This window comes from Caretta caretta, chromosome 13 (assembly GCF_965140235.1).
Source record: "Caretta caretta isolate rCarCar2 chromosome 13, rCarCar1.hap1, whole genome shotgun sequence".
Lineage (NCBI taxonomy): Eukaryota > Metazoa > Chordata > Testudines > Cheloniidae > Caretta > Caretta caretta.
In genome coordinates, this window is record NC_134218.1 from 13421779 (window position 1) to 13565957 (window position 144179).

Genomic DNA, 144179 nt, shown 5'->3' on the forward strand with positions numbered 1-144179 from the left:
CTTTTTATTGCCCTGTCTGGCTGCTCAAAAATGGCTGACATGCGATCTGCTTCAACTGCCCACCCTGGCGGAAAATTTCCCCCCTTTTTTTCAGAGATATTATGGAGCACACAGCAGGCAGCTATAACTGTGGGGTTGTTCTCCTCACTATGTCCAACCTTGTTAGTAAACTTCTCCAACACCCTTTCAAATGACCAAAGGTACATTCAACCAACATTCTTCACTTCCAGAGCCTATAGTTGAACCGTTCCTTACTGCTATCCAGACGGCCAGTGTATGGCTTCATGAGCCATGGGAGCAAGGGGTAGGCTGGGTCCCCCAGGATAACTATAGGCATCTAAACGTCGTCAGTGTTAATTTTGTGTTCTGGAAAGAAAGTCCCAGATTGCAGCTTTTTGAACAGACCTAAAGATATGCGCATCATGAACCTTTCTCAACCATCCTATGCTGATGTCAGTGAAACGCCCCCTGTGATCCACCAGCACCTGCAACACCATTGAAAAGTATCCCTTTTGGTTTATGTACTCTTTGGCAAGGTGGTTTGGTGCCAAGATGGGGATATGTGTGACATCTATCGCCATAATTAGGGAACCCCATCACGGCAAAACCATCCACTATGTCCTGCACGTTTCCCAGACTCACTACCCTTCATAGCAGAAGTTGATTAAGGGCCCTGTACACTTGGAGCACAGCAGCTCCTTCGGTTGATTTACCTTTTCCAAATTGATTCCCCACTGACCGGTAACTGTCTGGCATTGAAAGCTTTCAAATACCGATTGCCACTTACTTCTCCACTGTCAGAGCAGCTCTCCTTTTTGTGTTGCTGAACTGCAGGGCAGGAGAAAGCCCTGAACAAAGTTCCTAGAAGGTGGCCTGCCGTATTCAAAAGTTCTGCAGCCACTGCTCGTCATCCCATACCTGCAAAATGATGCAGTCCTACCAGTCAGAGCTTGTTTCACAGGACCAGTAACAGCGCTCTACGGAGTGCAGCTGCACTGTGAATTGTTTTTTTCAATGGCTTGCAACAGGGCTGTTTGCAGGAAATCGGTATGTTCCTACTTTGGCTCTGGAAATACTGCAGGTAGGTGAAGGAGAAGACGCTCACAGCAAGAGTGCACAACTGAGCAGGCTCCATGCTTCTGGGGTTATGGCATATGCGTGGTGGTTTTAAGGTGTGAAAACCACTGGGTTGTTTGCCGTTGATATGAGAGAGGGAGCACAGTGCATCATGGGGTGCCAATGCAATGTTCCCATTCTCCCCTGCAACAACGTTTTGATCCCATGAGGCATTGCACAAACTTCCCAAAACACACTGCGTCAAAGTTGCACTTTGCAATAGCTACCCACGATGCACTGCTTTGTGCATCAATGCAGGCGCTGCTAGTGAGGATGCACTCCATCAAAACAATGAGCATGGTGTGGCCATGCACAATCGACTTCATTAATTTGGGGGCTCGAGGTCGTATGAGATAAAGTTGACTTAACTTCATAGTGTAGACAAGCCTAAAGGCTTGCTGGCATGATGCATGGTGGGTTTTTCCACCTCCCCTCACCATGTAGATGTACCATTAGTGACCTAGTTTTGCCCAGACCTGGTTGGCTTAGGAGCACTTGGGATCCAGCATTTGGCTCCACTCACCACAGACTGGTGTCTGTCCAGTGTGGGTCTGGGCTCAGTCGTGACACACCTGCACAGGCTTATTTTGCGGCTCAATTCATTAATGTTTGTAAAATACACTGGGTTCCCCAATAGAATGGAAATTACACTAGATGTACAAAGAGATGTTAATTTTAGACACATATAGGTGGATTCCTTCTCTACTTGACAGTAACAATGAGCCACTATCAAAGGCAGGAAACTGGGAAATATTTTTGTTTTGCAGACTTTAATGACTAAATAGCATTACTATGCATTACCAATTCAAAAAGGGATAACTAATAGTCCCACTGCTAATTATTGATTTGCTTTATTTATACCAAATGCAAGTACATTTGGCAGAAAGTAGAAGAATAGCGTAGAAGAGATGAACATTTGGTATTTACAAAATAAGCCATAAATAAAAAAATTTACCTGCTTTCAAAGTGTAATGAATAGACATCACATGTGCTTGCTACACTATCTCCCTATTTTCTCTTATAACTCTGGCCCATTGCCCTTATGATCCATCTTCTCTTAGCTTTTAATTTTTGGGGTTATTCTAGCTTTAAGAATCTGGCATGTATACATAAACACTGAGGCTTTGTCTTCACTGTACAATTACATCCTTTAAAATTAACCTAGGTTGAGTAAGAGTGGCCATGCTGAGCTGCATAGGGTGACTGGATTATCAGTTGAGGAGTTTTGCTAACTTGATTTGTAGTCTCTCTACCCTCTGATGGGCCAGCATCACTCAAGTTAACTCTACAGTGAAGACAAACCTATAGAGGTAATATCAATATAGTAAAAATTGCAGAGCCATTTTGTATAAAATCAATATATCCATAGATTCCAGTGCCAGAAGGGACCACTGATCATCTAGTCCAGGGGTGGGCAAACTACTGCCCGTAGGCCGGATCTGGCCCACCAGCTGTTTTAATCTGGCTAATGGCCTTAACCCCACAATGGGAGCTGCAGGGGTGGCGCCTGCAGATGTGGCAGCGAGCAGAGCCGCCTGGCTGTGCCTCCACATAGGAGCCGTAGAAGGGACATGCCACTGTTTTCGGGAGTCACTTGAGGTAAGCGCCTCCTGGAGCCTGCACCCCTGAGCTGTCCTCCATGCCCCAACCCCCTACCCCAGCCCTGATCCCCCTCCTACCCTCTGAACCCCTCGATCCCAGTCCCAAGCGCCCTACTGCACCCCAGACCCCTCATCCCCAGCCCCACCCCAGAGACCGCACCCCCAGTCAGAGCCTGCACCCCTTCCTGCACCCCAACTTCCTGTCCCAGCCCTGATTCACCCTACTGCCCTCTGAACCTCTCGGTCCCAGCCCAGAGCACCCTCCTACATCCCAAACTCCTCATCCCCAACCCCACCCCAAAGCCCTTACCCCCCCCGCACCCCACTCCCCCGCCCCAGCCCACGGCCCCCTCCCACACCCTGAACTCCTCATTTATGGCCCCATCCTGGAGCCCACAACCCCAATTTGTGTGAGCATTCACGGCCCAGCATACAATTTTTATTCCCAGATGTGGCCCTCGGGCTAAAATGTTTGCCCACCCTGATCTAGTCTGACCTCCTGGTTAAAACAGGCCAGAAAACTTCCCCAGAATAATTGCTAAAGCAGATCTTTAAGAAAACATACAATCTTGATTTTAAAATCACTAGTGATGTAGAATGCCTCTTGGTAAATTATTCCAATGGTTAATTACTCTCAGTGTTAAAAACTTTGTCTTATTTCTAGTCTGAATTTGTTTAGCTTCAACTTCCAGCCATTGGATCATGTTATACCTTTCTCTGCTAGAGTGAAGATCCCATTATTAAATATTTGTTCCCAATGTAGGTACTTCACTGTAATCAAGTCACCCCTTAACCTTCTCTTTATAAAGCTAAATAGATAGAACTCCTTTAGTCTATCATTCTAAGGCAGGTTTTCCAATCCTTTTAAACATTCTTGTGGCTCCTCTCTGAACCCTTTCCAGTGTATCAATATCCTTCTTGAATTGTGGACCCCAGAACTGGACACAGTATTCCAGGAGCTGTTGCACCAGTGCTAAAAACAGAGGTAATATAACCTCTCTACTCCTGTTTGCGGTTCCCCTGTTTATGCATCCAAGGATCATATTAGTCCTTTAGGCCCCAGAGCTCATGTTCAGTTGATGATCCACCACAATCCCCACATCTTTTGCAGAGCCACTGCTTCCCAGGATAGAGTCCTGCATATTGTAAGGAGGGCGTACATTCTGTTCCTAGATGTGTACGTTTACATTTAGTCACACTAAAACACATATTGTTTGCTTGCACCGAGCTTGCCAGATCACTCTGCATCAGTGACCTATCCTCTTCTTTATTTATCATGCACCTTTGACCTTCACACTTGCCTTCTGCCAACTAAGGTTTGGCCCTGGAACTTCCTGTAAAACCCCATCCACCATTTAATAAAAATCCAGCTCTCACAATGTTAAAGTTTGCTATTCCATGACTGCAGATACACTGTGACAGGAAAGATTGAAAACTCCCATTCACTTCAATGAGCTTTGGATCAGGTCCTGATCTAATGATAACTAGATGGCTGAACATAACAAAAAGGAATTTTTGTATTTAAAGACACTGTTTATAATTTCTGTTTTAAAAAGAGAGGCTGAGCATAGAAATAACCAAGGATGACTGTAATGGGGTGACATTCCTCTTTAATGGCCAGGAACCTGGGGCTAGGTCCTATTCAGTTGGCCCTGCCTGTACCATAATTAGCTTCTGCCCTGCCTATGCCATAATTGGCTGCATAATTAGGAGGCAGGATTTACTGGGGTGAGGTAACAGCCCAATAAACACGCGGCCCTCATACAAGGGCAAAGTACTGTTTGGAGGAGGAGGAACCACAGGGAGTCAACTGGGCTGCTATGGAAGGTCCTGAAGTAGGGCCTGGAAGAAGCAGGGGACTCCAGGGAAGCAGTCTGGGAGTCAGGGCTCTAACCTAGAGCAGAAAAGACTGAAAGGTAGCACAGAAGGGGCTGGGAATGGAGCCCCGAGGTGGGCTGAAGAGGAGCCCAAGCAGGATGGAAGAAATTTTTTATATGCTTGGACTTTTGTTACCCTCGAAAGGGGTTGAACTCTGAGACTGACCTAGCTAGAGGTCTGAGCCTCTACATGACTCCCTGAGAGCGATGGCAGCCCTTGGTGAGGCGAAATGGAGGAAGGGAACTCCTCCAGTGCCACGCGTGGCCAGACAGAGGTGCTATGGGGCCTGTGACAATGATGTATGTATGATACCTATCTTTTAGTTAACTGTACATGCTCCTAAGGCTCTCTTATGTAGGGTGCTACATGCTGTTTGTGAATTTTGTACTGAATAGTTTTGTCCACTAGATGTCCCTATTGACCTGCTATACTTGTGTGTATCAAACTGATGGATCAGTCAGAAGTTTGTATTTTGAATAAACTCAGACTTTTTTCCTTCTTTGTATGTGATGGACAAGGGACCCTCCAATATCTAATCTGTTCATAAATATTTTTCTTAATTAAAATCAGGAGCAAAATCAGGTCAAATAGAGGCATCTGAGTCTTTCAGTCCTATGCCTGGGGTGTTCACTGTTTAAAAAAAAAGGGGGGCTGGAGGAGGACCTCGTTTAATACCTCAGGGTAGATTTTCATAACTTCCCAAACTAGTTGAAGCTGTTATAATATATAGGCAGATAAGGGCAAAAATGTAACATGTTAAGGAATTAAAGCGATAAAATGGCCCTCTCAGTCCACAATGCCTTTTAGCTTTGCTGCCTAGTGAAATTTTTTTGCATATGTTTAAGATTATAGTGGTTGTCCCATAATATGTGATTTTTATTTCATTGCATTTTCCTTTCAAATGCACAGTGTTTGGGTTTTAATGGTCCGTGATTTTGTGCTGCACCAAACTTCTTGTTCTATACCCAAAGTTCAGAAGACTTCTGTCTTACTCTGAGATCCACTGTTTCCTTGTGACTAAAATTTCCTGAGTGGATGCGGAAGGGCTTGAAGATACAAAAAACCCCAAAACAAAACAAATACCTGATGTTGACTATAGCAAGACTATAACAGGGTTAAAAAAAGAACTAGATAAATTCATGGAGGATAGGTCCATCAATGGCTATTAGCCAGAATGGGCAGGGATGATGTCCCTAGACTCTGTTTGCCAGAAGCTGGGAATGGGCGACAGGGGATGGATCACTTGATGATTACCTGTTCTGTTCATTCCCTCTGGGGCACTGTCACTGACCACTGTCGGAAGACAGGATACTGGGCTAGATCAGGGGCAGGCAAACATTTTGGCCCTAGGGCCACATCTGGGAATAGAAATTGTATGGTGGGCCATGAATGCTCACAAAATTGGGGTTGGGGTGTGGGAGGAGGTGAGGGCTCTGGTTGGGGGTGTGGGCTCCAGGAGGGCCAGAAATGAGGAGTTCAGGGTGTGGGAGGGTGCTCTGGGCTGGGTGGGGGAGTGGGATGCGGGGGCGGGGGTGAGGTCTCTGGGGATGAGGGCTGGGGATGAGGAGTTTGGGGTGTAGGAGAGTGCTCTGGGCTGGGACAGAGGGGTTCAGAGGACAGTAGACGGATCAAGGCTGGGGCAGGAAGTTGGGGTGTGGGAAGGGGTGCAGGCTTTGGCTGGGGATGAGGAGTTTGGGGTGTAGGAGAGTGCTCTGGGCTGGGACAGAGGGGTTCAGAGGACAGTAGACGGATCAAGGCTGGGGCAGGAAGTTGGGGTGTGGGAAGGGGTGCAGGCTTTGGCTGGGGGTGCGGGCTCTGGGGTGGGGCTGGGGATGAGGGGTTTGGGTGTAGGACGGTGCTCTGGGCTGGGACCGAGGGGTTCAGAGGGCGGGAGGGGGATCAGGGCTGGGGTAGGGGGTTGGGGCACAGTGGGAAGCTCAGGGGTGCAGACTCCAGGCGGCACTTACCTTAAGCGACTCCCGAAAGCAGTGGTATGTCCCTTCTCTGGCTCCTACATGGAGGTATGGCCAGGTGGCTCTGCACACTGCCACGTCCTCAGGCGCCACCCCCGCAGCTCCCGTTGGCTGCGGTTCCTGGCCAATGGGAGCTGTGGGGGTGGCGCTTGGGGTAGAGGCAGCATGTAGAGTGGAGCCCCCTGGCTGCCCCTATGTGTAGGAGCCAGAGAGGGGCCAGGCCGCTGTTTCCGGGAACCACGTGGAGCGGCCCCCGACCCTGCTCCTCAAATGGAGTGCCGGAGTGGGGCAAGCCCTATACTCCACTCCCCAGCAGGAGCTTGAGGGCCAGATTAAAATGGCTGGTGGGCCGGATCCAACCCACTTGCTGTAGTTTGCCCACCCCTGGGCTAGATGGACCTTTAGTCTGACCCAATATGGCTATTCTTATGTTCTTACCTTCTCCCCACACCCTCCAAACAAACAAATAAACAAAAAAACAAACAAACAAAAACCCCAAACCCCAGGGCTGACAAAGGAGAAGGAAGTGGCTGAATTACTTTGTTTCCTATTCATTTGTGAATGCAGGCCTTGAATGTTACCTCCACAAGTGAGCCAAGCCGTGCCACCAACTCTACTGAAATATTTACTGGCTCTGAGACCAAACCTATAAGCGGTGTGTACCTCCTAGCATGTACTGAGCACCTTCTTCCCAGTGGGCCCATCCCTGTCAGATATTGAGTGATCATATTGTTTGCATAGCAATAGTACTTGCGCCCCCTGTTAGGGACCAGGAAGTCACTGTAAAAGCACAGAACAAAAAGACAGTCCCTGCCTCAAAGAGACTGCAATCTAAATATAAGACAAGAGACAACTTGTGGCTGTAGACAGCATTCTGACTGCCTTTACTGGGAGTTGAAAGCTGCTCATCATCTCACTGTCCCAGGCATTCTGTGTGGAGATAGCACACAACTTCTTTGTGCTGCTTCTGTAGCCCTGAGAGGGGCCAGTGACTAAGTGGTGTCACCTGGTGCAATGAAGCATCATCACGATGTGAGATAATAATATTAAGTAAAAATACAAGGGCAAGGGGTTTTTATGAATTGCCTGCTCATTGGGATATGTGGACTCCCTCCTTAGGCTAGCAGGAAGAGGAGTAAAAGTAACTCTCCCACCTGAGCAGAGAATGTATGGCTACTGTCTGCTTTCAGTGAGGGGATTACCAGGTGAACCTAGCCATGACGGGAATGTAATCAGTCCTGGTTGGGGGGAAGTACTCTCTGTGGAGGGACTTCAAGAAGAGGAAGCTCAGGTGAGCTGCTGTCCACCTCAGTTTGGACTGTGCTGGGAATCACCCCTCCCCTGAGGAAAGGGCATGCACTACCCATTTGTTTTCATATGGGGCCCGATCTTTGTTGCCTCACTTACATGAGTGGTGCCTTCAAAGTCAATGGAACCTCTTGTGGGGTTAAGCCCATTAGTGGATTCTAGGTTCTGCTGGGAGCTTCTGGCTGCTACCACAATAATAATCATTTTATTGTTATCAAATAGTATTACAGGATAGGATGCATGATAAATGGTGTAATGTAGATAATATAATACCCAGTGAAGTCTGGGTGTGAAGAGCCTTTCTTTGGCTTTATTTACTTGAACTGCAAATCTGTGTAGGTGGCACCCTATGACCTCCTCTTCCCTCGGTCAGTGACCAACTATGGAGGTGGCCAAGTATTGAGGCAGCCATACTAGTCATGAAAACTGAACTCATCAAGCCACTGTAATATACCTCCCTTGATGTTTTTCATTCCCTGTATGCCCCTCTTCAATCTTTGTATCTAAACTATTAAAATAAAGGAGTTACATATCATTTGTCAGCATTCTCAGCAAAGGGGCTGGGACTGAATGGACCTGCAGGCTGTACGACTGTCACCCCTAGAGATAACTGGTCTTACTCAGCAAAGCTCCACTGACCTCAAAGGAGCCACGCAGAATCTGACCTGGGGTGGCTCCAGATTGGGGACTGAGGCCACACAGGCAGGGCAGTGTGTGTGTGGAAGCTTACAGGGCCCAAAGTACACTTGGTCTGTTTATAAAGGACATCAATCTCCCCCATTGCCAAGCTGGCAGCTTTAAAATAGCAACTAAAGATAAAAATTAAAACATGCCAAAAGCTTACAGATTTCGGTGAGTGGAGGTTTGAGTGGGAAGCAAGGTTCTACAGTGCTTAAGCAGCCAACTGAAATACAAAACTGTTTCAGTGTTGTAAGCTTTATTATTATTATTATTTTATAATTTTATTTATTTTTTTACTGGTCTCCTTTTATATAAATGTTTCTCAACTTGTCTTCTCATCTTGCCCTGAAGATCCATAACTGCTCTAAATGTATAATTTTCCTCTTTTGATTGTTGCAGTTCAATGCAAAATCTCTGCTTTGGTGGCTGAACTGTACATGTCACTCTTTCACTGTGACACTCTCCTTTCCAATTCTTAATGTCATGGTGCTTCTTATCTATCTTAGTTAGTTCCCTGATGCACCCATTAGCTAAGGCTGAAAAATAGTATTTTCAATTGCAATATATTTCCTTTGGAATACATATGCCACCTCTTCTGATTCTTTCAGGGGAGCTCAGCGAACGTTTCTTTTCTCTCTTTCCCTCAGAAAATTGACCTGCCTTCTTTTCCATTACACTCCATTTCTTCCCAGCTCTTTTTTCTTAGTTTACTATGATTTTGTCTCCCTGCATCTTTCTTCCCATTGATAGTCCTGGTACAGTTTCCATTGTACAAGGTTAAAAACAATAATAGTGCACGTAGCATCATTGGGAATTTTGGTCTTCTCTTTTCAGAGGCTGCTGTAAAGAAGAACACACCCAAGGTGTAGGATACACTTATTGAAAAGTTGATGGGGAATTAAAACAAGCAGGAAAGAAAGCTACCACTAGTGTATGACGCTTGTTCCTAGAATTTGTACTCGTGCCATGCATGGTAGGGTTGATAGGTGGTATTGTAATGCAAAGAATAAGTGAGAAAACACAAAGCAAGAACTTCATAAATACACTGCACACCTTGGGCCAGATTCACAAAAGGGACTTACTCATTACAATGCTGGGTGTAACTTAAGTCCCACCTCTCAAAGGAAGTTAGGTTCATAATTGCAGGTCTAACCTGTTCTACTTTGATTGGCATAGAGACTAGAACCTAGCTTCTCTCCATCCCACAGGAGTGTCTCTACCACTGGGCTATACAGTTGCTCAGTCTCTAGCCCCTTGAATTGTTTTATACAAAGTGGAATAGCTTCAAAAGCAGAGGATGAGAGCACTGTCCCAGGATTCCTCCTAGTCCAGTGTTTAGAACACTTACTGAGAAAGCAGAAGACCTGGGTTCGAGTTCTTGTGTCTCTCAAGCAGAGAGGGGAGATTTGAACCCAGGTCTCCCATTGTCATGAACTGAAGGCTCCAAGTGCCATTAGCTCCACTCATGCCCTATATTTATAGTTACTACTACTTGTATTGTCTCAGGGCCTCAACCTGCATAATTGAAATCAAGGGGAGTTTTTTGCCATTGGCTTCAGGGTAGGGGGCTAGGACTGAGATCTTATAACTCTATGCTATGGCTTCCTGCTGTTAGTGCTCCTGTGCTCAGGAAAACAGGACTCTGTACATTGTTTGTAAATAGCAAGTTTTCATCAAAGCGTCAATTTATCCTCTTACAGATATTAACTGCCAGGGTCAAAAAGAGGTAACAATATTTTGTTATTGTATGCAGCACTATGGGTGACGTGCTTTCCAAACACATACAAAGACACTTCTTAGTTTGAGGAGCTCAGAGGCTAAGCCTGGACAGAAATTAGGGAACAACAATAAGCCATTTATATACAACTCAGCTAAGTTTACTGTAGGCAGAATGGCAGAAATGGGTTTTAAGAGGGACTTAACGGTGGATGGAGTAGGGGCCTTGTGGATAAGCCAAGTAGAAAGGCCGTTATTTTGTTAAAGAACAATCTCAACGAAACTGTAGAATCTTTTGAGGGAGGGGGAAGTGATGCAGTATATGATTCTATGATATTGTGTAAAATTTCCCTTTCCTCTGCTTTCACAGAGTCAGCACAATTCCTAAGCATCAGTTAAGTCCAAACTAAGCTGTGTTTAGTGATGCATTGTCCTTGTGGTGACTCTCTGGATTTCACCCATTGTGAAGAGTGGAGGAGTGTTAGGGCCACTTAAGCCGATCTAACTTCTGTCGCTCAGGGGTGTGAAAAAGTCCCCACCCACCCATGAGCAACACAAGTTTCACGTTGTCCACACTGGTGCTATGTCGGCAGGAGATGCTCTCTCACCAAGGTAGTTTATGCTTCTTGCTGAGGTGGACTAATTATGCTGACGGCATAGCGTGTCTTCACCGGCTGCGCTACAGCGGTGCAGCTGCACCAATGCAGCTGCGCCCATGTAGCATTGTAGTGTAGACTTCCTACAGAATCAGTTTGCCCCATCGACCTGTCATCCCTCCAGTCAGCCACTGCACTCTGAACTCCAAACGTGGTGTTGTCCTGCATGGAGGTGCAAGTCCCACCTCTTCATGAAGCTCTTGCTCATAAGCGAGATTGGAAGAGGAGTTTATTTAAATCAAGAGTGTTCCCATGTGTTTGCTGCAACCCACGATCCTGACATATGTTTGAGTCAATTAACATAAGGCCTTGGGAAAAAAAATCACACAAGCAGTTATTAAAGGAAGGTGTAATTATCGACTTCAGATTAATTGAAAATGTTTGCTCTAAAAGTAGCAATTGAGCTCCATTCTGATTAATTGCTTTCTCACATATTATAAACGTTGCAAAAAGTGCTGTTCTGCAGACTGTAGAGGGAACATGTCTAATGATTCCACTGAATTTTTATAAAATAAACCCATAATTGTGCAATACTAAAATGTTCTGCAGTGCCATAATCAGATTATAGCAAAATTCCATGGGATTCCTTCATTCAAAAAGAAAATAGAAATTCTTCAGGAACTGGAAAGATTCTAAAGGGAAATCAGATGTCTAGATATTTAATTTTGATGTACTTTTTGAATTGAATGTATCAAAATGTTCCAACAAATCCCATAAAATTGTGTAAATATATTGTCCAAACTGTCACTTTTTAAAATAATAGACAGCTTTCACCCCATCACTTTGGATATCAGAGCAACATGGGTCAAAAGTGTTTGTGAAGAAAGAAAATCTTTTATTAAACTTTCCACAGAGCAGTGCTTGCCAGAGCTACTGAGTCAACAGCCCATGTCCAAGTTAATAGCCTTACTAAAACAAGGCCCTATGCTTTGTCTGTTCAAATTAGGAAATTTGTTTTTAGCAACATTTATTTGCACCTCTATTATGCTTCTCCTCCAAGGATCTCCAAGTGTTGTACAGCCATCAAGCCTCACTGCAATGAGGAAGGTTTTCATTATTAGACAGGTTTCAGAGTAGCAGCTGTGTTAGTGTGTATCCGCAAAAAGAAAAGGAGTACTTGTGGCACCTTAGAGACTAACAAATTTATTTGAGCATAAGCTTTCGTGAGCTACAGCTCACTTCATCGGTTGCATCCTTTTCATTATTAGAGTTGCTCAGAAAAATTTTGATGAATCACATTTTGTCAGAAGTTGCCAATTTGTCAAAATTGAAATGTTTACGGAGTATGATTTTGATGAATTCCAGTGGATCCAACACAGGTTTTGGAAGCATGTGGAGGATGTGGGATCTAGGAAGAAAGCCTGCCCAGTGGACTGCTGGGGAAATTAGGTTTTCAGGGTCCGTGGCTCTGGGGCAGCTGACCAGGATGATGGCTATGGGGTTGGGGATGCCAGGGCTTTTAGGGTCCACAGCCACCCACCTCAGAGTGAGGGACTGTAGGGCTTCTACACTTGATCAAAGGTAGTACATGTACATCTACCTGAGCTGGAAATTACAGCTTCATTGTAGGTGCATTTGTGCCCTTGCCCAGTAGGCACATGCTCAAGTTGCAGTTTGAACACATGCACTTAGGGTTGCTGGGTATGCACTGAACCATACTTATGAAAGTCCAGTCCCAGTGGCAGTAACATTTAAAATTTCTTTGGAAGATTTTATTGTATTTAGTTCTGAACATTGTTTTAGCAACGTACGTGCTTTGAGTTCACATGGAATCAGTGTCTAATAATAGAGTATAATTCACTGATTTCAGGAAGTAACTAAAAGATAAGTATCAATTCAAGAGAAAGCAAACAATCAACTTCTACTTTTTCTCTTCTCACAGAGCAGGTTTGCCATAAGGAAGCACTACACCATTCTAGTTTCTGTGAGGTCTCAGTGTACAAGGAAGTAACTGTTAATAATCAACACTCGCTGCAAGATTGAGAGAGTGAGAGAGAGCTGTGCTGCTGTAAAGCAGGTGTGCTTCATGAATAAACTATAGTGTGTAACCCTCTGGGTACTGATGAAACAAATAGAAGTTTCACAGCCATGGATAATACAAGAACTCAAGACACTATTCCACAGGTAAATGCAGAAATTGTTATTGCTTATGCAAACGTTGCATTTGTTGCGCATAACTGAAGAGCTTGCAAAAACTGAGAACAACTTTGTATTGTGTTAGCAGGGAATTTGCAGTAGGACTGTTTAGCTTCATTGATTAGTATGTGATACCAACCTTCACTACTTAATATGTAATATTAGAGACTGTATGCATTAGGGGTAGTAAGTATGTAACACCTGTCACAGGAACTCTGCTTCTTTAATATTAAAGTACCTTTCTATTGCTATAAAAATAGCTGTTAAATGTAATGAACATTGTGCAAACAGAGAAAGATTCTCTATCAAATCAGTTCTTTGGAGGATTCCTTGTTAATATAGAACCCGTAGGATATTTTCACTAAAGACTATATACAGAGAAAGTGGAACATATGAATCAAAGTGGTTCGTGTTGAAAGTGGATAAGCTCCCTCAGTACCAGAGTCCTACCCGATGTAAGTGGCTGCAACTCCATCAAAGGCAAAGAGGTTTCACCACTGACACCAGGTTTGAATTATCCCATAGTGTCTGCCAGATATATATCTTTGTAGCATAATATTGGGTTCAGAAAGTGATGTTATAGTTACAAGAACTTGCATGCTTAATTGGATTGGGCCCAGATTCAGATCCAGGCCATAAATGGCCAGTGGAGAATTACCCTTGTGGAGAGGGACAGTGATGGTTTATCATCATGGGGGTTTCCTGGTTTAAAGAGCATGCTGGGGGAGGGGATGGGTATATCAGTAGCATGTTGGAGTGGAGCTATACCAGTCCTCTACTGGCATAAATTAGAGGAAGTAGCTGCTAGGTTGAGTCAGGGCCAGCACAAAATCAGAAGTCTGAGTCCTGTTTGTGAAGCTAGCTCATCTTCCACTGGGAAACATGAGAAGTTCCTTGGATAGGCTTACTAAAAAACAAACCGCATTAGGCAGAATGGAGTGAAGACTGCCTTTATTGCTCATTTGGCTCATGGGAGAGAACGAGAGGCAGAGGATTAAATTCTGACCTCAGTTACACCCACACAATATCATCAGTGTCACTGAGGGCAGAGTCTGGTCTTCAAAGCTTTTGCAGAGGGATGTGTACTTGATCAACCAAAGGCTGAGCTATTCAGCTTTGCAGATGTCAGTTGTTGCACACTAAGGCCTGATCTACAATAGAACATTAGGTTGGTTTAACTATGTTGGTCAGGGGTGTGAAAAATCCACACCCTTGAGTGGTGTAGCTAAGTCCCTGTGTGGACAGCGGTAGGTTGATGGAAGAATTCTTCTGTCAATCTGGCTACTGCCTTCCCAGGAGGTGGCTTACCTACACTGATCGACATACTTCCTGTCGATATAGGTAGTGGCTACACTGAAGGGCTACTACAGCACAGCTGTGCCACTGTAGTGTTTTAATTGTAGACAAGCCCTAAGAAATAACACCTCAACTTTAGTAATATTGCATGTCCCATCCTGCACTGCTCAGTGTAACAATGTGCTGAAGCTTCAGGCTTCGTCTATAGAAGCTTTGACAACGATGTGAAGAACGTGCAAATTGAATCTTAGCAACGTTCTCTCTCTTCACTGTCTACCATCTGTGTGGTGTTGCTCAGCACTGTATATCTATGCAGCATTATGGAGCAAGTGGGAGTCAGCCTGCCAGCCTGGATCAATAGATTTGGGCTAGCAGGGCTCGTTACTAGCACTCTAAAAATAGCTGTGTATAGGGCACTTTGAAGTTGCAGCTACCAGCTAGAGCTGGAGTTTGGGCTCCGAAGTCCAAGGAGAGGGGTGAGCTCCAGCCCGAGCTGCAACTTCAAATTGCTGTCTGTATAGCTGTTTTTTAGAGCACTTGCCTGAGCCCTGTGAACCTGAGTACATAGGTGCTGGAACTAGGGATGCTGAGGGTGCTGCAACACTCCCTGGCTTGAAGTGGTTTTCGTTATATACAGAGTGTACAGTTTTGTTAAATGGCTTTCAGCACTCTCACTTACTCACTATAAAAATTGTTCCAGCACCCCTGCGTGAATCTGTTCACCTGGACTGAGAGGTTGCTCTGGTGCTGTGCAGGCTTTGCCTCAGAGGCCAGAGTAGTATCTTGTGAATCATTAACAGCATTTCTTGCAGCATCTAATATGGGAAGAGTGGAGGGCAAAGAGTGGACATGCAAATACCCTGATGCTTAATACAAGTCAGGGTTTGCATGCACACATAGTTATGCAAGTGCATAAATCCCAACTTGTGTACTTGTGCATAAAACAAACCTGCAAAAATGCACAAGCCTTTTTTGTACAACTGTTTGAAAATTTGGCCCTAAATCTCCCTTAAGGCCTCTCATGTAAGTGTTAACTCTACCTGTCTTGTGAGAGCTGATAGGATCACATTGCTAGGTGGCATGATTTTAGGTCAAATATTCCCCTACTGTCTTCACACCCTGTTTTGCTTTAATTTACCACTTTAAAGTACCATATGCCCAAGACTTCCCCACACAATTTTTGTTAGATCTTTAGTTAAAGACCATTTCTCTTACGTGATTGTTGGGTGTGTGGGGTTTTTTGCAAGATTGCTTAAGGCGGGTTTTTACTGTATACTTATCAAGGGATCAATTTTATTTATATAAGGCCAAATGAATCCATATCTTATGATATGCATACTCATGCACATGTACTTGGCCTCTGGAGTAGTGCTGGTAGCTTGAAAGATAGGCTATTTTCATTAGAATCCCATTCAGCATTCTGTTGTCATCCTGCTCAGTTGGGACTTCTAATCACCTACTACATGACCAGAGATGGTGATGCAGCACCGCCAACTCTTTACAGTTAACTGCTACTGAATGTCAAACATAGCACAGGGTAAAACAATTTTTCTGCTCCCTCTGGTGTTGTTCAGATTCATTAATGTTTGCAAGGCACTTTGAGATTGTTGGATGAAAGTTGCTGTTTCAGTGTGAAATGTTTTGGGTTTCCATCTGTATTTAAACACCAAACCACCTGCAGACATGATAACAAATCTACTTGGAAATGGTTTGTCATATGGCCCACCCTCAACCTCCTTTTCTCCATCTTAAAAGATAGTGACGTTGGATTCCTTGAGCATGATTAAAAGAAGAAAAATTGTGAATGTTGCATTTCCATGCACCTGCTATCCAACATGAAGGATAAGGTAGTGAAGAAACCCTTTGGGCAAGCTAGAGATAAAAGTACAGATTAACATGTGTGGGAATTCCTGAAGCCTCCTGTACTGAGCCCTTTGGAGCCGTCTCAAGAGACTTATTAATGGACCGTGTTTTGTCCACAGCATTGTACAAGATCCTGAAATTTGGATCCCAATGAACATAGCACAGGTGTCATAGAAGGGAAATGCCAGTGGTTTAAAATTAGGAAAGGGCCAAATCAAATAGCAGAAACCAGATAACCCTAGTGAAATGACCCTGAGAAAGCTTATACTACTGCACTTTATGGCTATTTCTAGTTTACTTGCAGGGAAGCAGTAAAAGCATAACTAATATGCATAATTTGTGATAATATGATTGAAATGCAAAAGCAGAACAGCAAAGAGAAAAACCCCTTCTCCTTTTCTGAAATAATAAATGAGAGAAACATTTTATTTAAGACAATTATCAGTTAATAAACCAAATCCTGTCAATGTGTCATTCAGAATGAACAGGTTGGCCAGAAATTCTTTCCCAGCTTTCTTCTCACCCATAGTTTGGTGGATGGATAGGGAATATTGGTAAAATAACAGAAGATCTTTAAAGAGGGACCACCCCATAACTGGAATTACATTGACTCTGAATAATCAGTGACATAACTTTGTCAAAACACTTGACTCAGAGTAAAGGGAACGAGATAGCAGGCATGTTGGGCAGGCATGTTGTAGAGTTACAATCTAGTCTTATGTCAACAAAATGAGGCATTTGAGAGGAGAAACTCACAAGGCCAGAACTAAGAACTAGTCCCCAAATTTGTCAACAGCAACAGGTCAGTTGATAACCTTAACTCCTTGGGCCTTGTCTTGACTAGGATTTAAAGGTAAGTTATTAGAACAAATGGGTAGCATATTCTAACATGCTCTAAAACTCCTGGAGACAAGGGAGTATTGATTTTAAAATATGCTAAACTGGTTGAGTTATAGCCTAGACTTCAGTCAACCATATCTGAAAGTCTCCTTTGCCTTATATATGTTAGACTATGGGATCATGTTAATGTGCTAGAATGTGTTAACTAGAATGTGTTAACTGATATGCTCCAATAACACACCCTTAAATTTCAGTTAAGAAAACCCCCTGGTTTGACCAGCTTTTCAGAGGTCTGGCACCTGGCAACCAGATTCTTCCCTGATGTGTATCCTTGCTTTATCAAGATATGATAGAATGAGATGTGATTGCACACAAACTTACAAACAGAAATACTCATAACTTTCTCCAGAATAATTAGATGTCACTGCATAATAGCCTAGTAATCATTGTTCCATCACAGAACTAACTGGACTATCATGTTAATAAGCAAATATGATAATCTCTATAGTTCTTATTACTGTGGATTATTTTAATTACTATAATTAAAAGACATAGGGCATTATTATTTTAGTAATGAACTGATGTAGTGAAATATCAACCACTTTCTATAATATTTTTTTCAGTCCATTAAGTAGTAAAAATTGAAAGTTGTACCTGGGATCTATGCAACTGTATAGAGAAAATTAAAAGTAAGTTTGTTCATACCTCCTATGCACTGTTTTGAAATCATAGGTCTGGTCTACACTAACGAGGTAAGTTGATCTAAGCTATGCTAGTTAGGTTACGTAAGATATGTAACTTAAGTCAACGTAGCTTAGATCGATTTACAGTGGTGTCTACACCATCCTATGTGGATGAGAGACACCCTCCTGTCAATATAGCTTCTGCCTTTCGGGGAGGTGGAGTATTGAAATCGACAGGAGAGCACTCTCCCATTGACTTTTCGGGTCTTCACTAGACCAGCTAAATCGATGCCCGCTCCAACGATTGCAGCAGCGCCAATTGAGCCAGTAGTGAAGATAAGCCCATACAATACCCTTTAAAATATGCAGGACACATACATCTTTTTCTTATTAATTTCTATTGCGGTAGTGCTTAAGGACCCAAACTTTGATTTAAGCCCCATTGTACTAGGTGCTATACAAACAAACAACACAGACACATACTGAAGGCACTGTATGGTGGGACTTTCAAAAGTACTCAGCATTGGCTTAACTCCACTCCCATTGAAATCAATGGGAGTTTTACCTTCAAACTAGTTAAAAGCCCCTGATGTCGTTTGGGTGTAATTTGTAAAGGGTATTAAAAAAAAAGCCCCAAATGGCTGAGAACATAAATATTGGGTGGTAACAGACCATGAATTCCAGTGATGATTGAAACTGTTGATATTCTGAACAAAGATAGCTCTGAACCATGCTTGTAACTGCTTTCATCACTTGACACTGACTCAGACATTCCAGGCTTCAAGAGTGACACACACAAAGCCAGACTGACAATCTTGGAATCCTATAATATAGATTCAGTGGGAGCAGTTAGACTATTGCTGAGTGTTTTTTTGAAAATTCCACCTTAGTGTCTAGTTTAAAGACAATCTACATCCATTTGGTTAAACCAGATGTCATGCATGCAGCATATCCCAACAGTCTGGAAACATACAGCAAAGTAAGAAGCTCTTTTCACCTTGAACAAACTCAAATGTTTGGGGTTTGTTTGATTTAAGCTTTTACTGATAGTTTGTGATTCTGAAGAAAGGCAAAGAGAATGTAAGCCACTTTCCAACCTGTTTTAATAATGGTTTATAGGTGGAGTGTGAAACAAAACTGAGTTAGCCCAGATTTCTCTGCTGAATGTTCCAACTAGCGTATGTGTGTGTGTGTATGTGTGGCATAGAAACTGCTATTAAAGCAGGCTGGAAATTGGTTCACATTGGGAACCCCTACTGCCATGCTATCCATTGTTATCAAGATGGCTGCCTTCAGCGCTTGGCTTGGTAGTGTCAATTGCAATTAAAAACTTTAAACAAATGTTTTCACAACCCGTTCACAGTGGCCTTCTGACCAGACAATTTGGTGGCCTGAGCCAAGGGGATGCAGTTGTCTTTTAAGTCATGGCACTGGCTTCAGGAACAAAGAGATTGTAGCTGATCCCACAGCAGGCTGTCACTGTGAGTGCTGTGGTGCGCCAGCATGAACATGAAATGAATGAATAGCTCAGCACTAAAAATTCTATGGAAACTTACCACCAAGGGTTACAGCTACAGGCCATTTAGAAATAAACTCTGCCTCTAATGGCAGACACCTGAGAAACAACTGGAGCATAATTAATCAGGGCAAATTCAAAGGCAATTGATATATCCTGTCTAATTTTAAGCTTGATGTAAGCCAGTGTGACTCCAGTCAAATCTATGGATTTTCAGTTGCTGACACCAGTGTTCGAATTTGCTGATGGCTCATATCTCTTTCTTTTTGTAAGCAATTGAACTCATATTTGGGGGTGGAGAGGGGAATAACAAAAGAGAGGAGTTACTCCATTCAGAGGCCATGGTAAGTTTCTCTTTGAAGAAATACGTGTAAAAATTACTCCTCAGTGCTGCTGGAGAGCACGTCATAAAACCTCTGTGTTGGCCTAATCTCTCAAGAGCTAATAGATGACTGACACTTAATGGACATGAGCAGAAAAGTAAGCTGACCATTAATGTGGTGCTATCTGGTCTCTAACGAGCACTTGGGAGAGTGCACCTGAGCCTCCTCACTATCCTCTTTCTCAACGTCCAGGAAGTGGAAGAATTTTTGAGGGAAGCCAATTTAATCAGAGTGCAAAGCGGGGTTGTCTGGAGTTCTGCACATCAAAATGCATTTTTTTTTTAAAAGTTGTGGCTCCCCTCCCCTGCCTCACATTGCCCAGGACATTTTTCATGCCATCTCAAACATGATCCATATTGTATGAAGTTAGAGTCCATGAAACATCAGCATATTTCTTATGTTGAGCTCCCTTGCTGCAAAGGGCTTCTCTCTCTGGGTTTTGCACTTGATCGTAACAGTAATGCTGAGGCTGTGTAATAACCAACCGAGCACTGTCAGTTCTGAGGAAGAAGCATATGCTCCCTTTTAACAAGGGATTTTTAAAGAACATCCTTCTTTCTGGGCTTTGAGAGCTTGCTGCAGTCAAAGGCTTTGTTATCTTTGTTTACCTGATTATCTGCCAGGCAGTTTTCCTAGAAGCTCCTCATTGGAAAAAGTAATGAGACTATCTATCCTGCATGTTCAGATTTTGGCCTTAATATGCAAAATAAATATGCAAAAGCTATAACAAATAAATTGTGTGTGTGTGTGTATAACATGCACATGTACAAATAGTATGGCAAGCAAAGGTAACAATAGGTGAAGGCACAGAGCAAAATCAGTAAGGGAGCTATCATCCTAAGGCTTCCATTGGGCTTTCCCAGTGCAGATTTATAAGGGTCTGTTTATACGAAGAAAGTGACCCTATGGTGACAAAAGGAATCCAGAATGTTACTTCCCAGCCCTTATTGAATTGTTGTTTCAGCAGGAGTCCACCGTGTTTTTTGGGAGTTGAAAATGGTTTGGTCCTGTCTATCCAAGTGGCTAATTGTAATCAACCCTAGCTGATATCAGAGCAAAGGGGCCCTTTTCCTAGTACAGGGGCTACTTTATGCTTATGCAGTTACTTAATGTGACTACTCCCTTGCATAAAGTTTACTTGAATGGGACTGCTTGCATAAGTATAGCTATTCACATACTTAAGTGTTTGCATGATTGGGGCTTTAGACTGTAAGCTTCTCAGAGTAGGGACTGTGGGCTGGATTTACAATGGAACTGATGTGCCTAAAGATGCATATGCATTTACTAAAGTGCCTAAGTAGTTATGTGGCTATCTCCCATTCATCCCACTAGGCACCTATTTTTCATCTTAAGGTGCCTAAATACCTTTGGAAATTTGACCCTGTAATATTGTTGTCTTTTAAGTACCATACACCTTTATGCCACAAAAGGAAAAAATTATAATAATATATCCTTGGGCCTCTTCTTGCTCCTATTGAGGCCAATGGCAAAGCTTCCAGGGACTCCAGTGGGAGTGGAATATATTTTGATGAATATCTTCTATGAATAAATGTTGACAGATATTATTCAGCCAGTTGAAGAGCTGGTCAAATAATGCAAAATATTATTAGACAATTTATTTGAGGAATAGAAGCATTGTTCAAAAAATAACATTTGACCAGCTCCTCAAATGTTTACAGAAGACAGTGGTGCCAGTGAGGCATATCCCATTAATCATCAGTACTGATATTCATTGTAAATTAAGCTAGCTCAGAAATGGATAGATTTCAAATATCCCCTACTCATAAAAACCAGAAATGAATGTGTAGGGGCAGAGGGATGGATGCTCTGCACCAGGTTGAGAACTGGAGTAAGTGAGTGCTACTTAACTGATAACAGTGGAATTGAACCCCTATCCACAAGCTCTGAATTTGGCCATATGTGCATAAATTCACTTAAATACCATCTCTGATTCCCCAGCAGAATGGAGTGCAACATATTACGGTGAGGTCTGGAAATGCCTAGGCTTCTTTGCCACAAACTAAGCTAGCTCCCTTAAAAAGCATACTGAAACAAGCTATACTTTTTTGTTAAAGGCATAGGCTGGAACACAGAAACTGCTACGATAAATTTCATCACAAGTCAATAACTGCACTACATCTTGGCATTTATTTTTAAGTTTGCCCACTAAACCTGTTTTGCAGAAGGCCCTGTAGCTGGAAGGCATTGAGTCAACAGGAAATCCCCTAAAGGCTTTACCTCAAAGTCACTTTATCCTGCTTTGCCAGATAAGAGCAGACCCTTTTATTGTTTCTTTAAGATTCAGTTTTGAAGCACCAGACCTTAAAACGAATGAAAGTGCAACCAGATGCTGGATATAAAGAATCAGGCTGATGTGCTCAGATAATTTTTCTTCCCGTATTTATTTCATTTTCCAAGATTGGGATTTTCTTTTCCCTTGTAATGGCAAATTTCGAGAATCCAAGAAATAATCCAGATGTAAGGCTCCACTTTAATTTCTTATTAGTAAAATTAGAAATGTTACCCATCTTGCTATTCCCTCTCCCCTTACCAAGTGGTGGCAGCATCCCCGGCTGCTGTACAGATACAATTGCAGGACGTTCTCCTTAGGTATTAATACCTCTTACAGAAGTTGGTCCAGTAAAAGATATTACCTCACCTTGTCTCAGGCAGCACTGACGCTCAATCAAACTTCCACTCAGAAATTCATGGGATGTGAACAGGGGCGCTGGAACAATTTGTAGAGTGGGGGTGCCGAAAGTCATTGAACCAAACTCTAAACCCTGTATATGATGGACACCACTTCAAGCCGGGGGTGTGTGGCAGCACCCCCAGCAGACCTATTTCCAGCACCTAAGTGTGTAAGGGACAATATGGAGGGCATTCATCCCTAAAGCACTGATCCTGCTGAGCACCAGAAAGAGAGGCTTATATTTAGTCCCAAGAATAGGGAACAAGTTCTCAAAGTCAGTGCTGCCCTTTTCTGGAGGCCCCTGCAGCCAAGGGTCACTTGTTTTGGTCCTCTTCCTTTGTGTAAATGAAGAGGAGAATGTTGCTCTCAGCCCATAATCAAGGCAGCAAAATCTCTCGTTGGTAACAATCCACGTTTTCCCTGGATTAGAATTAAAGTTTGGTCTGTTTATATGGAGAACAGGATTTGGTTTCACATTGAAAATGATGTGGCTCAGTGCGTGCATGTGATTTTCAGCTAACTAAACTTGAAAGGATACCTTTCTCTGGGTAACCCCATTGATTGTAGTAAATTAACTGAGATCACACACATTTGACTAAACCCATCAATTAGCTGGACAGGTTCATTGCTGCACAACCTACTGTGTTTTGCATTGGTGTTGGTATGGCAAATAATCTACTGGTCTGGATATTTTCTTTGTCAGATTGCCCCACTTTTGTTATGATCCAAATACTGGCCTGGTGAGATGGGATTTCACATGGAATGAAATAACCTGAGCATCAGACCTTGCTTGGAATGTCCCTAAAGGGAATTAGTGTCGGTTACCCTTTGCATTTTGCCTGTGGGTACATAGCAAATGCCCATTGTTTATAACTAAATGAATGTTACAGATTAGAGATGAAAAAAGTTATAGGTCACTTAGTCCATTTTATTCCCAGATTGTTTCATAGTTGTGTATATTTTCTGTTGCTTTCTTCAATCTAATTTTACATGACAAGTAAAAGGACTAAACTTCTTCTCTTCAGTGTATCCGTATAAGGTCTGAAAAGATTCAAGTAAAGAATGGGAGAATGATGGAAAATCCTGCAAGAGGTCATCTAGGGCTATCCATGCCAGCTGCCCAGAGAAAGCAAGGGATCACAAAAGGCACCATTACAAAGATCCATTATCACCATATCCAAGTAGTATATAAGCACATTATCCACCATTCCAACCTGTAGGCAGAAGTACTGGATACGTGACGAGTTCCTGCACCCTTTCCTCAATTGTGAGAATGGATTTTACTTTCAAATTACCCTAAGTCTTTAAACACATTAATAATAAATATCTAGCTCTTATATAGCACTTTTCAGTAGGATATCTCAAAACATGTCACAAACTTTTAATGTATTTACCCTCACAAAACCCTGTGAGGTACAGAAGAATGATCATCACCCCCATTTTTATAGATGAGGAACAGGGTGGTTAAGTGACTTGCCCAAAGTCATGCAGGAAGTCTATTGCAGAGCAAGGGAATTGAACACAGGTGTCCCAAGTCCAATGCTATGGCTCTAACCATTGGACCATCCTTCAGGTAGACGATGTAGTGAACAAGCAACCTTAACCTGGCAGTACCAGGCATATGTCATTAGTGGAATTATTATTTATTTCCATAATGTGTATTTTCTATCATAAATACAGTTTAATTTTTCTTTTCAAGCTGCTTTGTTGCCCAATGTTGTATTAGAATGTTTCTTCCGGTTGCACCAGTCACATTCTGTTAGACAATATCAAACAATCTGACTTGGTTACATTTAGTGGTTAATTTGAGGAAAGCTGTGTTGTTTTTAAGAAAATGACTCCCCTCCCAAACAAATAAAAGCGTGAATATTACAGAAGTTGTGACATGCTGAGAGAAAAGCTTCTTTCAGTACTAAACCATAAAGGTCAGGATCTACTGCTCAAGTCTTGTTTGCAAGTAAAATAGCATGCTACCATGTGGCTGTCAAAAACCTCAACAACCCAGACAGATTTCTGACAAATAATTCTGACAGATCTCACCAACTGAAAAGTTCCCTTGTTTCCTCTTTTGTCTTTAAAACATTTCCCCCCATTGACAGTTACAATGGGAGCAAAGTAATGGCATTAGAAATTATCATGCTATTAAAAAGAACTGTAACAAGCATTATATTTTGTGCTTTCTGGGGAATTTGTGAAATGGCAGCAGCCTACCTGAGCAATTAGTAATTTGAAACTTCTGACTCGCTAAACAGCTTTCAGAATAACAGCCCAACTTGATGATCACTTTAGATAAGCTATTACCAGCAGGACAGTGGGGTGAGAAGGGGTTTTGTTTCATGGTCTCTGTGTGTATATAATGTCTTCTGCAGTTTCCACGGTATGCATCCAATGAAGTGAGCTGTAGCTCACGAAAGCTCATGCTCAAATTAATTGGTTAGTCTCTAAGGTGCCGCAAGTACTCCTTTTCTTTTTGCTAAACAGCTTGCTTCTCTATTGCAACCATTAGTCTTTGTGCATTATTAAGAAAATTAAAAGACGTTCTATGTTGTTCTCATGTCTTAGGGGCTCAGTTTTCCTAATTTAAAGAAAACTTTCATCAGCGAAATGTAACTGGCGAGACAAAATGCAGAGCTGGATTTTTGTTTGCACGAATGTCGCTCTTTTCTGTATACCCTGTTTAAGTGAGAAAGTACCCCAATGCATGCACACAGATTAGGATTTACACACATGCATTGTACAGGCATACAATATGGTTATATGCACAAATCCAGACCAGTGCGAATATATTAAGGTATTTGTCCACTTAAACTGGGATTTGAACAAGTGAGGTGAAATCCTGGCACTGTTGAAGTCAATGAGAGTTGTGTCATTGACTAGAATAAGGCCAGGATATTACCTTTGGACTATATACGGTATTTCATTCCTGTGCAAAATTTTTGCACCTTTTTCTCACAACAATTTTGGTCACATTAAGCACCTCCTTATAGGGAGATGGTTTGCTTTGCAAATGGGTTATGGTAGTTAAAAGTTGGCAGCATTTAGCCTTAAGGAAACCATTTTTAAAAATTCAAATATATGTAAATTCCTGTTTGTTTACATTGAAACTGTTCAGTGGAGGGATCATATTGTTTAGAGATAATTGTATATGTGTGTGGTAAGTATATGTACCATTTAAAATTCAAATACACAATGTGGAGGTTATTGTAAGAACCATATGTGCCTCAGCAGATATGAAAGAATTATCATGCTTTTATTCACTCCTCGCAGTTTGTATTACTATTTGGAGCTGTGCCATAAGATACCTTTGCATTTAGCATGAAAAATGCCAAGGTCTTAGAAGAAAAGAAATATGCATTAGTTTTATTTACTCTCTCTCTACAATACCTGTTGATCCAGAAGCTGATTTACATGCTACAAATTCAGTAATGCTAAGGGTGATTAACATAAGGTATGTCTCCATTACATGCTTTTTTTAGCGGCATGTAGCGCACGTATGCATGTAGCTTCCCAGCATGAATATAAATAGCATTGTAGCTTGTAAGATGCAGCTTAGGCAGGTAAAGACACGCCTGGAGAGTGGGTATGTAAGCAAATACATACCTTTCATGACTCTCTATTTGCCCAAGATGGGCCTCCCCGTCTACATGGCTATTTTTAATAGTGTCGTGTCCGGCTCTCTCCCCACTGCCAAAGCCTTTCTCCACCGTAAGAAAAGCCTCTGGTGGGGAAAGGCTCAGGCAGCTGGAGCCCTTTCCCACAACAGAGAGAGACTCTAGCAATGGGAGAAAGCTCTTGAAGGGGGTTTCTCTGACACATGTAGTTACACACCCCAGTGTGGACAAGGCCTGCTTTTCACTGCAGCATGGAGCTAAACGTACATTGCAGTCACCATCACTATGAAATAGCCAGAGTGTGGCAGCCCATGCATAACAGGAGTAGAGATGGACATCTGTCACGTGACAGGGCATTGACCTGTTATAACCTAGGCCCATGTCAGATGGCTAGGGCTGCGAAATAAAAAACAAAAACAAAACCCAGACACCTCACACCAGTGGTGGACAACCTGCAGCCCACGGATCGCATGCAGCCTATCAGGGTAATCCGCTGGTGGGCCAAGAGACAGTTTGTTTACGTTGACCGTCTGCAAGCAGGACTGGCCACAGCTCCCAGTGGCCGCGGTTCGGCATTCCTGGCCAACGGGAGCTGTGGGAAGCACTGTGAGCTGCATGGACGTGCTAGCCACCGCTTCCCGCAGCTCCTATTGGCCATGAACTGTGAACCGTGGCCACTGGGAGCTGTGGGCGGCCATGCCTGCTGACAGTCAATGTAAACAAACTGTCTTGTGACCCGACAGCGGAGTACCCTGATGGGCCGCATATGGCCTGCGGGCTGCAGGTTGCCCGCCACTGCCTTACACAGTGTCAGAAGAAAACTGAGGGGGGGATTCTTACATCCCACTCTGCCCCTATACTTAGCTATAAAGGCCTGGGGGAGAATTTCCCCACTGCAGATGTTGTATTGGACTGTATATACTGGACCCTCACAAGACTCAGGGATGGGACTTTAGTTTGTGGCACTATGGTCTTTTGGCTTATGCTGCAAGGGGAAACAGTTGTAATTTAGCAGCCCCTGCAAAGTGCTGCTTTGGCCCCAAGAACAGCCAGAACTGGAAGTGCCCCTGCCTTGGGCTGTGCCTTCTGTACAGCACCTGGAGGCCTCACACAGAATCCCAAAAACTTGAACAAAGGAATCCTTGGGAGGGATCCTGGCAGGGAAGAGGAAGAAGTGACTGCTGTTTTCCTAACTCTTCCTGAAAGCAAGCAATATTTGGAGAGAAATTGGAGAGTGAAACCCTCCATACTGCTGCGTGTGGCAGACTCAGACCTCCTGGAGACGTACAGTATGCTTCAATGGGAGTATGAAGGAGACAGCAAACTGCAGTTGGAATTATCAACTTTACTCCCCTCCTTCTTTCTCTCTCTAGCAACTCTAATGAGACTTCAAGTATTTGTTGTCCTTTAAAGGAACACTTGCAAGATAAAAGTTGTATTCAGAAACAAAATCCTTACCTGAGCTATTAATAATCCCCTAGAATTTTAAATAGCAAATTCACTTAAGCTGTTTGTTTGCCTTTTGCATTTTATTTAGTTTGGATAATGACCCGATCAGTTTTAACTCCTGGGTACCTGCTGTAGCACAATGTCATTGTGTCTGAGTTTCCAGCATGTCAGGAAAATGCTTTAACTGAAGAGGAAAAAACAGCTGTGTGGGAGGGAGGTGGGGGCGAACTACTCCACAGTGTCTCTCAAATCTAAATAGATCTCTCCTGGGGCTTCCTCCTACTTGTTAGTTTGACCATTAGACTAAGCCCAGATTTTTAAAGATAATTAGGCATCGTTAAGTGTTGCAAGGCCTAATTTAGAAGCCTAAACACTTTTGAAAATGAGAGTCAGGCTAGTCAGTTAGGTCTTGTAATGCTGAGCAGAGCAATGCCTAAATATCTTTACAAATCTGGGCCTAATTGTCTGGCATTAGAAAGCAATTTTCCCCAATGTATGTGCTGTTGCATATACTTTCTTCTAGGGAGAGGATACTGGACCAGATCAACCACTGGTCTGATCTGACATGGCAATTGTACATGCTGCGACAAAGAGAAACGAAGTCCGTGAAAGTGCTTTGCTAATAACATAAGCTATTGTAGTTTAAGGTGTCTGTTTACTCCAATTTCCTTTTTTGCCTTGCTTGAGTTTTATCTGATAGTAAAGCCTCCACTAGGTTCATTTAAAAGCAATTTTATTTATGTTTAGACTTATTAACAATGTTACCTTTTGTTTATGTACAACTGCACAGTGCTTTGCTGTTAACATATTTTGACAAATTTCAGTGACAGAGCTGGTGATACACAGCTCAAACACTTTTTTTCCATCTCCCCTGCAAATTTCTGATTTGCTTTCACACTGTTAGTATGCAATACTCTGCACCATGGCTAAGACACAGGCATGCACATAAAACTAATATTCTCACCTCTTGCTAAATTTTATAAGTTTAAAAAAAAATTCTTCCCAGCAATTTCAGCTCCAAATACAACCAACCCTGTATTCTGAAATTGTACAAGCCCTTGTATATTTGATATCTTACTGGCTCATACTTTGTTTCAATGAGAGCTTATATTCACCACCCAGGTTGCCAATAAAACAAAATATGAATGACAGAAATTTTATGGCAGATATTGTAGCTGTAACTGTCACAGGTTCTGCTGTAGCCTCACTAGCTGAGTGACACACTTCTTAAAAGCACTTCTGATTGGTTTGTGCTCTAGCTAAGCCAAGAAAAAATCCTGAAAATTATGAACATGGTGAAAAATAAAGAACTGAGCATCGAAGGAGCTTTGGATTTGGCACAGAAGGAGACGCATGCAGAAAAGGAAGCAATGAATTTGGCATTCCCGATGGTAAGACTGCTCACTTTTAAAATATATTTTACAATAATTTCAAACTGTTTGCGTGTTTAACACTTATATGTTCTGGGCCAGATTTGGGTCCCTCTCCAGCTGCTTTGTGCCATTCTGGCTGCTCAGCAACTGCAAATGTCATGGATCTACTTTCTGGGGATTCCCTCAGTATAAGAGTCCTCGAGAGGGGTAGGGCCACCATAGACACTCCTGTGATGCCAGTCTGTATGGCATGGCTGGGAGTAAAGGGACAGGTCCCCAGCCCTGGAGGGTAATCTGGTGTAAATTAGAGCAACTTTTATTTATGCTCGGGATTGGCTTGGTCTCTGGCCCACCAAGGATAAGGGGAGCGTAACAGTGGCTTAAAGATTCCTTTCCCCATACCTGGATCTTGTGCTGAGCACAGGTCACATGAGCCAAGGGAATCTAGGCCCGGACCAAGCTATTTAGGTTCCTAATTTCAATTGTTTTTAGTAGAGGTCCTAGGGAGGTGTCTGAAGCCATTTCTACAGTATATGAGTGCTACAGTGGCATAGCGAGGGCTGTATTGTCGATGCAGACTACTCCAGCAGAAGGGGTTTTTCAACTTTCCCTCCCCGAACAACAGTAATAGGCTGAGGGAAGCATTCTTTCATTGACCCAGCTGTGTCCATGCTGGGGATTAGGTTGGCTAGCTATGGCACTCAGGTGTGTGGCTTTTCCACACCCCTGAGCACTGTAGCTATGGCAACATAAGTTTTTAGTGTAGATCCAGCCTGAACCACATGACATGGCATGCTCCATTTGACTTGGCACAAAGACTGGATTTATTTGCCATTAAAACCTCTACTAGGTTCATTGAAAAGCAATAAATAGCTGATTAACAACTTCCCCTTTTGTTTATGACACATGGAATAAGCTGACACCATGCGGCTCAGGTAGGAGTAGAAGTGAGTTGAAATGGAGCAAAAGCACAAGCTCTACGCTGGTTTCATGTAAAGTGTGGGTTTGAGCCCAGACACTCCTCCCTCATCCCCCAGTTCTCATCCTCTTCCTCCAATGGGCATTTCCTTTCTCCTGCTTCTCAGTCTGGTCCTTTCCCTTCTTACTCTCCTTCAGTTCTTCTAAGTATCTACAACTCCTCCTTCTGCTCTCCAATCTTTATCCCATGATCTCTCTCCAGTCACCATCAGAATTCATCAGCTTTCATTAATATTTCAACCTCTGCAAGCCCCTTAGGGCTGGATTTTGAAAACTGGCCTCCCCATGGGAATGTCTATGAGAAATCTTCACACAATGATAACAGCACAATTTGAAAATGTTTCACGCCAGAGAAGCTGTTAGTGATTTTTGAGAGATAGGAGTCATCAGGCATCTTCTAAATTCCTTTTGGGTTTGCTCTTTACTAAGTTCCTACACTACTTAATAAGTGCTCTGCTTGTATAAGATTAATCTAGAAGGAAGAAAAAAACTAAGCAGCAGTTTGGTGTCCTCTTGCAACACAGAACTGAACAGTCGATCAGCTGGAGATTAGCCAGGAACATAGAGGGCTGTATGGACATAATTTTCTTCAAGTGATGAAACACAGTGAAGTTAGTACTAGCAGTTATGGACCCAGATCTTGATGGTTCTTACTCACTTTTTTACTAAGATTTTTACTTGGGTAAAAGCAATGAGTGACTGAGAACTGTTTTGTGGTGCTTGTAGTTATGTGATATTATCATTTTGTTTTCTGCGTACTGCAGCTTAACATTTTTGGACAGTTGTCAGCAGAGGCAGCTGGCATTTTGTGAGTCTTTCTGCATTCCCTAAATCTAAAGGAAAAGCAGTTCATACTGTAAGTAGATGGTTGCTCTTTGTGTATGGAAAATTCAGATGGAGGGTAAGTAATTCAGAATTTGGCTCCTGGTGGTTTAGACTTTATAGCTCTGTGATATGAGATGGGAGAGCAGTAAGGATGATTGCATCAAAATTTCAGGCTGTATGAATGCCTCTCTTTAATTTTACAACACTAAAGAGGCTGTGTTGATGTGAATTAATACAAAGGATAAGTCTTTGTTGCAGAGGAAATCCTCTCTATTATAGTATATTATCACTAACAGGACATTTATATGGATGATGTGTTCTAGAAATAACGCATTATAAGTGGTTTCTTGGCTACTGCCCACAGTACTATAGTCTGTGATAATTAAACTGAGAGCTAAATCAAACTTTAACACAGTTATATCCTCACAGTGGTGCACAAATACAGAGCACATTATCCTGTAGCTTGCAAAATCAGTGCATGTGAAAGTGCAATAGCCAATTTTACAAGCCAGGTGGTAAATTGTGCACCCCAGCATTTATGGGCACGGGCAAATCCTATATCTCTAGTTCAACTTCATCCTGTTCAGTAATCTGATGATGAAAGTGTCTTTCTACAAAGGTTGATGCCCTTTTAGTTTGCTAGTTTGATTAATAGACTGGCTACGCATTTATGTTGTTTTAAATACATATAGTACAATTCTGAGGTCTCCCTTTCCACCTTACTACCCGCTCTCAATTCTATTTCTTCCTCTTCCTCTCCCTTGCTCAATCCTTCTCCCTCTCATGCTATCACCTTTAGCTTCAGTTACTGCAGTAGGATTCATGGATGCTTGGCTTGTGTGAAAATCAAGCCATTATGGTGGTACAATTCTTCCCAGTGCAGAGGTCCTGACAAAGCCACTCACACCATTGACATACTGCAGAGGGAGACTTCACTTGAGAGTCTTAATGAATTTCATATTAACGTATTGAAAGAACATAAGATTTTAGTTGATATCAATAATGTTTTCCAGGATTCGCAGGATTTGCTGACTGGTTCACAGTTCAACTTCAGTGTCTACAAATACAAACGATATAGGTGGCAGAAACGAATTTTGCAGGTAACTTCATGAATACAAACTCCTGCCTCTGGAGAAATATTGCACTTACTATATTTTTGCATAAACGTGAAAGCGGGTTTAATATACTCCGTAGTCCAATATATTGCCTGAATTAAATCCAGTGGAGATGTTTGAAATATTAAACTAATTCTCTGCCTTTTAGACCAAAACTTCTGTGCAATTAATATCTGATACCTCCTCTGTTGGGGAATTATAACCTGCAGGCTGTAGGATGGACTTGAAGATCTAAGACATCTTTCATCTCTAGCTATTGTGCTCCACGACAAAAATATTTGATTGCGATGGTTTCCCTTTGCACACTATTCTTCATTTATAAGTTGGCACTTATAAAAGTGATTATTTTCTTTTTAAATTTCCTTTGACAGCACATCTCTGTAGTAATGATCTATAAATCCTACCTGTGCGCTTTAGAACTATGGGAGAGATTTTCAGATATGCCTGGGGGACTTAGGAACACAAGTCCTATTGAAAGTCAGTGGGACTAGTTGCTCCTAAATCCTTTATGCATTATTGAAAATCTCTGCCCAAAGTTCTGATCTACAAACCTTTAGGTTAAGATTTAGCCACTTAGTTTCTAAAACATTCAGATATTTTCAAATCATAAACCTGATTTCCTGATTATCTCAGAAAGTTTAAACAGCTTCGCAAACCCTGTAACACAGCAAATTTACCACTCTTCCCTCCTGCCCCTGCCCTTGACTGGGCCAAGCCTGCATCTGGTGTAAATTGACATAGATCTAATTCACACCTCATTTAACCAGCAAAACCCTGTGTTCTCAGAATGTCCTGGATGAAACATAATGTCCTGGATGAAGTGAGCCCAGTCAGAGCAAGGGCTTGTCTGCACACAAATTATACTGCTTTAACTAGACTGTATTCCTGTGCAGGAAGGATAATAACCTAGGCGATGTCTACGTTAAAACAGTATAGCAGTGGGAGAATTCTTCTGTCAACTTAGCTATTGCCTCTAGGGGAGGTGGATTAACTACAGTGAAGGGAGAACTACACTCATTGCTGTTGTGAGGTCTGGTCTATACTAGGAAATTAGGTCAGTTGTAGTGACGTCACTCAGGGGAATGAAAAATCCACACGGCTGAGTGATACAGTTAAATTGGCCTAGCCCCAGAAAATTCTCACATTGACCTAGCTGCCACCTCCTGGGGAGGGGGAATATGTATGCCGACAGGAGAAGCCCTCTCATTGGCGTAGGTAGCGTCTTCACTGAAGTGCTGGTGTTTTAAGCGTAGACATATCACATTCCAGGGTGCAATCTAAACCAGTGAGGGGTTGTCACCACCTGCCCTGCAACCTTGGATGCCTCGCAATGCTTTGCTGTTGTAGCTTCCACACTGGGCTGCTCACAAACAGTCAGACAGCATGCTGGTCACTTCCTGAATGTCTGTGTATAGCTGCAGTTCTGGTCCAGTGACACTGAATCTAGCAGCCTGTCAGCAACACACCAGCCACACTCTGGCTTCCAGCAGCCTCGGTTACTGCTTGCCAGGTAACCCCAACACATGTCCAGTCCTAAGTTTCCCCCAAAATGTGTGTTCTGTACTGTCCAGCCCTCTCCTGCCCAGTTCCGATATTAGAGGTCCATTGTCACTGTATGGGGTCAAAGTACAACACTTTGCTACTGTAATTGGAGTTTCCAAATAATTCACTTTAAACACAACACTGGATTAGTTCTGATTAAAGAATAAAACAAATATATTTAACTACAAAGAGATAGGTTTGAAATGAGTACAAGTATAAGGTCTTAAAGTAAGAAATGCTTACAAGAGAAACTATGAAAATGCTTCCTAGTAACTAAAACTTAACAAACAAGACTTGGATCAAGGTAAAATTATTTCCACATATTCTTGGCAATATAGCTGACCAAATTCTAAAGTTAGGATCTGCTCTCAAAGGCCTAAGGGCCGGTTCCTTTGTCTTCTTAGGTATAAGAGCAAGTGTAAGAGAGATAGAGATAGAAAGAGGGCATAGTTGGGGTGTTTCTTGTCCCTCACTTTTATAGACCAGTCACCCTTTGAAATGTATTTTCCTGAGGGTTACCCCTAAATAAAGTTCCTTCCCACCCTGAGGACAGAGACATGGAGCCTCATGGTGAAAGAAATTCCATGTTGTTGTTTGTTAAAATGTGAGATCAATCTGTTTTTGCTCCCCTCCATTGCTAAAGAATGGCCACTTGACTGGTGATTGCCAATCAACTTTGACACCTGTTCTTTGCCCAGTAATTAATGCTCATGTGAGAAAATTATTCCACTAGCCTGTGCTGCTGCTGTAGAACAAGCTCTTACACTGGTTTATAGAACATATGTGGAAAATTTCAAAGAAAACAATGCTTCAGAATGATGAATTGATGTATATTTATCAAAGAGATAAGGAAAACGCAGATGCAATAAATATATATTTCTATGGTAACGACAGTAAATACAGGACAGTGGTTGGATAAGAAAAAGTTTGTTCTTGATTATAATTGTCAACAGAACAGATACATTTTCTCAATTGGCCCCTTAGCCAGGAACCAAAATATTTCATGTTAATATTGGTGGTAGTCCTTTCCTTGTTAATGAAGGGAAGAGGTGAAATCAAATGAAAAAGATCTTTCTCTTCCAGATTGATTTTAACACAGAGACCATTTTTAACATTGAGAAAGGGATCATCAAGAAACAGTTCCCATTTCCACAAGTTAAATCCTGTGAAGACAGTGAAGGGAGGCGCTTCAGCATCGCATTTCACGGGCGTCCGCATTATGAGCTGGAAGCAATGTCTCTTGAAGATAAAAGAAAAGTAGGTTAATCTATTGTAATAAATTATTTATTATCATCAATTTAATATTAGGATGTGCTATGTGTTGTGCAAATGGAGAGGTTGATACATCCTTAATATATTTTTTTAACAGACTTCCACCTGATTTACACTTTAGTGATCGCATTGGGTGTACTTGGGACATAGGAATGTAAGTGTAGTGTTGTGTATTGGGTTGTCGTGGTAATAGAACCTTGTTGTTGCTATGGCAATTGAGTTAGATTATTAGGGGATAGCCCAGCCGGTTTTGGCTGGTTTTTGGTTAGTTCAGTGTGTGGCAATAAATGGCTGCTTTTAAGGTTAATAGCTCTCTGTGTCTCCAGTGAGTTCTTCCTAAAACTGTTGCCCCCAAGGATATAACAATGTGACTACGAGGGTGGGATGTCTGTGCTGACCCTGCAACAGAAGGAAGTAGAAGTCAAGGTACAAAAAAACCCCCTTTTTTGCTGCAGGAAGGGGGTGAGAACTGGCTTGTTTGCAGTGACTGCAAACTGAAACTAAAACCATGGCTACACTTACAGGGCCACTGGTACCTTTTGAGGAGACTATAGTGCAATAGCACGTATATACTGAGTATTTTGAGCTTTTTGTTATTGCAAATGACATTACAGAAGAGAAGAAGGTGCCAATATTCTTCAGTGTTGTAGAGGCTAAGACTTACTCCCTGCTACGCAGCTTACTACACCCTGTTAAGCCAGAGACCAAATCTTACAGTGACACTGTGGAAATCCTGGGGTCCCATGTTTCTCAAAAACCATTGGTAATTGCGGAAAGATGTAGGTTCCAGAAAAGAGACCAGAAAGAAGACAAAACAGTTGTACAATTTGTAGCAACTTTGAAAAAGCTTGCGGAACACTGTGAATTTAAGGAGATATTAAATGACACCCTACGTGACAGGTTAGTGTGTGGCCTGCACAGTGAAGCTATGCACAATTGCCTATTGACAGAGGCTCAGCTTACCTTACAGAAGGCTGTGGATATTGCGGTCTCCAGGGAACTGGCTACAAAGGAGGCGCAATACATCGGTGCATCCCCTAGGGTGCATGAGGTGTCACAAGAACCTACCCACAAAACTGTGCAGAGTCAGGAATGTTGCCGCTGTGGTAAGCCGGGTCACCAGGCCTCAGAATGCTGGTATCAGGACCTGGTGTGTCGACACTGTGGCAAGAAGGGACACACTGAGTGTGCCTGTAAACAAAAGAAAAAGAGGCCTGTGGCTTGGCTGACCAAAAAGGGAAATCTGCATACCCTAGAGCAGACCCAGGATGACCAAGGAGACACCTCATCGCAAGAAGAAGTGCCACTCCACGTTTTGTCTTTGGCAGTGGGCTCACATGAATACTGGGTAACCCCGTTGTTGGACGGCAAACCTATGCACATGGAACTGGACTCCGGTGCCGCCATCTCACTGGTCCCCAAGACTGTGTATAAAGAAAAGCGACAGCATCTTCTGCTTAAGGCAACAAAAACAGTTCTGAAGACGTATACAGGAGAAGCTTTGCCCATGTTGGACACTACTGATGTTATGGTGGAGCTCAATAGACAGGCTGCTAAATTGCCACTGTTTGTGGTGAGAGGTAATTACCCAGCCTTAATGGGTAGGTCTTGGCTTAGGAAGATCCAGCTGAACTGGGCAGAAGTGCACCGAATGACTAAAGAAGAAACCGGTCTGCCTGCTATACTAAGGAAACATGCTGCTGTTTTTGGAGAGGATCTGGGAAGTATGAAGGGAATCACTGTGACATTGAACATTAAACCTGACAGTCAACCAAAATATCAGAAAGCCAGAACTGTGATATGCCATCAGGCCAAAGGTTAAAGTGTGCACGGAAGGCAACAATGGCCAACTTTACTTTGAACAGGTAGAGAATATGGCCATCACCACTACTCAGGTAAAGAAGGCAACTCGAGTTGACCCAGTATTGTCCCAAGTTATGGACCTAGTGATGCATGGAACGTCTTGACGAACCTCTCCGGTCTCACCCGATCTTGTTACCTACACGTCCAGGAGGACGGAGTTATCGATCCAATCTGGTTGTTTGTTGTGGGGGAGACGTGTCATTATCCCACCCACTGGTGAGATCACAGATGTTAGAACAGCTACATTCTGGTCACTGTGGAAAGTGCGCATGAAGGAAATTGAGCCAAGCTATTTTTGGTGGCCTGGATTGGACAGTGCTATTGAAGAGAAGGCAAGAGCTTGTATGTCATGTCAGGGTGTGAGGAATGCACCCCAGTGGGCACCCCAACACCCATGGGACTGGACTGAAAACCCGTGGCAATGTATTCACATTGACTTTGCTGGCTCCTTGAAGGAAGCATGTTCTTGGTTGTGGTAGATGCCCATTCTAAATGCCAGAAGTCTCTATAATGCAGTCCACTACTGCAGAGAATACTATCCAAAAACTATGAGGACTCTTTAGTCGTTTCGGTCTGCCACAGCAACTTGCAAGCGACAACGGACAGCAGTTCGTCTCTCAGGAGTTTCAAAATTTTATGAAGGCAGATGGGATACACCACATCACTTCAGCAACATATCATCCATCCACCGGTGGATTAGCTGAAAGATTTGTGCAGACAATGAAACAAGCTTTGAAATTGGCAAGGGGACAATTATCCATTCAAAAGCGTCTGGACACTTTACTATCCTACAGAAACACCCCTCATGCTACAACCAAGGCATCCCTGGCCTTTCTAATGATGGGATGACAGCTGCGCACTTACTTTGATCTGCTGAAACCTTCTGAATCCCGACAAATTGTTCAACGTCAGCAGCAAGATCAAGTCATCAGGCGTGCACCCAGTGCAAAAGACTGAACCTTTAGCCTGGGGCAGCTGGTTTTGGCTCGGAATAATACTTCTGGAGCTAAATGGGTCCCTGCCACTGTCATCGCTCAAACGGCCTGTTTCCTACACAGTCCGGACTGCAGAGGATCTCACCTGGCGGCGACATGGAGATCAGCTGCTGCCAGGTCCTACCAGTCCTCAGGACACATCTTCAGTTGACTTGCCTGACTTCACCACTTCCAACGAGACACCGAATCAAGAGTCACCTGTTCCTGAGTTTCCCCTCCATTACTGCTGGCAGCAGAGATACCCCCCCTGCCCAGAATGAGCTGATACCACATCCTCACCCACTCACCCTATGAGACCTGAGCCCATTATCAGGCCCGCTCGCAAGACACTTTTGGGAACAACAACACCAGAAGTCCGCCGTAATCCACCTAGAGATAGAAGGCCTCCTCAATGGCTGGGTCTTTAGCTAGGGCGAACCCATGGTTATGGGGCAAAATAATCCCGGGGTTTAGCTGGGCACGGAGGCAGTCTACCTTCCTTCTGTAGCTTCATGTTTGTTTTATTTATGGGACGTTCTCATTAAGGGGGGAGGTATATGTTATGTATTTGGTTGTCGTGGTAATAGAACCTTGTTGTTGCTATGGCAACTGAGTTAGATTATTAGGGGGTAGCCCAGCCAGTTTTGGCTTGTTTTTGGTTAGTTCAGTGTGTGGCAATAAATGGCTGCTTTTAAGGTTAACAGCTCTCTGTGTCTCCAGTGAGTTCTTCCTAAAACTGTTTTCCCCAAGGATATAACATGTAGGGCAGAATTTTATTTTCAGACAGACCTGTAAGGCAGCCCATTGGAAAGGGGAACACTTTAACTCTGAAGAGAGAGTTCCTCATGATGAGAACTAATTAGTAGGTACAATTTTCCACCAAGTTAATAGATGACACATTCCCTTAAGTAAGGGGTACAGTTGTGTTCTTAGTCGCATCCCGTCAGCCTCCTTTAACACAGTGGCATGTGGCATATGTAGTCATGTAGCTGTTACGTATTTCAATTTTGTGTGCTGCATCTTTAAATTACTAAAGAGCTATCTGTCTATAGGAGCAGCTGCCATTTTGTTTGTGCAGCATGCTAGCAAGAAGACACACTCTGCTCTCTCAGGGAGACATCACGTTTCTTATTTCCCTGTTTCGTTCTCTTCCTTAATCCAAATCAAAAGTCATTAAGTAAATGGCTGCTTTTAGTGTTGGGAAAGCATACCATAAATGAGACCTGAGGAGTTCTTCTATAACTCACTCTAGTGTTAAAGAAACATGTCCAGCTTTGTGATTGGAGGTCCAGCACAAAGAAGATGGATTCATTTCCCTAATTTCAGCTGGAATGTGGTTGGGTTGGGAAACTATTTAAACAAACCAACTCACTTCTCTCCCATTGCCTGTACTTTAACTCAGACTCAAGCTTAAACTTCTCCAGGCAGCTATTTCCTCTTTATATGAGAAAAAATATATATGTAGATATTTATGAGGAAAATGAACTGAGGCCATCCTTGGGTTGCAGAAAGAGTCAGAGGTTTCAGTCTTTCCCCAGTAAAATACAGTGAGTGGCAGGAGATAAAAGTAGTGGGGACAGAACATAATTGAAAACCAACTTGGATACAGTTACTGAAGCTTGCAGTAACTCGGCAATGTAACGTTGTAAGGGCTCATGTGACCCTTCTTTGGTTTGGAGGCTTGCAACTGGTGAGTTTCCCTTTGAGTTTCAGGCTCAGACAAATCCTAAATTTCACCAAATTTCACACTGGGTCTAGATATATATGAACTGAAGCATCTGGCTCCAAACTCTCCATAAGGGCAGGGATGCTCAGGTCTGGAGATTTGATTCAGCCCATTATATGGGAGGCATTAAAGCCACCTGCAAAGTTTGGGTTAGAATTCAAACTTTCACAATGCCCCTGGGTGTTCTGATTCAGCCAAATGTAGACGTGGAGCCAGCTACAGAGTTCAGGTCTGATTCTGAACCCTCTCAAAATGTGGAGGGGTTTTGGCTCTCGGGTTTTCGTTTGGGCCCATCTCTATTGGAACCTTGCAAAGCTTATGAGAGTTTGCAGGTTTTCCCAACAAAACCATATTTTAGTTTAGATTTGCTCATTTTTCTGTCCAGGTTCATTTAACACTAGGCCTGGGTTCAGCTGAAATGGATCACAAGGCTGTCAATGAAGTCACTCCGAGTCCAGAGTTTGGAATGAGACCTCAACCTAGTCAAATGTTACCTGTTTTTTAACTGAGTGCTTGATGATTTTCAGAAACTTGAATTGTACAATTAAGTAAGGAAACAATATGAGAACAGTAACAGAGAGATCTGTGTTTGACAATAAGCCTTTTTAGGAGGAGGATATACCATGCTCATACATCTTCATGTTTAAGGGTAGAGGCATACCAGCAAATTTGCATTGAGCTACATCACTTACTTAGTTAATGTAAGAGAAATTAATCTCCCTCTTTAGATGTCCATTTTATTCACAGATACATTTAAAAAACCCAACCCATTAACATAGGCTGCAAGGGTGCTGGTATGTAAAACATACACTAGCTTCTGTCACTTATTATACAGATATCACACCTGGTGAACAAAGTTACCCAGAGTAATTCATACAGGAGACCTGTAGAGTTCTGCTCTGGAAGACCTGCCAAATGTGATGTGATACATGAAGGACTACTGGATTTGCAGGAAGACAGTTTTGCATCCATTAAATGGGTGAAGTATGAAATATATTTTTCTTTTCATAGCAGTAATTTCTATCTCCCAATTGCAGGAAGGGGGTGGATCTTTCACAGGCTCTGATAATTATTTAACACTAGGATTTTAACTTGTGGATCAAGAAATGTCATTTTGGTTCACTTTATGGATTCAAATTTAGTGAATGAGTCTGTCTGAAATGAAAAGGAGTACTTGTGGCACCTTAGAGACTAACCAATTTATTTGAGCATAAGCTTTCGTGAGCTACAGCTCACTTCATCGGATGCATACTGTGGAAAATACAGAAGATGTTTTTATACACACAAACCATGAAAAAATGGGTGTTTATCACTACAAAAGGTTTTCTCTCCCCCCACCCCACTCTCCTGCTGGTAATAGCTTATCTAAAATGATCACTCTCCTCACAATGTGTATGATAATCAAGGTGGGCCATTTCTAGCACAAATCCAGGGTTTAACAAGAACGTCTGAGGAAGGGGGGGGGGAGGGCGGAGGAAAAAACAAGGGGAAATAGGTTACCTTGCATAATGACTTAGCCACTCCCAGTCTCTATTCAATCCTAAGTTAATTGTATCCAATTTGCAAATGAATTCCAATTCAGCAGTCTCTCGCTGGAGTCTGGTTTTGAAGTTTTTCTGTTGTAATATCGCAACTTTCATGTCTGTAATCGCGTGACCAGAGAGATTGAAGTGTTCTCCGACTGGTTTATGAATGTTATAATTCTTGACATCTGATTTGTGTCCATTTATTCTTTTACGTAGAGACTGTCCAGTTTGACCATGCCCCTCTGCCATGTACATTGGTGAAACTGGACAGTCTCTACGTAAAAGAATAAATGGACACAAATCAGATGTCAAGAATTATAACATTCATAAACCAGTCGGAGAACACTTCAATCTCTCTGGTCACGCGATTACAGACATGAAAGTTGCGATATTACAACAGAAAAACTTCAAAACCAGACTCCAGCGAGAGACTGTTCAATTGGAATTCATTTGCAAATTGGATACAATTAACTTAGGATTGAATAGAGACTGGGAGTGGCTAAGTCATTATGCAAGGTAACCTATTTCCCCTTGTTTTTTCCTTCCTCCCCCCCTCATTCCTCAGACGTTCTTGTTAAACCCTGGATTTATGCTGGAAATGGCCCACCTTGATTATCATACACATTGTAAGGAGAGTGATCACTTTAGATAAGCTATTACCAGCAGGAGAGTGGGGTGGGGGGAGAGAAAACCTTTTGTAGTGATAAACACCCATTTTTTCATGGTTTGTGTGTATAAAAACATCTTCTGTACTTTCCACAGTATGCATCCGATGAAGTGAGCTGTAGCTCACGAAAGCTTATGCTCAAATAAATTGGTTAGTCTCTAAGGTGCCACAAGGACTCCTTTTCTTTTTGCGAATACAGACTAACACGGCTGTTACTCTGAAACCTGTCTGAAATGAAGAACATATAAAAGGTAAGTATTGTTAGTAGGCTTGCAATAGCACCGAGCACAGTGAAGTCCTGAGTGCATGGCAGATGCTTCTAGATGCTACTGCAATACAAATAAATACAATGATTTTAATGGGTGAGCCTGGAGAATTTCCTTCTCCTTCATTTTCACCTTTTTTTCTTTTTACCTTCCTAACTACCCCATTTTCAACCACTAATGAAAAGAAGTAAAACTTCTGTCAAAGTAGCTAAAGAAGGTAAGCATCCACCATAAGTTCTCTGCTAGAGGACAGTTTTCTCTCACTGGACAAATGACTGTTCTGCAGCCAATAAGTCAATTTCTGTTCTCCTCTTGGCCTTCCTGTAGAGATGACCAACCACTGCCCTAAAGGGAGGTAACTTTAGAGCTATGAATAATGGTGGGCTAGGATTTAGACTGGAACCTCCAACTATTTTACACAGGCCACTAAATAGCCATCTGCTGGTAACAATGACTTTTTATTACCCCTTCAGCCATTATTGAACTAGGAACCTCTCAGTGAAGGCTTTAAAATGGCTCTTCAGTTTGTTCTGTTGTTATGTCAGCTCATCCTGTCAAAAGATTTGGGGGGGAAAGAGGCCTATGGGGACCCCTCATAATGCAAGAAAGAAAGAAAGAAAACATTTAACATTGTAATTATCTGCACATAGTAATTATCTCAAAAGAATTCAGAGTTCCCAGGAAATGATTTTAATTGTTTTTAAAAGGCTACCACTGTATGTCTTGTAAACAGTATCCTCAAGAGCATCTTAGGATTTGCTACCCTGCTACATTTAACAGGTTTGCTAACAAACAAAAATTGACTTTTATTTATCTTGCAAACCAAATCCCTGGTTGCTTCTCACATAATATTAATCCTCTTTTTTTTTTCTTTTTTTTTTTTTGGCAAAGTAAATAATGACGGAGACACCCGGAGATCCTATTAAGCCATAAGTCCCCGTTTTAAAGGAAGGAGCAATCAATATAGTTGCCAGTTCCATTAAACAATTCTTATCGCTTTGACTCAGCATGTAGGCGTAGCTGTAACTTACGTTTTATGTTTTATGTTTTCTTCTTCCATAGTAACTAAACTTTTTAAAATTATACCCTATGGCCAGTGATGGGACAGTAAATGGGGAGGGCTCTGATTTACTACAGCAAATTCTTTCCCAGGTGTCTGGCTGGTGGGTTTTGCCCACATGCTCAAGGTCTAACTGATCACCATATTTGGGGTTTGAAAAGGATTTTCCCCCGGCTCAGATTGGCAGAGACCCTGGGGTTTTTTCGCCTTACTCTGCAGCATGAGGCCTGGGTCACTTGCAGATTTAAATGGTGGATTCTCTATAACCTGAAGTCTTTAAATAAGGACTTCAGTAACTCAGCTGGGGTTGTGGGTCTATTACAGGGGTGGGTGAGTGAGATTTTGTGGCCTGCGATGTACAGGAGATCAGACTAGATGATCATAATGGTCCCTTCTGACCTTAAAGTCTATGAGTGTAATTCTTCATAATTACGTAATCAACCTGCCACACCTTGGGGAGGAGTGGGAGGGAAGCACTGATGAAACTAGTGACAGAGTGATAAAGAAGCAAAATAACCCTCAAGAGAAGGACCTTTATTAAAGTAGGGGCTAGACCCAACCAAGATTGTGGCCTTCTTGTGGTAGAGGCTGTATGTAGTGCGACAGTCCTTGGGAGCTTACAATCTAAATAGACAAGAGAAAGGGGAAACAGCCACAGAGAGGTGAAGAAATGTGCCCAAGGTGACACAGCAGATCAATAGTAGAGCTAGGTTTACAACCCAGGTCTCCTGACTCCCAGTTCAGTACCCTAACCACAAGACCACACTGCCTTCTCTGCCTTTAATTCAGCGAAGTGTTGTCCTTCTTCTATATAGTTTAACTTGCATTCACTCATGTATTTTCTCTTCCTCCACATTGCAGAGGAGATAGTTCTTAAGTCAGGGAAAGGGGAGGTGGGTCAGAAACATGGCTAGTATTTAGAGTAGAGGAAGTTGAGCCTTATGTTATTATTTAACACTTATGTTACAGTAGAACCTAGAAACCAAGCATCTCAAACCCCATTGTGCTAGGTGCTGTACTAATGTATAGTAAATGACAGTCCTTGCCACAAAGAGTTTACCATCTAAAACAGTGGTTCTCAAAGCCGGTCCACCGCTTGTTCAGGGAAAGCCCCTGGCAGGCTGGACCGGTTTGTTTACCTGCCGCATCCACAGGTTCGGCCAATCACGGCTCCCACTGGCCGCGGTTCGCCGCTCCAGGCCAATGGGAGCTGCGGAAAACCACGTGAGCCAAGGGACATGCTGGCTGCCCTTCCTGCAGCCTCCATTGGCCTGGAGCGGTGAACCGTGGCCAGTGGGAATCACGATCAGCTGAACCTGCGGATGTGGCAGGTAAGCAAATTGGTTCAGCCTGCCAGGGGCTTTCCCTGAGCTAGCGGTGGACTGGCTTTGAGAACCACTGATCTAAAAGATGAGATTCAGTCAGCAGATGAGAGAAATAAGCAGTTGGGGCTGGGAGGGAAGATGGGGTAACAAAAATAGTAGGATATGTACAGTTCTTTGCCCTTTAGTCAAGCCTCCTGGGTTTTACTCCTGGATCTGTCATTGGTTCACTGTAATATCATGCAAGGCATTCACCTCCCTTGCCTCAGTTTGCCCATGTAGTAGATGGGGGTAATAAAGCCTACCTTATGGTTGTGGTGTTAAGCTTAATTCTTTAACATTGATCAGATGCTTTGTGATCTTGGATGAAAGGTGTAATGGGAGTATGAAGACTTCTTGATAAAGGAACTTATCTTCTGCTGCTTAAAGCAGAAGGCAAGGCTAGTGGTGATAGCGGTTAAGCGAGGAATGTGCTGATACCTCTATCCCTTTGTCCTTGAGATATTTGGTGCAGCTAAGTGAAACAGAACTGAGCTTATCTTGCATCGGCAACAATGGAGAGAACAAGAATGAAGACCCTGTAGCAAAGACAATTAATTTGTCAGGTGGAAATGTGAGTGTCATTAAAGAGAATGGATATGATACTTTCTCCATCCAGACCAAGGAACACAATTACTTGTAAGTATAGCTAGTAATTAATAATTTGATAAACAGAGCAATTAAAAATAAGGTTGAATAACCATGTCTCTAGATGCCCCAAAGTAGAATATAGCAACAGGAAAAAGCAGGCAGTCACAACCATGTGGATAAATGACTGGGTAACTGAGCTGTAGAAGTGGGTCTCAAAGTACCACAGAATGAAGTCAAATGCCTACATTTAAACCTGGGTAACAAAGGCTGTTTAGTCATCACTTTAGAGTTCATGGAGGGATTTATCCTTCAATGGCTATCTTAGTTGTAAATAGTTTCTGACTAGCTTGTAGAGTAAGCACAAGGGTAATACCAAGGGGATTGTTCATCTTCCCCCATGAGGAGAAGAGGAATTATGAGGAAACTGTACCATAGAGTCAATATATGGCAAAGCTTCAGCTCTCTAACTTTAGAAACCTAAGCAATTAACTCTGACTGAAAAGGTCAGAGTCAGCAGCGCTAGTCTCCTTTGACAAGTAAAGCTGTCTAGCACCATTCTGCTTAAATCAGAAATACTTGTGGTTGTGTTAGTCAGCATGTTATTTACACTATCTTGGGTTTATATAATCTCATTCTTAAATTTTAGGTTTCGAATACCCTTTACTGTTCCGAATAACAGGGCAGAGGACATTAGCAAGCTCCAGAATGAATGGGTGTTGCTCATAGACAGGTATTGTCTGCTGTGGAAGAATCGCTCAGAACCTCAGGAAGGCTTTGGAGAAGGCACCTCAGAGGCTGTATATGAAAAACTCATCTTCTCTCCAAATAAGCAGGCAGAAGGAGCCCACTACCTTGCTCTGGGTTCTGAAGCAGCTCCCCGATCAACCCCCCTGACAGAGCAAGCAACCCCAGCAGCATCATCATCATCATTTCCGCTTTCCAGAGTTCAGGCAGGGGTGCCGCCACCACCTTCTTTCCTGCCGCCCTCCTGCTTCTTGCCAGCATTGAAAAGAACAAAAGCTTTTCACTGGGATGTTGTTCCTCAAGGGAAGGTCAGGATAAAAAGTAACTGCTCTTCATCATGATCAAGTAGCTGATGCAGGAAGGGGAAAACATTTTTAAAAAATGACAGGACGTGCAACTATGTTGCATGTACTACTGCAGTAATTATCCATGCAAGTGGAGTAACTATTCCATGGAAGAACCTGGTCACCTAACTGCATGTGCAATTATCCACTTCGCAAGTGGGATTGCAGTAAATATTCATTTGCATTGGTTGTAAAGTTGTACACACACATTTTGCACAGGCAGTTGTACCCTTGGTTGAAAATCTATATGTTAATATATTTAACAATTACCAAGGAATGAATGTGACAATGTTCTCATTCCAGTTTTTTTTCTTAAATGTTGAGAATAGGCAAAATCCACAGGCACATTAGCTGAAGATGTTGTCACAGTTCAGGGCAACTGCACCTGTATTACTCCTTCACGGTCCCTCGAGAGCACCCACTCTAGGCTCCCAGCTCCTCAGCCATCACCTTTCTTGGGCAGAAACCTGCATCTCTTCCACTCTTGACTGGGTTTTTATAAAGGCTGCCCAGTTCCCTGCCCACATTGTGATATTCTCAGCCAGCATCTGTGATTTCGTTTCTCTTCAGAGTTAAGAACAGCATAATTGCCTGCATTACAGAGAGAACGTATTAAAAACAATAAAATAACCAACATGCATGCTAAAAAGCATAACAGAGGTAAGTGTCAGTCCTTCAAAACCCACAGCTGGATTTTCTCTGTGGTTTCAAGTTCATAGCCATCTCAGATTCAGAAGCAGAGCAACTATGGTTTTCTGTTATACAGCCTGGGTTTTTGATCTTGGCCTCACATAACAGGAGATCAGCAGACAATGACTATGCACTCCTCCGGGCATAGTTTCAAAAGGCTGGGCTTTTGCATTACTGTAGAGGGGAAATTTGCATTCACTTCCCTCTAGATATTCCCCTGCAAAATCTCTTAACACTTTCTGTTCCAAAAGTCCATTCTCGTCTGGCTCATTGGTCAATATAGTCCCTTGAACCCCCAGGTGTCACATCTGTGATGCCTCCCCTCTCTCGAGGTTACACATAGTGCTGGCCCACAATATTACATAAACCATTCATTTAATACAGTGGACTGCAAAGATACTTAAAGTGAATTCAATAATTCCCAAGGATATGACAGGTGATTGCCATATCTGTCAAAGATGGGATTTGCCCATCCCATGCACATCCTTAATGGCATCTTTTAGACCACCTGCTCTGCCTTCTCTGTCACTTCTTCCAGCCAGAGCCAGTGTTTACTCAGTCACAACTGGTGGTTGCCTTGAATTCCCCAGTATGCTCCAGAATCCTTTGTCTGAGTGACACAAGTGCTTCAGAGGAAGCAGTGCTGCACTCAACGTTCTGGGGCCCATCAGAGCACCAGCTCCACCTAGAAATAACAGATGGGGAAGAGACCTACCAAGCCACCTATTCCAGAAATGAAAGGAGGGGGGTATTGGTGGGAATTAAACTTCATATCTAGAGAAAAGCAGTTTAAGACTAAACTGCTGCTGAATGATAACAGCAGGATTAGTACTCTTCAGACACTTCCTTAGATGTGATACCCTATGCTGCCACATAGTCTATGCCTAAGGCTACACCTGATAATACATGAAGGCTTTCCCTACACTTGCTAGTGTTGTTTCCTCCTTGAGGAAAACTATGCACACAGCGTTGGGCAGTTCAAGCCTGGTTACTCCATCCATTTTCTTTATCTGACTGTGCCTGTTTGGCTTGGAGCCAATGGCCTGAAGCTCACAAGATGAGAACAGGCTTTCCTGTGAGATGCCCAGAATTTCCTGCTTCTGGCAAGCCGGCAGATACACAGAGAATGCTCCTGCAGTATTGTTGGCACTGTACTTCTGCTTCGAGCTGAAACAGCGGCCTTGCCCTCGCCTGTGACAACTCATCCCTTCTGAGCTAGCTCCTATGGTCTTAGTGCCCCCACCCCAAACCCTGGAAACACGCATGACTTTTGACCTAAAGCCTCCCAACTCGGAGTCTGGTGCTGTGCTTTCCAGCAACATAGTCTGAGGTGAGCTAAAATAGATCTGAATGTGGAGGGGGGATGGGTGATGAGAGAGTGAGAGAGCACAGTACATATCATGCAGTTAGGGGTAACATAGCTTGGGTGAAAGGTGGAACTTGGGAACAGCTGTTCTCTGTAGAACACTGCTCCGGGAACCTTGTGGTTGTCTAGATAGCATCTAGTGTCAGTTGCATACCTGCATCACCTTCAGGGAGGTTTGGAGCCTGTCTCCTGCTAAAGGGAGGATCTGTTAGAAACTCTGCAAGGTTCAGTGCATACCTTCCCATAGGAGGGTACATTATGGCCACTTACCCCACGTGCAGATTGTTTGCAGCTATACCTGGCATGCACAGAGTGATTTCATACTTCCATGTAGCTGGTACTCATGCCAGTTGTTTTCTGGTTTTGTCTTTTCAAATGATGGGTCTGTCACTGTAAGAACAACAGTAATTTAAAGAAGCTGTTTGCATGGAAACTTTGTGGTAATGTTACTGTGACTTAAATTTATGTTGTTACTCCTGTATTTTTAGATTCAGAAATCGATCTGGGCATCATGTAGCCTACATAAGAAAAAAATAGATGAATCTAGAATCTATGACCAGTTTCATATCCAGGACATGGCGGTATTTTCAGGCAACGAACCTTCAGTGAATCGGCATATTATGTTAAATCAAAAAATTGCACATACCTTCAGTAAGTGTAATAATATGAACTGTGTGCACATATTCTGAATGCATAAGGCAAAGCCTGCCTGCAGCTTGTATTTACGATTACCACAATATCATGTGTAAATAAGGTAGGTTCACATGTAAATGTCTAAATAGAAATTTTAGGACTGCATGGCCCAATTTCTCTAAATTTGACTCTTAAAGATTGTGTGTGTGTGTGTGTGTGTGTGTGTGTGTGTGTGTGTGTGTGTGTGTGCGTGCACCCCTCCTCCTACCCCTCCTCTCCAAAAGATGCTTTGGGAAGAAGGACAAGGGCAAAGTTTACAAATATTTGAAGGGCAGAAGCACCAAAATGAGAGGAGAATTATTTAGGGTGCTGAGGTATAATTAGCAGCAGTGCGATGAAACTGAAAAAAGGGGCAATATAGATTAAATATCAGGAAAAGCTTCCTGACAGTGAGATCTATTAGGCTGTAGATTATTTTCCCAAGGGAAGCAGTTTTAAATTTCATGCTTTGGACACTGAAATCTAGACTAGACAAAACATGTGAGCACGTCCTGCAGAGCATAGTCCTTCTTTGATAGGGAGATGGACTGGATGATCCAAGGCTTTTCCCTCTCTCTTTTCTATGCTCCTATTCCCGGAGTCACCCTGCTTGCTGAGGTTTTGGCCCTATTTCAGGAGGGACCTCCACGGCCACAAAAGCTATCTTTAAAAGTCACAAAGCAAGCTCAGTTGCTGTTTACTGACCTTTTACTTTTAGAACCTGGCTTTCTCTAAGAGGTGAATATATATTTCTGTATGGTAGAGCTGTACTCCTCTTTCGTGCTTTGGTGGATATATTGCACCTAGTCCCATGATGTCACAGAAGATGGGCATATGGGGCCTGATGCAAAGGCCAGTGGAGTCCATGGCAGGACTCCCATTGACTTTAAAGAGCTTTGCATGAGGCTAATGGCACATTTCACTGGTAGGGGGTGCTGGGGATAGATTGAGGTACAGTGTATCAGGAAAACAGTGATACAGTTAATATTCTGAGTGCTTTGGAAATGTGAGAATGTAACTCATAGTCAAGGTTGCACAGGTGCCAATTTGTGGAGCTGCCTCCATACCTAGCCTCAGAAAAGCAGAAATTGTTCATAACTTCCTCTAAATTTCTAATAAAATACACTTATGCTCTTCAGATGTGCCAAGTGCACTAAATGTACAATGTCTTTCTTTTGTTGAATTTAAAACACTGACACACGAAGAGCTGGAGTAATCTAGTTACAGTGGGCAACCTGCAGCCTGTGGGCTGCGAACTGCGGCCCATCAGGGTAATCCACTGGGAGCTGCGGGCAGCCGTGCAAATGTAAACAAACGGTCTGGCAGCCCGCCAGCGGATTACCCTGACGGGCTGCAGGTTGCCCACCACTGCCTTGGATTATTTACAGACCCCTGTAGGGAGCACTGGCTTTTTTTCCATGCAGGCACAGGTAGTTCAAACTACTAATGTAAGTTACCAGTCTGAACGACAGATCATCAATTGGAGTCTTCCTCCTTGTATCTGGGGTACTACTCATTGGCTCTGCAGAAGACCTAAACTGGAATGAACTCTCACAGCTAATGAAACAGATCAATGGGTTAACTTGACTTTACTAGTAAGATGATGGGAAACTCTTTCAATTACTCTAATGAGGAGTGGTAGTTGTAAAAGGATCAAGAATAATTGTTTTTCAGAGACTATTTTGATTTCTCTTACAAGCTGATCAAACTTTGATCAAAAGTTAAATTAATTCTAAAAAGAAAGTTAGATTAATCTCATAGTAAGTTCTGGCAACCACAGTTCTTAAATAAATTAATGAATAACAAGATGAGTCTCAAAAAGTCATTAGGTTATAATTTCTTAAAAATTTGCATGTTTTTCAAAGCAAAGAGAGTTGGAAAGGAATTGGAAGAGAAAAAAGAATAAGAAAGCACACAATATAGCTTAAAATATAGCTAGAATTATAGCCCAATATAGCTTAAATTTTTATTTAATTTATTTTTAGCTATTTCATGGTTTCTTGTACAAGAAATAAACTGCTCTAGAACCCGCTTACATGTGTCAGTGCGACAGAGACAAGAGCAGTACCGTCAGTCAACCAGGAAAGTGGACATCTAGGGCAATGGTTCTCAATGAGGTGTACATATACCCCTGGGGGTACACAGAGGTCTTCCAGGGGGTACATCAACTCATCTAAATATTTGCCTGGTTTTACAACAGGCTACATAAAAAGCACTAGCAAACTCGATACAAACTACAATTTCATGTAGACAATGATTTGCTTATCCCTTCTATGTACTATATCAGCAGTTCTCAAACTGAGGGCAAGTTCATTTTTTAATGGGGTCACCAGGGCCAGTGTTATACTCTCTGGAGCCTAGGGCAGAAAGCTGAAGCCTGAGCCCTGCTGCATGGGGCTGAAGCCAAAGCCCAAATTTTTAAGTGAGGTGAAACTTGGGGTACACAAGACAAATAAGACTGCTGAAAGGGGTACCGTAGTCTGGAAAGGTTGAGAACCACTGGTCTAGGGCCTCAATGAAAAATTTATGCTAAGGGGAAAGTGTGTGGTCTAATCTAATGGATAAATTACTGGTGTAGGAGTTGGAAAACCAGACTCTGCTGTGTGACCTTGGGCTTGCCACTTCACCTTTCTGAGCCTCAATTTTCCCATGTGCAAAATGGGGAAAATCCGTAACTGACTTTGGAAATGCTTTGAGATCTATAAATGGAAAGCTCTGTAAGGAGAGCAAAATATTATTCCAAGGAGCTGTTGGTAACACATTTAATTTTGAAGGAACTGTAAAAGTTACTGAACGTGACTTAGAGTTAGGGAAGGAGAAGTAGAGTGGAGATTTCGGCTCAGATACTATGAAAGTTAGGGGAAAACCTAAAAAAAAATAGTGGCCATTCCCTTGAATAAACAACTCAATTCAATTCACCTTTGTGTACATCCCTTTTGTGTCAGATTTCCATGATTATTCTAGAAAATAAGTTCAATGTCACCAATGTTTAAGGACACGATAAATTTTATGCACCTTTATTTAGAGAATATTAGTGGAAAGCCAATTCTGAACTCAGACCACAAATATTTGCACTAGCAACCTGATTCTAAGAGTTCTAGAAACTGAAGCAAGCCCATTGACCTGTGTGACTAACCAACGTACAGCAGCTTGAATTTTAGCTGTTAAATACTTGCATTGGACTGCTCCTGACTAAAGTTAGACAAATAATGGATTTTTTCTTGGTTTGTTAGCAACTGAAAAAATCATTGTTTCAATTTTGAGAATTTTTTGGTTTTAAACATTTTAAAGTTAAAAGAAATTTCTAAACAAAGTCATTTTGAACTGAAATGTTTTATTGTGAAAATGTCAAAACAAAAATGTTTAACTTTTTTTAGAATTTTAAAAAAAAATTTTTTTGACCAAAACAATTTGGTGAAATCAACACAATCTACAAAATATTATGGTGTTGATGAATGTGCATTTTTCACCAGAAAAAAATGTTTGAGTTGAAAAATTTCACCTGTTTGCAGGCCAAAAGTTAGTCAGTGACTAATTTCAAAGTCTGAATACATTCAAGAAAATCATGAACTGTCTGAAGACAGTTTGTGATCAGAAAGAGGCTAAATTTGTTGACTAAATCATTCAGTGCATAGAATTTCATCTCTTCTTCCCATCTGCTCTCCTGTCTCCACAGATTCACTCTGAGCCAAGCATGTGTATAAAATGTCACAGTTCTGATCCATTTGTATTTCAGGTCTCACACCAACAGTATTACTTAAGAGAGAGTTGGAGCAGGAATATATTCTAATCCTGATTCATCCTTTGTAGGCTTCCATGACACCAATGCAGTGGGCAGAACAGGATGTGGGAGGAGGCACAGATTGAACATGCTATACTCCATCTCTTCCCAATTGGCAGACGGTCCCTTGGGGTCCATTTCCAGCTGGTGCAACCCCCCAAAGCTACTGTAACCTGGGTTGGGATGAGGCAGAGAATCAGTGACCCATAAGTGTGGTTCCTGACAGCCCCCTTCTTCTGTTGAACTCCAGTCCAGCAGAGAACCTGAGCCAAAGTCCATAGCAACATTTAGAAGCATGTTTAAGCTTCTCACTTTTCCTTCTGTTTCTATATATATTTTCCCCTTTGCTCTGTGTTGATGATACTGAAGGCTGAGAACACAATACCAAACAGGTTGTGGTATTATGGGCTGTGCCTTTAGGGGCTGAACTTTGATATTCACAGAGAGGTTGGCAGTCATTTTTTTCAGGTAGTTGGCTTAGAATGCAGGATCTTTACCCATCATTGGGAACAGGCAAATAAGCCTGTCTGATTATTCCCATTTCCCTTTTGTAGCTTCTAATATGAGCCAGGCTGTCTCTAGCTCATTATAAAACCCCCCAAAACAACCATACTCAGAGGATGGAACTCCAGGAAACCATGTCCCTTTAGAGTATGCCTACATTGCTAAAAAGGTGTGTTCTTAACTCAAGTTAGCTAACCCAAGTTAAAATAGCAGTGAAGACATGACAACTCAGGTTACCAGCTTGAGTTAAAGCCTATAGTAAAGGCTGGGCTTGAACTTTAGCTGCAAAGCTGAGTTGCCATTGTATTCAATGCTATTTGCAGCTAACCTGACTTAAGAACATACTTTTTGCAGTGTAGACATACCCTTAGGGGTAGCCCTTCCGGGGAGGGTTGAAGTGCAGTGTAAGGGAAGCTTGCATTGCTGCTGCCTTTATTTTGTGGATAAACAGATGACTAGTCTCCAGGGCTGTCAATTGGTACCTTTCCTGAGCTTAAAAAAAAACAAAAATAAATGGAAGATTTAATGTCTTTGATATTCAAAGCACCAGAAGAAATAAAATAAAGATCAGTGTGTAATTGTATGCTGTTTTTTATTCCAAACAAATGAAAGTGTACTCTGACTACTAGGCTGAGTTCAACAGGAATGTGAGCTGTAGCTCACGAAAGCTTATACTCAAATAAATTTGTTAGTCTCTAAGGTGCCACAAGTCCTCCTTTTCTTTTTAGGAATATTTTAATAGTAAGCACTTGTGTGCCTTCAGCTGACAGTATCTTGATAGTTCTGTCTAATGCAACGACTGCATTCTAACAAAAAATAATCTGGATTTTTGATGCTCTACAACTGTTTGTACTTGAAGAGAATATAAAGACAGGGGTTATCACCTAAACTTTTAGTGGCTGCTAAGTGAAATCTAATTTTATCAGGGAAGTGAGTGTGAAATGTTCCCGTGTTTTCCCTCCCTTGTACATTTATCTCCAAGTAATCAAAGAATCATTCTCCCTCTAGACATTTTTCTGAAAAGTTTTCATATAAAACCAAACCAGCTGAAAGAAAAATTATACATTCTACATGAAGATGGTGGCGGACTTACAGATGAGCAGATTACAGCCCTAAGAAGGTAACCTTTTGGATTCAATTCTTTATGATATCTATTACCAGATTCATTTTTTGCAAATAAAGGAAAATTCAGGGAAAGTGTTTACCCAGGCATCTGATGTACCCTGACTGCTGCATTGAAAATTAGAGGAGCATGTATAAATGTCATAGTCTGCTATCCATTGTTCCCCAAAGAAACCAGCAGCCACCTGCTATAGCTAGTGCAAGCTTCAGGAAAGCAGGAGTTTGGGAAGTGACAGCAAGTCAGACATGATTTTAGGTCTAGTGGTTATGTGTAGTGCAAAGTGAGTGAAATGAGAATGCATTGGGTCAGTGGGATTTCCCATGCCCATGACAGCATTATCTTTATGGGGAAAATCCACTACAATCCAATACAGTGTTAGCTTGTTATGCCATCAGTTATTTGTTTGAGAAAAAGACAAATAAAGAGAATCCTGTTTCCCTTTTGAATACCGGTTTGGAGAGGGGCAAGGTGGGCGGGTCTTATAAAAGCTTTTTTTGGACAGACGGATGTTATGGACATCATACACAGTATTTATTAGGGGTAGAGATTTTTTGATCCAACACTGAATATGAAGTTTCTGTAACTTTTTAAAATTTGTGCTTATTTATATCCATAGGGACAGATTTTCAAAGGCACAAGTAGGACATAACCACCTGCAGTGTATAGGAATTGGGTAGTATCCCTTTAAATAGTTTGTGAGCCTGGATGTCTAACTGCCTTTTTTGCCTTTGAAAATCTTCCCCATAATACATACAGATGTCTATGTGCCTATTCCAGGGGTTTGGTACCTTTGCCATAAATTTAAAATACTCATGTAAAAATTGTCAGGCAGCTGCTTTTCTTCCCCAGTCAAGAACATCTTCAACTTATTTGATCAAGATATTGTTGGGGAGGTGAAGGATGCAGGTGTTAAAAAAATTATTAAAACACTGCTCCTTCTGCTTTAGAGGGTAGGTTTAAATCTGCCCTTTGAAAAGTGATTTTGGAACCCTGACTCTACTCTCCACCGGGCATTTGTCCACATCACACACCACTTATAAATGCCTGGAATTATATTTGTGCTTAGAAGATGACCAGAACTGGAAGATAAGTGGTATTGCATGTACTGTGCGGGGGAAGTTTGTACAAAAACCTGCATGCAATAGAAGAGGATTTAGACAATTCAATAATTCCCCTATCATAGGCACAAACAAAGTCATATTAATGTTTTTAAAGACATTGATATTCTGGTGAAAGATTTCCTGGTACCTGGGTGCAACTAAGTTACTAGTTTATGCAGTCTGTGGGCCAGATTCTCAGTTGGTGAAAACTAGCCTGGCTCTGTGGAAGTTAATGGTGCTATGCTGATTTACACCAGCATAGGATCTGACTCCGAAGCCTTGGTTACAAAAAGTGACTTTATTCTCTAGTTCCTAACTATCTTGACTTAAGTACATGCTGGCCAAGAATTAACTCTCCTAAAATACTTTGTTAATCTGTGGCAGTCTATAAGCAAACAGGTGGGTGGAGCTAATAGTGAACAAATGCCACTGATAACATAATTTGGCAGAGTGCACAGGACAAGTTCAACCTTACTTGCAGGTGGCAACTATGTAAACTTTCTCTTAGGAGAGAAACACTAGTTACGGGAACTCTCACTGAAGTTAAAGGAGGGAGTTCAGGGAGCAATTTTTTACAGGAATAACTCAGATATTAAACAATCCTTATGACCCTGGATATTAAACAATGCCCTTACCCTAGACCTACCCTGTATGTGCAAACTCATATCCTCCCCAAACATATACCCCGCGTTCAGACCTCAAAACACCACTCTATATTTACACCAATGTCTTCAGCTGATTTAAATCAGTTCAGCTCCATTGAAGTTATTGGTGATATACTGATTTACACCAGCTGGGGTACTAGCTCATTAAGCAATGATATAAAATAGAAAAGGATTTTTTTCAAAATTTCAAAGTGCTGTTTTATATAATGATGATGTTGAGAGAAGCATTAACAGATGCAGCTGTGTGTAGTGTTAGATTCTATATGAGGGCAGGTATTCTGTTCTGTGCTAATGTATTGTCAGAGTCTAATGTAGTTAAAAATTTCAGCAAGAGTTCGAGAGCTTTTTTCTCCTTATATGAAACAGATTTCATATACATTTCAGAATCAAGAGCCCGATTTTCAAAACAGCTCAGTGTCCTTCAGTTCCCGTTTAGACACCTAAATGAAGTGGGCAGATTTTCAAAAGTGTTTGGTACCTAGCAGTTTCTCTTCAGAACACTGGAGTCAGAACAACAGAAGCTGCAGGAAAATGATCATTTCTAAGAATCTGCCCAGTACATCTGGGTGCTGAAATGGGAACTTTTGAAAACTTGGCCCCAATTATTTAGGAAAACTGATGTATGTTCTAGGAGCCTAAACACTGTACACATTTACAATGAGTCAGGAAACTTTTTCTGAAGCATTCCTCCTCTGTGTAAAATGAACCTGTTACAGTATAAAAACATCAATGGGAAATCCAAAGGAAAATGCACAACATTTTACAGCTAAATGCAACATTAAAATATTAAGGTCATGACTAGTGGGCAAAATTCTGCTTTTATTTTGGAGTAAATATGAAGTAAATTCATTGTAACCAATTGCATTAGGGGAGCTGGCTGAATGAGGGTTTAATCATATAAATCCCATTGGAGGAGCTGTGTGGCTGAATCTATGAAAAGTTAGGGTAAATCTTTACTTTCCCACTCCTGGCTTTCATTGTTTGGTGCTTTGAACTTTCAATTTTCTATGTACATATTAGACTAATGTATAAAGTTTCCATTGGAAAAATGTTTTGGGGAAAAATCAGATTTTCAAGTAAACAAACATTTTCATAGAAAGTATCATCTTTCTTTCAATTTTTTGGATTTTTTAAATCAGAAAACCTAAAACTCAGTACTTTTGGCTGAAAACCAAAAATATCCCTCAGCACCCAATCTGGGAAACTCTTGCCAACCTACCAACACCTGAGGAGGTCTGCAAAGCAATTAAACAAATGAAGAACAATAAAGCAGCAGGTCCTGATGGCATACCAGCTGAAGTACTGAAAGTGGGGGGAGAAACACTGACTAACAAGCTTCACTTGCTGCTCGTCAAAATCTGGCACACCGAAGAAATCCCTGCTGACTTATGTAATGCTAATATCGTCACCATTTTCAAAAAGGGAGACAGGGCTGTCTGTGGCAACTGTCGAGATATCGCCCTCCTCTCCATTGCTGATTAATCTAATTGCCTTCTATGATGAGATAACTGGCTCTGTGGATGAGGGGAAAGCAGTGGACGTGTTGTTCCTTGACTTTAGCAAAGCTTTTGCCACGGTCTCTCATAGTATTCTTGCCAGCAAGTTAAAGAAGTATGGGCTGGATGAATGGACTATACAGTGGATAGAAAGTTGGCTAGATTGTCGGGCTCAACGGGTAGTGATCAATGGCTCCATGTCTAGTTGGCAGCTGGTATCAAGTGGAGTGCCCCAAGGGTCGGTCCTCTGGCCGGTTTTGTTCAATATCTTCATAAATGATCTGGAGGATGGTGTGGATTGCACCCTCAGCAAGTTTGCAGATGACACTAAACTGGGAGGAGAGGTAGATATACTGGAGGGTAGGGATAGGATACAGAGGGACCTAGACAAATTAGAGGATTGGGCCAAAAGAAATCTGATGAGGTTCAACAAGGACAAGTGCAGAGTCCTGCACTTAGGACGGAAGAATCCCATGCACCGCTACAGACTAGGGACCAAATGGCTCAGCAGCAGTTCTGCAGAAAAGGACCTAGCGGTTACAGTGGACGAGAAGCTGGATATGAGTCAACAGTGCGCCCTTGTTGCCAAGAAGGCCAATGGCATTTTGGGATGTATATGTAGGGGCATTGCCAGCAGATTGAGGGACATGATCATTCCCCTCTATTCGACATTGGTGAGGTCTCATCTGGAGTACTGTGTCCAGTTTTGGGCCCCACACTACAAGAAGGATGTGGAAAAATTGGAAAGAGTCCAGCGGAGGGCAATAAAAATGATTAGGGGACTGGAACACATGACTTATGAGGAGAGGCTGAGGGAACTGGGATTGTTTAGTCTGCAGAAGAGAAGAATGAGGGGGGATTTTATAGCTGCTTTCAACTACCTGAAAGGGGGTTCCAAAGAGGATGGATCTAGACTGTTCTCAGTGGTAGCAGATGACAGAACAAGGAGTAATGGTCTCAAGTTGCAGTGGGGGAGGTTTAGGTTAGATATTAGGAAAAACTTTTTCATTAGGAGGGTGGTGAAACACTGGAATGCGTTACCTAGGGCGGTGGTGGAATCTCCTTCCTTAGAAGTTTTTAAGGTCAGGCTTGACAAAGTCCTGGCTGGGATGATTTAGTTGGGGATTGGTCCTGCTTTGAGCAGGGGATTGGACTACATGTCCTCCTGAGGTCCCTTCCAACCCTGATATTCTATGATTCTAAGATTCTTGCTGGATCTACAAATGAAAAGCCGCTGCTTAAGTACTGCATGTCATTATTATTTCCCAGGCCACATGTATGTGTTTAACTGATTACTATGATCACCAGATATGTATGTGGCCACTTAATGTTAGGTTCCCCTGCAGTTGGACTGAACTCCTGGGAAGTATGCTTACTAAATAATCTGAAAGAGAACAACTAGAATATAATACAAAATACCAAAGGTACAATATATGGAATGGACAAACTGTATACATACATACAATATTTTTCTCGGAAAGAAAACTTCTTATTTTCATTCATTATTTCTCAGATATCTGCCAACTCCAAAAGATTTAGAAATGTATCAGTCCTTCAAAGGATCTCCTTCAGAGCTGCATGTGGTTGATCAGTTTATGCTAGAGGTAAGCAAATGTAGCAGTGATTAAAAACATGTCACGTGAGATTTCTGGGATTCCCTTTTCCAGCATGGGTTAAAACACTTCAAGAAACTGCCCTTCCTATGATATTTTGGCATTTATATTTCTAATCCCAGCCAGAGTCAGGATATAGAGAGGCACTCAGGAGGGAGAGCATATGGAGAAAAGTTAAGCACATCTTATGATCCTCCCTGCTCCCACTGAAAATAAGAAGGGATTGGATTGTTTTGGGCCAGATTTCCAGAAACTTTAGACACAGAATTGTGTGTAGAAAGAGCTCATTCTTATTCCCAAGAGGTCGGTGTCATTGTTTTTAATGACATCTGCCCCCAAATGCATGTGTATCTGTGTGGTTAATTTGCACATGCACCTTATGTGTGCAATTGTATGACTAAATTTTAAGGGGTAGTGTAAAATTAATACATGAGAATAGTGCTATAAAAATCTGTGTCTAGGTCTGAATTGACAAACCCATTATTAAAAGTACATGTTTGATTAATACAATATTTGCTGGATGATTATTTCACAACTGATTCAGATTCTATCCTGTCCTATGCAGATGTGTAAAATTCCTCATTTAGGCCAAAGATTGGATCTCTTGCTTACGATACGAGAACTTCCTGGGTGCATGGGTGATCTGGAGCCTGTAAGTGACATGACTTGCTTATGGTTTGTGTTTAACTCAAATCCACCAGTTACATATTAAAGCACCAGATGTCTTTGATGCAAATTTTAAAAGTCAGTGTATGTGAGGTGAGCTTTTCAATGGGAAACAGTTCACCAGCCATAATGTTGACAGCTCATATTGTAATAATGCAGGCAGCCTGATGTATAAGATGTCATTTCACTGCATTATTCAAAAGCAATGTGCAAAAGTGTTTTGATCTATATGGCTCATGGCTTTTATAACCAAGGGAGTCAAAACTAGTATGAAACTAAATTAGAGATGGTCTAGATTTGAAATACAATATGTACTACCTGCTGGTGTGTTTAAAATACCCTTGGATAAGCCAAAACTTGAGGTCATTTATTAACACAATGCCACCTGCAGAATGCAGGACCTTAGGAATGACATGAGACACAGTTTAAACCAATCAGCGCATCTGACATTTTGTGGATGTTGCCTGGAATACGTTTTTAAGGCACTAGATGGGTGAATCCTTTATTTTGTTTTTTTTAAAAAGCCACAGTAGTCTACAATAATAGTCCCCCCCACCCCCCCAAAAAAGCCCAAACTAGAACAGCATATATTAGTGACATTGCTGTGTTTGGGGAGCTGCTATGGTAAAACACTGTAGCATTTTTTTTTAAATGTTAACTCCTCTGACTCACCCTGCTGTTGATTGGACTGGCAGTGGGAAGGACAGCCCAGAGTAGAGTATATGCCTGTGAAGGCTGGATTGGACCCCTCCTCGCACACCTCCTCAGGTTCTCCATCTCCCATTGGTCAGCCAACAGGAGAAGTGCTCCCCTGTTAATTTAAATCCCTTCCTGAGTTCCAAGGCCTCTTGCCCCTATAGTTGGAGGAATGACATTAAAACTAGAGCTGGTTGGAACAACTTCATGAAGTCAAAATGTTTCACAGAGATGCATTGGTTTTGATGAGAGAGAGACACACACACTCAGAGCTAGGTACTCGCTGACTCTATAGCCTAGTTCAGTGATTCTCAAACTGTGGGTTGGGAACCCAAAGTGGGTCGCGACCCTGTTTTAATGGGGTCATCAGGGCTGGTGTTAGACTTGCTGGGGCCTGGGCTGAAGCTGAAAGTTGAGCCCTACCGCCAGGGCTGAAGCCAAAGCCCGAGCCCCACCACTCAGGGCCAAAGCCCAAGGGCTTCAGCTCAGGGCGCCGGGGCTCGGGCTTTGGCTTTGGCCTTCCTGCCCAGGGGGCTGTGGCTTTGCCTTCCCCCGCCCCAGGGCGGCAGGGCTCGGGTGGGCTCGGGCTTCGGTCCCCCTCCCTGGGTTGTGTAGTAATTTTTGTTGTCAGAAGGGGGTTGTGGTGCAATGACGTTTGAGAACCCCTGGCCTAGTTAGAGTACTGGCCAAAGAGATGGGTTACGCAAGTTCAAGTCCCTGCTTTTTTCTGGTTCAGAGTAAGCTGAGGAAAAAAACCCTACACTGAATCAGGCACAGCAGATACTGGAATTTGCATCTTCCCTCTCCCGGGCCTGAGCCCTAACCACCAGGCTGGGCACACACTGTGAGCTGAAAATGAACATTTTCACAAACTTGTTTTTTGCAAAAATGTTGAAAAGATTTTGTTTTCATTCTGCATTGCAGTGAAAACAAATGAAAGTTGCCACAAAATGGAATTGCTGTCCCCTGTCAACTCTAAGTAGGGTTGTCAATTTTGGTTGCCCGTATTACTGGAGGTTCCATCACATGACATAATCTTTAATTCCTGGAGACTCCAGGACAGTCCTGGAGGGTTGACAACCCTAGGTCTAATTAAAACCATAGTAACATTGAGCACAATTCAGAACAAGACTAGAGCGAGAACACTGGTGAGACACACATTTCTGACCCTGTCTAGCTCAGTGTTACACTCCTGCCCTCCCACACTGAAACCAAATAACTGAATATTTGCAGAATGTGGCTTAATGATTGCTTTGAAGTTATAATAAAATGGTGATTTATTACTCACTGCACAGTATATTAGTTCCCTAGGTGTCTTATTACTTGGGCTGAATAACATATATATGTAATGTGTAGAATTTATACATAAGAGTATTGTATTATCAATATACTTTACTACAGTGCCTGACTCTGATGTACAGTTTTCCCCCTTCCTACAAACTTTGTATACTTTGTATCTTGTACACAAGAAGTGTGAGGCACTGGAGAATTTATTCACTTGTTTTTCCTATTTTTTAAAAAAATCTCTTTTCCCTAACCATAGAAAGAAGGCAGCATCAGTGGGCAAACAGTGATATTAAATTTGCTGGAAATGATTAGGTTTGTTCCTGGAAAAAATGTATGGAGTATTTTGATAAGATAGCACGGTGCTCAGCTGCTATACTTAGAAATGGGCAGGAGTGGGGTGAAGGATAGAGTCATCCTGCTGGGCTCTAGGCTATCCATTTCCCCTGATGGGGCAATCTGGTGTATTCCAGTAGCAAAATATGTGTTCTTCATGGCATTTTTATGGCATGGATAATTTGGCAGGATTCAGGAAGGGCATGTCCTCATCAGAAGCAGGGAAATCGTGCCAACATTCCTTTTATCTTGATGGGAGAATTTTAATAAGGGATTCATGAGAAGCTCTGGCCTGTCCTCCAAAAGAAATTAATGTAAAGACAGGCCTACAACAGCTAAAATATTGCTTGTGTACTTCAGCTAAGAACAGTTAGACCTAACAAAGAGAGAGAGGTAAAGACCTCATTTTACTCACACCTTCCAGTTGAACTGAAGTCAGGCTTTTGTGTTTCAGCTAATAAACCAGAAGATCCAAGCGTGCAAAGAGCTGCAAGCCAGCCAGAAATTTGTTGCTGTGTTGGAGTACATCTTAGCCATTGGGAACTACTTAAATGAAAAGGCTGGAAGAGAGATGGCCAAAGGATTTCGATTGTCTTCTTTGACCAAAGTGAATTAACACTTTTTCCTAGCATTGAAAACACTGTGTTACAGCACATATTAACTAACATAATGTTAAACGTGATTTTCCTTTAGCCCTGTGCAAGCACATTTGGGTTTAAAAATGGGTTAACTAATTGTCATTAACCTCTGAGAGCTTACTAACAAGGCTGTAGCCTGCTGTCCCTTGATCCATAACCCCTTTAGGATCTCTTGACATGGGGCAGAGCCAACTCAGAGAGAGCAGTGATTTAACAAGCCAGCTCTTAACTGACCAGAAGAGTTTCTGAACCAGGAAGTTTAGAAAGCTAGTGCAAGAGGCACTCCTTCCAGGTCCAGTTCTTGAGCAGGGGGAGCCCTATGACAGAGTGAGAGTGCATAATAAGACAGAGTAAGACAGAGTGAGCTAACAAGGTAAGGAAAGTTTGGCTGCTGAGTGCTCAGCAGCAGGGGAGGAGGCTAACGGACTATAACATAAGTTCTAGACGGGTGCCAGAAAAGCTTCCCAGAAAAGAATCACAGGAAGGAGAAAAGGGGGGGGGGTACTCCCCCCTCCCCATACATCTAACAAACATACTCTAAACTTAGGCCAATAACTCTCCCCAGCACAAAAACCTGCAAGAGTAAAAATAATGCAGCCCAGCAGCAGAGTGGGGCTATCCAGTTTATTGCCCTGAATTCAGCATGTACAATTACCTTCCTCATGGGCTGGTGGCATAGGTGAGCATACGGTACAAGTTGCTCATGGCCCTCAGAGAGACCGTATGGGCTCTTGAGGCCAGAGTGGCTGCACTGGAGTAGCTAAGGGAGACAGACAGGTATGTAGAAGAGACTTTCAGGGACACAATAGAGTGTCCCCACCCCCAGTCAGACAGCCTGTCACAGATCCACAGGATCAGTGCTATGCCCCCAGTTTTGTGACAGTCTCTAGGAGGAACCCCTTCAGTGTGCCAGATCCAAGGATCTGACTCTTCCTGCACAGGGTAGGCTATGCGGCCTTTCCACCCCCTGAGTGTGAACCTCTGCAGCTGCAGCACTCCTGTTTCGCAGCCTCCATGGTTGCATTCTCTGAAATTGCCCACATGCGGAGCCAGGAAGAGAGAGAACGAACTGCAGGGTCTCAGTGTGTGGATGAGACAATGGTGCAGGGAGGAGGGTTTTAGGTCCATCAAGAACTGGGGAACCTTGAACCTTTTGGGAAAGAAAGAACCTATGCAGGAAAGATGGGCTCCACCTAAACCAAAACACACCAGACTGCTGGCATGTAACATTAAAAAGGTTCTGGAGGGTTTTTTAAACTAAGGGCTGTGGGAAAGCTGCCAGGTGTGGCAGAGCTGTGTGTAGGGTTGAGGGGGGCGGGGCATGCGAGTGGGGGAAGAGCACTGGTGACTGGAAGCATTACGCCTGCAGAGTCCAGAAGTAGATAGAAAAGTCCCAGAGCTGCTTGGGAAAGCACCATGCTCACTAGTGGTACCTGCTACATCTTTTCAAAGGCAAAGGATTCAGTCCCCCAGCACAGCTCACCAGGCTCAAGCTGGTATCTCTCCATCCTGATATATCCCTTCTGGGCTATTCAAAGCTGCTGACCATCTGAGTGCCCAACTGGCTCCACCAGGCACATTAACCCTATACAGCCATATCAATCCTATGCACTTGCTGCGGGAACATAGAGTAAACAGGTTCATAGAATATCAGGGTTGGAAGGGACCTCAGGAGGTCATCTAGTCCAACCCCCTGCACAAAGCAGGACCAATCCCCAATTTTTGCCCCAGATCCCTAAATGGCCCCCTCAAGGACTGAACTCACAACCCTGGGTTTAGAAGGCCAATGCTCAAACCACTGAGCTATCCCTTCCCCCCAACCATAATTAGGCCCTTAGTTCTTAAACAATCTCTTAACTGACTTTTCCATCACATCTTTCCCTGCCTCATTAAGATTTGCCAGCAGTAAATGTTGCCACTGAGCACAGTTCCCGTCCATGCATCCCCTTCCTCACGCCACTCAGCAATAACAGAATCTGATCTGATCCCAGAACTAGGATTTGAATGCATATTCTATAAGATGCTTTGAACCTTTTAAGAATATTATCAGATTTTGCTTGGTCTGTAAATAGAAGAGAGTTTTTTTAATTATTCAGATTTCTTTTCCCACAGGAGACTTTAGTATGCGAGTGTGTAATTTATAATGCGAATGACAGTTCTGAGACAGTTTATTTTTTTTATAAGTACTGTAATGCCACATCTATTATAATGAAAAATATGTTCAAAATCATTTTCTGCACAAAGCATCTCCCCAGATTCTACTAAGGAACCTTACTGTCTACATGAACACCACATAGTGCTTTTAAATGGGAACCGGGATAGGAGCATATTTGGAGATGCAGAATCAATTGCAGTCAATTAAGATACATTAAGTTTTCAAAAAGAAAAATGAGACATTACAAAGGAACAAGAAAGGACCTGAGAAAATGCAAAGTTAATTTTAACCAGAAATGTATGTGGGATGGCAGATTGAAAAGAGAAAGGTTTAATTCCATTGTGTTTTCTATTCCTGTCAAATTTACCTAGGAGCTATCAACATCCCTGCTTTTCCAATTTTTAAAAAATGTCTAATAACCTAGACTGTCAATTTATTGCTGTATTCTATTTGTAGTTATCGCTGCTGCGGGGTAAGGAGAGGAAGATCACCTTGCTTCATGCCCTTGTGGAACAGATCTTCTTACATGAGCCTGATTTGGCTAAATTTTCTCAGGAGTTGACAGAATTTGAAGCTGTTCCTGGTGGTAAGAGGATAAAAAAACCCTTTTGCAAAAGTCCCCATCTTCACATTATGTGCATAATTTTTATTAACATTTGTTTCCCTCCCTCCAATCTCCCATTCTGTTCCTTTCCAGCTTCCATTAAAGGTCTCCGTGCTGAAGTTGATGGTATGTAAATATGTTTTTTAAATTCACAGAAAGACTTTCATACATTGTGCAGTCACTCGAAACAGGTTTTCATTGCACTTATTTTGTAGTTTGTAAAGAGAGGCAAAAGTTCAAAATATTGAGGTAAGAGGTTGCCATGGCTATATATAACCGTCATGTTATCATGTGGAATTTTAAAGAGAAATATTTGTTGTGTCCATATGGTTTAGAAATGATCTATCAAAATATACTGTCTGATAATAGCAAAATCCATTAAGTTTGCCTTAAATTCAGATGTTAAGTGATACAGGTGCTCTATCAAAATTACTTCTAGGAGGCATGCAGAAAAGCAAGGCAAAACTCAATATAGTTAAGTAATGAAATTCAAGAAGCCATTTGAGCTAAACCAGTATGTTCAGTAAGTGGAAATGCACCTCTAGTGAAGCCAGTATAAAGGAGCAAAACTGGGAGGTCAAGTATAAGATAGCAATTGGGAGGGTTTTGAAGGAATTTGGGGCTAGATGTAAAGGGTGATTGAATTCATTGGTGTGAGGACCATTGAAGTGAATGGGCTTTGGATTTGGCCCTTGCAGAGCAACAAAGGCATAAAAAACAAATACAAATGTATTTCAATTTTATCAGAAGCAAGAGGCTTACAAACATTTTATCTACCTTTAAAAAAGTGTGCTAGGGATGATAAATGGAACTGTTGACCAAGAAGTCTATCTTCTATGCTAGGCAAAATGACAAAAGCACTAACTATGAGGGGAGCTGGTAGTGACTCCTATATTCAGATTGCCATTTTTATAAAGGACAATTGTGAGCTTTTATCAGAGAAGCTCTCCTGCTCCTGTTTGCAGCAGGCCTTTGATCGGACGTACACCCCTGGGCTACTGAAGTGCTTTTTTAGCATGTCCCATGAAATTGCACTCAGCTTTTGCTGAGCTATTAACTATTAAAAATCACTATTTCCCTTCTGTCACTTGTGTTCCTTGGGAGCATTTTGGCAGCCTGCCCAAATCACTGGCCATTTTAAGGCCAGGCACATGCTGCCATGGCCAAATCTGCAACAACAGACACTGTGTACTTGCACCTACTAGGAGCTGCCAGATTATCTGTAGTGTTGGGGGATGGGGCAAAGCGAATTGGACTGGGTTCACCCATCAACCTGGACCAATCACATGATGCATTCCCCTTCCCTCTGGGGGCACCAAATGTAGCTCTGCCAATTCCCAAGGTGGAGGGAGGAGAAAGAGAGATGGGTCAAACTTCCCGTTCAACCAATCCCATCCCCAGCATGTGGTCCCAGGGGCCAGTCCTACCTCCTGGGGACACCACATAAGGCAGGAGCTCCCCCAACTTCTGGGGTAGAGGAGAAAGAGGGCTGGACTGCACTCCCAGTCAGCCTCTGGAACTCAGCACCTGGTTCTAGTGGTCTACCCCACCTCTGGGATAATAACCTTCTCTTGCTGCCATCTACTGCAGTTGGTCCTATAGCTCAAATGGTAGCAGCCAGTGCTATGGAGCTGGAGGTTCAAGTTTGTATGATTTTCTGTGAGGCATAGGCAGGCCTTTACACAACTTAATGAGTGTTACTGTTACTGAAGTTCTTGAAATGTTTCACTTCCTCTCTGTTTTGTGGCTAGTGTTAAAGAAAGAATTGGAAAATGTTATTCAGTACAGAAAGTTTATCAAGTCCAAGACTATCAAGGCAACAACCCAAGAGTCACAGTTCTACAAGGAACTAAAGGTAACATTTACCAGAACTTTATTTAGGCTGGAGATAGCTGATGAATAATATATTCTACTTGGTTAGGGCTCAATATAACCTGGCTTTCCACCTGACGCATGGTGTAATAGGGTACAAACCGATGGTTATGTCTCTGTGATGGCTACTTACTAGGGCTGGCTGGAAACCAACGTTTCTGTTCCACAAAAATTCTTGAGATTTCAGAATCTGGTTTTATTCTGATGCAGAATAAAAATGAGGCCTTGTGAAATTTTTTGCAAAAAAACCATAGAATCATAGGGTTGGAAGGGACCTCAAGAGTCTCTAGTCCAGTCCCCTGCACTCATGGCAGGACTAAGTATTAGCTAGACCATCCCTGACAGGTGTTTGTCTAACCTGCTCTTAAAAATCTCCAAAGATGGAGATCCCACAACTTCCCTAAGGAATTTATTTCAGTGCTTAGCTACCCTGACAGTTAGGAAGTTTTTCCTAATGTCCAACCTAAACCTTCCTTGCTGCAATTTAAGCCCATTGCTTCTTGTCCTATCATGAGAGAAGGAAGGGCAATGTGAGCTGTCCCAGAATAGCTGACACGTTGGTGCCTGGGACACTCACCTGGGATGTGTGAAACCCAGATTCAAGATCCTACTCCTAATCCAGCAGGGCAGGAATTTGAATCTGGGTCTCCCATATTGCTGGTGAGTTTGGTAACTCCCTGACTATTGATTATGCTCACAGAGGGCTCTCTTTTCTGACTAGAAATTCCATCCTGGGCCCGAGAAACCTTCCCAAAACATTTTGGTTTTGATGAGAAGGCATTTTTCACCTGAAAAAATTCAGTCAACATTTTTTCAACCAGCTTTACTACTCGCATTATAGGTAGCAGCACGGGGAGGGGAGCAGGCTCTACAGAGCGGCTACGTCCCTTCCCCATGCAGGTGGGTAGGGTGTGGTGGTAGAGCCCCCCTCCTCCCCCACAGTGCACATGGTGTCAGGTCTGTGTTGGCACAGTAGGGAGTACACTACCCCAGGAATACTCTGTCTCCAAACAGCAGGGAGACTGGCAGAGAGACTGATTTCCCACATCACTGTCTTCCTCCTGGCTTCTCCGGAAGCAACGCAACCACGTGCTATCCCTTAGACTGGGCAGATTGAAGTGTCATCTTTTAGCCATTGATGAATACTAAGCTATTGTAATAATACACATTGTTTGATAAGACTAATTAGAAGAGAACAGCTATTAAGAAACACCCCCAGTTTCAAAATTTAGATTTCTGTAGCCTTATTTGCAGCAGGTAACTTGGATATAAGTACGTGCAACTTAAGCCATGCATGTTTTGATGCACTAAATCCCATATGCACAAGTGTTAGAATGCAGCAACAGTGCCTGCAGGTGCACATGCATAGTGGCTAATAAAGCTCAAGCAGCAAATCCCCTGAAAATCAGGACCCTGCAATATTTAACTTGCATTTTTTACTTTAATTATTTTTAATAGATTTAAGTCATCTCAGTGGACAAAATTCTGAGATCTCTCAAATTCAGAAACTCTCTCATTGTCTTTGTTAATCTGATATTTATATGGAAATGCAGAAGATTTGGGGTATGCTTATATTTTGCATATCTCACAGTCTTGGTGGCACATTGAAAATTTGACCTGCGTTTTCCTTTTTGTTATCAATGAATCATCTGATTGCTGTTGAGTATTGCTTTCATACTGTCTCCTTGTATCTACTCAACATTGTGGGGTTTTTAAAACAATTTATTACAGGGTCTAATTCAGAAGCATGAAGGACACCTTTCCCAATTGTCAAAAAGATGTGATGAAATGAAGAAGCTCTACAGTGACACACTGGTACATATTATATTAAAACATAATTGAAAGAAATCTACATTTTTTAAAAAGCTGTTTTCTAAAAATGCACAACCTTCCATAAATGCAACTTACACATGTTTTAGATATACTTCCCTCAGTAAATATGGATTTATGTGTAACTCTGGTAAGAAATTTCATATCCCACATTGTGTATAGATCAGTGGCAGAATTATTTGAATAAGCATTTGCCATTTCTTTTTTCTGAAGATTTATAGCCGGATTTTCACTGGTGCTATGCACTTCCAGCTACTATTGATGACAACAGGAAATGCAGGTGCTCACCTTCAAAATTCAAACCATTATTATATATATATAAACAGGGCTTAAGAGTCCATGGTAAACAAAAGAATAAATATTTAGCACTTGCATAGACTTTTCATCTTCAAGGTCTTTCCAAAACTTAAGTCATAGCACCCACATGAAGTACATCAGGCTGTTATCCCAGTTGTCCAGGAGAGGAAACTGAGGCAGAAACTCTAAAGCTTTGTGCACAATGACATTTAAAAAAAATCTCCTGGCATTGTAGTATCACTGGCTCAGCTCCACTGGCTGTAGGAATAGTGGTGTTATGCTGGAGGTTATTAGTGGCTGCCTGAAAACATCTTTGGTCTGTGAGCTATCACAAACCTCACAAGTTGAGCATGCCAGCTGTCTTTCATTCAGGTGAAATGAGGAAGCAATTAAATGCCATTTTCTTAGTATTAGCTGAAACAATAGAAGCCACAGTCCAAGGCACTAGACTGCATGCAAGCCCAGGGCAGAGGCAGGACTGTGTGGGCCAAAAGGGATCCCTGGGACTGATAGTTTCAGGTGTGTGTCGGAGAGAGAGAGAGAGAGAGAGACCATGAGAGAAGCAGACAATGTGTTCTGAGAGGGAGAAGAGGTGGAGCTTCTTGGGCACAGGACTGGCTGGAAATCAAGTTTGGATTTCTGAACAAGGAAACTGCCTCCTGATTTTTCCTACTGTGTCAGGGAAACAGCACTTTGTGTGAATTCATTTGTAAATAAACAGGCTTGCCCTAAAGAAATATCCGACTCTTATCAATTCTCCTCCTAATGGAAACAGCCAGGTGAGGTCCTGAATATTGGCTAACCACTCAGGCCAAAGGAGCAGCAGTAGGAACACTGGTGACTACGTGCTAACATTTTTACCACCATGACGGCTAGACTTCCTCCGAGCATGATTAGAGGACAATTGTAGAAACACCTGCAGCCACCGTACAGTGACACTCCCACCATTTGCTAACACTGGTTGAGTGATAACATTAGAAGATTTTTTTTAAAAGTGCTAGCCTCAATGAATTGAACATGACCACAGACAGGGTCAACATTAACAGCTGGAACAATAAGATCTTGTGCCCAGGCCTGTGCTCAGAGCCCTGGACCAACACCTCAAAATCTTTTTTGTTTTAAAATAATTGGTTGTATAAAAACAGTTAGCACTAAAAGTATGTTTCTTCCTGCTGTTCAACGTGGTGGTAGACAAAATACTACAAAATATGACGACATCTGAGTGACCTTGGGGGACCCTGTCTGAGCATCAGCAGAAGATTAAAGAGATGTTTGACCAGGAAATTTTAATTAGTAATGTTTTACTAGCAGTAACATTATAACAGTGTACAAAGGTTCCTTGGTATCTCTTGTTGCTTTTTAAAAACAGAAGAACAGCCTCAACATAGTGTAACAAGCCAAATGTGAACTACCGGACATACACTAAGGATCCTATCCTGAGCCTGCAGCCAAAGCCTGTGTAAAAAGAAAACAGTAGAAAAGTGGGGAAAGTAGGAAAGGATGCTTATCCTCAGAACTAGGGCATGGGTCACTCATGGATAGAGCTGGTCAGAACATTTTCAGTGAAATTGCAGCGACAGCAACTCTGAGGTTATAGCCTCGTGGTTAGGGCCACTGGCTTGGGATGGGAAAGAGCTAGATTCAAGTCCTTGCTCTGCTTGCTTCAAAGTGATCTGGGATGAATCAGGAAGAGCAAGGACTTGCACCTAGGCCTTCCAGGTCCATGCCTTACCCAGCCTGGCATGAACCTCCCTGAACTTCAAGTTTTGGTTGGAAAGCAGACATTTTGGCACAATTCCATTTTCGCAAAAACATTCAAAAGAATTTGGTTTTGTTCCAGTACCAAAGGAAATCAAAATTTGAAACCATGGAAGTTGCCGAAAAACAGAATTGTTGTCCTGAAGCCAGTCTACCCATGAAGCTGCACCATGTCACCTGGTCCAACTGCTGCTGCATGTGGACTGCTGCTCTGTGGCCCCACCATCTGGATTTACGCTATACACATGCACCAACAAGCCATGCTAGGGTGGAGTGTGGAATCATCCCCTGTAGGACCTCTTTGTCCCCCATTCACAGGAGACCCACGGGTTTCAAGCTGTCTTGTGGACAAAAGGTGCCTCAGGATTTGGTTTTATAATGATATTTCAATATTGTGAGTTTGGCTTAACTCCCTCAAACAGAAAGAAAGGAGTGCTCTTTTCTAGAGGGTCCTATTCTGGAACATGGGTTTATAGGACAGTGTCTAAAGCAAGCAGACAACTGTGTATGTTTGCATGAATACTAAACTATACTATACTATAAACTGAACAGCACCCATAAGCAATAGGCCTGTTGGGAGGCCTGCCAAAGACCAAAGGCTTCCAGCACCCAAGAGGTGCAGTTAGGAGTGCAGTGTCAAAACTACTGAGCTGATACCAACCTATAATGTTTTCGGTGGTCCATCTCCTTTTCTCTAGATCCTAGACCCATGGTCACAAATAAGAATCTGATTATTGGAATGATAATGTAGAGAGAGAGAGACAGGAAATTGTTAATCAACTGAACAAGTAATATCTCCTTAATCAGATCATTCATTCTGTTTCAGTTGCAGCTTGTAATACTACTAGAATGCTAACCAGTCTTGGGAGGACTGTAGCTCTCAGTTATAGACAAGATAAAGCCTTGAAGAATTACAAAATGCCTTTTTAAACTTCTCTTATTATGAACCTGTTGAGCTAGTTCTCTAGATTTCTCCTGATCTGTTAGAAAAGCCATTTCTAACACTATAGGGTCTTAACTTACTGATGACATTGAGGAATTGCCCTTGAAAATGATGACAAACCTCTTTAATTAAACCCCAGTAAATGATTTAAAGTTAAGAACCATCATATGCCCTAAAGCCAGAGAACTTATACGAGGGCTGTAGTTGATCTGAACCTTAAATCCCTTTCCCAGCTCTAGACTTTATAGTCTGTCTGCTTTCACTTGTTGTTTTCTAATAGATTGCACATTATGTGAATTATCTCTAGAGAGCATCAAAATTCCTCCCCCAAAACTCTTATTTTTATTTGGTGGAATTTCTGTTTTTAATTAAATTAAATTCTTTTCAGAGTTTCTGCTTTCCGCAGAAATTTTTTTTTTTTTTCATTAGAAAACCAAATGACTGAAAACAGAAATATTTGGGTCAAAGGAGAAATGTCCCCATTTTCTTCTATGTAGCAGGACTATGCCTCCTCCTGGACTACGCCTCCTGCGATGAACCAGGTCCAGCAGCTCCCAGGATGTGTTGCTAGAGGGGAGAAAATGGTGCATTGCAGGAGATGCAGTCTGACCAGGGTGCTGGGGCTATAGAAGATAATGGGAGCATGGGGAGAGCTATGTGAAGAGGGTTTTTTTTTTAAAAAAAAAGTTGGCTAACAGCTGAAAAAAATAGGAAGAAAAATCTTGGTTCTGGTCTAACTGAAACTGATTTTTTCAGAATTTCTGGTGACTCAAAAGAAAAAAGTTTCAGGTTGAACCAGCTGTGTCATTCAGCCTGAAACTCAGTGTTTTGTTTTAACAAGAGGAAAGAAAATTAAGGGCTTGAGAAAGAAAACAAAGGAAGAGGTAACGACATCCCTGCTTCTACTCAGTACCCTAGTGGTTAGCGAACTAATTTGGGAGATCCATGTTTGAATTCGTACTGTGGAGCAGGGAGTTGAATCCTTTCTCCCAGGAGAGTACCCTCACCACCAGACTGTAGGGTGCGTCCCCATCAATCTCTCTTGCCAAAACTGTTCCGTTTTTTACAAATAGTTAAATATTAATTGGAGCAGGGACTGAAATCCAGTTCTGCCCCCAATCCAGGTGAGTGCCCTAACCACATGGCTATAGAGCAGTGGTGGGCAACCTGTGGCCCGCAGGCCACATGCGACCCATCAGGGTAAGCTGATTGTGACATTTTGCTGACATTGACCATCTGCAGGCACAGCCCCCCGCAGCTCCCAGTGGCCGGGGTTCGCCGTTCCCAGGCAATGGGAGCTGTGGCGGGCCAGGCCTGTGGATGGTCAATGTCAGCAGCATGTCTCGCAGCCTGCAACCAGCTTACCCTCATGGGCCGTATCTGGCCTGCGGGCCGCAGGTTGCCCACCAGTGCTATAGAGTAATTCTCTGTCTCATTGTTTCTCACAGTGATTATTCAAGCATTTTACACAAAGTAGAACAGTTTCAGCAAGAGTCATTGAGAGATACCCATTCCAGAACTTTACTGTTTTTATTTGAGCTGGTTGAAATGATTTGAATTTTGAAATTTATGATGAAATGTCATAATTTGAAAAAATAATCAAGAAAACTGTAGATAAAACTTTCAGTTATTCTTATGTTTATTTTTATGAAATCTAGAGCCAGTCAATTTAATTTTTTTTTTTAAATTTCAAATAAAAAACAAGAAAAGATTTCCTTTTTTCATGATTTCCCCCCTCTTTTTTTTGAACAGCTCTATTTTTTTGTGGTTTGGCTAATTGATTTAATTAAAATATAGGATTAAAAATAGTCTTAACACTGAATGTGTTTATTGTGTAATCTGTTAAATTGCTATCCCTGGAACACAAAGCTATACATTTAGCCAAAGCATAGGCAACAGCTGTATAATTTTAGCCACACTGCGCCCTCTGTATGTCTCAGCTGGGACATGAAAAAATCAGTGGTAGGGATAACTCAGGTTCTGTGGTTATTTAATCTCTTTTCTCAGTTGTCACTATGGGTCAGTGATAAGTTCTGATGATTTGTTGATGGACCTGGAATTTTGGTGATGTAGGCGTTGAAACCACAGAATAACACTAAATTGAGGGGAAGGATAATCTTGAGCTAACCGCAATGTACTGAGACATGGGAGGTCTGGATTCAGTTACCAGCTCTGCAAAAGATTCTTGTATCACCTTGGACGAGTCATTTAATCTTTCTGGGCTTGAGCCGACACCATTAATGTGAATGGAAGTTTTTAGGAGGAAGCCCTTTGTTCTGTATTACCTATCTGTAAAACGGGGGTAATTATACTTCCATTCTCAAACTTGTCACGTTAGATTTTAAGCTCTTTGCAGCATGGACCATCTGTTGTTGTATGTTTGGATGATGTCTGGTGGAAGGGAGCCCCAGTCTCAACTGTGGCCTCTAGATGTTCCTAGAATTGTAATACCAATAACAATGAATGCATTTAATATTGCGCATTGATCATGAAAATCTTGGATGCTGTTCAAGCTATTTGGATAATGTTAAACATTTAGTATTTTTTCTCTTTCATATTCACAGGTAAAATTTGGGGAATCACCAGATCAAGACTCTCAAGAACTATTTGGCTGGATTTCTGCATTTATTAGGGAATTCAGGAAGGTCTCTGCAGACATTGTGTCATAAAGTCACCAATGTAATGTTAAAGGAAAAGAACTTTTTCTTAAATTTTGTGCCATGGAACTTTGTTGCCTGGAGGGCTTTAGGGGTACTAAGATGGCACATAGAAATTGTACTTGCTCTCTGAGCAGGGATGAATTTTGCCTTGTATGGTATAGTTAAAGTAGATTCTATACACTTACAAGGTTTTAAAATTTGATCTTCAAAATCCCAGATTATCTATGTGCATCTGTCTGGTTTTGTTTCTAACTTTCTTACCAACGCATCTATTTTGGGGGACAAAAATATTTTATCCACTGAAATGTCTGTACATTGGGAGGGGAGAAAATCTCAGCATATTATAAATTCTTTTTTTAATACTTTTCTTTGATACTCAGTCTTTCGAGTGAATTTTATGTATTCCTCCCGAGGAAAAAAATAACTGTGTGGTGTTCTAATTTTTTACTCTTCTCACTGTACTTTTACTAAATAATGTATCATCTGCTTTGTAATGAAATGTGGACTCTTTACCCACAGAGGAAAATGTTTAGCAAAAATTCATGTTCATCTGCATTTATTACAGCCTGGCAACTAAGAATGAATAATGAGAAGAGTGCAAGGCTGCATAAATTTTTTTTTTTTACAAAGCAGTACAATAAAACTGTGCTTTTTTTCAAGACTAATGTTGTAGATTCAGGTGACATGCTATTGGAGTGACTGAAGAGCTGAGATTTTAGTTGTGTTGGCAGGCAGGGTACAACATCAGAAAAGCAGAATGAAAACTTGTCATGAGGCATCTAAGTAATGGATCCTGGAAAAGATCATCCATGATTTTCAACATGAAAAGCACTTTGGGTGCATTAGTTGGGGAAAGTAAAGTTTTGAATTTGAATAATTAGCAGAAGCTCAACAAATTACAGAAGGGAAAAAAGCCTACAACTGCAAAAAAACTTTGTCTTGCATATTGTAACCTTGAAAGGAGGAAAGTGGTACAAGCCCTTTATTGATTAGCCATTCTGTCTACTGGTGCTGAAAGCACTGTTGATTGAGAGGACTATGTTTCTCAACTTATTTTAGATCTAAATGCCCAGTCCTGGAAGATGCTACTCACCTCTAGTGAAGTGCTGAATTTGACTTCAGCTTCTAAGGCACTTACAGCCTGAAATCACACACTTGCTTAGATTTTGGCATGTCATTTGTCTTTTGGAAGACCTATTGCCTGGGACTACTCATGCTTAAATTTAAGAACAGACAAAAGGATTTTCAGGAGATGGGGATTAACAGTGAAGGTTTGAAACACTCCTACCCCGCCAAGGAAAAGGAACATGACCCTAGGGGGGAAAAAAATCTACAAACGTATATGCTACATTTTACTCAGATCAGCATTAGGGCACTGCAGTAAGGTTGATGTTGGAGTCAGTGGGACTTAAGCATGTTGCTTAAATGCTTAGCTGAAATGGGTCTAGATCACCATTTCCTCTACATAAGGCAATGCCCTGTAATTTTTATGCGTCTCCATTATTATTGTCCACATATTCTATAGTCAACAGTATACAGGTATTACAGCCACATGGTTTGCTGTGGACCATTAAATTCCCAAATCTGAATCGTCTTCATTTATATGTGAATCAGGTAAAATAACCCTGAATACAATTGCCATTTCCCTGGTATCCAGATCCCTGTGTCCCTGAACAGCATCCGTGATGGCCATGATAATTTTCATGTTTTTCTTCCATTAAGTTAGCACTAACTAGTTTTCTTTTTGAGAGATGCTTCTCCCACCCACACACCCCATAGCCTTTTTTGTTAGAAATAATAATAGCTTTCACTTCTTTTATGGCTCAGTTGGCATGGTCTCTTCCAATTAAAAAAAATCATATTCTGTAGTCAATATCTGCATCTTTGTGTGAATATACTAGAGCATTAATTAAAAAAAATAATATCCAAGTACTTCATTGGCAAGGTGTTCTAGCCCCTTTGTAGAGGGAATGAAGCTTTTTTGCTGGGTGGAATTTGATATGAAGACATGTTTCAACTTTCTTGAACAGGCTACCACATCAGTGGCCAGGAGTTTCAGAGCTCTCCCTGATTTAATTTCAGAAATTCCCTCCTCCTCCACTGCCTTCTTTTTTATTGGCTTTGCATCTCTCTGACAGTTTTTTAATGTCTGCTGAAGTCAAAAGTATTGCAATAATTTAATATTTACTTGTAAAGATACAGAACTGCCACATCCATGCCCTCATTTGCTTTTCTGATGACATACTGATCATGGATAGGCATTCCTAGCCATTTTGAGCAGTTCTAAGTCTTAAGGACTCCTAATCTTTGAGATCATAGAAGATGACTTCCATAAAATTCTGAGAGTCCATTCCTACCAATCCTTATTCGTGAAAGTAGTCCTCCTTCATGTGACCCCTTTTATCCAAACATGTCACCAATGGCAGGAAAGGCAGGTTGCTTCTTGCTAACAAAGCTAGTAATGTTGCCCTGCAAATATATAGTGTAAACAAAAATACAGTATGGGTTTTGAACATTCTTAGATTGTTCTGAGTGTAACACCTTAGTAGTCAGAAATGTATGCCAGCCTTTTAGTTTGACTTACTACAATTCAAATATAAATGCAAAATGTGGCAGAAAGGAAATTATATCAAAGAGAATAAAACCATGGGGCCTCTAAAAGAGAGAATACTGTACCCTTGCTGTAGAGCAATAAAGAGGCTGGTGAGTATTCCTAGAAAATGCTTACTTCCTGATGCAAAAAGTCACTGCTGCTGATGCCTCAGCAGAACCACAAACCAACTTCAAGCTGCTCACTTAAAAAAGGATACGTCAGCAAAAAATCCAATTCAAGCGCTGATTCTGCATAGTGCTGAGTGGCATAAATACAGATGGTCAAATTCTGGGTGAAATCCTTCCCCACTTGCTTCAATGGGAGCAAGATTGATTGTAAGTTAATTTCCTAACTGCCAGAATGCTCACCGGTAATAAGAAACTCTATTGCCAAAAGTTCTGTTGATCAAATAAATTCACACTTCCATTCTTTCAATATTACTGATTGTTGTATACTGTAATTAGAACCAGCCACAATATTATGAAGTTGAATAGTCTATTTCATTCAAGGAACTTCTAACAAACAAGGAGTCCCTTCTTGGAAATCCCCTCCTCCTACTCCTGCGTGTAGCTCTTACTCACATATGTGTGGCCCCTGTGTGTGAAACAGTTTGCAGCACTGAGCCCAGGCAGTATACTTTAAAAACAGTTACATTAATGTGACTGACACTACATAAATATGCTCTAGGAACATTACTGCGCCTCTATTTGAAGCAAAATAAAATAAAATGACTGGAGTTGTACTCTGCATAACTATATTGTAATTGAAAATACCTCTGTTGCTGGTTTTCATTTATACCTTACACTTACAGGGTGAAATGCCTACCTCTCCAGGGGTATAAGCAGGCCGTGTGCTGGCTGCATGCCCGGGGTGAATTTCACCCATGAATCTGATTTCAGTTAAGGTCAGCAAAAATTAAGTTATGAAAAACTCCCACAAGGTAGTAAACCTGGTTTTACAAGCTTTTTTACAACTGTTGAAAATGAGACACAAACAGACTAATGTCCAGATTTCCAAATTTGTGCATGCGATATGGGATCTCTACATGCGTATAGGTATATGAAAATCTGAGGCTACGTGACTTGCTTAAGGATACACAGCTAGGAAGTAGCAGAGCCAGGAAAAGACTCTAGGAATCCTGATTTCCAGTCCCAAGCATTAACCCCTCAATGATCATCCCCTATATTTGTTTGGGTTTATTGGTTATTTCAGTTGTTTTCCATCTTTATATCACACAGTGCCTTAACACACTGCTTAAAAAAGTCACTTAAAATAAAATAAAAAAAGCACAGGATAAAATATATGGCCCAGCTTGACAAAGCCCTGGTTAGGATGATTTAGTTGGGTTGGTCCTGCTTTGAGCAGGGAGTTGGACTAGATGACCTCGTGAGGTCTCTTCCAACTCTAATCTTCTATGATTCTATGATTAAATATTGCAGTGCTTACTCAGGCAAAACTCTCTGTGTAGCTAATTTAAATTTTGCCTAAGAAATTATTTCAGACTTAGCACAGAAAACACAAAAGTGATTTAAAATAGAAATTTGTTTGACTCTTCAATGGGTCTTCAAAACATTAACTCCCATCATCTAGCAACAGTCTGTCATTAATGCTGAAATTGAACTTTGTTATTTGGAGCCTTGCCATTTAATACAACTGGACGTCTTACTTTGTTGTCAGGAATTAAGCTGATTAAGAAAATTAAAAACAAACAACGCCCTTTTTATTATGGATGTCATGATCTTGCCCTACCAAAGGACAAGAATAGACTCTGTATTAAAGTACAATTGTTATTGCATTTGATGGAGTAACCATGTAGAATCTTCAGTGTGCCGAGCTAACCAGCATCTTTTCTGCCATCTTTGGACATATAATGTAGAGGGCCTAATTGTAGCCACTTCAGTGCATTTGCACTAAGGGCGAGAGAGAATTTCCCTGGCATACTCACATAGAAGGAGCTGTGACTTGTCTGAAGGCCTGCAGAGAGCAAAAAGGGGCAGGTATCTAGTGCTATCTACCTCTGGATGCTTGTATGTGCTTTAGCCCTTCCTGATTTAGAGTGGGACCAAGTGTAGACATATTATATTATCACCTGAAAGTCTGTTTCTGAATGATTTACAAGACACGTTGAAATCATGCAAGAAACTCTGTTCTCTGAAGTTTTTTAATCTTATTTAGGCCACTGGGGTTCAGATAATTCCTTAGCAGCATCAGACATGCTGGGCATGTCCTATATAAACCCTGTAAACCAGGGGTGGCCACCCTGTGGCTCTGGAGCTGCATACGGCTCTTCATAATCATAGAATCATAGAATATCAGGGTTGGAAGGGACCTCAGGAGGTCATCTAGTCCAACCCCCTGCTCAAAAGCAGGACCCATACCCAATTAAATCATCCCAGCCAGGGCTTTGTCAAGCCTGACCTTAAAAACTTCTAAGGAAGGAGATTCCACCACCTCCCTAGGCAACGCATTCCAGTGTTTCACCACCCTCCTAGTGAAAAAGTTTTTCCTAATATCCAACCTAAACCTCCCCCACTGCAACTTGAGACCATTACTCCCTGTCCTGTCCTCTTCCACCACTGAGAATAGTCTAGAACCATCCTCTCCGGAACTACCTCTCAGGTAGTTGAAAGCAGCTATCAAATCGCCCCTCATTCTTCTCTTCTGCAGACTAAACAAGCCCAGTTCCCTCAGCCTCTCCTCATAACTCATGTGTTCCAGACCCCTAATCATTTTTGTTGTCCTTTGCTGGACTCTCTCCAATTTATCCACATCCTTCTTGTAGTGTGGGGCCCAAAACTGGACACAGTACTCCAGATGAGGCCTCACCAATGTCGAATAGAGGGGGATGATCACGTCCCTCGATCTGCTCGCTATGCCCCTACGTATACATCCCAAAATGCCATTTGCCTTCTTGGCAACAAGGGCACACTGCTGGTTCATATCCAGCTTCTCATCCACTGTCACCCCTAGGTCCTTTTCCGCAGAACTGCTGCCTAGCCATTCGGTCCCTAGTCTGTAGCTGTGCATTGGGTTCTTCCGTCCTAAGTGCAGGACCCTGCACTTATCCTTATTGAACCTCATCAGATTTCTTTTGGCCCAATCCTCCAATTTGTCTAGGTCCCTCTGTATCCTATCCCTGCCCTCCAGCGTATCTACCACTCCTCCCAGTTTAGTATCATCCGCAAATTTGCTGAGAGTGCAATCCACACCATCCTCCAGATCATTTATGAAGATATTGAACAAAACCGGCCCCAGGACCAACCCCTGGGGCACTCCACTTGATACCGGCTTCCAACTAGACATGGAGCCATTGATCACTACCCGTTGAGCCCGACAATCTAGCCAACTTTCTACCCACCTTATAGTGCATTCATCCAGCCCATACTTCCTTAACTTGCTGACAAGAATACTGTGGGAGACCGTGTCAAAAGCTTTGCTAAAGTCAAGATACAATACATCCACTGCTTTTCCTTCATCCACAGAACCAGTAATCTCATCATAGAAGGCGATTAGATTAGTCAGGCATGACCTTCCCTTGGTGAATCCATGCTGACTGTTCCTGATCACTTTCCTCTCATGTAAGTGCTTCAGGATTGATTCTTTGAGGACCTGCTCCATGATTTTTCCGGGGACTGAAGTGAGGCTTACTGGCCTGTAGTTCCCAGGATCCTCCTTCTTCCCTTTTTTAAAGATTGGCACTACATTAGCCTTTTTCCAGTCATCCGGGACTTCCCCCGTTCGCCACGAGTTTTCAAAGATAATGGCCAATGGCTCTGCAATCACAGCCGCCAGTTCCTTTAGCACTCTCGGATGCAACTCATCCGGCCCCATGGACTTGTGCACATCCAGTTTTTCTAAATAGTCCCTAACCACCTCTTTCTCCACAGAGGGCTGGCCATCTATTTCCCATGTTGTGATGCCCAGCACAGCAGTCTGGGAGCTGACCTTGTTCGTGAAGACAGAGGCAAAAAAAGCATTGAGTACATTAGCTTTTTCCATATCCTGCGTCGCTAGGTTGCCTCCCTCATTCATTAAGGGGCCCACACTTTCCTTGGCTTTCTTCTTGTTGCCAACATACCTGAAGAAACCCTTCTTGTTACTCTTAACATCTCTCGCTAGCTGCAGCTCCAGGTGCGATTTGGCCCTCCTCATTTCATTCCTACATGCCTGAGCAATATTTTTATACTCTTCCCTGGTCATATGTCTAACCTTCCATTTCTTGTAAGCTTCTCTTTTATGCTTAAGATCTGCTAGGATTTCACAATTAAGCCAAGCTGGTCGCCTGCCATACTTACTATTCTTTCGACACATCAGGATGGTTTGTCCCTGTAACCTCAACAGGGATTCCTTGAAATACAGCCAGCTCTCCTGGACTCCTTTCCCCTTCATGTTAGTCCCCCAGGGGATCCTACCCATCCGTTCCCTGAGGGAGTCGAAGTCTGCTTTCCTGAAGTCCAGGGTCTGTATCCTGCTGCTTACCTTTCTTCCCTGTGTCAGGATCCTGAACTCAACCAACTCATGGTCACTGCCTCCCAGATTCCCATCCACTTTTGCTTCCCCTACTAATTCTTCCCAGTTTGTGAGCAGCAGGTCAAGAAAAGCTCCCCCCCTAGTTGGCTCCTCTAGCACTTGCACAAGGAAATTGTCCCCTACGCTTTCCAAAAACTTCCTGGATTGTCTATGCACCACTGTATTGTTCTCCCAGCAGATATCAGGAAAATTAAAGTCACCCATGAGAACCAGGGCATGCGATCTAGTAGCTTCCGCGAGCTGCCGGAAGAAAGCCTCATCCACCTCATCCCCCTGGTCCGGTGGTCTATAGCAGACTCCCACCACTACGTCACTCTTGTTGCTCACACTTCTAAACTTAATCCAGAGACACTCAGGTTTTTCTGCAGTTTCGTACCGGAGCTCTGAGCAGTCATACTGCTCCCTTACATACAGTGCTACTCCCCCACCTTTTCTGCCCTGCCTGTCCTTCCTGAACTGTTTATAACCATCCATGACAGTACTCCAGTCATGTGAGTTATCCCACCAAGTCTCTGTTATTCCAATCACGTCATAATTCCTTGACATCACCAGGACCTCCAGTTCTCCCTGCTTGTTTCCAAGGCTTTGTGCATTCGTATACAAGCACTTGAGATAACCTGCTGATCGCCCCTCATTCTCAGTATGAGGCAGGAGCCCTCCCCTCACAGACGTTCCTGCCTGTGCTTCCTCCCAGTATCCCGCTTTCCCACTTACCTCAGGGGTTTGGTCTCCTTCCCCCGTGAACCTAGTTTAAAGCCCTCCTCACTAGGTTAGCCAGCCTGCTCGCAAAGATGCTCTTCCCTCTCTTCGTAAGGTGGAGCCCGTCTCTGCCCAGCACTCCTCCTTCATGGAACACCATCCCATGGTCAAAGAATCCAAAGCCTTCTCTCCGACACCACCTGCGTAGCCATTCGTTGACTTCCACTATTCGACGGTCCCTACCCAGGCCTTTTCCTTCCATGGGGAGGATGGACGAGAACACCACCTGCGCCTCAAACTCCTTTATCCTTCTTTCCAGAGCCACGTAGTCCGCAGTGATCTGCTCAAGGTCATTCTTGGCAGTATCATTGGTGCCCACGTGGAGAAGCAGGAAGTGGTAGTGATCCGAGGGCTTGATGAGTCTCGGCAGTCTCTCCGTCACATCGCGAATCTTAGCCCCCGGCAAGCAGCAGACTTCTCGGTTTTCCCGGTCAGGGCGGCAGATAGATGACTCAGTCCCCCGGAGTAGAGAGTCCCCGACCACCACCACCCGCCTCCTTCTCTTGGGAGTGGTGGTCGTGGAACCCCCCATCTCAGGACAGCACATCTCATGCCTTCCAACCAGTGGAGTCTCCTTCTGCTTTCTCCCCCCAGACATATCATCTGGTCCACTCTCCGCAACGGTACCTGTGGAGAGAACATGAAAGCGGTTAGTTACCTGTGTCCGCGTTGCTGGAACCTGGACATTCCCCCTTCTTCTTCTGGAGGTCACATGTTGCCAAGCTTCTTCACTGGCCTCTTGTCTCCGCTGTGCAACCTGCTCTAAATCTTTAGATCTTTGTGCCCGTAGAAGCATATCCCTGACTTTTGTCCAGAAAATCCTCTGTTTCTCTTATGCAACGCAGGGTTGTTATCTGTTGCTCCAGACCTTCAATCTTCTCTTCCAGTATGGAGACCAGCTTGCACTTTGTACACACAAAGTCGCTTCTGTCCTGTGGAAGAAAGACAAACAATAGCTGAACCCCTCCCTTCCATACCACCTTCTTACTATGAGCTTCCTCAGAGAAGTTGGCAAGATGTAAGCCTCACTGGGCTCACTCTAGGCGAACTCCCAGGCAAACTCCTGCTGTGTGCTGCTCTGCTGTCCCCCGCTGCTCAGCTGGTTCGCGAAGCTCTGGCTATTTTTAAACAGCCAGGCTCCCCTGAAACAAACAAACAAACAAACAGACAGCCCCACTGCCCGCCCCCTGCAGGCTACCAGCCAATCAGACACTCGCTCAGGCTCTCACACTGCCCTCCCAGCAAACACACGCTCGGATACTTACTCAGCAAACACGCACTCGGATACTCACCAATCCCAGGCAAACTCCTGCTGTGTGCTGCTCTGCTGTCCCCCGCATAAGTTAATATGCGGCTCTTTGCATAGGCACCGACTCCGGTGCTGGAGCTATAGATGCTAACTCCCCAATGTGCCGGGGAGTGCTCAGTGCTCAATCCCCTGCTCTGCCCCAGGCCCTGCCCCCAATCCACCCGTTCCCCCAAGCTTGCCATGCCCTCACTCTCTCCCCCCCGCACCAGAGCCTCCACATAACAGCTGATCGTGGTGGGCAGGAGGCGTGGGGAGGGAGGGAGGGAGAAAGGGAGCGAGGGGGAGGCGCTGATCAGTGGGGCTGCTGCTGGGTGTGAGGCGCTGGGGGCGGGAACTGACAGGGGTGGGGGCTGCTGATGTATTACTGAGGCTCTTTGGCAACGTACATTGATAAATTCTGGCTCCTTCTCAGGCTCAGGTTGGCCACCGCTGCTCTAAACATGGTAGGAGCCAAATAGTGGCCCAGCTGAAGTCAATGGGATGTTTTCCATTGCCTTTAACAGAGCCAGGATTTCCCCCTGTAAATCCAGTGCAGATATCCTCAGAAGTACTCGCAATTTGGATCTGGTCTTTCTACTCCTTTCTTTCTTGAGTAGTTTGTCTGTACTATTTGGGTATCCCCATAAAATACACCATTAACTATTGTATGATCTGTATTTCAATAAATCTTAAGACAGACATTTTAAGAGAAGAAAAATGACAAGGGTATATCAGTAGACAAAGATGTCTGTCCTCTGAATGATAAAAATTAGTGATTTTGATGGACAGTATTTGAATGAATGGAAACATTACACTACTTAATTGTTAGATGAAATTATTGTTTTCCTCCTTGTACCTTTTAAAAGCATTTATTTTCACAGTTTAAGTAACAGATATTTGTTGTACTTGACAGCTTTTTCTTTGAACTAGAAAGGTTTGCATGAAAATTACAGAATGGAAGATTTGGTAAAATTATCCAAAGTTGATGGAAAATTGCTGTTAAGTTGCTATTTTTTTTTCATCTCAGCAGGGTCTGTAGTTAAGTAGCAGGGGAAGCATTCTACGCTGTATATAGTTAATTTGGTACTGTTTTGGGGTCCTCTGAGATGAACCTGTCCTCACTGAAATTCCTCCTCTAAACTCACTTCTTCAAAGCCTTTCACTACTGATCTCTCCAGTACAGTATCTGTCTCCATTAGAGTGGTTGATCATTGTTTGTATTGTCTTGGTTGGAATTTGATTGTAAATTCTTTGCTCCAAGGACATTTACCGCGGGTCTGTCTGTAAAGTGCCACAAATCCTTACAGTAGTCTATAAATAATAACGAAAAATGATTGGAGTTTATTTATTGAGTTTATAGACTGGAATGGCAAGACATGTTAGGAACGTGGTTTATCTAATGTACTGCTGATGCACTATTTAAATGGTAAAATGATTTAGGAACAAAGCTAGAAAAATACCTTTTATAACGTTTGCCAAGGAAATGATGTAGGCACAGTACAGGGGAAAAGCAGCCCACATGGCATTGTGCCTTATTCAGTGTGATAAAATAGGGTGAAGCTGCTTAATAATACGGACGTTCCTAGCATGACCTTCTTCATATTTAATTCAGGCCTCAGAATCTGTGTACACCTTTTTTTATCCAGGACACATCATATACTTCAACAGGGATACATCAAAATGCTGTTTTATATTCGAGTTTTTAACTGCTGCTTTCTGTGAAAAAAGCAAAAATTGTAAGTGATCCGCCTGGCTCTTCTCACCAAAGTCCTTATATCAGTAGAGGAGTTTTGAAAGTTTGTAAGGGGAGCATATGGATGAAAAGCTCAAATATGCATAATATTTGCCTCGGCACTAAACCCTGAATTACAGCAGTATCCAATCATAATCATTGTGTTATGTGCTCTACAAACACACAAAACCCTGTGGTCCTTAGTCCATAGAGGACTGGGTGTTGTCCCATCTCAGATGTGTTGATTGTTGGTGGAACTTAGTCAGCAATGAAAAAACCTTTCCTTTGATATCTGGAAATGAATTTGTTTCAGCCACGTCCATGGCCTATTAAAATGCATCCGTTATCGATTCAGTCAGTAGTACAAATACCTAGGATAATATTTTTTTCATCTTGAATGATCCAATAGTCTTCAAATGTGAATTTTGACTTGTACACTGTATTCAGTTGTAAAATTCACCATTCATTTTTTCACTTCTTTTTTAATTGATCCCCTGGCATATGTCAATGGGGGTTTACCAAAAATTGTAAGGCAGAGTATTCCTCCTGGGCTTTCCCTTCTGAATATTCTCAAAATTACTCTTCTAAGATGGAAGATTTACACAGCGTCTTTCTTTTTAAATATCCGTCAAGCATTAGGATCGGTATATGCGCTGCTAATTCCATATCCCCACTTCTGGAGTTTTAGCACACGTAGAGGATGACACTTTTGCAAGTGTTACCATTACAATGTTTATGTGGCCATTAGCTTCTGGAGAGATCTATGCAAAAACTTGAATTCTAGAAGTATCTGGGCCAGATCTTCAGCTGTTGTAAATCTGCATAACTCCATCAGGGTCAAATGAGTTATGCCAAATTACACCAGCTGAGTATCTGGCCTTCTGATATCAACTGTTTTCCCTGACACTGAATTGGTGGTTATAGAATCCTCCAGGGTATTCAAGAAGTAAAACTAAATTGACTACCAAGAAAGTGCTGAGTGAGGGTCCATACAGAATCTGTTCTGAGTGTATGGCACATACATTGCTCAGCTAAATGGTCTCTGAGCATGTAGCAGATGGCAATCCAAGCAGGGGGAGCCTATTGCTCCTGCTTATGCTATATTGGGAGGAAATGGTTTTCCCATGCTGGTTTTGTATTTGTCCTGCCTGATTTTGGTTTTGGCAGTACCAGCTGTTTTAGTTCCACTTGGGTGAAACTTCCCATTTTTCCTTCATTAAAATGTCATGTAAAACGTCTCCACTGTGTAATCTGGCAAAATGGCCAGCACTTCACAAAGTTAATTATTTCATGGACCTTTTTGAAATGTATCAGGTAAAATTTAGTTGTAAAGACCAAAGGAAAGGAGACTTTTATTTTTATAAAAATTAACAGTGAGGTGGAATGTAAAAGGGAATTGCATTTTGTTCTGTAACAAGGTTAACTACAATTTATAAAGTCAATTAATGTGTAGTTTGATTTTACATTCTTGGCCCAAACAAAGTTTTTGACCTTACAAATAGTGAACAGTGTAAATTAGTGAGAAATGTAGCTGAAATATTTTGAATATCTCAAATTTAAATTTAAAAATTATTTATTTTTTTATTTATGAACTTTCCACAAACTAGAAAAAATGATGAAAGTCAATTACTTCATTTATTTGTTGCATTTGTTATTTGTTGTTCACCCAAGTCTTAAAGCCAGGAGGAAATAAGTCACTTACATGAGTGTAAATCCAAAATAACTATTGGTGTCACCATAACCAGTATAAATCTGGAGTACTTCCAGTGACACCAATGCAGTAACTCCAGACTGACAGTAGCATAAGTGGTAGTAGAATTTGGTCCAAAGTATTAAGATCTGTTCCGCACTCCTTGGTGTGAGTGAGGTGGTTCCTGGATCTATGAAGAAAGGTGTGGTGATCCGTGGATTTCTTGTATATAGTTTTCTGTAGGGTTCCATTGCTGAAGCTGATTGTGGTGTCCAGGAAGTTGATGCTGGTTGGGGAGTTTTTGAGAGAGAGAGTTTAACGGATGGGTCGTAGTTGCTGAAATTGTGGTGGAAATCCGTGAGGGAGTTTAGGTCATTTGTCCAGAGGATGAAAATATCATCAGTGTATCTCAGGTATACCATTGATTTTTCTGGTGCGTTTGTCCAGAAACTCTTCTTCAGTGTGGCCCATGAAGAGGTTGGCATATTGAGAAGCCATCCTAGAACCCAGAGCTGTTCCCATGGTTTGGACAAAGTGTTTGTTGTTGAATGTAAAATTGTTATGGGTGAGGATGAAATGGATAAGTTTGGGGCGGATATCTGAGTGTTGTTATCCGTTGTCTTGTAGATATTTGGGGCAGTGATGCCATTATCATGAGAGATGTTGGCGTATAGGAAAGTAACCTCTATGGTGACAATTCTGGATGGTATTCTGAGGGAGGTTGTTAATATTGCAGAATTTCTGGAGGAAGTTGCTTGTGTATTTATGGACTTTTTAAAAGAACCATTAAGCTCATAATTAGTCAGTAGAATTAGTTTTAGATTCAGCCAACAAAATGTTTATCCAGCTAAAAGCCACAGGGCCAGCTGTCTAAAAGACAAATTAGTCTGTATAAGAGCCAATCGACAGATAGGGAAAGAGCCAAGTCTGTCAGTAGTCTAGTTAGCTTGAGAGTCTGTCAGCCAGCAAAGGAATGAGCTATTTAGAACAGGAGCCATCACATTGTATTTTAGAGCCACCATCTACATTCTTACATCTCCATCTTCCATTCTTATATCTATAGCCCTCTGTTTCACCACCCAAAAATCTAATTTTATATGGCTGCCCATTATCTTAAAATCAACAAATTATGAAGGATAGGTAGAACAAAAGACAGACCATTAAGCCTATAAGGTGGCTAAGTAGACAAGCAGCCAACTATGTACAAAACAAAGTTAAAAATTCAGCAGCTCCAGAAACCTACAGATTGATAGAAGAAAAAATGTTATAAAGATTAAGCAAGTGTAGCTAATAAAAAGGTAGAAGGAAGTAAGGCTTCAGTTATTCAGAGATAAGCAGGATTCTTAGGACCTCTGGGAACAAATTAGCACTTCAGAATACAGAGAAAAAATTTGGGGTGGATTCCTTGTCCCTGTTGTAAGCCAAAGAAAGTAATTATTCAAAGTTACAAGTATTTCCCTAGTGATCTGGAATAGACTGTGTGCAGTATTGACACAAGCTATATTTAATGTAAGGTTACAAGCCAACTTGTGAGAAAGATTTTAAAGTTAAGTCTGACATTCCATCCTTAGCTCATTCCTTTCCATCTGAGTATTGAAGCATGCCCTATCGGGCAGAGAAAAATCATTGTGCAAAGGGCTCTAAAGCACTGTTGGTTTTAATTAAAGATGGGGGCTGGCCTTTCTCTCTCTATATAATAAATTCGCTTAGTCTCACCTACTTTCCATTATTGTAATGTTGTTGCCATTAAATTTCTTTTTTTTAAGGGAGAAAAAACTCCCTGCTAGAGGGAGCTATACCATGACTAAGCAACTCCCTGCCAGATGAAATAAGAATGATCACTAACCTTATTGCTTCAAAACTAAAAGCAAACCCCACCTCTTCAATTTAGCCTTCCCATGGCATCTCCCTCAGAGATACCACACTTCATACAGTTTCTAAATAAAAAACACCCAAACCAGCATCCTACAATTACCAATAACTTTTAAGCTTGCTCCCTACCGGCTGGGCTGGAAGAAAGAGAGTATCTTTGTCTTTTGCTTCTTGTGGGAGTGATTGCAATACCATGGTGATAGGTGCTCAAATAAGCACCTTCATATATAGGTATAGGAGGATGGATTATGCTAATTGCTGTTTATTAACTAAATAGATCATCATGGGAATACTTTCAATGTTCATAGAATCTCAAAGACTGTGACCCAGCTAGCAGCTCTTCACAAATAGGCCCCTGGTGTTGGCATGGAGTCCCTTTGCAATCAGCAGGGCTTAGTATGAGTGCAGGAGTCTGCCTACCTAGAACTACTTCCAGGATGAAGGTCAAAGGTAACATAGGCCCAATTCTGAAACTTGTGAATCTAAAATAGTGTGCCCATTTCCACATTTAGATGGGCTGATTAGTTCTTAGGCACCCAAATATCTATTTTAACTGCCAGCATGAGTGCCAGGTTGGTGGGTCTTGGTGCTATGAGCAAATATTGAAATAATAAAGAGTTTGCTTTGTTTTGTTGATGATATTGATATTATATCTGCTTTTGCACTGCCAAGTGCACTAGTATCAACATTTTCTTAATCTGATTAGTATTTTTTCCTAGAGGGAAACATTAAAAAAAATCAGAAAGCATCATATTGCATTTTGACTTTTACTTCATGTTACTGTTCTGCACTAGAGTTTCCTGGATGACCTCTCCACTGTTTTGCCTGGGGTAGGGGAAACATTAGAGGTACCATTTCTCCTTCAGTTATTGAGTTTTGTTGCCATGTGGGAATTGTTTTTGGTCCTCTATTCTGCTGCTTTCTCCTCTTTCCCCTTTTTCCACCCTGCAGGTGGGATATTATTAAAAAAATATTTTAGTTTTGGTCCTGAGCTCTTGAATTTGTCTTATTCAATAATGTTACTTGGGTCATCAATATCTCACTTTCTCTTTTATTAGTAGAGTACTTTTTTGAAAACTTATTAGTATTTTTCTATTCTTAACTGGAAATAAAACTCCTGGCTGTGATCTTATCAGATTTTTAAGATAAATAATCCTGAGGTTCTTCTGTAGTGGGCTGCAAACTCTGAAGCAAAACCCAGGTATTGTAGGAAGTGGTGGTTGATACTTCTTACTCTGAGTCAATATGTTACCCGTGACGTGAAATACTGCTCAGAATAATGAGCTGTTACAGGGTCTGATCCAATGCCCATTGAAGTCAATAGCACATTATAGCCAGAGATCTCTAACTGCTTCATATAGCCAGGTAAATTCTATCAGAACCATTTTACAGATGAGGAAACTGAGGGGCCATGCCTAAGGTCATGTACACACACCAGTTGTCAGAGCCAGGAATAGAACCCAGGGCCCTAACAGCCTAGCCACCAGACCCCACCACCTCCACTGATCTATCCCTCCCCCCAAGTTAGATGTCTCACTATTTGTCCACAAAATGACAGCAACTGATAAGGGCTTTAAATCAATTATTAGTATATTTCTTACTTGGAATTTACTGTGCAAATTGAGAAACAGTTTTAGCCATATTTTGTTACATTTTTGGATGATTCTTTCTGAATAGATTATGTGAACTGAAGCACTTTATGAAGGGTTTGATTTTTAAACAAGTTACTCATATAGCTGTGCATGCAAAAAGTATATCCAATTATGTTCCTAATTTGCATTCATATTTACCACAATTAAGTAGTGAAATTAGATAACTGCACACACAAATTGCCATAATTAGTTATCTGCATGATCAGCTACTGATTTGCATGTGCAATCAAGATATCTGCATGCACAAAACATTGGCACAATTAAAAAAAAAAAGACCAGTAAGGCCTGCTTTTCAGCCTGGGCGGAGTTGTGTGTCAGCGGGGGGGGGGAGGGCATTGGGAGGGCATTGCCCCCCTGCAACTGTATACAGTGTTAGTGTGTGTGTGGGGAGGGGTAATGTAAAGGTTCAGCTGCTCCCTGTACAGCTTGAGTCAGTCCCCTCAGGGCAGGTCCCCTCCCATCCCACTGCCATATCTGACTGGGAAGTGGTCAGTGATGAGGAATCCCATGCTGGGAGCCGGCCAGCAGCCCCCACACAGGCGGAGTAGTGGCAGGTGGCAGCAGGCAAAGCAGAGTCACCAGGTGGAGGGTGAAGAGAAGAGGCTGGTCCCAAGAGGTGGCAGCTCCCAGTGCAGCTGGAGGAGGCTGGAGGGTTCATGGCCATTCCTGCTCCGAGCCGCCTCACCTCGTGATCTGTGGCTATTGGGCCCCCTGAAGTATGGGCCCCAGGGACCAGGGCTCGGCAGTGCTGCTTTTTTTCCACCTGGACAATGCCGTGGTCAGGTAATGGCTGGGCCAGGGTTCAGTGCCTGCCTCTGCCTGGCACTGGCAACCAGGGCCCCTGGACCCTTCCTGTGCAAGGGGTGCCTGTGAGGCACCCCAGGGTGCGGGGTGGGTGACTGGGGCAGGGCTGCCAGGTGATGAGCTCAAGGCACTCAGCAGGCTGCTGAGGTGGAGGGTGTTGGTGGGGGCTGGCTGTGGCACTGGCCTGACCCCTTTGCCCTCTTGTTTGCCCTGGTCCCTGCTAAGGTGGGGGCTGCACATGCCCTGTGGGGCCCCTGTCCCAAGTGGATGCGTGGGGGCCCGAAGAGGCCAGGCTGCATGCTCGGCAGCTCCTTGCCTGATTTCCCATTTGATTAGCCTGATGACTCGCTTGCCTGGTGGAGGGGGCACTATCATACTGTGTACATTGTGTGTGGGTGGGGGCACAATTTAAAGGTTTGGCCATCAACTGAACAGCTCGAGTCATGCCCCCTCGCCCCCAGGCAATGACCCCCCTCCTTGCCCTCAGTCTCCTCTCCTGAAAAGCAGCGGCACCGCCCTGCAGTGCCCAGTTGTTGCTCCTGCCTCTTCCCACAGGGTGCAGATCGTAGCACAACTCCTCCGGTCTCCAAGGTCACTCGACTGGCTTGGCTCTGCCAGCTGCCATGCAGGGAGGGGGCCCGGTGGCACCAAGTGACCGAGCATGGGGCCAGCTCTAAATCAACAGGAAACCCATACGCAACAGTGAGGCAGCCCCGCCCCGAGCCCCTGGAGGCTGCATGATTTCCAGCCAGGTCTTTTGAAGCAGCCCTCCCCCACAGCTGGGGGCTTCTTGCATTAACCATGCTATGGTCCTGGTTAAGTCCCGTCCCCCCCCCCGTGTCCATGTGAGAGACCTGAACAAACACCTGGGCAGGTGCCTGGCCCCACAGACCAGTGGTGACCCCATGGCAGGCCGAGCTCTGCAAGCCTCACATAGGCATGGAATTCTCTCCCCCCCACCATGCACAGCATTGGCCTCACCGGAGCTGCCCCCCCAATATAGAAGGTAAATTATGCCTATGTTTTTCAGACCAACCTTAACCCAGCTTCCCTTTTTGTGCCTGCTCGTCTCTGTCTGATTATGTATTTAGACATCCAAGGTGAGATATGCTAAATCTGAAAATTGTGGTTCCAAAATTGAGCTTCCAAATATTTGTGCCTGCAACTTGCAGATTCAGAAAAGGAAAAGGAAACCAACTTTTTAAATGTTGGGTCATATTTTATCTTCCTTACTCTCTTATTTCTCATGATGTCTTTACTTATGCTGACCAGTACAATAAACAAGGTTTCATCTCTGTCCTCCTTTTTTCCTATTTCTGATCTCTCCACATGAGCTGGTCAAAATTTTCTCAATTTGATTTTTCCAATGGAAATTATTGTTGACATATTTTGATTTTCAATGGGAAAAAATGAAGATATTTTCCTATTTTTTCAATATTTGGAAATTTTGATGGATTTTTTAAACTTTTCAAAATTTTGAAATTTCAAAATTTCAAAATAGTATTCTTTTGGAAAAAAAACCCACAACTTTTCCACTGTATTTTTGACTAGTTCTGTATGTTCCTGGACTACAACATTGTTTTCGGCATGAAGTAGATAACTTTTTCGCGGGAGTGGTGAAATGAAATTGTAAATTTTTTTTGCATGTGCATAATTTCACAGAAAAAATATTTCACACAGCTCTAGTATTTGGCAAAAGAATCTACTACACAGATGTTGCCATGTGGTAAGAACCTTTTAGCTGCAGGCACACTTTCTACATAAAGAGCAATATTTGGGTATGAGTCTTCTTCATCTCCTTTTCATTTTTGTCTCTTACTGCTTCTGGCTCTTCTCAATTTGGCTGTCCTATTCATCTCTGTCAGTGTCAGGTTAAGGAGAAGGCATCCACATGTGGTTTGAAAAGAATAACGCTAAGACTTCTTTAAATCTGAGTCCTGCTTTCTGTAGTTTATGAAGAATGACATTTATTCCTGGATGGTTATTAAAGTTCAGGAGTCTAAAATCTAAGCATTTTATATGCTTATGGCTTTTCAAAGACTTTGCAAACAATTGTGGACTTAATGTCCCATTGACATCAATACACCCAAAATGTTTTCCTAAAACACTGCTCCATAGTGTTTGCCCTGAGAAGACCTTAAGGTTCAGCAAATGGTGAGTTTTTCAGACTTAGGAAGGTTTCTCAGCAAATCCTCTTTAAGACTCCTGAAATGCTTCTTGCTTCTTGAACCCTTTTATTTTGTCTTTTTGTCACAAGACTGTAGCCAGCTTCTGCTTGCAAACTGAGCTGATCCAACAGTTGAGCTGTCAGTTTCCCAACCATCCTGCTCAACACAATGGCATCAAATCTTCCATTGACATGTGAGTCAAAATCCAATCCAGGGGTCCCCTGCATTTAGGAGATAGGAAAGATGGAGCCAGACAAAATATTATTACTGAACAAGAAAGGAATGAATGCTATTGTTTTATAACAATTTGATCAAAGACTGGTGTGCTACCATAATGTTAAGTGCATAGAAATATGCTGTACCGATATTCTCAAAATAGTTCTGACTCACCGTATACACAATGGCCACTGTTTGTGTGCTGTTGTTATGGAAGAAAATCTATTTTATCCTGTTTAGCTTTTAGAAGGACTGCACTTTTTTTTAAACCAATGGCCAGAATAGGTAGGGGGTCCTGCAGCTAGAATATCAATGGAGGAAATATTTCGTGGAGGAAAGTGCAAGGAAATATGTGCTCCAGGAAACAAAACCCAGGCAGGTTTAAAACAACCTTGAAATAGGGAATCCGAGGCAATGCCACTTGCCTATTCCCCTAGCATCCCTATATCTATCCTTTCAGGATACACTAAAAAAAAATACCCTTCAACTCATATGCAATGTCTCTTATAAAAACATTACCAAAAGGAGCCACTTGGAAGCGCCATCAAGTAAAATCCAGGGACGTTAATCTTCAGAGATGGGAAATACAAAAGAATATGTTAATTTTCTAGCCCATCATTGGTCCTCATTTGTTTTTGAGTAGGGCTGCATTCCTTCACATGCTGCGATGAAGGAGTGTGAGCACATCTGCCTGGTGTATACGGCAGAAGCCTGCACTGCAGGATGCTCAAGTGAAAATCAAGTCATGCCATTGTGCTATAAATTCCTGACCCATTGCACTTTCACGGCATCATTTGACCATGGTCCTGGCGGATCCCTCCCTTCTTTGGAAGTTGTATTCCAGGAAGCTTTTCATTGTCTTTGAGGTCAATAGTTTCCCTTTCTCCCTTTGAAAACAATAATAATTAATTAATAATAAAAATACGTTGCACGTATTCAAGGGGTGTAAAATGTTTATTGTTTTCCCGTAAGCTTTATAGTCTCTTGGAAGAAGTTAGGTCTGGGACAAGTGTGTGTGTGTGGCTCATGTATTACTGTAATCTCGCAGTTCCGATAGGTGATAGCTGGGCAGGTTTATTATGACATAGCTCTTCTGGGAAGTGTGGCAAAGAGAGAGAGAGAGAGAGAAAACTCCGCTCTGCGAGCGCCCCGGCGGTGATATCAGGCACCGAATCTGGGCCAGCGTCGGGGGTGAGCGCCCGCCTCTGGAATCAGCAGCCCCGTTCCGCCCCCAGCAGCCCCAGAGGGGGCGAGCAGGGTCGGACAGAGGGAATCATGGCCACGGCAAATGTTTCTATTTCTTCGTGATCTCTCGCGCTTTTCTCGCTCATCAATAATTCACCTTCGGGTTGCTTTTTTTTTTTTTTTTTTTTTACATGTGGAGGTGGGGAAGCCAAACGGGGGGGCGCTGGGAAGCGGGGATGGTGTTTGTTTGCTTTGGTGGGGTATTTTCAGGCGACCGTTAAAGGACAAAGGTTTGGGGTTGGGGTTTTTTGTTGCTTTTAAAAAGGCAGCGGGGAAGACTTTGACTTTCCCCCCCAGCCTTGCTGGACCCGCGCGTGGGGAAGCGGCGGCGGGCGCTGGTTCCCCCCGCCGCTGCCGGGCTTGCGGAGAGGTGGACGGAGAGGCTGGGGCGCTCCGAGCCAGGCTGCGCTGCCTGCCGACGGTGCTGAACATGGGCGCTTCAACCAGGGCGCTGGCCGTGGTCCCGACCGTGATGCTGGCCCTGGCTCTCCCCAGCCTCCCGGTCTGGGCGCAGAACGACACCGAGCCCATCGTCCTGGAAGGGAAATGCCTGGTGGTTTGTGACTCCAACCCGGCCGCCGATGCCAAGGGCGCCTCCTCCTCTCCCTTGGGCATCTCGGTGCGGGCGGCGAACTCGAAGGTCGCCTTCTCGGCCGTGAGGAGCACCAACCACGAGCCCTCGGAGATGAGCAACAAAACCCGGATCATCTACTTCGACCAGGTAAAGAACCCCCCCCCCCCAGCACCGTGTTTTCGGGGCGTGCGTGGTTTGAATCGATCCCACACAAGCAGGCGAGGCGTTAGGGAACCCGTGTTTGCCCAAGTGTTAAGGAGGCATTGCTTCAGGATGCACCCACTTCCCTGGCCAGGGGATTTGCGAGCCAGCCGGGATCTAGACGGCGGCTAATAAAGGGGCTCATCAACAGGTGCGAGCAAAGCTGCGAGCTTGTTCAAATCCAGGGTCCCCGCTGAAAGTGAGCGTCAGGAAAGTTACTCCGACGGCAGGCTTGGCCGTTGCTGTGTATTTCAGACCCGCACTTTCTGGGTCTCCGGCACTCCCTGGAGTCTGATACTTTAGTCATCTCACCCGATCAAGATTGTCTTCATTTAAATGCCAGCCCGGCACAGACCAGGCAGGAGTATTTTTGCTTTGCTCTGAAGTCCAAAGCAGCAGCCAAGACTAATTCGCATTGAGCCTTCAAGTACTTTTAAAAAGTTGCGTGTATCTCAAGGCTCGACTGAGGGCAATGTAGACAAGCAGCAGGTTTTCAGCTAGCTGAGGGGGGAACCGAGACTTTATTTACATTTTTAAAAAGCCTTCAGCTCGCACTGTTGATGTGGACGCTCTTCAAATGTTATGATCCTGTGGTATTTCAGTTAAGTTTATTAAACATCGTTTCATTTAGCACTGTAAAGCCAGAGGGGAGTATTCAAGAAGACTGGGAGCTCCCTTGAGGTTTGCAGCCTACCTACAGTTTCAATAACACCCCTAACAGAGTAGCTTTTGGGTCCCCTTATTTCAGAATACACATGTGCAGTAGAGAAGGTGGAAAGGAAAATCAGTGCCAATAATGTATCATTTGTATGGATTACATTTAGTTAATACTGAAAACACAGGACACATATATAGTTTTCTAAAATACCCATCACATCTTAGTTGCATCCCTACAATATTTAAAATCATTTGTCTGAATTTTTAAATATTTTACAACCCTAATGACCCCCCCCCCCCGCCAAATACATAACCTCAGTGGATGAGCAGTCTTTGCAGACAAAATAAAATCATATTTGAAAAAAATTCCTCTTAAATTAAAAACCAGAAACTAACACAAAACACTGTGAGGTTTTTGATTTAAAAGAGATCATGCTGTTCTTCTAGAACCTTCATGTCAGTTATAAATAAGAAGGGAGGTCTCCTTCACAGAAATCTGAGCACACACAATTTAAATAAGTGTCTTAGGATAAATGATAAATATAGCTGAGATAGACATAGTCATTATGTGAAGTCAACTCCACTCAGAAATTTACTTTAAGTCTTGTGAGCTGCCTTTCCTACTCTGTAACCAGAAAGACTTATTTCAGCCCTTGGATAGTATATAAAATAGTTAATGAAACCTAGTTAGCTTCTTGGAATGATTAGCTGCTTGGTTAATTGATCCTACTAAATTACACTTTTTAAGGTCCAGAGACTCCTATACTCAGCCTAGAGATGGGCAATAACTAGGCTTTTCTGCACTAAAGTAAAGACAAAATGTGCCTGGAATTCTTGAGTTTTATTCACCACATTGTCAATAATCTTTTCAGGATACAGGAAGACCTATGGGGATGTGTAGGAGACTTGGAAATGTGCAAAGCATCTGAGAGTTAGCCCTTTTTAAGTGAAAGGAAAGTCAGGGAGAGGTTTAAAAGGTGTTTTCTCAGATGCAGCTGATGCACCCAAAGTTTCAACATTGTTTCATTAATTCTTGGGAATTAGTTCACAAAATTTCAAATGATTTTTTCCCCTCTAAAATCCACAACTTGTAATACTACTATTTTCATCTCAGTCATACCTATGAATACACACACATCTGCATTCCTGTTTCATCTACCAGCCTTGTGCTAGAGCAGATCCAAAATAATTGAGATTGAGAGTTATTTTCCTTACTATATCATATCAAGATACCTCACATAGTTTAATTTAGAATGCTAGAATTAAGCAAACTTCCTGGTTATTCCCATTATTTGAGAAGTCTGTTTCTTTAAGAGATCTTGAAAATATAAATTAAAATAAAGGATAAATAATTCAGAAGAAGGATGACACTTCATTATAGAAGATATTTAAAATGTGAAGGCTGTAATTGTTTAATGTCTTCTCCTTGGTTACTTGCCTTTAGCCATTTAAGAAAGTCTAAGTTGTTAGAAGAGTGTTTTCAGTTAGAGATACAACAGAAAAGAGAAATAGCACATATTTGTAAATCCAGGGTTGTTTAAAATAGGTAGGTCAGGTATTTTGGCAACTCAATCCACCTTCACCCCAATGTCATGAATTATGTCATTCATATACGTACTGCCTCATAGCTTGATACTTTCAGGGATGATGGCATTGCCTTGACCAGTACTGATTGGCCAATGCTAATATGTTATTCCGGGAATTATTGGTGTTTTGAGAAGGTATTGTGGGACTAATGGGAAGATATGCCATCCCCCTAATATTAACTGTACCCACAGATAGTCTAATATTTGGAGATATCTACAGGCAGCCAAGTTGGACACGTATTTCTATGCCAGTTGATTTTTACTTAAGTTATACTGATAAATATGACTTACAAATGAAACCAACCCATAATTTTAAATGCCATATTTTAATGTCCGTGAATATAGGAATAAAAACAGAATTCTGTAAGTCATGCAGTTAGATGGAGAAAATGTGATTGGATGCCTTGATCTTTTATATTCAATAATTGTATTAATTCCCATTATGTATTTTTATTTGTAGATCCTAGTAAATGTGGGCAATTTTTTCACATTGGAGTCTGTCTTTGTAGCACCAAGAAAAGGAATTTACAGTTTCAGTTTTCATGTAATTAAAGTCTATCAGAGTCAAACAATCCAGGTATGTTGATTTAATATGAGAAACGTATATGTAAATTGTTTGCCTTCTAGAATGAGACTAAAATGGTGACAACAAAATATTATTACACACAGTTCACATAAAAAGAGCATTTTTTGGTTCATTAAAAAACCCAGTGACTTTATTGTATAACATTCCTTAATTATACAGTATAGTGTATACATCTGAAATTAATGGATATAGAAATGTAGGGCCAGATCCTCAGCTGATGTAAACCCCCATAGCTCCATTGCTCTGTTCATTCACACCAGATGAAGATCTGGGCTAGACTGTTTAAAATAATAAATATAAAGGTCACCCATGACTAAAATACACTTTTTAATTTAATTTAATTCAATTGAGTGAATCCCTCATAAGAATCTTATATTGCTAGTTAGAAACTAGGTGAAATCCATTGTAATGATGTCTAGGTTTCTGGGGACACATTCTGGATAAATAAGTCATCTTCATTTTTGGTAATTTTTTCTAACATGAACTTCTAGAAACCACATGATGACACCTGGTAGCTGTTTAAAAAATGGCCTTACTGTGGGCCAGGACTATTTAAGTTAACTTCACTGGGCCACGACTATGATATTATAAATCTTCAGTGATGATGGTGGTGGTGGTGACTGTCTTAGAGAGGTTTGCAGTTATTTTACTGTGCTATGTTGGAAAAACACAGAAAACTATACTTTTCTTTGCAGTTCAATAGCAATGTTGAGCTCATAGTCTGACATACACACCAGCCCCGAGAACCAACCTCTAGGGTCCTGAGCGTCCTCCCATTAAGCCGCGAGCTAAACTCCTAAAGAGTGAAATTCACCCCAGGGTCAGACTGTGGGGCTACAGTGCAGTCTCTCATCGCAGAGCTGATATGCCAGGGCTGGAATAGTGACTGAAGCTTTCATTGAGACCACTGGATCCATGGAAAACATGATCTGTGGTTTCTCTTTAATCTGCCTCTTTTCTAACTCTGGTCTTCCCTGAACATGGCCTTCTGTACTGGCCTATGCGAGAGCGGGGAGACCTTTCTGCAGCATGTATATGATGCACGGGCACCTTTGGGTGGTTGCTCTGCCTGTAGACTGCCTATACATTCCCTGTGCAGGATTCAATGGAGCAGACTGGTGCAAGAATCCTCTGTATCACAAGTGAATTTCATCCTAAAGATATGGAGTGAAATCTTGGCCCCCACTGAAGTCAATGGCAAAACTCCCATTGACGTCAGTGGGGTCAGGATTTCATCCATAATCTATTTAAAGGCTATATATTTAGCTCATACTTTTGTTCTTTCTACCCTATTAAATGTGTATTTGATGGAAGATTAAATGTGTTCTAGAATCACTGTGCCATTAATGGTCTATGTGTTTAACACACCTGTTGGCAAAGGAAGAGATAAGATGTAAATTTTGTTATGGGACAATGCAGGGCCAATTGCGGCATGGTTTCCCATGGAGTTTCAGTTCATAGTTTCATGTTTTTTCATGTATATGGGCTAAAATCTCAGAACTGTGGGTTTCAGGCCTGCAACTGTGAAACACAACAAAATTATATATTTAGGAGTAATTTCTGAAGCCAAGATTTTCAAAAGTGCCTAGAGATTTTGAGTGCCCCAATTTTTGGATGCCCAACCTGAGACCCCTTGAAACTCTCCCACTCTCTGAAAATTAGATCCCTTTTTAAGGTGTCTCAAACAGCACAACCCAAAGCAAAGGTACCCCAAATCACTAGTCACTTTTGAAAATATCTCTGTTTTATCACTTTAAAATAATGTCATGATATTTACATGGATAGGGCCTGATTCTCCTCTCACTTCCATGGGTTTAGATCAGGAATTGCTCCATTAAATCCAGTGGACATATACCAATGTAAGTATGAGTAGTACAGGTCCAAAGTTTGCATCTTTTGCATAGCTGCTTTTTTAGCTCTATTTAATTAGACCCTTTCAATCAGGTTGTACTGGTAAATGGCCTTTCATTCTTAAGCCAGTAATAACGCGGGCATCCAAGGCAACTGTTGAACTTTAATAAGCCCTTCACGTTAAAAGTCCAAATAATTGGAAGGACGCATTATCTCCAATGGGATAGGGACTAAACCTACTATTTCTCCAGTACTGTGACAAGGACACCAGTGAGATGCCCAACATGGGAGCTGGTGCCCAAGGAGTAAGATAGTAGCAGGGAACAGGCAGTGATCAAACCCCTCATGCACTTTTTGCATGTATCACAGCTAAGGAGGGACTGGATGCTATTGCAGCGGCGCCAACAGAGTAAACCATTTTGAGTCTCAGACCCACACAGACTTGAACACCACTAAATTACCGGAAGGCTTCCCACATAACTGGAATTACCACGTCCCTGAAACATCTGTTAGTGCCATTAAGTATCATTAGAGTGAAATTGGTTCCCTGGAGACATCTGATTAAGTGGATTTCCAAGATAAGCAAATCCCAATTAAGGGCCAGATTCTGCTGCCTTACTCTACAAGTGCTCCTATTAAAATTAATGGGAGTACTCACCACGAGGGAATACTTAATATGAACAACGATTTCATAGTCTCTCCCTCTGTGACTGCATTACGGTTAAGGCTTCTAAGAAATGTTCTAATTTTTGGCAAAAAATACATTTCACCAATTTATTTAAAAGTTAGAAAATATTTGTGTTTTCTCCCTCATTTTCTGACCACCTTTGCATCTGCGTAGGTTCAGAAGCCTAGGCATTTGTGAATGACAAAGGTTTGAATAGAATCAATACTGAAATACAGTGGAGCGGCATATGAAGATGATGATTTGTTCTAGATTTTAAAACCAAATTGCAATCAAAAATCGAAGAGCCATATATTGTGATTACAGTGGGAGTTAGATGCCTAACCTACTTAGGGCTTTTGAAAAATCCCACTAGAAAAATCCCATCATCTGCATCTTTGTGTACCTAAATACTTTGAAAATCTGTCTCCTCTACTGATATGTACATGCAGTTAGATATCTAAATGACCTATGCAATCCAGGCATGCAAAGAGGGCTAAGGTGATGCAAGTGTCTTACAGCGTCACCTTGCCAGATCATTATCAGTGGATAGGGAGCTCCTATAGACCTTTAAAAAATAAAGCCTGTACATAATCATGAATTGAAAGTCCACATTACCTAGAGGAACTAGCATATTATCTGAGCCAGAGCCCATTGAAGTCCATTGACAGCATCCCATTGACTCCAATGAGCTTGCAATAGGCACATAAACAATAATACACTTGACAAAAGAGCAAATAATCATACTAACCTTAATTATTCATTTGAAAGGAAATAAAGTATACATGCTGTACAATGGGATTTTAACCAGGCCCCACCACCCTTTAGATACTTGATATCATCAGATGCTTCTCTGTTAACTACAACTTTTCAGTGGGTTTTTTTCTTGTAGGTTAATTTAATGCTAAATGGAAAACCAGTAATTTCTGCCTTTGCTGGGGACAAAGATGTCACTCGTGAAGCTGCAACTAATGGAGTCCTGCTCTATCTAGACAAGGAGGATAAGGTTTACCTGAAACTAGAGAAAGGTAATCTGGTTGGTGGATGGCAGTACTCTACATTTTCTGGGTTTCTGGTCTTCCCTCTGTAAAAGTCAACTTCCCTGTGACATCCATCCAGGTGTGGACCAGTCATTGCCTCTGCTATTTGAAGATCATTTTATCATCATTGGGATTGATGTTTCTTTATTGGTTTCTCATGGGTGAATATGGATTCTATTTATGGATTTTGGCCCTATCTGAACTACTATGAAGTTTCACAGAATTTTGTGTGTTTAAATACAGTATATTTGGATTAAGACTTAAAGCAGACCATAAATATCTATGCTTAATGTTACAGTCTAAAGCTGCCTGCGAGATTTATTCAGATTTCATTTACTGGACTTATTGGATTCGTGGGAGAAGTGGATTTTCTTTTCTTTTTAAAAGACTGGCAACTGGGTCTATAATTTAGGAGATTTTGATTTCAGACTTCAATCAAGAGTTAGCGTGTTGCTGCCAAAGAACTGTATATTGACATATTTGGTTATACATATTTTTGTTCTTTTGGACACTATAGACATAATTTATTCAATTTTCTGGAGAAAGATTATTATTATTATTATTATTGATAAGTGATTGACTTTATTTCTCTTCTACATGTAGTGGGGTTGGATGGTTCACCAAGATATTTACTCTCAGTCAGTGATCATAATGAAGACTACCCTACTGAAAGCTAAGAAGCTGTATGTTAATTGGACATGTAGTGCAGATTATAATACTAAAAAAGTGCTTATCAGGGTTAAAAGTGATCAGTCCAGCATATCTCTTCAAAACAGCTTTGCCCTGCAGGAAAGCTCCCATTTGTTCTTCAACTTTAATTAACATGATTGATAATATCCACTTTATTAAAAACCGAAGGGATGCCTTCCTTAGACATAACTACTTTATTAGCTGGAGATAAGACCCCTTGTTTTTAATTGTGTCTATTTTTCAAGTCTTCTGTTGTGTTAAAGGTATCATATGTTTTTTCCTTAACTCCACAAATGTGTATATAATTATAAATCATCTGTTTAGCAAATATTCCATCCAAATAGCTGGTATCTAACTTTTATGTCTTTTTGTACAGGTCGTATGAATTCATAGATTTATTTATTATGTTGCATTACATAATAAAAGTTAATATATTAGCTGGATTTTTTTCACGGTTGGGTTTTCAAACTATGACGCTCACACGCTCTCTTTAATTAGTTATAATTATATGCAAAGTTAAGCTTTTTGGAGTCACAGAAACTGGTGGGTTAGCTTTGCCTGGCAGAATCCTAAAGGTAGTCTGCATTAGCTAGAAATAACCTGTGCGTTTTATAAATAAAATACTTAGAGTAAAATCCTGACCTCCATTTAAGTCAATGGCAAAAGTCCCACTGACTTCACCCTTAGAATCTAATCTAAAACCCATTGAAGTCAATGGATCCTGCTGACTTCAGTGGGCTTTGAATTGAGGCCTTGGTAGTGGGATTTTACCATTGTGAAGTAAGAGCCAATGCAGTCACACAAAAAATCTAATGAATAAGAGAGTGTATGGTCTTCTTAGTGGAAGAGCTTTTACACAGACTGTCAGTAAAGCTCCCAGTCCTGCATTCCTTGTGCATCTAAAATACCCACTGACCTCAATGGGAATTTTGAGTTTGCATGGAATGCGGCATCTGACCCAAAATGAGAGACAATGCAGAAACACTATGAAAATGAGAGTATTCATGAACATGTGAGTGTCCAGGCATTGATGTCCTGATCTAAAGCCCATTGAAGTTGAGGAAAAGACCCCCATTGACTTAAATCGGGTTCTCCCTCAGAGTAATCTTTTGCCACCTTGTACAGAATGTCACATTTTTCCTACTATCATTGCCTGGCATTTCAGAAATTCCACTCATTTTGGGGCCTAATCCAAAGCCCATTCATGTCCCTGATAAAACTTCCATTGTCTTTAGTGGGACAAGATTGTGCATAAATGTAAAATACTTTCAGAAGTGATGCCAACATATACACAATTCAAGATTGTGTGTGTGTGTGTGGAGAGTATCACTTTTTAGGGATGGTAAAGTGTTTCCAGATAGAACATTTCAATACTGCAAATTGGTAGGTAACAGGAAGATATGGCCAGGAGGTATCTGATTTACATTTGGTAAAAATATGAACATATTTGTCATCACAATTAATCAGAATATATCACCACATAAAAAAGTATATATATTCATTAAAAAGTGGGACTGCAGTGCCTAATTTGTATGGAATATGGGAATGGTAATTTGTCTCATTGCCACAGGAGTTTCCAGAGAGGTACATAAAAATTTGAATAAAATCTGCAAAATCTGAACGTTCACCTTACCCATCATTATATAAATAATATAAGGGAAAACACTGCATTCAGATTTATGGAAGGAATAAGGCAGTATGCATTTAAATCTGCTGTAAAGTGAGTCTGGTGTTTAGACCCCATCCAATACCTTATTTGAGAAGGACCCTGTATAAATATAACTGCTTTAATTTATGAACAGATGATTTCTTAAGGCTGCCTTTAGCATTCACCAGTGATACCAAAACACCTTAATATACAAATAATTCCTCTTGGCAAAACATTTCCAACTGCATCAGAGTCATTAACAGTCATTTAAAATTTCACCAGGAAGTCCAAGCAGTTATTAAAATATGGAGGTATGTATTGATGAGATGTTCCTGTACTCTCTTCTCCGAGCTCCAAATAATGCACACAAAAAACCTACTTTGACTGCTATATTCTTGTTTAAAACCTGTCCAGTGTAGACACATCTAACTTTATATGATCTATAATCTGCGGAACTCAAAGGTGGCCTCTGAACTGATGGAACAAAGGTGCACATTGGACCATTGAACATATTTCATAATTTAACAAGAGCAATGAAAACTTTAGCAGCATAGCCAAAGTGATAATAAAAAATGGCCAATTGTGAAAAACCTCTTAGGGCACAGAACCCTGGTACATCTTTATCAACCGGAAATAACTAAGGTCCTGGGTCTAAAAACTGGGATAGGATAAAGTTATCAAGTTTTCTTAGTATTGTTCCAGTCTTGATGGCCTTACTCAGCTCTTTCACAAAGCTCTCAGTGATATCAGTGGGAGCTTTGACTGAAAAAGGCATTCAGAATAGTGGTCTAGTCTATGAAAAGTAGAGTTTAGCATCTACTGTTTTCTTTTTTCTTTCACATGAATCTTAATGTTTATATTGTTGAGAAAAAAAAGATAAAGAGACAGACTGTCTCTGCTCAATTGGTATCTAAGGTTATTTTTTTAAAGCTTTCAAATATTGCATTTTAATAAAGGCAAAAATTGGTTCTGGAAGAAAATATGAATCTGTCCTATTGTGTATGTTGTATTGAGCTGTCTACTAAAGATTAGTTGTGATATTCTGTCCCCCATTGAAATCAATGGCAAAACTCTCATTGGTTTCACGGAGACTGGGGTATGTCTTCTGCAACTAGACACTCGTGGTTGGCCCATGCCAGCTGACTTTGGCTTGGGTTAAGGGGCTGTTTAATTGCCGTGTAGACATTCAGGCTTGGCAGTAGCCTGAGCTCTGGGACCTTCCCACCTTGCAGGGTCCTAGAGCCTGAGCTCCAGCCCAAGCCCAAATGTCTACACAGCCCCTTAGCCCAAGCTTTGCAAACCAGAGGCAGCTAGCATGGGTCAGTGGTGGGTTTGTAACTGCAGGGTAGACATACCCTGGAATTTCACCCTATATATACAACCAAGCTGCGATATGTTGCAGGAATTTAAGCTTGGTATTCCCTATCTTCCCTCTCTATACAAATATGCATTTTATAGTCAGATTGCTTATATAGAAAGGCTGAGCATGTTAGGATCCTGGAGAGCTTTCTTGCCCATCTGTCGTAAACACTGAGAAATATGTGATTAATGTATCTATCCCTCAGTTCCAAGCAGAGGCCACTCAACACAATCTGCTGCCCCAGGCAACTCTTCAGTTTGGCACCCCCCCATGCCACTTAAATTTGGCCCTTCCACCCCCTCCATCATGGCAAAGGGGTGGGTGAGCTAAATTTGAGCAAATGGCATTGTGACATGGTGCATGGGTTCTTAGTGTCACTCAGATTTGGTCCAACTGCCCCTCCATTATGATGGAGGAGTGAGAGGGCTAGTGCCTATGTGATTTATGAGTTTAACAATACAATTTTCAAAAGCACCTGTTATTAAATCACTTTTGAAAATGGGATGTAGGCTCCTAAATCACTTAGGTGGATTTTTGTAAATTTTACCTATTATCTTTTTCACAGAGAAAACTTGTTAAACTAACTTTAAGGTATAAAAAAGAAAAATGAAAACTTGATCAAAGTGTAATTCCTTGCAGTAACTTCTGTATTGCTCTGAAGCAATGTTTTATATTCATATTGTACCCTAGCAATGTCAAAGCATTTTCCAAGTGCCAATTAACTCATCCTCCCAGGAATCCCTAGGAGGTGGGTAGGTAAGTGTAGATGTCCTCATTTTATAGCTGGGAAATGGAGGCAGCAAAGTTTAAACAACTTGCCCTAGGCCATAGAGGGGATCAGTGTCAAAGCTGGGCTTAGAACTTGGCAGCTGTTGGCTCCTAGTCCCATGCTTAGTTCACTGGATCACCCCTTGCTGAGTTAATGCATTCTGCATTAAAGGACAGTGTCAGAATGAATGGTACAAAGGGGTATTTCATAGATTCATAGATTCATAGATATTTAGGTCAGAAGGGACCATTATGATCATCTAGTCTGACCTCGTGCACAACGCAGGCCACAGAATTTCACCCACCACTCCTACAAAAAAACCTCACATCTATATCTGTGCTATTGAAGTCCTCAAATCGTAGTTTAAAGACTTCAAGGAGCAGAGAATCCTCCAGCAAGTCACCCGTGCCCCATGCTACAGAGGAAGGCGAAAAACCTCCAGGGCCTCTTCCAATCTGCCCTGGAGGAAAATTCTTCCAGACCCCAAATATGGCGATCAGCTAAACCCTGAGCATATGGGCAAGATTCACCAGCCAGATACTACAGAAAATTCTTTCCTGGGTAACTCGGATCTTACCCCATCTAATAGCCCATCACAGGCCATTGGGCCTATTTACCATGAATATTTAATTACCAAAACCATGTTATCCCATCATACCATCTCCTCCATAAACTTATCAAGTTTAATCTTAAAGCCAGATAGATCTTTTGCCCCCACTGCTTCCCTTGGAAGGCTATTCCAAAATTTCGTCTTTATACTATGTATACTTCTGTGTCTAGAAAGCTAAATCAGCTGAAACAGATCAGTTATAATAATACCTCCTTCTTATAGTGTGGTTTTCATCAGTAGCTCTCAAAACACTTTACAAAGGAGACCAGTATCATTATCTCCATTGTACAGGTGGGAAAACAGAGTTGAAGTGACTTGCCATGATCACCAAACAGGCCAGTGATAGAGGCAGGAATAGAACCCAAGTCTCCTAACTCCTAATTAAGTGCTCTAGGTTATGCTGCCTATAAGTACTCGGAGAAATTAAAAATTAGTTATCAACTCTTTCCTTTAAAAAATGATACTTATACAGTGCAGCCAGTTCTCTTAGCACACAGGATTAAGGATGGAGAAGATAAATGCAAGAAGCAGTATGTCATAATAATAACAAGTAGCTGACCCATTAACATGAAATACAGTCTGCAGCAAGAATATGAGATATGATCTACCCTCTTTGTAAGGGTTGCTGTAGGCAAAATCCTCCAAAGTATTTAGATGCCTAACTTACTTTCATATGAATGGGAGTTAGGTATCTAAATATCTTTGAGAATCTGGGTCTGAGTTGCTAATACTTTACCTTAGCAGTTCTCTCCATAGTTACTCTGCATATAGCAACATGTCTTTATAATATTCAAACTCTTTGTCTTCTAAAGACAATATTAAACAGAAGGTGCCCTATGCATAAAAGAAGATCCCCAATGACAGAATTTATGGTTTGTCACAGGCTACATCAGTATATATTTTGCACTATTCTTGTCCATACTGAATGAGTTCCTTTGAGAAAACACATTGTCTTAGACACTGGGCTGAGAAGTTATTTATCTGTTGCTGTTTAGTATGGGGGGAAAAATATCCTTCCTACTCTAAAGCACTAAGGGAAAAGCATACAAAGAGTGGTGATAAAATCAGCCACTGTTATATAAGTGATGATGAGAATAATGGAAATATGGCTTGAATAGTCTGTTTAGTGAAAGCTGTGATCTAAGGCGTTTGATGGAAGCAATCACTATTTTAATCTTCACAGTCTGGGGGAGGGAAAAACTGGTTGCATTTTTTTTAGATTCTTTCTTTTCTTTTTTCTTTTCTTTTGCCTTGCAGTTCAGCTTAGCTGTAAAAATATGTGATCATAAACAGAGTTAAATCATCAGAAAATTTTCAGTTCTAAAGAGGGGGGGTGCAGAGTAAATCTTTTTACTTGTGTTTGATGAGGGAAAGAAGGGGGGGGCAAAAAGAAAAACAAGTATAAAAGCTTTATACTGTGCAACACAAGTTGACCCGCTACATTAAACAACCAGCCCACTTTATGTATTTATCCAGGTCCCATGAACGATTCAGATTCTTCAGAATGCAAGCTTTCCATTAAGAAAACCAGTGTCTATCCCTTACAGTTGTAAACATAAATCCACTTAGTTGTTGGAACTAAAATGCATAAAACATTTCACTAGTTCTTACAGGGCATTCTTAATAAGTGTTTTGTACTGCAAATCCCCTTGCTCACATGAATATTTCATACTGATATGATTAGTCCCATTGACACTTATGTGAGTAAGGACTAGTGAGAGGTTGCAGACCGAAATCCTTTATTTCGTTTGATATTCCATGTCTTCCCCAGATTGTTAGCTGGCTGAATATTGAATTCACATAATTTAGATGGGAAAGTCATGGTCTTCTGCTTACATAAATTATAGCTTTACATGGTGTTGAGTTTAGGGTCCAGAACCATTATGTACTTCCTTTAACTCACACTTCATTGTAGCAAAGTGTGCTTGATATCAACACTACATACAGACTATATGGAAAATGAAATATAGGGTGAACTAACAGTGTGATGTGTAACCTCGGGAAAGACTTCAGCTCACAGGGCCTATATTTCCCCTCCCACCTTTTATCTGTCTTGTCTATTCAACTGTAAGTTCTTTGAGATGGGACTGTATCTTACTGAGTGTTTGTACAGTGCCTAGCATAGTGGCCATGATTTGGGGTCTCTAGGTGCTAATGTTACACAAATAAATAATAACGATATCAAATGATCTCTCCACACTTTTCAGCAAAGAACAAAGGGACAAATCTCAGCTGGGGTTAACTGTTCTGGCTCTGTCCCACTCAATGGAGCTGCGCTGATTTAGAATGAGTGAGTTTCTGGAACTAGGAGCAGAGTGAGGTAGTAAGGGCTCACATTCCTGAGACGTCATTATTTTTGCAGAATATACAGTCGCACAGAGCATTTTCTGGTATAATAGGAAGCATTATCTTAAATCATTTTCTCAGACATTTGGGGAGCAGGTAGGTTGGGGAGTGGAGCTGGTTTAAAATACTGACCAATAGGCTGGGTTTAGTGCAGCAATTACTGCCATGTGCGTTATTATTCTGTGGGCAGTTCACTTAGCTGATGTTATGTTATTCCACAGTTGTTTGTTTTAAATATTGTAAGTGCCCACAAAACTGCTCTGGTGCTGAAAATTTCATAAATAACTGGACTTTGAGGATACTCAGAACCATGAAGGTTGAATCTTCCATTGGCAATAGACATACATTTAGTAACACAGAGTGGGTATTCCAGTCATTATTGTCAGCGCCAAAGATTGTCAGCTGTTGATGTGACAGAGATTTATAGTCACTGATGCAAAAGAAAATACCTTTTAAAAAACTTTATTTCATGGCTTCAAGAACACCCCCTAATTTACAGTATATTTCTTAGGGGGAAAGAAGCTCTGGTTCATTTCTAGAAAGCAAAACTATGACCCAAATAACTAAAAGACTGGAAGAATGATTACTTGGAATACAGGAAGATTCGGACAGTCACTGTTGTATAAGAGAAATAAATTCTATAATGGCATCATGCATTTCTGTTTTTGTGGACCTGACTGTTTAAATGAATTTCTACAAAAAATAATAAAATCTCCTGAAGAAGATAACTCCAAGATCATGTATCTTAGTTGTCTCAAATTCAACATAGCGTAAGTAAGGTAATCTAGGTTTAGATTGTTGTAAACAGTGATTCACTGGGCATGATTCAGCTGTCACGTATTTTTTGTAAAAGAATTACTTAACTGAATGAGTATGAAAGATGTTTTCCTTTAGGTCACTGAGAGATGGTTGAAGCCATATAACTTTGATTGAATGATAATCTTAGAAACAGTGGGTGTGGGGGGATTAAGATGTCCAACTCCCCGGCCATCTGTGATCCAAGCCCTGGATTTATCCAGGTTATACTGAACACCACACATTATCGTGCATATACATCTACTAGAACAACTGTGCAAAAGACTGTGCACTTCTGGTAGTGTTGTTAGTGTCCGTTTGACTGTAAGAAAACCACAGCTTTTGTAAAATGGGGTTTCCTGTAGTGATATCATTCAAGATAGCAACCCAACCTAGTTCAAAGGTTGGATGTGTTGTTAAAAATACCCAGCCTGACATAAGAAATTTTATCATTTACATATTCTAAGAGACTCAAAGTGTGCAGAACCTGTTTATGAGGACTGTCCAGAAAACAATTCTGGTTTGCGATATTTTTTGGGCAGAGGGATTTTGAAATTTTGTTTTCATTCTGATGCTGAATGAAAAAAACACCTTTTGAAAAATGTTCATGAAAAAACACGAGCGAGTGCATCCATATAATATGCAATATGGTGGAATGTGGGTTGCTCACTTAGGATGTAGGAGACTCAGATTCAAGCCCCTGACTTGGAGCAGGGACATCAATCTCGATTTCCCGCATCTAAGTGAGTTCCCTAACCACCACGCTACTGGCTATCCTGCGCTAGGTCTCAGTCTTTCAGATTTCATCCTGGACCTGAGAAACCTTGTTCACAAAATTGTAATAGAAACGTCTACATTTCTATGAAACATTTAGGTTTTGATGCAATAAAGCTTCATCAAAATGTTTTCGACCAGCTCTACTGTTTACTTCTAACTCTTAAGTAAACAGCTCAAACAAGTATTTGTGCTATGTTTTCTGACTATTAGACTATTAGCTTTCAGGAAAAAATAAAAAAGTCAAGAACACTGGGAGGGCACAAGGGAGTGATCATGAACCATAAAAGGCCAGGAAATAAGTATAAAGGCATTAGAGGTGGGGCGGAGTCTTAGACAGCCTGGGTAGAATCGAGGAAACAGACAAGATGAAAAAAGGTTAAGCTTGGCGGTGGGAATGTTAATTGATTTGTTTTTATGGGCTACAGTGTCAAGTTTTACCACATGTATTTGAATTAGGGGATGAAACTCAAGATCTTTATTTCACGAAGCACGGGTTTCTACCACTTGAGCTAAAGGAAAATTGCCATTGAGGCGTTATTTACCCATTGTAGGCCTGCCACTAGAGCACAGAAAATATACGTGTGTGTAAGTCCAATATTCCCTCACCAGAGTGTCAAAGCAGCTCACAATCTTTAAGGTATTTATCCTCAGAACAGCCCAGATCAGCAGAGAATTTGACCCCATGTGTTTATAAAATAAAGTTGGGCACCCTCCTAGTATATTTTAATTACAGTGGTTCCAGTGGAAGGAGGAAGAGCTGGTGCTTTCCAGTGTTATGAAGCATTGTCAATAGAAAAGTCCTCACCTTGTTGTTAGTGAAAATGAAAACATGAGGCTTAAAAAAAAATTACTAACCATTTAAGCATTGGAGAGTTATGTAATTCCTGGGTCAAACCACACACTTCTATGAGCTTGATCTTTTTCACTATATAATACATCTGAGTTTAAAATGTTCACAGTTATTGTTATATTTTATTCTGCTTTCCTTTGGAAAGCTCAGCTAAAGAATTTGCTTCTCATGACCCCCCTTAGGGCCCACACAAAGTAATAAGTCAGCATCATTTTCTAGTTGTAGTTGATAACATTTATTACTAATTCTTTAAACCTGTCTTAAAAAAGAAAACAAGTCTGCAACCTGCACAGCACCCCCAGGAATAATCTTTCTTTTCCTGGGTTTGATAATTCAATTGTGACTTGTAAACTTGTGCAGTTGTAGCAAAAAAAAAAAGTATATAGTCAACACTAATCTATCTTGAGGAAAGTAAAAAGTGCTTACCACTACTGGTCTAGTAAATCCAGGATGCTTTATTGAATAAATGTAGTATTTCACTCAGAAGTCTTAGGGAAGAGGCGTTTTAGAATATCTGAACAATTTAGCACACTTTAAAGCTGAATAAAGATTAATTCAGTTTGGGAGAGAGATTTGAACTGATGGTATACCATCTCCAATTGAAATTAACTTGAAAAGAATAAACATTATTTATGGTATTTGGGTTCTGCAAGGCAAACAAGCCTACTAGAGGAATTCCTATGTGAATGGTATTCTCTTGAGTATGAGTGGAAGACAGTAAAGAAATATAAAAACTCATAACTAGTTAAAATTATGGGTCAGATCTTGCAGTATCCTACACAAGTAAGCCTTACACACATAAGTAGGCCCAGATCCAGCAAAACACTTAAGCATCTGTATATCTTTGAACATAGAAATAGTTCCATTGATTTTTAATGGGGGCTGATTCCATGCTTTAAAGCCATGCATGCACTGTTATTGATTTAAAAACACGAAAAGCTTTGCCCAAATAAATTTTTTAGTCTCTAAGGTGCCACACGTACTCTTCATTTTTTTTATTGATTTAAATGGGACTACCCCCATGAGCAAGGCCTTGCAGGACTTGGCCATAGCCCTTTGAAATTAATTTGGCATTTTAATTTCAATAAATGTCATATCATTAGCTGTGGTAAATTGAGAGCATTCCTCAAAGATGAAGGGCTTCTCCCAGTTTGCAGGAGCCTTTGTAAGTCAGGCAGACTCCTGGCCCACTGTATACGCTTGTGTATACAGAAGAAAAACTTGTGCAAAAAGGTCTGTAGAAATATTTGTACCCCTGTCCTTGCCTCTTCAAAATACATGGAGTGCCCTATCTCATGATCTGTGTGTGGCCACGTTTAAAGGAGTTGTGCTAATTCTGAAAATGCAGCTATCTATGGCCAATTGACTGGGTAATGTGTCATTTCACCTGCTCTTCCACCTTGGACCAAAATACACTGCATGGGTGGGCAGGTGTAAGCACAGCAGCACGCCTCACATTTCCTTTTTTAGCAATGCACTGTCCCAGCAGCATCACAGAGTTTGAGGCCAGAAGGGACCATTCAGTCATCTAGTCTGACTCCTGTTCCAGGCCACCAATGCCATCCAGCACCTACACACTACACCCAACAACTGAAATGAGATCAAAGTAAATGAGACCCACAGGACACTAGACGATGATGGGCGACAGGCAGTGAATAGGAGGGACGGAGGTGAACCGGTCCCCGAGGCCCTTACAATGGCAGGGAAATAATTAAATGAGATATATACAGATAATCCTGGCAAGCAACCTGCACCCACATGCTGCAGAGGAAGAAACTGGCAATCAGACTTTCCCAGCCCCACACAAGGTGATCGGTTAGAGCCTGAGCATATGACCAAGAACCAGCCACTCAAGCACCTGAAATGAAGAGAGAGAATGATTGGTGCCCTGGTTCACCCTGCCCAATGTCCCAGCTCCACCTGTGGCCACCCTGATGCTTCAAAGGAAGGAGATTAAAAACCCTCCCAGAATTCACTGCGTGGGGGGGATCCCTTCCTGACCCTACCGATGACCAACTGAAACCCTGATACATGAGCATAGGCTATGTTACTGAAGGTACACATATGGTCAGGGAGTAGGTATTTGAACCACACCTTCGTTCCAGGAAACATGATGTGCAGAAATACATTCAGCCTGCTTTAATCCAAAATCTGTATGCACATTAACACTTTAGCTACAATGCCATCCATTTTTTGAGGTAAACTTGATCCTGTTGTAGGACAGGACTTGTCCTTTTGTGTCTGCTCTATAACTTTAATTCTGTGCAATGGCACATGGGTTCTTGGGGGCTGACTGAACTTGTGTTAGTTGTGGGATGGTTCCTGAGGAGAGTATTGCCTTCTGGCCATTCCCTTTCCCATTTTCAGTAACTTCGCTGTTCTAGTGGTTGTGAAAAGGGAGGTGCTGAAGTAGCAGAATCCCCAGCAGGAATCTGTCTGTAAAGACAATTATTCCTTCTTCTTCTGTTCAAAGACCCACACTTAGGGAAGATCGAAAGTGGGATTTTCAAAAGCATAAGTCCAATTGACTTTCAGTGGGTGCTAAATCACTGAAGCATTTCTGAAAATCCCACCAGAAGCCTTCTAGAAACTGGCCTTTAGTGTATTCTCTCCAGGATTAAGGGTGTGATTGTGCTGGTGGTTTTTTGTTTGTTTGTTTGATTGGCTGGAGCAACATCACTAGATTAGATACTCCCTACACAAGTGGGGAATATCCTTAATGTTCATTCTTGCCAGAATTTCTAACACTCGCCTCACATCGAGACCCTGCATCCCTGCCACAGCACCAAGACGTGTGCCTTCGCTGAGGTAAGTAGTGTGTTGCCATACCATAGGACACCACCACCAGATGTGCCACTCCCTAAAAGAAAATCTTAGCTGCTTTATTTATGTAGTGTACTTGTGACTGGGAATAAAAGTGTTGCTCAGACAAAACATTGGGAAATGGACTGTTACAGCAAAGTAACTAGTGTTTCAGAGCAAAAGTATCATTTTGCATACACTTGGTCAGAAGAAAACATGAAAAAGAAAGGATTCCTTTTAGCAGACGGAAAGTAGGTGTTTTGACCCTCCTATTTCTTCCTGTGTAAATGGTTCAAACGAGTGAACAGGTTCTAAAGAAACGAGACCCTCCCTAATTGAGACATGACAATAACAACACTATACTTAATGCTCTTAGCAGCTGAAACATCTCAAAACACTGTGCAGAAGGCAGAAGGAGTTATCTCTGTTTTAAAGAAGAGGAAATTGAGCCTTAGAAAAGCTAATTGATTTTGCCCGAAGTCACACGGTGAGTCAGTATCAGAAATGGGCACGGAATCTAGGTTTCATAGCCATATGAAAAAGGTAAGTATTATGCTTCTTCTGGAAGTTGGAGAAATTGAGGAACAGAGGTTAAACAACTCATCTAAGGTCACAGAATAACTCAGTATCAAAGCCAGGATTAGGTTGGAGAAATTCCTAGTTCCCAGTCTTGCTGTCTTTCCACTATCTTTATAAAAATATGAGAGCCTTCTACAGTAAAGTTATGCATATTTTACCCTCATTCTATTCTCATTATTTTGGTGCCATAGGCTATAGAAATGCCAATAAATACATTAAATAAATATATTTGAATGTATTCTGTATATACTGAGGTCCTGAGATTATATACGTTAGAATCAGTGTGCAACATTCTACTTCACTACAAAAGCATCCCTGTCAGCACAATGCTGAATAACTGATAGCTTCCAAAACCTGCAGTGTGAGGGGGACTATGGAAAATCAACAGTTGCTTAGTTGGGACTACAGTAAAGTGGTGGTCTCAGCATCACTGTGGTTACTGAATTTGCAAATCTCAGGGTTTTTGTGTATCAGAGGGGCTGGACTGGCTGTCTGGCTGATCAGGCTGAGTTACAGGGCTGAGCGCGAAATAAAGACGACTAAATGTATGAATAAGGGAAAATGTGTCTTTGCTAACCTTTTTCTGCATGATGACCTAGAGATGCACTAACAAGAAACCTTATGCTATATTATAATAGTCTGTCCAGAACAGATCCACTCAAAGGATGATCTAAATGACATGCAGAGTCTTAAAATACAATATTCTGTCTCGAAATAGAAAACTTCCGCTAGAAAGCATTCTGTGCGACAACGATGAGAGAAAGATAGGGTCAAGCCAGAATTCTGAATTTCACATTTCAGGTGATAGTGGAGTTGGATTCAACTCACAGGCACCAAATTCATCCCTGTGGCCTTGATACAAGTGATATAAAAATTAGAATGGAATTATTTTTAAAGATGGTCAGCTACTGGGAAAAAAATCATGAACATTTCATAAATACTGGGGCTTTAGTCTGACTCATTCACACCTGTTAGTATTTGCAACTTTGCAAAGCTCTGAGAGACTTTGGTTGAATGGGGTATTTGACAACAAATATATGTATTTGAGCCACTAATACATAGCCCCCACTTCCTGCCCTAAATGTACTAGACCTCTCTTTGTCACATATTAGTGCAGGAGTAGGAGACTTAAGGCTTGTCTACACAGACAATTAGTTTGCTGCAAGCTGGGGTCTGAACCTAACCCTGCACTAGCCTGCCATGGACTAAATGTTGAACCTACCCTGCTGACATGCATTAACAGTTTGCTAACAAGCTTTGATCTAGTCCTCTTTGAAACATGGCTAGTATCGGGTAGATTCATATCCCTGCTTGCTGAAAACTAAATGTTTATGTAGTCAAGCCCTTAGGAAAGCATTCTATTCTGTTCTACTTAGGGTCTAACACCAGGCTATATCTGCAGATAATGAGACTGATTTGTAAAGTCCTAAATTGCTGATTTTTTGGATTTTGGATTTCCTTTTGATGTGGTTGAAATCTCATGAGTTATTCTCAGTAGATTTCAGCCCCAAATCTTTCACGATATGGACCTGAAATTTCACAAGGATGTGAGAATTTGGTGCAATCAGATCTATACTTGAACTTTATCTCTGTTTTATTCTTGACATCTAGCCTATACCTTATCTGGATCTGAACCCTTCCTCCTTGGTCCACCTCTAAAATATGGATATTTTCTCATACCATTTCTGCTATTTGGGTAAATATCCTTTCTGCATGGCTAAGACCTGTGTCAAGGTTCCTTCCCCACTCTGAACTCTAGGGTACAGATGTGGGGCCCTTCATGAAAGACCCCCTAAGCTTATTTTTACCAGCTTAGGTTAAAACTTCCCCAAGGTACAAACTGTTTTACCTTTTGTCCTTGGACCTTATGTTGGACCTGATGCTGCCACCACCAAAGTGTCTAACAAAAATAACAGGGGAAGTGCCCACTTGGAAATGTCTCCCCCTCAAAATATCCCCCCAAGCACTACACCCCCTTTCCTGGGGAAGGCTTGATAAAAATCCTCACCAATTTGCATAGGTGAACACAGACCCAAACCCTTGGATCTTAAGAACAATGAAAAAGCAATCGGGTTTTTAAAAGATAATTTTAATTGAAGAAAAAGTAAAAGAAAAACCTCTGTAAAATCAGGATGGTAAATACCTTACAGAGTAGTCAGATTCAAAACATAGAGAATCCCTCTAGGCAAAACCTTAAGCTACAAAAAAGACACAAAAACAGGAATAGACATTCCATTCAGCACAACTCATTTTATCAGCCGTTTAAACAAAACAGAATCTAACTAGATTGCTTACTGACTCTTTACAGGAGTTCTGACCTGCATTCCTGCTCTGGTCCTGGCAAAAGCATCACACAGACAGAGAGAACCCTTTGTTTCCCCCCCTCCAGCTTTGAAAGTATCTTGTCTCCTCATTGGTCATTTTGGTCAGGTGCCAGTGAGGTTATCTTAGCTTCTTAACCCTTTATAGATGAAAGGGTTTTTCCTCTGGCCAGAAGGGATTTAAAGGTGTTTACCCTTCCCTTTATATTTATGACACCCTGTAGAACCTGTGGTTCACTCCTGGCAGTGCCACTGAAAATCAAGGGCATGGGTTTTGCAAACAAGGACACAGAGAAGAAAGTTTGGCTTATGCAACCTGTTTGCTTGTGAAAGGCCAGCTCTACAGTGGGTGTTGAGGAAAACACTTATGGTCCGTATGAGATGACAGCAAAGAAAGCTCTATTATTCTCACAGTGATTGCCTAATAGGGATCAGAAAACACACGCTTCGCACCCAGGATGGGGTCAGGGCATTGGAAATCCACAGTACTAACTAATAGGAACATAAAGCTGAGATAGGCTGATGGCTCTTGAGAATGGAGTGTTGTTCAGTGAGTTTCCTGCAATGATAAATATCAAAATCAAAAGCCAAACCAAGTTGTGTGTGCGCCACATCTAGAGATTTTGTCCCAATAATTGTATTTATAATTTCCACTTTCCTCCATGCTCCGTGTGCTACTGAAAATACAGTCAGTGTCCCAAACAGGTAACTGAATAAGACATCAAACTGTACCGTATAAACCACAAACACAAAGGCCTCCCACCTGCTGGTTCTCACCCTGAGGGATGGGTTGGGACTAACAGAGGGATTAGGCAAGACACGTGGGAGGGCAAGTCAGGTGGGGTCCTGGCAAGAAGAAGTAAGATATTGGTGACTCACTCCAGGCAACAGTCAAATTTAGCCATCCCTCCTTCCTTGCTCCCTGTGATAGTGGCCCCAGTGCCCCAAAAATAGACCCTGATTCAGGAAAGCACTTTAAGCATAGGCTTAACTTTAAGCAACGGCGCCCTAGTGCTACGTTTTAATCTACATGTACAAGTTGTACAATCTTCCTGATGTGGCTACAGTTATACAGGTATAAAAATGCTTTAGAGTGGTATAACTTCTCCCATCTGGGAAGGGTATTAAATGTAACTAGCATAAGGCACCTTTATATCATGCTATAACTGTGGCCTCAATAGGGGTTGTACTGCTATAATTATACAATAAAAATAACACACCCTTAACAGACACAGTTATACTAATACAAAAACTATGTGAACACTGACTTAAAGGAATAGAAATAATGAATTAAACGTGAAAGAAGAAAAATGCAGGATCAGTAGCTCAGAACTTTTTATTAAGAAGACCAGCCAAAGAATGTGGCTGAAAAGCTTATTGGAATCAAAATCAGTAGACATCTCCAAGTCATAGATCAAAAAACACTGACTGGTGATGTCTAACTACTTAAGAACTCCTCCAAATACTGGACCAAATCTCAAAGTCCTTACTTAATTTTGACTCAGTGGTTGCTGAAGTGAATGGGAGTTTTGCCTGAGTAAGAAACTGAATAAAGAATTGAGTAAGAACTTCAGGCTCTAGTCCTCTATTATCAGTGAGCAGCTTTTCCAGACCTTAGTAAAATGCATCTTATTGTATATGGCGGAGCAGAAGCAGCAGCAGCATTCACACCTGTTGAAGCAGAGAGAGGTCAATATAATGTAACAGCTCTCTCATGTTATGCTATTTCACTCTTGAGATTCTTTGGGGTGATTCATTAACAAGCAAAGTCTCCTATGACAACTTCAAGAATATCTTCCCAGCCCCCCATGCACAGTGTTGTATATCAGGCCAGAACAAACTCTGGCCTTGCAACTGTCTAATTTCATTTAATTGTTTTATAAATCAGGAGCAAAAAAAATGCTTTGACTGCCTAATAAATGCAGGTATCTTTGTTATTCTTTCACAAAGTGTAGAGCATTCAATTTCATTTAAAATTTCATTTAATCAGCTCTTCTGGCAAACATAAAGGAAACATATTTATGAGATAGCCATCTGAGTTTTACTGTAGCATAATCATGGACTACATCATAATGTTTATTGAAGTGTTAGCTTTTGTTGTACATATTTCCCTACATGAGGTTTAATGAAAATCTTAATAATGTATTGAAAATGTTACCCCTGGGTTTAATTATGACATAAGCCACACAGAGTTTAGCCATAACAACAAATGACAAAACCCATATTTTCAATGTAAACATCCTTTCTTTAATTTCCACAATTAATTCTGCTTGAAAATTCCAAAGAATTTATTAGCAGGTGTGAAAATGTTAAAAACAGATTGTTTAGCATGACTACCAGAGGGGAAAAAATGTAAAATTAATAGTATTTTTGACAATTACTTTGATTTTTTTTAAATGATGGTATTCTTAAAAAGACAATCTCCTGAAACAAATCTATGCAGCAGAAACTCTGCTTATCATAAAAAAAATTGTTTTACATCAGGCTAGGGCATAATTTATTTCATTCCATGCCTTCAAGTATTCTATTGTACATTTACATTGGTGATCTGGATGCCAATTTAATTATCTAATGTCAGCCTTTGTAAGACTGATAAAACTATTAAAACTGAAATTCAGTGCCAGGCTAGAACGGTGCTACTAAAATGGAAAAATAGCCTTTTAGCTCTTTCCGGGCATTACTAAATTTTTTCCAATATACAAGGCATTAGGTTGAAGTATTAAGGGATGGAAGCTCAGGACTGCACTATAAAGGTATACAAAACTAAATATGTGGGCTGTGCCATCAAAAACCATTCTAAGCCAGATATTTTTTATTGTGCATAGGGCTTTGATGATAATTTGATTGACTGCTGCAGACTTCCTCCTGAAAAAGAAAAAGAAATCTATTAAAATGTTACAGTTAAATAAAGGCCCCCAGCAAATTGCTCACTGCAGAGATGATGTTTACATGCGAAAGAAGCAGGAACATAAGAAGCTCTTTCAGACTAGTGGCATATGTTTTCTTCATAAAATGCATAATTCTGTTTTCCATTGTACATTTTAGTTATCATGTTTAGCCATATGAAACTCTCACTGATTTTTATCAGTTTGATTTAAAAACAGTATTATTTCAACAGCCAGCTTTAGTAATAGGTTCTTTGGGAGCAGCTTGTATTTTGTTTAATCAGTTACACTGATTTCCCTTCGAATATAAAGACTGCACAGTTCAACTTCCAGTTGCAACAATGGCATCTTTGAGAAAAAGATTTTGCCTGGTTCGTTAAGGTCTCTTCTTTAATAAGTCACCCTTGGTTTAACAATACTGTTTTATTTCACTTTGAGTAGTTGCCGACAACATATGTGAACACCTTCTGCTTAATAATCTGTCCCACCTTCTATGTAGCTTGGTCACACTAGTTTTCTTCTCCAGTCCTGAAGAACTCTGTGAAGCTCGAAAGCTTGTCCTTTCCATGAACAGAATTTGTTCCGATGAAAGATATTACCTCACCCACCTTGCGTCTCTTCATAAATTAATGTCTTTTTGCTTTTAATAATGAAAACTCTAGTATGTGTTAAAAGAAAGAGTTAATCAGTTTGCAATGCCAAATGTATACATATTCTTTCTCTAATGATCTTTCTTTTAATTAATGGTCCAGGTCCAATATTGTATGTACACATTTAGGACCTTATGCTCACACCTTTGGGTAACATTTATGTAAGTAGTCATATTGAGTTTAGTTGGTAAGGAAGTATTGCTCAATGTGAGGAGGGTTATGGAATCAGGTTCATGTTGAGTGTATGCATGTGTATGGTGGAAAGAGTGTGGTCTACTGCTTAGTGCACAGTACTGGAAAACAAACTCTTAATACTGCTACTTAGCACATCTATGACTTTTATCTGTGAAATGCGGTATATGCTTTGATTAATTCATATTCACAACACTCTTCTGAAGGAAGTAGCTACTTAAGCACTATCCCATTTTAAAGATGGAGAAAAATGAGATACAAAAGGTTAAGTGGTAAGTTTAGCTACAAAAAGTCAATATCGGAGATGGTATGAGAACTCAGAAATGCCTGGCACCCATTCACGAATGCTATAACCAGCTTTTCCACGAACTTACTGTGGGAGAGACTGAGCTGTAAGGTTAGCATGTAGCACCGTTGTCCAAGGAAGATCTCATGACTCAAAGGGACACAATTCCTCATATTTTCTACCCTTGCTTCTAGGAGGAAGTGACTAGTGACTACAGCTGAATGAAATTTTTTCTACTGAAAAATGAGGGTTTGACAAAAAATGTCATTTTAAATGAAAATTTTCAATTATTCAACAGAAAATTTTGAAATGAAAACTTTTTTTGTTTAGTTTCAAATTGCACTATTTTCTTTTTTGTCTAAATCTCAAGTTTTCAATTTTTTGTTCTGGGTTTGTTTCCTCTTACTTTCTCCTTTCTTCACTTTACCTCCCTTTTTCCACTGGAAGAAGATGGGCTGGGAAAGTTGAGAAATGTGAAAAAAAACCACTTTCTCTTCTCAACACTTTGGAAAAAGTTTGGGGAAAAAGTCTGATAAAGTATGGGAAAAACACTTTCTTGATGATTCCCCCCCCCCCGCCCTTTTTTTTTAAACTGGAATGTATATGAAGATTTTTTCTTTCCCCCCAACTTTTTCCAGTGGTAAAAAAGTCTGAAAAAGTGTGGTTTTACCATTTTATTTTACTTGTTTATGCTTCACCTCCAGAACTTGAAGGCAAAACTAACTTTTTTAGATTTCATAAATTGTAATGAAACCAAATTTTTTATTAAAGTTGAAACAAACAAAAATGAAACTAAAATTACTGTTTCATTTTTTTTAAAAAATTGCTGTGAAAGTGAAAAATTTTCATTCAAATTTTTTCATGGAAAATTTCAAAATGAACGTGGAATGAAACAATTTTCTCATGGGAAAAAGAAAACACAGTGGTCAATCATCTCTGGTTGTAGCATCATTTTACAAGCAGGTGCCTGTGCTTGGTCTTTTTATCCTTTGTTTAGACACAGGGTGACACACCTGGTGCAGGGTAGATCTTTCACCGCCTATGTCCTGTATACCATTGTCAAAGAACTCTGGGAAGCTAGAGAGGAATTCTTCAGTGCAATCAAAGCGTTCACTTTCAATTTACACATCAAATAAGTGATTTCAAATCTGTAGATTTGTCAAAAATGTGTGAATTGTTTTGTCTAACCCTAGAGAATAATAAGCTACTTTTCCCTTCTTGTATTTTAATGGATTGTCAGACTGTTATTATAGTCAATGTCACAAAAAGTTAGCTATAAAACATCTGGTAACTGCATGAAATTCATCCCTGTACAGAGGGAAGGATTAAAAGGAATTTAAGTACTAGTACAAGGCAGATGCAGCAATCTGTGCAGGGATGATTTTCATCCAAGGAGCATTAAGAATATACATAGAGGGAATATAAAGCAATGAATTTACTAAAGAAAAACCATTTTGGAAAATGCCAGAGAAGATCTAAATCAAAAGTAATAGTAATCAAATGATGAAGCCAGAATATCAACTTTCTGAAGGATAAGCTATAAATATTTACCACGGTGACATGAATTATTGAATATTTCTGTTGGAGATAGCGTGGCACAAATAGTAAGTAGTGCATGGTCAGTGGGTTACCATTGTTTCCAATATAGATTTCCCACAGTTATTCCAAAGACTAATGTAGTATGTTCACAGGAATCTGTAAATAATCTACATCACTCCTATGTATTGTGTCTGTGTTTAATGTTGGGAAACTCATGTCATTTGTATCTTCATATAGATATAGATGAATTATTTACTGTGCAGTTCAGCAGAGAAGTTAAGTAAAGAAGCAACAGGAAGTCTGTCATGAACAGTAGTATTCCAAAAAATGATACTGGGCAGAACAGAACCTGTGAATTGCTACTTCCTTGAATACTGGCTTAATGGGACAGTTAATCAATGTATACTTGCTGAGAATCTGGTCCAGTATTTTTAAATAAAGAAGTGAACAAATGGTCTTCATAGAGGTGGAAATAAATTCTTCTACAAAGATCTCTCTTTTTCAATGCTAATGATATGGGAATAAGAAAAGAACGGGCATACATAAATAGTTAGAGAAAAGCCTGCATGGTTTGAGGATGATTTTAATTTCATCTTTCCATGTTTATTCAGCATATCAATTTCACTCCCTCTCTCTAAACAAGTGTATCTATTTAACTCATAATCTTTGCTTCAACCATCATCCTTGGTAATTTATACATTAATCTATTTATTAACTTCATAGTAAAACAATTCCATATTCAGTACAACTAAATTTCCTAGTTTTTAGATTATAGCTGCTTCCTCGGTACAAAGAGTTTTCCTTTAATGTAATGTATTCTCTATATCTCTAGCATGCATTTGATAGTGCCATATCTAGAGGGTAAACTTAAAATCCCCACTTATCCAATGAGGAAAGATTAATATTTTTCCATTTGTAACTCACAGAAAAGTGTTGAGGCTTTATGTCAAGGCCTGAATGCAATCTTTGTCTTTGAAATAAGGTCATTTAATTTACATGTAAAACAGTTAATATATACTGAGATTCCCCCTGTTTAAATGGCAGCCATATAGGAAAGAGGATATGGTATGGGAATCAGGAACAGACCTGAGTGAACAGCTTTTTTGGTTCACTGGTAATGAAAAAAAAATTAATCAAAATTTCATGTTGTGTCATCCTGAAAATATTTTTCAAAATTTTCAGGAAATCAAAAAGTTGAAAAAAAATTTTGAGTTAAAGGAAACATTTCCTTAAACCCAATACAAAACATTTCATTGTGATTTCAAGCACTTTTTAAGATTTTTTATTTAAAAAATATTATTATTAAAAGAAATTTCAAAATTAAGTACAATTTTGAATGGAAAAATTGAAATGTTTTGTTTGCAAAATGTTTTGATTTTTTCAGAATTTTTAAAAAGTTTTTTTTCCTTTTGAAAAATAATCTGCTTTTTTTCCAAAAAAAATTTTGGTTGAAAAAACTTTGCCCAGCTATAGTCTGGAGACCTACTTTACACTCTCTTGTGACCTTCACTGTCTTGTGGCTTTCAATGAGTCACTTTGGGCTAAATATTTAAAGGTATTTAGGTGCCTAAAGATGTTGAGAGACAGTGGGATTTTCAAAAGTGCCTGGGCCCTTTTGAAAATCCCACCAGCACATATATGCATCTCTTACCTTTAAAGAGCTGGCCCTTCATTTCATTTCAATAGAAACAGTACTTATTTCCTTTGTAAAGCACCTTGTGATCCATGGATGAAAGTATGCAATATAAATGCAGTGATGAATATTAATAATATTATTCCTTTATCTATTAACTATCTTTGTGATGGGGTACTCTGCCCCTTAAGGGCTTAGCAGTTGTGCCCAGGGCCTAGAGCCTTGCAGAGAGGGTGGGGCAAGGCTCCCCTCTCACCCAACCAATTGGGGATGAACTAGGACAAGGGACCAGTATAAATGCTGCCTCCTTTCTACTAGTGGAACAGATACCAGCAGGAGAAGGTTGCCTAATCCTCTGACCCTAAGAGTAGCTGGGGGAAAAGAGGCCTGCTGAGGGAGAAGCTGGCTAAGGCCCTCTAGCTGGTTAAGGTACACCCTGCTCCAGGAAGAGAATTGGGGACTCCTGTACCCAGGAAGGGGACTGGAACTTTTAAGGCTCCTGGCTGGAAGGCTTGGCCATAGAAGACTCAGATGGAGTGACCAACAGGAGGCAATGACCAAGGGGAAGGCCCAGGAACCCCACACACAGTCACAAGAGGGTACTGGCTGGTGAGTTGCTTCTGTGCCCATGGGGCTTGTTTTTGGCTGGGCTCCTATGATAGTATTCCAGAGAAGCCTACCTGGAATCATCTCGTTGCCATTAGGATAAACCTTGGCCAGTGGAAAAATACCCTTTCTGTAGTAGAGTGAACAGCTGTGGTGTTCTCCATGTCTAATGGCGTATATTCTAATACTTTCACCTTTTTCTCTGCTCTCATCTTCTATTCCATTTTACTTGGTGGTTTTTTTAAAGCTGTACAGTAATCTAATGGTTTTCACAATTAATGATTATAGTGCATTCTGAGTTTGACATCCAAAGAAACAAAGAGCTGACATTTTGGATTTTCAGATCCATTTCCTCTATAACCCATACAAAAATTTTCCTAATTGCTTCTCAAAACAAACAATATATAATTTCCTGGCAAAAACTCCTTTGTTCTTATGTGGATATTGAAAAAACTGTAATATGTGCTTTTTTTCCCACACAGAACAAAACTGTAGACAGGATTTAAGGTTTTTCTTAATTCTGCTCTTAGTTCCAGTTGCAAATGAGTTATAATTTTTATGTCTTTTAAATACTCTATACCGTTTAAAAGAGAATCAGTTATCCAAATCCCGTAGGCACTGAGAAATCTCAGCCTAATAACATGACCCTTTTTTAATCACCGTCCATCAAAGCAGTTCACAACAATTGCTTGCTTAATCCTCACAATTTTCCCGATATGTCAGTAATGTAAGAATCAGCCCCATTTTAACCGATATGAAATCTGAGGCAAGGAGAAGATAGATGCCTTCACCAAGATCGCACAACAAGACAGTGTCAGAGCTGGAATTAGAAGCTAAAAATGCCTGGCCCCACTGAAGTCACTAGCATATCTCCCAGTGATTGATTACGACCCAGCTACATTAAGGGATGGGATGTTAGAGGAAAAAAGCAGTAGATGCACCTTTGTAGTCGCATACCTTCCTGTTGTGCCAACAAACAGGCATTTGTCCATGCAAGACAGATATGTTAAAAAAAAAAAAAGAGTGGTTAAGTGTGCAGTTATCCAGGGTGCATGTGCAAATGCATGTTTGGGCATACAAATTAATGCTTTTGCAGGTGCAAAACCCACACCCATTTTGCTTTCCTTGGAAAATTCAGACCAATGTGATTGCTAGTGCACTGAATCTTAAGGCTTGACCTGAATCCTTTGGTCTTATGAGTAAATTACTTTGCCTTCAGTGAGACTCATGGGAGCAAAGGCTGCAGATTTGGGCCCCTCAGCCTCTCTCTGACAGAAATAATTATTTAGTTATATAAAACAAACTATGATGAGTGGAATTACAGGTTGAGTGACACAGATATATTACCAGCATTAAGCATTTCTCTTGTAACATTTAGTGTGTTGAACATTTTGCTGAAGTCAATGGAGCTACAATGATTTACTCTAGCTGGAGATCTGGCTCATGGTCTGTTGTGAAGTCTCAGATTAACAGAACAGTAAGCATGATCCTGCCGTTCAGCATTCTTTCCATTCAGCTTCTTTGTTGTATGTCCTTCCACTTAGATCTGAGACCCTGGGAATTATCATCAAACCTTATTAGTATTGCTTTTGTAGCATGACATTTTTGATATACTAAAATGCAATAGCATTTAGTTGGTCTATATTTGACATCTGAATTGTATTAAGAAAATAAAATCATTATAAAACCAATATGGTGAGATTCCAGTACTCTAGCTCATGCCCTACAGAAGGCTGTTCATGTGCAACTGCACTCAAGGACAAAGAAAGGACACCACAAATTCCTATAAAGCTTCCTTTCAGCACAGTCACACTACTGGAATTTGAGCAAACTCTTGTTTACTTTGTTCAATGCCACAATTAGTGAAAATCAAAGTGTCTGAGGATGCATTTTGTGATGTAAATTACTAGGTAATTAACCTTAATGCACTCTGTTTAGAATCCCCAACTTACTGAGGGAGTTGAGAGTATTTATCAAATGCAACATTATATATGTCTGCAACACTGCTTAATTATAAATAAAACAAGTCTGTAATACAGTGTGAGGGATTTGGGATAGTGCTAACGGAAACTAGAGCAGGAGGGTGGGAGAAAGTGAAATATTTATCAGAGCAAAGAGATAGAGATTCATATCACAATGATGCAAATAAAAGGTTGAACAGAAGGCTGCTCTGCTGCCGTACTGATTTATTTCATTATGCCGATTCTCTTTCATGAGAGATTGTGAAGCAAAAGCTGTTTATATTGGTCTCAATAGCAGAGCTACCCTACCCTGTTCGTATAGAGGAAGTGGACAATATCCATCAGGGTCACATTTTTCTTATCTGAGACAATGAAACTAGTACTGTCACTAGGATTTTCACAGAGTGGCAGCTAATATGATTAGCTTTCAAGGCTGGATAGAGGAACCTGGACGCCAACAGCTAGTTGGCATTTGCAGAAAGGAACTGGGACTGTCTAGATTTTGCAAAGTAGAAGAAAGTGCAGACTGTACTCTTGGCTCACTGAGCATCATTGTTATAAAGATACCATGTACATGTGATGGGGAAGGCAAATATTAATTATGTTTTTAGCGATTTAGTTTGGAGCAATATTCCATGTATAGGGTGACCAGATGTCACGATTGTAGAGGGACAGTCCCGATTTTGGGGGCTTTTCCTTATACAGGCACCTATTACCCCCCCAACCGCTGTCCAGATTTTTCACACTTTCTATCTGGTCACCCTATCCATGTAGTAGGTCAAATGTGTGAAGCGGCATGAGGAAGAGAGTTTGAACTGGAACAGTGCTAGCATTGAGTGAGCGTGATATTAATGGGAGTTAGGTGCTAACCTGCAAAGGCACTTAAATCCTGTTAGGCACCTATCTGTATTTTCAGTAATTCTAATGTGTAAATCTGGCCCTTAGAGCTATTTCATTGGTTTGGGACAGGATGACTCAAAGCAAACCTCTTTCCCTTCAATAATCCCATACAATGCAGGAAAGGATTAGGCCTGTAGTAATCTGTACAAATACCTGTTTAAAGTTAAATTATGGACTTGGATAGACACATAGTAGGCAGGTTGGAAAGAGCATAAGGAACTCATTCTTTCTGTACCCATAACATAGCTCCTTGCATTCTCTGAACACTGTGTCAGGAGCCACAAGAACTACCAGTATCACTGAATGAGCAAGAAAGGGCCTCAACATCTATAGGTGGGCTCATCCCCTTTCTTCAAATGAGAAGACAGACACAGATTGAATGAGTTATCCAACGTCACGCAGCAAGTCATTGTCAGAGCCTGACTGCCATTCTCCTTCTCCTCCAACCAAGGGACCATATTGTCCACTGTTTTTATGAAAAAGCAAATCTTTTTCTGAATCAACTCAGTGAAGAATGGAAGTGTCGCCATTTTGCTCATAACTCTGGCTAGTAGCAAAATTAAGGCCCACGCCAAAATAATACTTGTAATAGGAGAAGTTTTTGTGTTGTGTTATTTTCACAGCAAGAAGCTGTTGTCCCTTGTGGCATTGCTAAAGCATTGTACTTGGTCAGAAAACCCACTTATACTCCCAAAGCCACACTGCTTTCCACGTGACTCTTCCTAAAGCAAGTATTGACAGAGTTGTACAGTTTGAAAGAAGAGGCAAGAGGAAAGGGCTCTGATGACACAAATGAAATGTGTCATTCAATCAAAGCATTAAAAATAATAATTTAAGATCTCTCTGTGCATGAGAAGACCTCTGAAGGGGTATCCTCCTCTCTATGGGCATAAATAACTCCCATTGACATTAATGTGATGGATTTGATTTATGTTGAGTATAGCTCTAGGGTTGGGGCTCACCCTAAGTAAAAGTGGTGAGGACTATAGAAGGAATGTAATTTGAGAGAGATGTTTTGAGTTTAGCACAAGTCTTGCTCTTGTATACCCTTTAAAGCAGACATGATGGCATATTAGCCAGCTACAAATTGACAGAGACCTGAGATTTATATGAATGCTTGTGTGTTAAAATAAGCACCGAATTTTCTGCATGCAATTGCCACACTTGTGCAGACCGAATGGTTGTGTACAGAATCATCGTAACTACATATAAATGCAGGAATGGATATGAATGTGAAAATGTAAGAAAAAAATGCCTTTAACTAAACAGGCTCTTTATCTCTTTGGTTGGCAGATTTGTCTGGTGTGTCACCAGCATGACAACATATTTAAAAATACTGTAAAAGACTGTACTAAATTCCCCACTCATTTACACATCCACAAAACTTTCTCCATAAGGAAACAAAAGCATTCAGGGTAAATGTAGGGATAGCCCTAGGACTTGGGCTTGCCTATTGAACTGCTTTTGGTTATATATGGGGAGGAGTCTCAATTAAGTTCTCTATTCCACATTTAGTTCTATTTGTGGGTAGAATTAAATGTCATGTAGTAAGGCATGGATGTGCTTGTGATTGAGGACCAATTAGTTGGAGGCGGATCAATGTCCTTGTCCTCAGTGGGAGTTGGGAGTATGATGAGTTGGACCCCTCTTCTGGGATGCCAACTGATGTACTGGATTTCACTGAGCCTCCCCTGCTTAATCAGCCTGGGCTCCCTCTCCCTGCTTTGCTGAATTAGACTCTCTGGCCTCTTGCAGCACACACACACAGGTAAGGCCACACCCCACTGCAGGAACAGCCTGAAGTCAGCTCTGTGTGAGGACTCACTTGCACACCCCTTTGGGTGAGATAACCCAAAATAATATTGTCTTGTGCTGTACAGAAAAATCTGCACAGCGCAAGCTCATAAAAATCCGCCCTCTTCCTCAATGTGAAGAGAGATGTGCACACTTCTTGCCCCCCAAGTTAGAAGTTGCATTAACTGGGTTTTATTACAAAAAAATAAGTTTATTGACTACTAAAGGTGGATTTTAGGTGAATATAAGAGATAACAGACCGAACAAAGCAGATTACTGACCAAATAAAGCAAAATAAGCAAGCTAAGCTCAATATACTTAAGAAACAGGTTACAAAATATAAATTCTCACCCTAAATGTCATTTTAGGCAGGTTGAAAGTTTCTGTGGTTCAGAGTTCCAGTTATATTCCTTTTCAGACTGGACCCCTGTCTCCGTATGGACTCCCTCTTGCCTGCCCTTCAGGTGGCTTTTGCAGTCTTTCTTCTTGGGCAGATAGGCCATGGAGAGGAGGAGTCCTGTTTGCCTTCCTCCCCACCCTTAAATAGGATTTACATATGGCGGAAATCCTTTGTTTCCCAAACTTGACTCCCCTTCCCTTCCAGTGGAAAGTTACAAAAGTCCCAGTAATGTTTTGTATCTGGTGACAAGATCACCTGACTCTGTAGTATCACAGCGTCCATGAGTCAGTGGCAGTATGGAGCAAGAAGGCCAAGCTTTTCAAAGTCCATTGTCCTCACAGATGGGCCATCAGCCCTGTCTGGCTTTTCCATTGTTGTACCTGAAGTATGAGCAGTGGGTGTCACCCAAAGTAGCATAGTTGAAATACAGATACATAGTCAATATTCCTAACTTCAGATACAGAAACGATACAGGCATACAAATTGGATAATCACATTCAGTAAATTATAACCTTTCCAATGATATCTTACAAGACCCATCTTGCATAAAGTACATCTCAGTTATGTCATATTCATATCATAAGTATATTTTCATAAAGAAAACAGGGTGAAATGTCACAGGGAGGTTTGGTCCAGGGTTCATATTTCAAGAGGAAGGGATGGAATCCCCGTGATTGGGAAGTGAATATTGTCATTAGCCACTGGAGAGCATAAGCAAATGCCTGGGGGTTCTCCGCAACCCTGGATAAATGTCCCCCTTTGTCAGTGGGAGAGGATTTGTGAATGTGTTACTGAGCAGGAGATGTGTATTTACTGCATATTTACTTGAGGTTTTGCTGGAGATGTTAAGGACAGTTAATTTTTGTGAGAAATGCAGTGTTACCATACATCTGTGTGTAGAGATATATTTAAAGTAATGGAGAGTGACTCACTAAGAGATGGCATTTCTTGAAAAAAATCTTTGCTTTGGGTTTGTTTTCCTCTTCTCTCATTTATACTGATGTAAGCCAAGAGTAACCTCACTAAACTCAAATGAGCCACACCTATATAAAATTGCTGTAAGTGAAAGACAAATCAGACCTTATGAGTCTTGCAGTGTATTGTGCTTAATCCCTTGTTGCGTAAATTCTGAAGGCCAGATCCTCAGCTGGTATTAACTGATATAATCCAATAACGTTACATTTATTTGTACCAGATGAGGATTTGGCTCTGACTCTGCTTTGTGGACTTTTAATTTCTTCTTGGCTACTGGTGTGTCTACAGATTCCTCAAAATTCCTCACCATCCACGGAAACTGACCAAATACTAGATCCTGTTCATACTATTAGCTCCTTAAAAGGATCTCTTAACGGCAGAACAGACCTCAAAGAAATCAAGTTTGATCTTGTGCACTGGCAATTAAAAAGCGTTTCCTCCTTCAAACCTGCAAAGATCAAGCTCTCTCACTTAAGTGAGAGCATTAACCTCTTTTCATTTACAGAAGTATCAATTTAAAACATAGTGGCTGTTCCTCAGTTGCTTCCATTTAACAATATGAGTAACAGGCTCAGCCAAAAGAGGGATAAATGCCATACGAGTAGCCAGCAGATCCCCTAACTCTTGTCTATTCACTATTTCATCAGTGAATTAATCCAAGATGGGAAAATCCCCATACTTCTTCTATATCCAAAACATACATTTCCTTGTAAGAGGAATTTCAGAGGGAAACAAAATGTGGCCTAGTGGCCAGAACATCTGGGATCCATTCCAAGCTCTATCATTGAATTACCGTGTAACCTAGAGCCAGTCACTTTACCCAAGTATTCCTTATTTTACTTACCTGTAAAATGATGAGGCCAACATTTTCAAAAGGGGTCCACTCACTTTTGGTGCCTTGACTTTTGGGTGGCCAAATCTGAGAAATCTAGGGTACGATAGGATTGTTGAGCACTCACAGATCCAACTGAAGGCACTGCAGATGGTCAGCAACTCTGAAAATCAGACATCTTAGTTCAGGCACTCGAAAATTAGTGGACAGGCTCATTTGAAAATATGTTTATTTACAAGTAGAGCTGAGTAGCTTAATTAGCACCAGATCATGAATGGTTCTTTTGCAGGAGTTTTGGAGAACACAAGAAGAGTCCTCTGTTGCTCACCCCAGGCAAGGGTCAGCCACAATTACACTCCTTGTGCCTGATGGAGCCCAGAACTGCTCCCTCTCTGTGCCTATGGAGGAATACACTTCCACAGTGGATAGTGAACACTGCAACCTATCTTTCTCCTTGAGGCACAATCTCTCCTTGATCTTCTCCTGAGGCAGCTAGGCTTGATGCCACTCCAGTGCAGCCTTAAAGAACCTTATTTCATATAAAGATACAACTGACGTGTAAAGAATAGTAGAACCCCCCTTTTTTTTAACAAAGATTTATCTATAAAGATTAATCTCTTTTCAACTGCTGAAATCATCTTGCTGACACCAAATGTGACTTCAGGCCTTCAGCGAACGTTGAACTGCTTATACAGGTTTAAAAACACTGAGATTTGGCAGCAAAGAAAAATCGGGCACATTGTATACATTATATCATCACTGAATGATTAATTAATTAACCTATGAACTGTACCTTACTGTAATTGAGATGTTCAGTTGTATGATTTTTTATTTTATCTTTTCAGTTCCCAGTTAGTTCATCAAATAGGGGTTCTACTGTACTATCATTTACCCTTTTACCCCATGTAGAAAACTTATATAATTGAAAGTGCTACATAATGATCAATTGGACGTATTGTTCTTAGACTTAAAGGACCAGATCCTCAGCTGGTGTAAAAATCAGTGTCACACCAACAGACCTATGCCAATTTACATCAGCTGAGGAGCTGGTCCCAAGTTTTCCCAATCATAGCTTATTATTGCTGTTTCACATACTTTAAATGAGCAGATTTTCCCCCAATGCCCACAAAATATACATGGTTAAGAATTTGCATGTTCATGAACCTTATTTCAACATGAACTTTAATAATTCATTGAAAATATTTTCTATAATTAGTAATATGCAATCTAATGTAAAAGGTTAACATCCTTCATGCAACAGAAGAAGGAACACAGTGAGTATGAAAAAGAAGATGAATCACACAGAAAGAAGAAGCTGCAAAACACTGAAAATAAAACATACACATTTCTCTGTGAATGATCAATGTCTAGAGTTTGCTATAATTATAATTTAATTATGAACCCAATTTTGCAACAATTTTTAAAGTACATAGTTATCATTTAAGTACTTTCCATGTAATTATCTGCTGTTGAACTCGCTCATTATGTAGCAATTACTGCATAAATTACCCTGTTGTTTAAGATTTTTTTTTCCATTTCACAGTGACTTGTAATCCAATAACACAAATTGTTTGACCTGCTTTTAGTGGCCTCAATATTGCATTCTGACTTCCAAGAGATGGTGGCTAACTCTTGGATATAAAGAAGGTGGCTAGATGAGCATCTCTGCTGCTTTTTCTAACATTCAAGAAGATTGGCAAACAGTGAAATTTCAGAAATTTTCATGCCACTTCCATCTTGACCCACCTCCTTTCTCCCTCCTAATTTTTTTGCCTAAAAGAAACAAAATCTAGAGTTCCACTCATCCAAGGACTCTCTCCATAGTCTTCAAGTCAAATTCTAACCTTATTAAGCTGAGGGGAATCATGGACACAAGACACTGAAACCTAGAGGCAGATCCTCAGTTGATGTATATTGTCATATCTTCGTTGATTTCAATGGAGTGGTGATAATTTACGTTAGCTGAGGAGCTGCTTCCTAATTCACGGAAAGGAATTATATTCATTCCTGACTGTGAACTAAAATATGATAGCCTACAGGTTTAATAACTGAGCCCTGAATTGAGCAGATGAACATTCCGTTGTAGGAAATATTACCTTCTTGTGGAGTAGAGACTTTATAGCTCATGATGTATGTGAATAAATTGAGCAATTGTCTTGTCAAGCTTGAACAAAATAGAAGTATTGCAAATGTTAGGCCTCAAACATACATACACTTCAAAATGTAAGCCTTGCAAAAACAAAGCTTAAGCTTGTGGCTTGTGGTCAGTACATGCTGCAACCAGATAACAATTTATGCTGACTCCTATGTACTTATCAACCCCAAATTACCCACATTCAAGATCTAATTGGCCACAGAAAATAAATAGGCCTCAATTATGCAAACAAATAACAATTGACATAAAAATTAAATACGCATCAATTATACAACTAGGGCAACCACACAAACAAGGTGGCCCACCCTGATTGGTTGGTCTGTTCTAAAACACGGCCATCAGACCAGATAAAAAGAACAAAGGCATGGGATTGCCTGTGTGTTTTCGGTAAACCTGACCCACACCCCCTGAACCGAAGGGACGTGCACTTCTAGACTGTCTGTACCTGGCCAGTGCGGAAAGCAGCCGACTGAAGGGTAACGTATTTTCAGATGGATGCAAGGTAAGTCTATGGAGTAAAGAAGTCTGGTCGCTCGAGCCGAATTGATTATAGTTGTATCGATACTGTAGCATAAAATCAATAGTAAGTGGCTGATGCATAATAGCTTTGCATGTATTTGTGCTTGTCTTTTAAGTAGTCTGAGCGGCTGCATGTAGTGCTGTCGTTCATCAGCTTTATGTTGCCTTTGAAATAGTTTTCACCAGGAATATAGAGCTGGTGAATAATAGCTTTACTTATGCTTGTCTTTGGGGCTTTTATTATGACCTGCCAGGACCAGCATATGTAGAGTCAGAAACCCGCAAATGGTCCACAATATTACATGTACTTGCACTTGTGTTCAATATAATCTGCCTTTTGTATTAATTCTTATTCAGTGCTAGTCTTTGGTTTTCCTTTTCTTGTTTTGTTTATGCTGTTATTATAGTCGAAAATCATTAAAAGCCTTTCTTGAGGAATAATTAATAGTTCTTACTTATTTTATACGGACACCACTTAACCTCATTACATCTGTGTTGGGTGGTGGGAAGTAGCGAACACCCCGGGGTGAAATAGGGCCCTGAGGCGTGCCTCCTTCTTCCTTTATCTCCGCAATGTAGTAGAATCTATCTTTAGAAAATGACTCCAGGTCAGCCAAACTTCCTTCAGCATGAAATAGGGCCTCTGTAGGGATAGTGTTTCATGAGGGCTGCCCATGCTTGCATAACTGTCTTCTCCATTATATGGTGGCTAGAGAGCACTTTTTTGATTTTATATGATTTGGGCAAAACAAAGAACATGTATTCTTCTCATAGTGCTTTCCAGATCATTTTATACATTTTTCCATATATATGGCAATAGTATAGATCTTCTTTTGAAAACTGCCTGCAGTGGCATTGGAACAATTTTTATAGTGGAGGTGCCAAAAGCCATTGAACAAAACTATAAACCCTGTACATGGTGGAAACTGCTTCAAGCAAGGGAGTGCTACCGCGACCCCCAACACCCCTAGTTCCAGCAACCCTGTCTGCCTGGGGGATATCCTTAGAAGAAAAGGAGGGAGACTGGATTTGATAGTGAACTTGGAACATTTCAAGTTTTACAAAATGTGGGCCGGTCTATTCAAGTTTCAGAACCATTTCTTGGTGGTGAGTCAATGAATTTCTGCATGCAAGTTTGAAACATAGCCAAGTAGTTGTGGCCTGTATGTGCCACATTGTGGATTATGAGAGCTGAAGTAAAATTCCAAAGCTGAGAGGAGCACCGTAAGTTGCAAAAAGTTCTGTAGAAAATCCCTTTGTCCCTTTTACACCTTCAAATATCCTGAAGTGAGCGCAGGTGGACAGTTCCTTTCAGTCCTTGGAGGGGTCTCCCAGCCATCTCCTCAGTCCTGAGGGGTGGCCCAGTAAATTTGTTACCCCTTACATTTCCACATCAATTATCTTTGTGAGCCTGGAACAAGGCTAGTGAGGGGGAAAGCTTTGAAAGACTGGACTCCCATGTAGCACCTGGCACTCCGATTCCCTTTTTTTTTTAATTATGATGCAAGCTGATCTAACAGTATTACACAAATAAACTAAAAGCAATTGATTTAACAGCTACATTTGCAGCGGATGGAAGATAGCTCAGATTGACATGAGAAAACTGATGAAATTATTAGAGGGGCCAAAGTGAAACTCAATGTTTGATTTGCCCTACTGTTTTAGAAGAGCAGCAGAAAACTCACTCATCCAGCTACCTGGGTAGGAGTTAGAGTCACTCTTACACAATCTTAGATCTGCATAAATAGGACTGTTGATGATGATGATGATAAATGTAGTTCCTGTATTACTTAGCCAAAAAAAACCAACAAATTTTGGGCCTGATTCTTCTCCCACTTTCACTTGTTTTATACTGGCCATTGACTTCATGGACTGGAGTTACTCCTAAATCCTAAATTGGAATAATCAAGAGGGGAACCAGGTCCTTTGGCTTTAGATTATAAGCCACACACATTGAATACACTTTCATTTAACAGAGCTGAAATGCAGTTCCTGAGGAAGCACTGTTGAGGAAAAATCTTAATTGGTATGGTTCTCCATCTTGTTTTACAAAACAACAACTAGGACTCCATTTTAGCCCCCTCCCCTTTCATGGAGAGCTTCCCGCCCCTCCTCCCCTGTCTTTTTCAAATTAGAGCGGGCAAAGCCATGGAGCAGTTAGGATCACATGACTGAATAATCTGCCTAGCAACCGCAGACTATTTAGGTGGCAGCCTCAGTCCTCCTTGGAGCTGTCCATCCGAGTGACAGTCAGTGTCTGCCATATTGCTAGCCTTTGAAAGGAGTCCTAGCTAGGCCAGGATTGTAATATATGATACCAGGTTACCTCTGTGTTATGCAGCGCAAACACCCGTTTCCACTTCCATCAGCAAGTCCGCGCACTACCACTCAGGACAACGCATAGGAGATAGAAGACAGAAGAAAGAAGAGGACAAGCCACTTACCTGGTGGTCATCGCGTCCTGTGTTCCAGCATTCCAGTGTTCCTGTGATCCAGCATTCCAGTTTCATTGATTCTGTCCAGGATTCCAGAACCATCCTCGTTGCATGGTCAGAGATTGTTCCAAGCAACAGTCAGGGGTTCATCTCTTGGACAAGAAGAGAGATGGTACTATAGTTTCTTTTTATTGTCTTTCAATCATCCCAATGTGTCAGGTTTGTGGTCTCTGGACTTCAAATCCTTCCATTCACTTTTAACAACCGAGCCTTTCCTGTTATTAGTTGTATTTGTGTATGTTAATTCATAACAAGGGTTCTGTTTAAGACGTAGCAAAAACTGTCCTGCCACTTGAAATATGTTGTATTAATTAGCTCGTTTCACTGTAAATCAGTGGCATACAGAACCTTAGATAACAGGTAATTTGACGCTTGTAAATAAACATGGACTCCTTTGTGCCATCAGAGCTAGAAAACATGTGGTTATTAAGCTGCATCTATATTTGGAAAGCCAGATTAACTCCCAAATATTTCTTATTGTACTTATATATTAAGCATGGCCATACTAAAAACCCTAATGTTACAAAAATGGAGGCCTGGTCCTGAACTCCTTTCACCCACATTAGTCAGACAAACTTCCTCTGAAATTAAAGAGTACCCAGATCCTCAAGGATATTTAGGTGCCTAATTCCCATTGACCTCAGTGGGTACCTTAATGCCTTTGACGATCTGGGCCCAAGTCTCATCACAAGTCAGTGGGACCTTAGATCTTAAGTGCCTGAGTCACTTTTGTAATAGGATTTAAGATTTCAAATTCCTTCAGCAATTTTTGGAAATCCATAGTGTTCTCCACTGTTTTAAAAGCCCATACATGTAATGGTTTAATAGCTAACCTTCTGTGTGTGTCCCTGTTATGCCCAAACATTGCCTTCTCTGGACTGGTAATTTATTTATGGAATATTCCACCATCATGGAAAGTAATGGTTGCTGGTAGAATTAATTTAGACAATGCAGATATAACAAGGATTTACAATTAACAGGAAGAACATGGAAAGTTCCTCTTTCCATGGATATACATTTAAATGCATATCTGGAAAGGTCTAAGTCAAATATACTGTAGGGAACATAGTACAAGTGCTACAGATGCTCAAACTAACATTACATATATCGCATAACAGTCCTACAGTGCCCTCAGATTAGATTAGATTAGATGAATTGAGAGACTGATTTTTATATAGTGTAGCCATGCAATTCATAAAATGCATGTGTAATTGCTTTCCTAAACTGACTGAGCAATTCCCATGGCTGTGCATCCCAATCAGGTAATTATAGACGTAAATATACATTTGCATATTCAGTTACCCAATTTTCATGCACAATTACTGTAATTGCCCATGCAAGTTAGGCACACATCATCCCCGCTCTTGCCAAAAACTTAAGATAGAGCCCAATTATTTTTAAATGACAAACTTATTTTTGTGTTTCTGTTTTAATTCATGGAGTCGTTTTGTCAGCTAATAAAAGTGTCAGTGAACCGTTATGCAAAAAAAAATAAAATAAAAAAAAATCTTCAGCCTAATGTGGAAGGCTCCTAATTAATATGTACCCAAACAGTAGGAGATTTTTACACATTTCTAATTTTACCAAGTGAGGTTTTATGGGTAGAGCAAATGATTAACATATTCTTTAAGGGGGTCTAGCATTCTCAGAATGTGAAATGCATAACTCATGTTAGTGTTAATGGAAATAACGTGCATGCATGCATAGGAGAATAAACCCATTAAATGCTGTTAATCTGTATTAAAACTTCGAAATCTCTTGGAATAATAATAATGTTGGCAGCTTCCCTTGCTATAATGGTTTGGGATGCATCAGAAGCCAGAAATTTATCTTGCTATATAACAATTTTTCTGGGCTAATGTTCTATTTTTTATGGGCTAGATCCTCAGATGGTGTAAACTGACACAATTCTAGTGACTCTGACTTTAAGGACAGAAGGGACCATCATGATCATGTACTCTGGCCTCCTGCACATTGCAGGCCACAGAACTTCCACCACCCACTCCTGCAATAGGCCCAGAGCCTCTGGCAGAGTTACGGAAGTCCTCAGATTTAAAGACTTGATGTTACAGAGAATCCACTATGTGTGTTATTATGGACTTGTATGGAGCTGGTTCACTCCTGCTGCTGATCCACCTCTGTATATTTAAGAGAGAGGACTAAATATGGTTGTGAACTATTGCATTAATATGTCAGCTTCACTTCATTATTTAGAGCTGGTAAAAAACAAAGTATGTAAGATTTTCAAGAAAATCATGTCTTTTTTCATTCATAACTTTGAAATTGTTATTGATTATGTCTGTACAGGATTCTACGTACTCAGAAATAGCTTCTAAACCTTTGAAAGTGGCTGACATCTAGGATTTTATCCTTTGGAGCAGTGGCTTCCTATGGCCAATATTTGGAGCTTTTAAACTTTCATTTAACTGGAAATAGCCTATGTAATCCAAAACTACCATCATGAACCCAAGATCAGCAGCACCAGGGCTCTAACAGTTATTGCAACTGATGGATGCGTACGAGACTGGACTGTCAATCTATGCCATTGCAAGAAGGCAGGGGAGGAATAGTAGAAATTACCTTTGAAAAGATTAGATCTCCCCCATTCTCTCCATAGCTGAGGAAGTCTCAAAATAAGGTGGATGCATTTTAGTCACACACACTCCCCGTGTTTCCTTTTTGCACTGTGGAAGATCTCTAGGGGACAGGAAGGGTTGCAATCGGAGGGAATTATACAGATACCCTGGCCAGGGACATGTGATAGCTCAAGAAGGAGTCCATACTATGCTTCAGTGTTTCCTGGCGGATTCTGTGCCAGTTATCACACCACATTGGTACCCTGTGCAAAGCCCACTTGCTCAAGCTTTGAACACAACATGCAGATGTCACCCAGAGAGAAAAAAATCTTGCTCTTCCTAAATGTCAGTGACATCTGGAAGCAACTATTGCAATTGAAGCAGGAGCTTTCCAGGGTAAATGGTTCGAATCAGCCTAACTGCAGCCTGTCAAATTGAAAGCTCATTTCCTTCCACGTATCTTCATATTCTGTAACATATCAACCATCAAATCTCTGACTGAGGTTCAAATCAGACTGAGACTCTGTCAAGGGCAGAAGAATAAACTGAGCTCTGGACTAACTTTCTCTTCAGCATCCATGTTTTTATTGCCAATGCTTTATGTAACCACTTCTTCTTATAATCCAGTTCTGGGCTCAGAGACCACCAGTCTTTGAGGTCAAATAGAAATTGCACATGGATGCAGAATTTAGTTCTGTATGTTGGGGCTATAAGATTGGTCTGACTTTGCTGTTAAGGGGGCAAAAACAGTATTAATGAGTTTAAAAAAATGATTAATGGAAAAGATTGCTTCAGACTCTTATGTCAAAGTGTGGTGCTTAATGTTTGCTTTTGTCTTCCTCTTTTCCTCACCTCCAACTAGGCCATTACTGTGATTCTAGGCCTCTCACAGTACAACATGAGAATACTTTGCTATCATCCAATTATTCTGAGGCCTCTATTACTATCCTGCATTATATGCTTGCTTGGTAAGTTATAACACACTTGGGAACGACAGATTGACAGTTTTATGTGCATCCTGAATTAAAATGTGGCTCCATTTCACTGGGCTACTAGGAGAAGAAACAAGCTGGACTATCCACTGAACCTGAGAGCCACAATGTCATGTTTTATACAATCATCTTATTTCTCTCTTCTTCCTCTTTCAAAAGAACAAATATTTTAAAAAAACAGTCAGTACTTTATTGAATTCTCATCACTTATTTAATAGCTCAAATCAAATGCTTTCCTATGCATTTATCCTATGCATTTATGCCGCTTTATCATTATACTAAACATGGAAATATGTGGTCAGTAAAAATATGCTACACATTTTTAGTTCCTTTCTATTAAATGTGTCATTATCTAGTGTAATTATTAATAATTTGGGGTGATTCATATATTTCCTGAGTCACTGAAATCCACACCATCTAATTTTTGTCAGTAGACAGCACAAGCATGTGTTTTCCTTACCATTAACGCTGCTATGTTCTGTTAAGGCTAGTTAGTGATATGTATCATACTATTTTCATAAGCTTATTTTAAAATTCTTTATTAATGGGCTCAGTAACCCCAGTTTCAAAGCAAGTTCCTAGCAAGAATGCCAGGTGAGGAAGCACAGCACAAGCTGCTTTTCCAGTTCAGGTAAAGAAGCACCACTGAGTCCTAGTCTACATTGGTGGTGGTGGTGGGGAGGATCAGTCTAAGTTACGCAACTTCAGCTATGTGAATTACGTAGCTGAAGTCGATGTACTTAGATCGACTTACCGTGGTGTCTCCACTGCGGTGAATCGACTGCTGCTGCTCCCGCATCGACTCTGCCCGCGCCTCTCGCGGCGCTGGAGTACAGGAGTCGACGGGAGAGTGCTTGGGGATCAATTTATCACGTCTAGACTAGATACGATAAATCGACCTCTGCTGGATCGATCACTGCCCACCGATCTGGCGGGTAGTGGAGACATACCCTCAGACTGAGGCTATGTCTACACTACAGACTTTACAGCGGCACAGCTGTACCACTGTGTATAGCTGCTCTATGCTGGCGGGAGAGAGCTCTCCCGTTGGCATAATTAAATCACCCCCAATGAGCAGTGGTAACTATGTTGGTGGGAGAGCATCTCCTGCTGACATAGCGCTGTCCACACTGGTGCTTTTGTTGGGGAAACTTATGTCGGTCAGCACTGACAAAAGTGCTCGTGTAGACATAGCCTAAGAACTCCTTGCAGCTCAATTGTGATTGTGTGTTCTAAAGACAGAGAAATAGTACTTCTATGGAATTAGTGACAAGTGGGCATTAATCATTGGTCTACTCTTATGAGCACTTGTATGAGTGGTGTGAAACCCTGGATCCATTGAAGTCAACAGGAGTTTTGCCTTTGATTTCTGCATAGCCAGGATTTCACCCTTAATCTACTAAGTAAATTGACCTACTGAAAAAGTGTGGGTAAGGTTATTGAATACCTAAAGAAATTTCCTCCCCAAAAGACTGTGATGCATCTCATTTAGTTTGGAATCAGTAGTGAGCAAGTGGTAGATTCTTACTGCGGCTATGTAAGTCTGGTGTTGCTTCACCTCTGTGAGTGGGATCCCCCCTACAAGCTCTGCAGCTACTACTTGACTTCATCTCCAGGCATTCTAAATGTTGGGTCATTGCCAAAGCTGCACCAGCATCACCATCCCTGTGGCAGATGCTTTTCTCCTAGTTCACCTCTGAACTGTCTCCCCAGAAGTTTTAAATTGGAAGACAGCCCAACACTACCTTCTGTCTTGGCTGGTAAGTTTACCTTTAAGTCCTTTGGTTTTGTTTTACTTTTGTCTCTGCTGAGCTCTAGTTTCCTTCACTCCAACCTCTGGACACAAGATGGAATCTTCAGAAGCTAGATAACTGGCCCACACCCAAAGTCACAGAAACCAGCAGTCAGAGACCATAAATACCCTCTCGATAATGTTGAATATTTATCAGAAAGCAGCTTCTCTGTTGTTGCACGTATTTGTATAAAATCTATGTATTTCTGCAAAGCTTTCTGCATTTTTACCAGCTGTGGCACACCTCTTTAAGGACAAGAAGGAATAAAAAAATGGTTATTTTAAAGTATATTGAACCTAAGGAGCTGTGATGGATTTTATGCAAGGAGAGTCTAAAATTTTTTTTTTTACTTCAATGCTCAGAATTTTATTTTAAAATAAAAACACCTTTACTTGTGTAAACAAACGTAAGGCATGATTCACTGTCATGAATAGGAATCTTTCTGCTATATTTAATGGGAGTTGACTGCGCCCCCAGTCTACGTATTCCTCTAGCTTAAAGCTAGTGTAACAAACATTATCAGATTTAAAAGATTAGACATTAAAATTATTATGTTTATCATGCGTCAGTGTAAGAATGTTAACATAACATTCATTAATCTAATATTTTCATACAACTTGTATATTTTTAAATTAATCTCATTAATATTCTGTCTCTGACTGGGTGAATATAGAGAGAAATGTTCATACGGTTTTGTGTAAATGAACCTTGAATTTGCTTTGTTGGTGTTCATATTTGCTTATTTGCATATATTTGGACAGGTAAGTTTTAATCAGCAAGTCTATCCTGAACAGTCACACTAATACATATTTTATGAATACTTTCATTGGAAGTGCTCTCATACATTTGTCCAATATTTACAAATACTTGTGAATAATTTGCAAACAAAAATGAGACTCCACTTCTTATAATGCTCAGGTCATTCAATTGGGAAGGAGAAAGAATATTATGCGATCTAGTTCATCAGTTTCGAGGCACAAATAATGGATAATTAATGTTCATACTTACGTGTTTGCAAGCAATTTGTTGGGTAAAATTTGTTTGCACAAATTATCCATTGAACAATTATAACAAACCAGCTGAGAAAAATCATAACATGGAAACAGAACTAAGAGCTAGATATAGGAGGTAGATTATTAACAATTAATTTAGCCAACTCTGTCCAAGACCAAAGCACTAAACTTTTAATTTTATTTTTTTCCCTGGGATCACATTGCATTGCAATGAATTTCTCCAGACGAGATTTCTAACTCATAGGCCTTTATTTAACTGAGGCAAAGGGATATGGAATTAAAGTACGTCAACTGTAGGTTTTTTTTTCAGATGGAGAGAAATAGCTCTTCAACAGGAAAAGCAATTTTTAACTG

At 41.2% G+C, this 144179-nt stretch overlaps 2 protein-coding genes and 1 long non-coding RNA gene across 3 annotated transcripts; 2 read left to right on the forward strand and 1 right to left on the reverse strand.

Moving 5' to 3' along the window:
• Window positions 1-12923: 12923 nt before the first annotated feature.
• LOC125622470 (formin-F) lies at window positions 12924-75033 on the forward strand. The gene is made up of 17 exons (XM_075118753.1): window positions 12924-13053; window positions 28658-28789; window positions 31588-31674; window positions 34315-34488; window positions 39902-40050; window positions 44409-44585; window positions 45184-45589; window positions 48170-48332; window positions 53647-53758; window positions 58536-58626; window positions 59201-59287; window positions 62072-62224; window positions 64867-64996; window positions 65108-65140; window positions 66766-66869; window positions 68618-68701; window positions 74279-75033. Exons 1-17 carry the CDS (start codon window positions 13018-13020, stop codon window positions 74381-74383), a joined length of 2223 nt encoding a protein of 740 aa, XP_074974854.1. The 5' UTR covers window positions 12924-13017; the 3' UTR covers window positions 74384-75033.
• A 19757-nt stretch (window positions 75034-94790) lies between these two features.
• On the forward strand, window positions 94791-103215 carry CBLN4 (cerebellin 4 precursor). Its single transcript, XM_048820528.2, has 3 exons — window positions 94791-95644; window positions 98402-98518; window positions 101935-103215. The coding sequence occupies exons 1-3, from the start codon at window positions 94967-94969 to the stop codon at window positions 102130-102132; spliced, it is 993 nt and encodes a 330-aa protein (XP_048676485.2). The 5' UTR covers window positions 94791-94966; the 3' UTR covers window positions 102133-103215.
• Window positions 103216-130303: 27088 nt separating this feature from the next.
• LOC125622583 (uncharacterized) lies at window positions 130304-139645 on the reverse strand. The gene is made up of 3 exons (XR_007352750.2): window positions 137401-139645; window positions 132295-132445; window positions 130304-130855 (listed from the first exon to the last, which is right to left on the reverse strand). It is a non-coding gene; the product is annotated as an uncharacterized LOC125622583 (long non-coding RNA).
• Between the last annotated feature and the right edge of the window lie 4534 nt (window positions 139646-144179).

Coding starts and splice junctions, on each gene's coding strand:
- LOC125622470 (XM_075118753.1), top strand. CDS start 13,018: ATGGATAATACAAGAACTCAAGACACTATTCCACAG. Junction 45,590..48,169: donor ATGTTGTTCCTCAAGGGAAG/GTCAGGATAAAA, acceptor CTGTATTTTTAG/ATTCAGAAATCGATCTGGGC. Junction 58,627..59,200: donor TTGATCAGTTTATGCTAGAG/GTAAGCAAATGT, acceptor TGTCCTATGCAG/ATGTGTAAAATTCCTCATTT.
- CBLN4 (XM_048820528.2), top strand. CDS start 94,967: ATGTTTCTATTTCTTCGTGATCTCTCGCGCTTTTCTCGCTCATCAATA. Junction 95,645..98,401: donor GGATCATCTACTTCGACCAG/GTAAAGAACCCC, acceptor TTTTATTTGTAG/ATCCTAGTAAATGTGGGCAA. Junction 98,519..101,934: donor ATCAGAGTCAAACAATCCAG/GTATGTTGATTT, acceptor TTTTTCTTGTAG/GTTAATTTAATGCTAAATGG.